This window comes from Pseudorca crassidens, chromosome 10 (assembly GCF_039906515.1).
Source record: "Pseudorca crassidens isolate mPseCra1 chromosome 10, mPseCra1.hap1, whole genome shotgun sequence".
Classification (NCBI taxonomy): Eukaryota; Metazoa; Chordata; class Mammalia; order Artiodactyla; family Delphinidae; genus Pseudorca; species Pseudorca crassidens.
In genome coordinates, this window is record NC_090305.1 from 57,248,780 (window position 1) to 57,392,958 (window position 144,179).

Below are 144,179 nucleotides of genomic sequence, written 5' to 3' on the forward strand. Positions count from 1 at the left end.
TATGTATAATTATTTATAATTATTTGTTCACACCTCTGTCCTTGGTTTGCTTCCTTGCCACACTGACTTTGTTCTTGGCCATGTGGATATGAGGAGACATGGCATCTGCCGTATCCAGGTAGAAAGTTTAAGTGCATTATATGGCTTGGCTGGGGACCTGTGGTACTTACCTTCCACCAAGAGCATCACATGTACCAGAGAGTAGCTATCCCTTCAACCTGGGTTCCAAAATGGGAAGATGTGTATAATCTAGCAAGCTGACCAAGCCCTACCAAGCCCCTCAGAGCCCCAGCTGACCACCAACTCTCTTAGGTAATGTGAGCAGGAAAGAAGGTTTTGGAAGCCACTAAAATTTTAGGGGTCGGGGCTTCCCTGGTGGCGCAGTGGTTGAGAGTCCCCCTGCCGATGCAGGGGACATGGGTTCGTGTCCCGGTCTGGGAAGATCCCACGTGCCGCGGAGCGGCTGGGCCCGTGGGCCATGGCCGCTGAGCCTGCGCGTCCGGAGCCTGTGCTCCGCACCGGGAGGGGCCACAGCAGTGAGAGGCCCGCGTACCGCAAAAAAAAAAAAAAAAAAAAAAAAAAAAATCAAATAAATCAATATCTATTTACAGAGGACCTCCTTTTTTAAAAAAATCAATCATAATACTTTCTGGGAAGGAAATGGTTTTCAGTGCCTGTAATGTTTGACCTCAACCAGAACTAGTAAACAGTCTACCACTCTAATTGGGTTTAGTTACAAGGACCTTACCTTTAAAATGTTTCTAGTAGTCTGTACTTGGGCATCCAGATTGCTTATTATAAATAAACTTGGAATTTATAGATTTGTGGGCCATATTTGGATGGAGAATAAAAAGTAGTCATATAGATTTTTCCTCTTTGGGTGACTTAGGGAGAATGAATATTGAGAAACCCTAAACTCAGATTCTCCTGAGAACAATGTTCTATACATTGTTAGTGCTGTCTGCTACTGCAAAGCCAAATCTTGACCCAGGGAAAGAGACATCTTATAAAAGCTATATCTGGTGGTTTGAGGACCCTCCAGAGAAGAATGTTATTCAGGCTGCTTTCTTGCTTTATTCTTTTTATGGTTGGCAAAGTTTGCTGTTGGATAATGTATTTAAATCGTGAGTCTGTCTTGTCAGTTTAACCCTCGTGGTGATGTACCAATTATAATGAGAAATTACTAAGTTTTACCTTGTGCCAGGCACTAGGCTGTCTTTGATGGGCTCTTTGAATAGTAGAGGAGACAGGTGTTATGAACTGAAGGTTTGTGTGTCCCCAGAATGCACCTGCTGAATCCTAGCTACTAGTGTGTTAGAGTGAGGAGGTGAGGCCTTTGGGAGGTGCTTAGGTCTAGAGGGTGGAGACCTCAGGGAGTGGGATTAGTGTCCTTGCAAAAGAGATTGCAGAGAGCTCCCTCATTCCTTCTACTGGGTGAGGACACAGTGAGAAGTAGGCAGTTGGCGGCCTGGAAGAGTGCCCTCACCAGAAGTTGATGACACTGACACACTGATCTTGGACTTGTGAGATGGATTTCTGTTGTTTATAACTACTTAGTCTATTGTACTTTGTTGTAGCAGCCCACACTAAGACAACACGGCGACAGGCGATTTGTTGTGCTGTGATAGAAGTCAGCATAGGGTACCAAGGAAAAAAGGATTCACTTAATCCTGGATCTTTTTACATTTTTAAAAATCATTAGTTTCTCTCGTGGAGTCTTGTGATTAATGAAAATCTTGATTAACACTTATTGTTTTTCTTTTCTTAGTTTGAAAACTCTGAGAAGGAAAGAATTTTGGCTATTTACTTCTCTTTGAATATTGCTAAATTGTCTAGTATATCCATCCATTTCAATTAGGTACTGAATAAAATATTTTATAAAAAAAAGAAAGATGTGATAAATATAGAAATTCTTTAAATATTCAGTTTATAAGAATGTGAATAATTTGCTTTTCTTCAAAACTTAATGCCTTTGGGAACTTCCCTGGTGGTGCAGTGGATAAGACTCCACGCTGCCAGTGCAGGGGACCCGGGTTCAATATCTGGTCAGGGAACTAGATCCCACATGCATGCTGCGACTAAGAACTCGCATGCCACAACTAAGGAGCGGGCGCAACCAAATAAATATTTTAGAAGAAAACAATTTAACCTTTGGCACGAAGCAGACAAAAATAATATTTTTATACATCTTTTATGTATGCTACACAATCCTACAATATTTCTTCCACATAATTCTACCTTATATCCGTCTACAAGGCTTGTTTAAAATATATAATTATTCTAGGCATGAGCACTCTTACTGTATGACAGACTATATAACTTCTGAGAAAAAAGGTATTAAATATGAGATTAATATGAGGTATTAAATATGAGATCTTATTTTTCCCATTAGAGAATGATACTCTGCATTTATCTAATATTGTGAATATGCCATCCTCAAAAGTCCACAGTACAATTTAATATATTAAAAGAGCAGGGATAGACACAGACTCATATACATTCAGCACTGAAAAATTTAGTAATAGATTTAAATACATTTCTGGTAAGTCCTTTTTGGACTCTAAATGTGAGTAACTCTCCTGCAAAATGTTGGCAATTGAAATTTCCACTTAGGTAGGACATTAAGAGCAAGATCTACTTTTGGAAGAAGTCTCATCACCTGTGTCATAGAAGTAGAGTCCTTTGAGTGGCTTCCAATTGTGTACTAGTGTACACATCTAGTAATGTGAACACTTTAAATTTAAATCAACAGTACGCAGGTAAACTTGTGAGAAAATATATGGGCCCTCTGCAAGTCTCTTAGAAGTTACAAGAGAAGAGAAAGCTAAAGTGTTTCACAAGTGGTAAATTCAAGTGTTATGTAAAAACACATTTCTTAGAAGTGAGATATTTTATTTTACGCCTCAATTTCTCAATCAGTAAAATATAACCATAATAACTCTGTCTTAACTCGCTTTTCTGGTGCCATCAGAAAGAAAAGTTTCCCCCCAAATGAAGCTTTGTTATCATTGAAGTTATAATTATTAAATTATAGACATCTTTATTATCTTTACTCTCTGAATTCCAACCACATCTCTCCCCCCCTCAAAAAAGAAAAAGAAGAACAAAATGGAAATACCTTCACAGGAATAATATTCATTTTGAATAATGGCAGATCTGCTCCAGACATGGGTGGCTGTTTCTTTGCTTTTAATATTCCTGTTTACAGTTTAAGTTCTCTACTTTTGCTGATTACATGAAACATGTAAATTTATGTTGATTTTTCCATTCACGTTAAATGGAAATTTGCCAGTTATTATCCTAACTCAGGTAAAATTCTTATTTTTATTCTCTATCTTTGTTTTTAATCAGCAAAGTCTATATTAGTTACAAATCTGCCCTCCTCTCCTCCCTCTCAACAAAGTTTCTGCCAGTAGGGTTAATTTGGGGCTTTTTAAAAATTGAATTCAACCAAAAAACTGTAGTTTGTTACCTGGATATAGTGACATTTTTAGAAATGTAGTTTCATTGACTTCAGTAACCTAGTGAGACAAACCAAAGGTTAGCGAAATATTTCCTGGAAGATACCCTACTGTTTTAACAACTAAAAAAGAGTCTTATTTTTTTCTTTCTTATATCACCTATTTTGAAGTATTATGCAACCATTTTTTTTCTTTTACATGCATTTTTTTTCTTCCATAAACTTTTTTTTTCACATCTTTATTGGAGTATAAATGCTTCACAATGCTATGTTAGTCTCTGCTCTACAACAAAGTGAATCAGCTATATGTATACATACATCCCCATATCCCCTCTCTCTTGAGCCTCCCTCCCACCCTCCCAATCCCATCCTTCTAGGTCATCACAAAGCACTGAGCTGATCTCCCTGTACTATACAGCAGCTTCCCACTAGCCATCCATTTTACATTTGGTAGTGTATGTATGTCAATGCTACTCTCTCACTTCATCCCAGCTTCCCCTTCCCCCCCCATGCCCTCAAGTCTGTTCTCTACATCTGCGTCCTTTATTCCTGCCCTGCTACTAGGTTCATCAGTACTGCTTTTTTATTTTTATTTATTTATTTTTTGCGGTACGTAGGCCTTTCACTGCTGTGGCCTCTCCCCTTGCGGAGCACAGGCTCCGGACGCACAGGCTCAGCGGCCATGGCTCACGGACCCAGCCGCTCCGCGGCATGTGGGATCTTCCTGGACTGGGGCACGAACCCGTGTCCCCTGCATCGGCAGGTGGACTCTCAACCACTGCGCCACCGGAGAAGCCCAGTACTGCTTTTTTAAATTCCATATATATGCGTTAGCATACAGTATTTGTTTTTTCTCTTTCTTACTTCACTCTGTATGACAGATTCTAGGTCCATCCACCTCACTACAAATAACTCAGTTTGTTCCTTTTTATGGCTGAGTAGTAGTCCATTGTGTATATGTGCCACATCTTCTTTATCCAATCATCTGTTGATGGACATTTAGGTTGCTTCCATGTCCTGGCTATTGTAAATAGTGCTGCAGTGAACATTGTGGTACATGTCTCTTTTTTCTTTGAAAACTAGTGTAGCTTTATTACTTTCAGAAAAGCCAACTTTAAGGAAAATTATCAGAAATAAAGATGAGAATTACATAATGATAAAGGGGTTGTTTCAAGAAGACATAACGTATGTCTCTTTTTGAATTATGGTTTTCTCAGGGTATATGCCCAGTAGTGGGATGTGTAACCACTTTAAGAGTACAATTTAAGCTTCAGAAAAACCAAATTTTAGAGCTGTTTTGGGGACAAATGTGTTGATATGGTGCACATAAGCAGATTATTATTTTTCACCTTTTTTTTGCGGTAAGCAGGCCTCTCACTGTTGTGGTCTTTCCCATTGCGGAGCACAGGCTCCAGATGTGCAGACTCAGCAGCCGTGGCTCACGGGCCCAGCTGCTCCACGGCATGTGGGATCTTCCCGGACCGGGGCACGAACCCGTGTCCCCTGCATCGGCAGACGGCCTCTCAACCACTGCGCCACCAGGGAAGCCCATAGTTTTCACCTTTTACATGGCTACAAAATTTGAAGAGTAACCATATAAAGCATCAGTATATGTCTTTGAAAATATTACATTTCAGGTCTTGAGTATAAATATGACATGATACATAGAGAAAGAAGTATGTTAGAACAGAAATTTTCTAAGATTTAAAGCCATTTGGATAATTTTTTCTCTTACTTTGCCAACTTTACTCATAATAGCAAAATAATAGAATTTCACTTTGTGAAAAGCTGGAACCCTAATAGAAGTTAAAATCACTAAGTCAATTTTCAACCGCCAATCTAATTCAGTTATGTTATTTTCTCTTTCAAAGAGAAAAATAGTAACTTTCCATAATTCTTTCATTTTATTCTCTTTCAGATGCACAGTTTCAATCAACATACCAAGCATCACTTAAATTACTGTCATTGCATCTGATTTTTAAATTTTATATTTTAACAATATAAACTTGACCTTAAACTTGTATAGAACTTTACAGATTTAGGTTGGATTTGATATCTAGTTATTTCATTTGAACCATGCAGCATCCTTATGATTAACTTGGTTACAACATGGTTAATCACATTTTGAAAATGAGAGTTCTTTAAATGTGGACTTTGTTGTATTCTTTAACACATGACCCAGAACTAAACTGAATGGAAGGGTCTGAGGTCTGAACTTGAGTTGAACAGAGATGGGACCAATGCTGAGACCATATGGCTAGCTGTGTAGGCAGAGCAAGGTAATCAGAAAATGAAGTGATGGGTAGCAGATGAGCAGCCATGCAGTTGGTGAACTCCATGGGGATCCAGGGTGTAAGGCCACAACAAATAATCTAGCAGAGACAAGGAAGATACCTGTAAAGAGACAGGCAGGTAACTCCCATCCAGAGATATATGAGGACAGTGACACAGCCATGGAGCCAGGACTTATTACCCAAATTACTCCTTCCCTGGAGACAAAACATACGAGAGGAACTGTGATGCTATAAAAACAGATAACTCAGTCATGATGATTGGGTTCCTGCCCTGGGATATAAGGTGTCTCACTGGATTTACTACAGTAGGTTTTTATATGGTTTACCTGTCTCCAGGCATCTATCCTTCAATTCCAACCTCGTTGTGGCAGAAAGAGGAATCATCTTTGTTATCGAAGACCTTTAAGAGCTGGATTCTGCCTGCGTTTCTCCTTATCTGCCATAGCCCTTTATATTCTAGCGCCATTTCATGTTTTCAGGTCTTTTTGTTGCTCATTCTGTCTGCTTAGAAAAGCTTTTGCCTCCTTTTCTGCATGACAGTATCTCTGTCTTCTGTCCTAAAATCATACATTTTTTATTTACCCAACAAAGATTTATTGAACACCCACTATAAGCACTGTGTTAGAATCGGAGGATATAGAGATAAATAAACAAGACCTTTGAATTCTAGAAATTCATAGCAAGATGGTAGGTGAGGTATTTGTAGTTATAGATAGCCACTAGAATTCAATGAAATTGTTGGTATTGTTAAAGTATTATTTTTTAAAGAAACTATAATCATAACTCTCATACAGATATAAAATGAACATGTGCCAAAGATTGAATGATTGTATTTAAGTCATTAATTCATGAGGCAACCAGCAAGATGTTAATATGTTATAACTGATTCAAAGGAGAATTCAAAGAATATGTGTATATATTGAAATGAATTTGAAAAAAGATGAAAATCGGCCTATCCACAGGGCAGTATTCAATTGCATTCCACCAGATACAATTAATTTGCATTTCTATGGACAAGAATAATTTGCATTATTATCAGTTTTCTATGTTTTCTAGAGTTGTAAAATAGCTCAAAGATAATGAAAGGGGGAAATAACCTTGATAGGTGAACTAGACAAGGCATGCAATAATGAAAATGCCCATTTCAAAGTTTTCCACAAATTTTCCTGACAAAGAGTTGAGGCATGTGAGAGGGTGATGGTCGTAGAGATTATGTATATAAATTTGCCTAGAGTTGGAGAAATTAAAAGGAAAGCTTCAGAGGATATTTGATTCCTTGATTGCTATTGTGAATGGAATTTTTCCAGGTTAATGTGAGAATGAGGAACATAAACTCTGGTAGTAAGAATGAGAAAGAGATATAAACAAAGGCTTCAAAGTAGTAAAATTAATGGGTTTCAACAATGTTTCCTTGTGAGCACTAAGGAAATAAAGTTCATGACCTCCCTCAGTCTTTTCAGGATTCTACATAGAATATTGATGAAAGAATTCCTCTGGAGTGGTTGAGACAAGAGTAGTCAATGTCCCTTTCTTCTTAGATTGGTGGTTCTTAAATGTGGTCCAAGAACAGCAGTATCAGCGTCATCTGGGCATCTATATCTGCCCCTTTATTGCTTCCTCTAGTCTCTGAGAACAGATACAGTATCTTCTCTCAATCCTCAGGTCAAGCCCCTGGTATGTCTCCTGTGACAAATGTTTACTGAATGTCTAAACAAGTGACCTCCATGAGGCAGAAACCCGACACCAGAACACAGGATCAAGACTACTGTTGGGCCAGCAGAAAAGCTAATATGAATATTGGATTAGAATGCCTCAAATCCTCCAAGTCATAAGAGCAGTTCAGTTCTCAGTAAGAGAAGATTACACTTACATGGTTGGGGGTTGGGATGCTGGATCCTGCCTCCCCCTGGACAGCAGAGCCTAAAATAAGGATTTGCATGAAACTAATTTATATTGGAAAATAATATGAAGGAAGTAGAATGAGAGACAAAGGAGAATGAAAGAGGGAAAGGAAAACTCTTGAATTGATCTTGTCTCTTAAGTGGGTAACGAGTTTTATTCTGCCAGCAGCCTTGAGGAACCCATGGAATACATTCCAAATTGTCCATCATAGGGATGAAAAAGGAAGCACTTAGCCATTTGCTCTCATTTCCATTGGTCAAGATTTGCCTCATGGGATGTAAACTCACTCAGAATTCCAAGCTGTGTTTGAAAAAATGGGTACCTTCCAACATCTCAGAGAAACCTTTGGACAGAAAGCCAGAAGTGCTGGATGCACCTGAGCCAAAGGACTGTCAGTTTCCACCTTCAAGTAGCTGGTTGCAACAGCAGTGGCTGGGATAAAAGAAGGGGCACGTGAAGTTCTTTATATATAGGCATTTTATTCCTGACCAAAACCTTCCAAAATTAGGAAGATCATCCCACTTCCTCTACCCCCATGAGGAAAACATTTGGCCCATCTCAGAAAGAAGATTTTGACGTAACAGGAGACCCCACTTACACCTTCAAAAGTTGGGAGGAGGGGGGGCTTTTCCTGGTGGCCCAGTGATTAAGACTCCGGGCTCCCAATGCAGGGGACCTGGGCTTGATCCCTGGTTAGGGAACTAGATCCCGCATGCATGCAGCAACTAAAGGATCCCTCATGCCGCAACGAAGATCCCACATGCAGCAACAAAGGTCCCGCATGCTGCAACTAAGACCCTGTGCAGTTAAATAAATAATACTGAAGAAAAAAGATTTAGGAAGGAGATGGCAGTGTGGAGGCTGACTGGTCTCAGTTAACCCACATCAACTCTGGAACCCACAGCCTGGGCACTCCATCCTTGCCACGCTCCAGTTACATATTCTTGAGATAGTTTGATTTTCCCCAGTCCTCAGACTGTTCATATAAATTCGCAGTAATAATTTACTTATCAGTCTCATAAGTATGTTTGGAGATGGAAATAATGTAATATTCATAAAAAGTATAAAAACTATAACAACCAAACCAACATTACTATTAAGTATTTATTATGTACCAGTCACTGTGATAACTATTTCATAATCGTCAAAACTGCACCGTAATTAGGGGCTGTCAAAACTATTTTACAGATGAGGAAACTGAGACGCAATGAGGCTAATAAGTTACGTGTACACACACACACACACTTAGTAAGTGGCCAAGCAGATATTCAAAAAACCTATCAGGCTCTAAAGCAAAGTGTTTTTACAGCAAGTGCTTTCCTTTCTTTCCTTTTTTTTTTTTTTTTTTTAACACTTTCCATTTGAGTGATAAATGAATTACATAAAATAAGGCAGCAGGTGGAGGCAGAATGGCTATGACTCCCTGCTGCCAAGGGATTCACAGCTTTTTATAGAAACCTAGCTTGGGATGACAAGGAAAAGAAGGCTGCAGTAAAAGTGGTTGATCTGGGGACTTCCTTGGTGGTGCAGTGGTTAAGAATCCGCCTGCCAATGCAGGGGACATGGGTTTGAGCCCTGGTCTGGGAAGATCTCACATGCTGCGGAGCAACTAAGCCCGTGCGCCTCAACTACTGAGCCTGTGCTCTAGAGCCTGCAAGCCACAACTACTGAGCCCGCGTGCCACAACTACTGAAGCCTGCATGGCTAGAGCCCGTGCTCCACAACAAGAGAAGCCACCGCAATAAGAAGACCGCGCACCGCAACAAAGAGTAGCCCCTGCTCACAGTAACTAGAGAAAGCTCGCATGCAGCAACAAAGACCCAACACAGCCAGAAATTAATTAATTTTTAAAAAAGTTATCCTTCATTTCATTAAAAAAAAAAAAAAGGTTGATCTTTAGGGCCTACACTTGGCAGGGAGGTGATATAGTATATCTGAATCTGCCCAGTTCAGTCAGACCACGTGGCATATGGCTAGCACCACCCAAAGCAAGCCCCCCCATACATTGTTCCTTTGCAGTTTGCCCTTTCCCAGCCTCCTTAAGCATCCTGATTTTCTTCTGATGATAGAAGATCAAGGATCAGACATAAGTCTGACTTTATTTCTTTTTTCTTTTTAACATCTTTATTGGAGTATAATTGCTTTACAGTGGTGTGTTAGTTTATGCTTTATAACAAAGTGAACCAGCTATACATATACATATGTCCCCATATCTCCTCCCTCTTGCATCACCATCCCACCCTCCCTATCCCACCCCTCTAGGTGGTCACAAAGCACTGAGCTGATCTCCCTGTGCTGTGCAGCTGCTTCCCACTAGCTATCTATTTTACATCTGGTAGTGTATATATGTCCATGCCACTCTCTCACTTTGTCCCAGCTTACCCTTCCCCCTCCCCATGTCCTCAAGTCCATTCTCTACATCTGCGTCTTTATTCCTGTCCTGCCGCTAGGTTCTTCATAACTATTTTTTTTTTTTAGATTCCATATATATGCGTTAGCATACAGTATTTGTTTTTCTCTTTCAGGCTTACTTCACTCTGTATGACAGAGGTCCATCCACCTCACTACAAATAACTCAGTTTCGTTTCTTTTTATGCCTGAGTACTATTCCATTGTATACATGTGCCACATCTTCTTTAAACATTCATCTGTCGATGGATGCTTAGGCTGCTTCCATGTCCTGGCTACTGTAAAGAGTGCTGCAGTGATCATTGGGGTGCATGTGTCTTTTTGAATTATGGTTTTCCCAGGGTATATGCCCAATATTGGTATTGCTAGGTCTTATGGTAGTTCTATTTTTAGTTTTTTAAGGAACATCCGTACTGTTCTCCATAGTGGTTGTATCAATTTACATTCCCACCAACACTGCAAGGGGGTTCCCTTTTCTCCACACCTTCTCCAGCATTTATTGTTTGTAGATTTTTTGATAATGACCATTCTGACTGGTGTGAGGTGATACCTCATTGTAGTTTTGATTTGCTTTTCTCCAATGATTAGTGATGTTGAGCATTCTTTCATGTGTTTGTTGGCAATCTGTATATACTCTTTGGAGAAATGTCTATTTAGGTCTCCTGCCCATTTTTGGATTGGGTTGCTTGTTTTTTTGATACTGAGCTTCATGAGCTGTTGTAAATTTTGGAGATTAATCCTTTGTCAGTTGCTTCATTAGAAAATATGTTCTCCCATTCTGAGGGTTGTCTTTTCATCTTCTTTATGGTTTCCTTTGCTGTGCAAAAGCTTTTAAGTTTCATTAGGTCCTATTTGTTTATTTTTGTTTTTATTTCCATTTCTCTAGGAGGTGGGTCAGAAAGGATCTTGCTGTGACTTATGTCATTGAGTATACTGCCTATGTTTCCCTCTAAGAGTTGTATAGTGTCTGGCGTTATGTTTAGGTCTTTAATCCATTTTGAGTTTATTTTTATGTATGGTGTTAGGGAGTGCTCCAATTTCATTATTTTACATGTAGCTGTACAGTTTTCCCAGCGCCACTTATTGAAGAGGCTGTCTTTTCTCCATTGTATATTCTTGCTTCCTTTATCAAAGATAAGGTTACCATATGTGCATGGGTTTATCTCTGGGCTTTCTATCCTGTTCCATTGATCTATATTTCTGTTTTTGTGCCAGTACCGTACTGTCTTGATTACTGTAGCTTTGTAGTACAGTCTGAAGTCAGGGAACCTGATTCCTGCAGGTCCGTTTTTCTTGCTCAAGATTGCTTTGGCAATTTGGGGTCTTTTATGTTTTCATACAAATTGTGGAATATTTTGCTCTAGTTCTGTGAAGAATGCCAGTGGTAGTTTGATAGGGATTGCATTGAATCTGTAGATTGCTTTGGGTAGTATAGTCATTTTCACCATGTTTATTCTTCCAGTCCAAGAACATGGTATATCTCTGCATGTTTTATTCTCATGTTTAATTTCTTTCATCAGTGTCTTACAGTTTTCTGCATACAGGTCTTTTGTCTCCTTAGGTAGATTTATTCCTAGGTATTTTATACTTTTTGTTGCAATGGTAAATGGGAGTGTTTTCTTAATTTCACTTTCAGATGTTTCATCATTAGTCTATAGGAATGCAAGAGATTTCTGTGCATTAATTTTGTATCCTGCTACTTTACCAAATTCATCGATTAGCTCTAGTAGTTTTCTGGTAGCATCTCTAGGATTCTCCATATATAGTATCATGTCATCTGCAAACAGTGACAGCTTTACTTCTTCTTTTCCAATTTGGATTCCTGTTATATCTTTTTGTTCTCTGATTGTTGTGGCTAAAACATCCAAAACTATGTTGAATAATAGTGGTGAGAGTGGGCAACCTTGTCTGTTCCTGAATTTAGTGGAAATGGTTTCAGTTTTTCACCATTGAGAACAATGTTAGCTGTAGGTTTGTCATATATGGCACTTATTATGTTGAGGTCAGTTCCCTCTATGCCTACTTTCTGGAGGGTTTTTTTAATCGTAAATGGGTGTTGAATTTTGTCAAAAGATTTTTCTATATCTAGTGAGATGATCGTATGGTTTTTCTCCTTCAATTTCTTAATATGGTTTTTCACATTGATTGATTTGCATATATTGAAGAATCCTTGCATTTTTGGGATAAAACCCACTTGATCATGGTGTATGATCCTTTTACTGTGCTATTGGATTCTGTTTGCTAGTATTTTGTTGAGGATTTTTGCATCTATTTTCATCAGTGATATTGGCCTGTAGTTTTCGTTCTTTGTGATATCTTTGTCTGGTTTTAGTATCAGGGTGATGGTGGCCTCATTGAATGAGTTTGGGAGTGTTCCTCCCTGTGCTATATTTTGGAAGAGTTTGAGAAGGATAGGTGTTAGCTCTTCTCTAAATGTTTGATAGAACTTGCCTGTGAAGCCATCTGGTCTTGGGCTTTTGTTTGTTGGAAGATTTTTAATCACAGTCTCAATTTCAATGCTTGTGATTGATCTCTTTATATTTTCTTTTCCTTCTTGGTTTAGTCTCGGAAGGTTGTGCTTTTCTAAGAATTTGTCCACTTCTTCGAGGCTGTCCATTTTATTGGCGTAAAATTGCTTGTAGTAATCTCTCATGATCCTTTGTATTTCTGCAGTGTCAGTTGTTACTTCTCCTTTTTCATTTCTAATCCTATTGATGTAAGTCTTCTCCCTTTTTTTCTTAATAAGTCAGGCTAATGGTTTATCAATTTTGTTTATCTTCTCAAAGAACCAGCTTTTAGTTTTATTGATCTTTGCTATTGTTTCCTTCATTACTTTTTCATTTATTTCTGATCTGATCTTCATGATTTCTTTCCTTCCGCTAACTTTGGCGATTTTTATTCTTCTTTCTCTAATTGCTTTAGGTGTAAGGTTAGGTTCTTTATTTGAGATGTTTCTTGTTCCTTGAGGTAGGATTGTATTGCTATAACCTTCCCTCTTAGAACTGTTTTTGCTGCATCACATAGGTTTTGGGTCATCGTGTTTTTATTGTCATTTGTTTCTAGGTATTTTTTGAGATCCTCTTTGATTTCTTCAGTGATCTCTTGGTTATTAAGTAGTCTCTTGTTTAGAATCCATGTGTTTGTATTTTTTACAGATTTTTTTCTGTAATTGATATCTAGTCTCCTAGCATTGTGGTTGGAAAAGATACTTGATATGATTTCAATTTTCTTAAATTTACCAAGGCTTGGTTTTTGATCCAAGATATGATCTATTCTGGAGAATGTTTCGTGAGCACTTGAGAAGAAAGTGTGTTCTGTTGTTTTTGGATGCAATGTCCTATAATTATCAATTAAGCCCATCTTGTTTAATGTATCATTTAAAGCTTGTGTTTTCTTATTTATTTTCATTTTGGATGATCTGTCCATTGGTGAAAGTGGGGTGTTAAAGTCCCCTACTATGTTTGTATTACTGTCGATTTCCCCTTTTATGGCTGTTAGTATTTGCCTTATGTGTTGAGGTGCTCCTATGCTGGGTGCATAAATATTTACAGTTGTTACATCTTCTTCTTGGATTGATTCCTTGATCATTATGTAGTGTCCTTCCTTGTCTCTTGTAATAGTTTTTATTTTAAAGTCTATTTTGTCTGATATGAGAATTGCTACTCCAGCTTTCTTTTGATTTCCATTTGCATGGAATATCTTTTTCCATCCCCTCACTTTCATTCTGTATGTGTCCCTAGGTCTGAAGTGGGTCTCCTGTAGACAGCATATATATGGGTCTTGTTTTTGTATCCATTCAGCCAGTCTGTGTCTTTTGGTGGGAGCGTTTAATCCATTTACATTTAAGGTAATTATTGATATGTATGTTCCTATTACCATTTTCTTGTTTTGGGTTTGTTTTTGTAGGTCATTTCCTTCTCTTGTGTTTCCTGCCTAGAGAAGTTACTTTAGCGTTTGTTGTAAAGCCGGTTGGTGGTGCTGAATTCTCTTAGCTTTTGATTGTCTGTAAAGGTTTTAATTTCTCCGTCGAAACTGAATGAGATCCTTGCTCGGTAGAGTAATCTGGGTTGTAGGTTTTTCCCTTTCATCACTTTAAATATGTCCTGTCACTCCCTTCTGGCTTGCAGAGTTTCTGCTGAAAGATCAGCTGTTACCCTTATGGGGATTCCCTTGTATGTTATTTGTTGTTTTTCCCTCACTGCTTTTAATTTTTTTTCTTTGCATTTAATTTTTAGTGGTTTGATTGTGTGTCTTGGTATGTTTCTCTTTGGATTTATCCTGTATGGGACTCTCTGCGCTTCCTGGACTTGGGTGGCTATTTCCTTTCCCATGTTAAGGAAGTTTTCAGCTGTAATCTCTTCAAATATTTTCTCACTTTCTTTTTCTCTTCTTCTTCTGCAACTCCAATAATTTGAATGTTGTGTATTTAATGTTTTCCCAGAGCTCTCTGAGACTGTCCTCAATTCTTTTTATTTTTTTTCTTTATTCTGCTCTGTGGTAGTTATTTCCACTATTTTTTCTTCCAGATCACTTATCCATTCTCCTGCCTCCGTTATTCTGCTGTTGATTCCTTCTAGAGAATTTTTAATTTCATTTATTGTGTTGTTCATATTTGTTTGTTTGCTCTTTAGTTCGTCTAGGTCCTTGTTAAACTGTTTCTTTTGTTTTCTGCATTCTATTTCCAAGATTTTGGATCATCTTTTTTTTTTTTTTTTTTTTTTTTGTGGTGTGCGGGCCTCTCACTGTTGTGGCCTCTCCCATTGCGGAGCACAGGCTCCAGAAGCACAGGCTCAGCGGCCATGGCTCACGGGCCCAGCCACTCCGTGGCATGTGGGATCCTCCCGGACTGGGGTGCAAACCCGCATCCCTTGCATCAGCAGGCGGACTGCCAACCACTGCGCCACCAGGGAAGCCCTGGATCATCTTTACTGTCATTACTCTGAATTATTTTTCTGGTAGACTGACTATTTCCTCTTCATTTGTTTGGCCTGGTGGGTTTTTACCTTGCTCCTTCATCTGCTGCGTATTTCTCTGTCTTCTCGTTTTGTTTAACTTACTGTGTTTGGGGTCTCCTTTTCACAGGCTGCAGGTTCATAGTTCCCATTGGTTTTGGTGTCTCCCCCAGTGGGTAAGGTTGGTTCAGTGGTTTGTTTAGGCTTCCTGGTTGAGGGGACTGGTGCCTGTGTTCTTGTGGATGAGGCTGTATCTTGTGTTTCTGGTGGACAGGACTACATCCGGTGGAGTGTTTTAGGGTGTCTGTGACCTTATGATTTTAAGCAGCCTCTCTGCTAATGGGTGTGGTTGTGTTCCTGTCTTGCTAGTTGTTTGGCGTAGGGTGTTTAGCATCATAGCCTGCTGGTCATTGAGTGTAGCTGGGTCTTAGCATTCAGATGGAGATTTCTGGGAGAGCCTTCACCATTGATATCATGTGGAGCTGGGAGGTCTGTGTTGGACCAATGTCCTGCACTCTGCTTTCCCACCTCAGAGGCACAGGCCTGACACCTGCTCAGAGCACCAAGACCCTGTCAGCCACATGGCTCAGAAGTAAAGGAGAAAAAAGAGAAAGAAAGAAAAAATAAAGTTATTAAAATAAAAAGTAATTATTAAAAATTAAAAAGGAACAAAAATTTTTAAAAAAAGAAAGATAAAAGAGAGCAAGCAAACAAAAAACAAATCCACCAATGATAAGAAGCACTAAAAAGTATACTAAAAAAACAAAACAAACAAAAAAACAGACAGAACCCTAGGACAAATGGTAAAAGCGAAGCTATACAGACAAAGTCACAGAAGCATACACATACACACTCACAAAAAAAGAAAAAGGAAAAAATATATATATATCATTGCTCCCAAAGTCTGCCACCTCAATTTTGGTATGATTTGTTGTCTCTTCAGGTATTCCAGAGATTCAGGGTACATCAAGTTGATTGTGGAGATTCAATCCGTTGCTCCTGAGGCTTCTGGGAGAAATTTCCCTTTCTCTTCTTTGTTCGTGCAGCTCCTGGGGTTCAGCTTTGGATTTGGCCCCGCCTCTGCGTGTAGGTCGCCTGAGGGCGTCTGTTCTTCGCTCAGATAGGACGGGGTTAAAGTAGCAGCTAATTAGGGGGCTCTGGCTCACTCAGGCCGGGGGGAGGGAGGAGTGCTGAATGCGGGGCAAACCTGTGGTGGCAGAAGCTGGCATGACGTTGCAACTGCCTGAGGCATGCGATGTATTCTCCCGGGGAAGTTGTCCCTGGATCACGGGACCCTGGCAGTGGAGGTCTGCACTGCCTCCCAGGAGCGGAGGTGTGGATAGTGACCTGTGCTTGCACACAGGCTTCTTGGTGGCGGCAGCAGTAGCCTTAGCATCTCATGCCCGTCTCTGTTGTCCACGCTGATAGCCGCGGCTCGTGCCCATCTCCTGAGCTCATTTAGGCGGTGTTCTGAATCCCCTCTCCTCGCGCACCCTGAAACAATGGTCTCTTGCCTCTTAGTTGCAGAGTTTTTCCCAGACTCCCTTCCAGCTAGCTGTGGCGCATTAGTCCCCTTCAGGCTGTGTTCACACAGCCAACCCCAGTCCTCTCCCTGGTATCTGACCTCCGAAGCCTGAGCCTCCGCTCCCAGCTCCCACCAATCCTGGCGGGTGAGCAGACAAGCCTCTTGGGCTGGTGAGTGCTAGTCGGCACCGATCCTCTGTGCAGGAATCTCTCTTCTTTGCCCTCTGCACCCCTGTTGCTGCGCTCTCCTCCGTGGCTCCGAAGCTTACCCTCCGCCACTCCCCGTCTCTGCCAGTGAAGGTGCTTCCTAGTGTGTGGAAACTTTTCCTCCTTCACAGCTCCCTCCCAGAGGTGCAGGTCCCATCCCTATTCTTTTGTCTCTGTTTTTTCTTTTTTCTTTTGCCCTACCCAGGTATGTGGGGATTTTCTTGCCTTTTGGGAAGTCTGAGGTCTTCTGCCAGCGTTCAGTAGGTGTTCTGTTGGAGTTGTTCCACATGTAAATGTATTTCTGATGTATTTGTGGGGAGGAAGGTGATCTCTACATCTTACTCCTCTGCCATTTTGAAATTCTCCTGACTTTATTTCTTATTTCCCCCGTTTTGGCCTTGCTTCACTTTTCAGACCAGAGTCTTGGCATAATCTTTTAACCTTTCTTCTATTATTTTCTTATTATGCTTCAGATTCCCCTTCCAGCTTCAGTGCTTCACATGGGGTAAATGCCTCACCAATTCTAACACAGCATCTGGGACCATCATTCTCAGCTTAGCTCCTTATTGGAAAAGAAGGATGTCTTAGGGGTTGAGTAAGATCCAGATTTGATGGGGAAAATAGATTCTGTTTTCACACCTTTCTTCTTGGGATACTGTCTGGTACCTAAGAACATTTTTATTGAAATTATAACACCAGACTGTTGACCAGTCAATGGACGAAACCCATTCAAATGTTCTTAAAGTTTTTACCCATGCATCTAAGGATGGAGTTTCTCTTTCTCATTCTCTAAGGGATCACTCAAGTGTGTAGTTCTGGCCTGGAAATGTGGCTCTACTTGTGGCTCTACAGGTGATCAAGTGGTGATGAAGATAGTCACATGGACTGTCAAACTGAGAGTCAAAATTTCACACCACCTGTGATCTCTCTTTGAGAAGAGGAAACAGGCTATGAGAGAGATTTAGACACTGGTTTCCTCTAAGCCTTCAACATTTTTCTAGAGTGGCAGCCATGACCAATAGATGTTGAAGGTCTTAATTTTCTGCCCTTCCGTCTGTGTATTCAGGCTTGAGCAAATGTTTAAATTTATTTGGGATTATGAGAGCCAGTTTTCCCAGTGGTAGTGAAGGGAATTGCAGATAAAGAAAGAGGACACTTTGGAATATATCCTGTGATGGTCTTGATTAGGATTGACATAATCAGCATGAACAAAAAGTTTATAATTGACATAGATATTTACTAGCTTTTTTGCTGAGTGGATCTAGAAGTCATGGTACACTATTAGCAAAGTGTATACCTAGTTCCAAGGCTCCTTGGATAAAAGGCTAATTCCAGGGATGGGGCAGGGAGAGTAAAAGATGAGCTTGAAATAGATTGTTGAGCCAGTACATTCCAAAAAATTCATGGAAACATTAAAAAGGCATAGAGATCTAGAGTGAAGGGTTTCCCACTAGCTAAGTGTGGAATAATTTGCATATCAAAATAAATAAAGATAGTAATGGATTACAACCCATTGAATAAGTTAATAATCCATGATCTAGATAGATAGATAGATGAGAGGGAACAATTCTTTACAGGAGACTGCTAATAAAAATGTACGAAATGATGAAGTTAGAAAATCATAAATGGGTGATAAATCTAGTTGGTGAACATTTAATGACAAAGTAACTCCCCACAAATTAATGCCAAAGGGGAAAAGAGTAATTTTGCAGTGGAGAAACTTAGCAAATATGATTTTAGCTTAAAAAATCACTGTTAATATTACCAATATTGGGAGAAACCCACATCATGTGTCATTTGATATAGTGCACTGAGAAGTGAGAATATCACTTCTGGTATATTCCTGCCAAAAAGGCATAACCTGAATCCAATCATAAGGGAACACCAGACAAACTCAAACTAAGGGGCGAAGGCATCAAGGTCTAGAAGGACTAAAGGAAGGCTGAGGAACTGTTCCAGATTAAGGGAGATGAAAGAGACTTGAGTCCTAAATGAAACGTGTGATCCTGAATTGGGTCCAGATCCAGAAAAAATTAAAGTAGCTACAAAAGATATTGTTGGTACACTTGATAAAATTTGATTATAGACTGTGGATTAGATACGAGTATTGTTTCAACATAAAATTTCCTGATTTTGACCTTTGTACTATATAAGAGAATATATGTGTTATATAAGAGAATGCCCTTGTGATTAGGAAACATACACTGAAATATTTAGGAGTAAAGAGGGGCCATCTTTACAACTTGTCGCAAATGTTTCAGAAAATTGAGGAGAGAGGGAAAGAGGGAGAAAGCTGTGTAAAGGGTGTACACGGTTTCCTTATACTACCTTGCAATTTTCCTGTGAGTTTGAAATTGTATTACAAACAAGTAAAATATTTCCACCACTTGAAAGGGGATAGTTCCCTGTGAAAGAAGAAAAAATAAGTGGCTTTGAAATGGGAAGAACTTGGTAATGTAAAAGCAGACAAAGTAGAAACTAACATTTTTTTTATTACCAAAATAACATAACCCTTTGCAGCATAGCTATGACCAAAAGGGTTATTTAAACTTCTACTAAAGGTAAAGAGCGTATCTGGAACTTCAAAACTCAGTCTTCAAATTTATATCTTCACAAGAAAACTGGAAGTCCTTTAAACGCAGCAGTATTTTTCAGGCTTGTGAGAGTTCTTAGCACTCAGTGTTTCCACTGAGATAAACACTAGATAAAACCCAAGTAGTCTGTGGCAGTAATAATTGGGGAAGCCTTATCTTTGCCTTGTGTTAATGGGTGGCCTTATTTAGCATAGCTGATGGGCAGGAGTCAGTCCTGAAGTAGGTCAGCGAGAGAGGCTGTGTGATGGGAAGGGTTGTCAGCAGGCCCCCTCCACATATAAAGCTTTGCTGCCAGAATTCTTCTCTTCATTTCTTAGTCTTTAACATTTTGTAATAATTTGCTTTCTTTTCTTGTTAAGTGAAAGAGGGCTAAGATTATTAAGCATGCCTCTTTTAGGCATTGCTTCATTTAATCCCCACAAGAATGCTGGGAGCTAATTATTAGCATCCTATTTTACAGATAAAGAAACCGAGATTCCAAGTGACTTTCCAATAATCACACATAAAATAAATGGCAGCCTACCTAAATCAGAATCCCTGCTCTTTCCACTACATTGCCCTGCCTCTGCATAAAGATCTGTTACTTCTGGAGAGTGAATCAGGTTAAATCAGCCTCAGGAGCACCTTCTTTATTAGGAAGAGTTAGTTGTAGGGTGATGAGAAGGTGTTGGCCATGTGTGCACTGGAAAGTCTAGAGGTGGTAATTGGAGATAACCAAAGTTATAAGTAAAAGTTCCGTTGTTTTTGTTTCATCAGCCATGTCAGTTTTCTTGCCACCCACTTTAAATTTCTTAATAACTCAGTTGCTCATTCCTTTTGTTTTTATGCTTTGAAGTACCATCATGGATCTGAGAAGTGGGATGAAAATCTTTGTTCCTTGTAAATATACATTTGGAAACTACCTAACTGGGAAATAATCCCATGAAAGCAGTTATTAGGGCAGCCCACAGCGAATGGGCTGGAGAGGGTGTTAGTTACAAGTTCTCTGGGTTTGATTTTGAGTGTAAGAAATAGAGAATGTCTCTCTACACACTCCATACCCATAATATCCCCATACACACACACTCACACACACACACACACACACACGAGTGAAAATAACATATAGAAGCTGACAACACAAACTCTAGAGTTTGATAGAAATAAATACAACACTTGGCTTCTTATTCATAATGATTGTGACCCTGGGGAAATGACACCTACTTCAAGAGTTTCAGACAGGAGTCAAGAAATGAGAAATTGGGATGTCAGTATGTCCCCAGAAAGATAACACCTCAGGCTTCTCTTCTGTCAAGTAGGAATGAAATACCATTCTTGCTATGTCAAGGATTGTTGTGATATTCAAATCAAACAATGAATATTAAAGTGCTTGGGATACTATTAAATCCCATTCAAATATCAAGGGTTGTTTTCTAGGCAATATTTTATCTGGTGTCAATGAGCCACTTGATGCTAAGCAAAGGGTCAACCTCTATAAGATATAAAATAATTCACAGTGACTCTGTAGAATATAATTATTCTCCCATTAGACTAATCCCCACAGGCAAGAACTATGTCTGGCATATCGTATGCATTCAACAAATAATAAATGTCTGGACACGTAAGTGGAAGTGGAGGCCAACATACTGTATTGGTTCCTCAAAGTCATCTTTAAAACACCAGCCTCTAACACAGTTCCTGACACAACATAACTGTGATCCTTGATTTTATGTGTAAATTTGGCTACATTATGGTGCTCAGATATTTGGCCAAACATTATTCTGGCTGTTTCTATGAAAGTTTTTGGGGGGTAAGGTTAACATTTAAATCAATAGACATTACGTAAAGTAGATTTCCCTCCATAATGTGAGTGAGCCTCATCCAGTAGCTTCAAGGTCTTAAGGATAGAGCTTGACCTCCTTATGTAAGAAGGAATTCTGCCAGCAGACCATCTTTGGACTCAAACTGCAACTCTTCCCTGGGCCTCCAGCCTGCTGGTCTACCCTGCAGATTTTGGACTTACTAATCACATAAGCAAATTCCTTAAAATCAATCTCTTTCTCTATAAATACACATCCTGTTGATTCTGTTTCTCTGAAGACCCCTAATACAACCATCAGTATCAATAGATATCAGTTTTTTAAATCTCAAAATGAATTATTCTTTAACCATCAAAATATTTCACTCTAAAAAGAATCTTTGTGTTTTCCAAATAAGAATGACTTCAGAAATGTTTCTGTATTCAGTTATCCATTTCTTCCCAAATATTTATTGACTCTGTCTTTATTTGTTTACTAGTAAAAAAAAAAAAAAAGAAAAACTCTGCATAGAGCAGATGGGGGGCCACATCCAAATTCAGCAATGGTGAGAGTCTAAAATACTGACAGATTATAAATTCAAAAATTACAAAAAATCAATAGAACTTTGTAGAACTATCCCTATATTGTAAAGACTATTGCTTATTGAATACAGTAACCATAAGGAAACATTTTCTCTGTAAAAATACTGGACTTAGAAAAATCAGTTGAAGTTGAATTCATTTAATTCTACATCTAATGTAGAGGAATGGCAGTGAAATTCTGAAAGGAACGTGAAATTGCTGTACCTTCTAAGTGTCTATGAATAAAATAGGTGAGGAGAAGGAGAAAAATTCAATTTAACACCAAGAGTAATTTTCACCTTTCCTTCCTTGAAAAATATATGTGAAATGTCGTGTGTTGTCATGGAAACAGTAAAATAAGAAATTTGTTTGTGAATGCTTGAAGTTAGGTGCAAGAGTGTCAAATACAGGCTGTTTGTATTGTCTCTTACAAAGTAGAAAAAGACTGATAATGATTTGGTATGTAACCATGTTTCTATTTATTCTAAATCTTCCCTTAGTTTGTGTTTTGTGTGTTTTCAACTTCCCTAAGTTATTTCCTTTTATTTTTCTTCCTAGAGCTTATAGGAGAAACCTTGCCCAGACTTTGTGATGCCACTGGGTTAAAATCTAAAGTCTAGATTTTAAAGCTAAAGGTCATTTAAAAGAATTTAATACAAAGCAAGGGCCTGTCCAAATTCATTCACCCATACTCACAACACAACATACTTGAAGTAAAGTTGTGATGAAAAGACCTGATGTTTAGGGTAAGACACACCCCTGAATCTGCGTCCTGGTTCTTCCATTTAATTACTGTGTGACCTTGGGCAACATACTAAAATCCTTACTTTTCTGTTTTCTAATCTGTAGAATGAAATTAATTGGCTCACTCTTTTTTTTAGAATTGTTGACTAGGTATTAAATAGTATAAACCCCAAAGCACAAATATTAGTCATTATTTCCTTCTTCAGGTTATTCATATTATTGGATAGGATCAGAGCTTGGATAACAGAAACTGACCTGTAATCTTCAAATCGTTTCTATTGCTTTTGAGCCTGTGGTTGTGTGCATTCTCACCCTTCTTGGCCATGAACAATGATTCCCTCAGTAGCCTAGAATTCTTTCTCTGACCTTCAAGGATCTCTGTGTCTTACCCAGCTGCCCCTACCCAGTCTTGAATTGCATGCTACCAATCAACATAGAGCCACTGAGCATTAAAGCTGAAGACACTTGAGTACCTCTATTTCATGGACGGGATATAGACTCAAGGAACAGAGTGTTCGGTTGAAGATCCCACTGTTAGTGAGGGGCAAAGCCCAATTTTCCAACTTCTTAATTCAGAGCTCCAGACTTTCATCTCACAGATACCCAAGAATAGTGTGAATGTATTTCCCCTTCTACACACTATGCTAATTTCTGTTCCTCTATCTTTGCCTTGGAGAGAGCAGCTTTCTTCAAACTTGGACATCAATGTGAGTATGTAAAATTATCCTAAGGATTATAGGAGCAGGAATAAACTAAAGGAATCAGTTTCTAGCTCTTCACCATCCATATCTTCTTTTTCCTAAAACTGATCTTTCTGAGAACCTTTCTTCCACTTTATAAATTTTTACCCTTCATTCCTCCCACTATGTACTGTGGTTCCCTAGCCCAGAGTGAAAAACCTTCTGCAAGCAAAATGGAAGCCTCCTATAGTTATTAGTCAAGTCACCCCAAACCCTTTCCTTGTCTTAAGTGTATTTATGGTAATAGAGAAGAATGGTATTTAAAAGGGATAGTAGCTAATGCCAGGATGTTCTTCAGGGGGAAGGATGAGGCTTTCTCTAGCCCATTTCCAGTTCTAACAGTCTTCCTTCTTTCTATCCTGAGTCCCTGTTGAGAGCTCTCTTGGATCATATTCTTTCCTGCTTCTGTTGTAGCATCCCAGCAATCACTTCCGTAACACACACTCCAGGCTTAACTTTTCTTTCACATCTTTTGGCAGCAGATCCTTGGAGTAAATGTCCCAGGGTCAGGCTCTCCATCTCCAACACAAACAACGTGTGGTCTTTTCCACCTTCTGTACCCCCCAATCCTGGAATCCTGCTCACATCTGCATGTTGGCTGTAGCCAGAACTCAAACTGTAGGGGTGGCTGGAAGGGAAAGAAACAAATGTGTCTGCAGGGAGTCAGTGGGGGAAAGACGACCATTCCGGTCTTTGGGGAGTCAAGAGAAACTTATTGGACTTTTGGATCTTGAGGAGAAAAACTTAGTGGTCATTGAACTCTTGAGCGTTCCTTTTCTTTGAAGACTAACTCGTGGTCAACATCTGGAAGATAACTACACACTCTACACCATCAGCAGTACTATCTGTTGAAGTCCAGCTATGTTCTATTTCAGTCCTTACCCCTAACAACTTGGGGGAAAAAAAGGCAGCCATACAGAAAACCTGCACACTTAGCAAACTTACAAGCAAAAACTATCCTAACAGTAAGCTTCCTGAAGTGAAAACAAATGTCCAGGATAGGAAAGGACTCAGAAGTTCCAGGCCAAGAGTTTCTGGTTCAAGATGGTGAAGTGGGAGGCTCCTGAACTCACCTCGTCCTGTGACACACTGAATTTATATGACACACAGCTACATATCGAACAATTCCTCTGAAAGAAATATAAAAAGTAACTGAGTGACTCCTACATGTTGGGTGAACGAGAAAAACCCACACTGAAATGGGACAGAGAGGCTCACCATAAACCCTATCTCCGGTGCAGCACCCCATAATTGGGGGAAAACTCACAACTCAAAGAGCTTCTCCCAGAGGAGGGAAGGGTTTGAATCCCATATCTGGCACCCCAGCTTTTAAGACCTGTACCTGCAAGAGAGGACCCCAAAACATCTAGCTTTGAAAGTCAGTGGGGCTTGCATCCATGAGACTTACAAGGCTATAGCGAATTGAGAAATGGTTCTTTTTTTTAAATTGAAGTATAGTTGCTTTACAATGTTGTCTTAATTTCTTCTATACAGCAAAATGATTCATTTATACATATATATATTCTTTTTCATATTTCTATCCCATATAGATTGTCACAGGATGTTGAATATAGTTCCCTGTGCTATACAGTAGGACCTTGTTTTTTATCCATTCTATATATAATAGCTTGCCTCTGCTAATCCCAAACTCCCAGTCCTTCCCTCCCCCAGCCCCCTTCCCCTTGACAACCACAAGTCTGTTCTCTATGTCTGTGAGTCTGTTTTTGTTTCATAAATATGTTGATTTGTATTGTATTTTAGATTCCACATATAAGTGATATCATATGAGAGTTGTCTTTGTCTGACTTACTACTTCACTTAATATGATAACCTCTCGGTCCATCCATGTTGCTGCAAATGGCATTATTTCATGCTTTTTATGGCTGAGTAATATTCCACCATATATATGTACCACATCTTCTTTATCTCTTCATCTGTCAGTGGACATGTAGATTTCTTCCATGTCTTGGCTATTGTAAATAGTGCTGCAGTGAACATTGGGGTGCATGTATCTCTTTGAATTGTGGTTTTCTCCAGATATATGCCCAGGAGTGGGATTGCTGGATCATATGGTAGCTCTGTTTTTAGTTTTTTTGAGGAACCTCCATACTGTTTTCCATAGTGGCTGCACCAATTTACATTCCCACCAACAGTGTAAGAGGGTTCCCTTTTCTCCACAACCTCTCCAGCATTTGTTATTTATAGACTTTCTGATGATGATCATTCTGACTGGTGTGAGGTGGTACCTCATTTTAGTTTTGATTTGCATTTCTCTAATAATTAGCAGTGTTGAACATCTTTTCATGTGCCTATTGACCATTTGTATGTCTTCTTTGGCAAAATGTTTATTTAGGTCTTCTGCCCATTTTTTGATTGGGTTGGCTTTTATTGTTGTTGCTGAGTTGTATGAGCTGTTTATATATTTTGGAAATTAAGCCCTTGTCGGTCGCATCATTTGCAAATATTTTCTCCCATTTCATAGGTTGTCTTTTCGTTTTGTTTATGGTTTCCTTTGCTGTGCAAACGCTTGTAAGTTTGATTAGGTCCCTTTTGTGATAAATGGTTCTTAAAGGGCTCATGCAGACTCACTTGCCTACACCCAGGGCCCTGCACAGAGGCAACCAATTGAAATGTGCCAGTTTTCTGTAAAAGAAGCTTATTTGTTTAGCTTAGAAGCTTCAGCCTGGGGGTAGGCCTCTAATTTAACACACATCTAGGGACTGACTGTAATACTCTCCAAAGACCATGGAGGCCATCAGGCGCCATCTTTATACTCTCCCTCTGCCTAAAGGAGCTCGTGCACATGTGGCACCCCTATTTTTGCTGCTGCCACTCAGGGTGCATCCCTTGATCACCTAGCTCCAGTGAGATCTAGTCTAAGATAAGTCTTAGTCTAAGTCTAGGTCTAGGCTAGGCTAAAATCTGGTCTAGAATGATACAAGCATTATGCCCTTCATGACAACATTTAATAGTTACAACCTATGCATGAGTAACAGGCAATTAACTCAATATAAAGCCTTTGTAGTTTGTTATGTATATGTACGAAATAAACTCTTATGTTTTCATCACTAAAGGAGGCCCGACCATTCTTAACATGTCTTATTGCCTTCCATAAGTGCTCATGTTGAAATTTTATTTTATTTGGCAATCTTGGCTATAGGATTCCTAACTGGACACTAAAGTCAGGAGTCTGGTTCCCAGAGTGAGCAAACAAGGAATGAAATACATCTTTTAAAATTATGTTTCGGTGAATTCCAGGTAACATTCAGACCTGGCAGGAAATTCCCTTTATGACATCTCCTAGTACTTACTGACCATTTCCCTCTTTCGCCTTCCTGTCTTTCCTGTGCCTAGATATCATTGTGTATCATCATGTGGTACCTGTTTCCTTTATCTCATGCTTATCCATGTTGAAATTTCACTTTCTGATCTTGGAGCCGATATCACAATTAGCTAGGGTTGTTTTAGCCTTAAAACTTTTTTAAAATTTGGAAATAAAAGAATAATTCCCAGGTTAAATATTACTTGATAGATCCTAATTCCCTGAAATCTGTTGTGATGTTCAGCCTTACTAAGATATATTTCCCCAACCATAAAACTATTGAGCTATTTTTCAGTATCATTTTAAATGTTGCCAGCGTCTTTTACTCCAGGGAAGAGTAATATTAGAATTCATATACATAGAAGGATAATCAATATGACATCAAGGATAAATCACTGAGATCAGACTCATCCCTGTTCTTTCGGGGATAATAGGTATATATGAATACACAGCATCTCAAAGAAGTTAGAAGATCCTAACAGAAAGAATGTAGGTATTGAAGTTTGGTTTTACTAACATCATGATTTGCTTTCTCTTTAAATTTTCATTAAACTAGTACAGCTAGATGTCCTTAATGTTTTTTGGTACCATAGAACTTTTTTTAGTTTATTTAAGCCTATTGTCCCCTTTCTCAGAGTAATTTTTTTAAATACATAAAACAAAATACATAGGATTACCAAGGAAAGAATTGCTGAAATAGTAATATGTTCAATAGTTGCCATTTATTGATGTGTTAAATAATAAGACCTAATTGAAGATCTAATAAATAACATGCTTACGAATGGTGTTGAGCATAAATAATACTGTGAAATATCTTCAACAACTGCAGTAAGATATGGAAACATCTGTCATTTCTATTGGTGACAAGCTCAGAAGTACTGTAATACTACTGTGGTTTGTTGCTTATCTTCATAAATGAAAGAAATGGCAAATTTAGTTAGAAGTTAGAGAATAAAAATGTATCTTTTACCCATCTAAATTCAAAGATCTCCTAAATTCGCTTTCATGCAGGGGGTTCCTTTGTCCCGTGTGGTTTAGCAACACGTTGTTATACATTCATCTGTAGATTTAAGTTTTAGTTATTCAGTTGAGCATCAATGAGGGCCTACTACTCACCGGAAATTAAGTTAGGGGCTCAGAGTTGCAAGACAAACAACGTGGTACTATCTGAAATAAACTTATAGTCCAGTAGTGTAGGAAAATATCACAAATTACTTCAATGAAACATTAAAGATACTATAAGGAAAAAAAATATCCAGTACAGAGAAAGCACAAATGAGGGGAAGGTTGCATGGGCCAAGTCCCATAAACAGAGGAGTGTCTCCAGCCAGCTTTATGGGTGATGGGTAGGAAAGAACCATCCAAGCAGAGGGCATTTTCTGACCCAATATACTAAGATATAAAATAGCTCCAAAGTAGTTGGTCATTTAATATGGTTTGAGATCTAGCATGAGGATCTCTTGCCAAAATTATATTTTATGCACTGCCTATGGAGATGCTTAAACATAACGAACTTCATTTTAGAAACTCTTTTTTAAAATTAATTTATTTATTTGTATTTTATTTTTGGCTGTGTTGCTGTGTGCGGGCTTTCTCTAGTTGCAGAGAGCAGGGGCTACTCTTCATTGGGGTGCACGGACTTCTCATTGCAGTGGCTTTTCTTGTTGCAGAGCACGGGCTCTAGGCACACGGGCTTCAGTAGTTGTGGCTTGTGGGCTCTAGAACACAGGCTCACTAGTTGTGGCACATGGGCTTAGTTGCTTCGTGGCATGTGGGATCTTCCCGGACCGGGGCTCGTATCCATGTCCCCTCCATTGGCAGGCGAATTCTTAACCACTGTGCCACCAGGGAAGTCCTAGAAACTCTTTATTCCAAAAGAATTCTTTAAGTATTTGTCTATTCCACACATATACTTCCACATTTTTGTGTATTTGTTGAATGAATGAATGAATAAAGTATATTTGAACCTTACAGTGGCTCGGTTAATACCTAACTGTTCTCACAAGAACCACCAGGTGGCAGATATTTAGTCTAAGAATGGCTGTTAACTATGAGGAAAACTCAGATGATGAAATGCATAATAGCTTTTGTTTTCTTGATCCTTACTGTCTGAGTTCATTAAATTCAAAGGGATTTTGTGAGTATAAGAACTGGGAGATATTTTTAGGCCCTTTTGGCCTAGAAAAATAACTGTTTATTGAATTGGTTTATAAAATTGAATTGGAAAGAGACTAACAAATACTCTTCTCTCAGCTAAGAAAAATAATAATAATAAAAGAGGATTTTTCAATCCAAGTCATCGCTGTATAGGGATTTCTACTCCTCACTCTCCACAATCAGTAAAAGAATGATTACAGCCATGAAAGTCATTATATTTTACATATTATTGGAAGAAATAAAGTACATAAGAATCACGCAGCACTGTAGTGCCTTTCTGTTTTTGCCACATGGAAGTTAAACCTCAGTCACCGTAAGACAAGTCCCATAGTCATATATAGCAGAAAGGAGGTATCTGAAATCAGTGTCCCAACTGCATATTGGATGAATCCACAAGCCCTCAATACACTTGGTTGCATTTAATTCTGTGTGTGATGCCTTAAATGGAACATTGAGAAAGAGACAGAGAGGTCACCCAAAGGAGATTATCCAGAATAGAAACCAGGTCATATAGGGAACAGCTTCAAGAAATGAAGGTGCTCAGTTGAGACATGTGACATAGGCGCCATCAGGGGCTCACATGGGGAAGTCAAACAAGCTACTTTTGCTCAGAATTAGGACAGTTGAGTTATAGAGAGTTGGAATTCTGCTTTTAAAAGGGAAGGATTTTTTTCATAATTGGGGCAGACCACCTAGGGAATCTCTGAGGTTTCCTCAGTGGACTATTCCAGTAGAGGCTCGAGGCTCAAGTGTAATTCAGTGTATGAAAATCCAGACAATCTACCTCCAGAGACCAGATTCTCGAAATAGGAAGAAACACATGAAAATACATTGCACAGTGCCTGGGTTATAGTACATGTTCAATAAATAGTACTTTTTGTCTGTACTTTTCCTTTTAGTTACTACCTAAGTTTGTCATGTAATCTCATTTTTGCTTGAAAAATAAATCTTAGTTTATTTATCCATATAACTGTTTATACATGCTTATAATAAAGATTATAGTACTTAATGTTCACATATTACCTTTCAGTCCATCAAGCGCACTCATACATATATATCACGTTTACTTAATATGGTGACTGGAGCATAATTCTTGACACATAATAAACGCTCATCGTGACTTTGTGAGTCATCAGTAATTATCACCATTTTATGCAAACTGAGTCTCAGTGTGTAAGTCCCCACAGTTTATAAGTTGCAGAAACAGGAGCTAAATTTATCATTTATCTTTCTTTCCCATATTCCTTTTCACAGTGCTGCATTAGCATATGTAAGAAAATGATAACTATTCACAAATACAAAAAACTCCAACAGCATGTATGTGTATGCCTGTGTATGTGTGTATGAGAGAGAGAAAGATCCAAGAAAATCCAAACATATAGGGAAGCAGTTCCAATTTAATATATATTACATTGATCTGCAGAGATAATATATATGCATCCCTTGGGTTTGGAATAAAAAGTTCCTGATGATGAGTTTTGCTACTCATATATGTATATATATATATGCATCCCTTGGGTTTGGAATGAAAAAGTTCCTGATGATGAGTTTTGCTACTCATCAGAGAAGACCAATTTAATAGAATAGAGTTCTGTTGCTCCTGCCAAACATATTCACATTACATACGGGTTTACTTAAGTGATGATTTACAACATGTCTGTGTATGTGTGTGTGTGTATGTACATACACATTTCCTGTACATACATGTGCATATTCAGACGTCACCCAATTACTAAGTGATTGAACAATGGTGGACTATCTCCACACAGGCTAGAGCTATTGTGATACCTGGCAAAAACTCTACAGATAAAATGCAGAGCAGCGTTAAAGTTGAATACTAGGGTAAGGTTAATTAATGGTATTCTTGGAATTGTCAAGCGATCAGCAAGAACAGCATTAAATTGGGGTCACTGAGATTTCCCCTTGCATTCACCATGCTGAGTAGCCCATTACATTATTCATAATAAATCTGTGCCAGCCTGTAATGGATTGTATATTTATAGGCTATCCAATGACGTTTACAAATTCAAGTTTTAATTCAAGCACAGCCTTTCCTCTGTTTGGTGAATGTATTTGAAGCTTTTGTTATGGGCCAGACATTATGCAGAGGGCTTTACATGTATCATTTCATTTAATAACCCAATAAATATTTAGTTATAAACTCCATTTTATAGGTTTGCAAACTGAGTCCCAGAGAGGATAGAAAACTGGCACTGGACCAGCTTTTGAACCCAGACACTCTGACTCCTGAATCATTTAACCTTGCACACTTAGACTAAGCACCATGGAGAGGTAATAATAATAAGTACCATTCAGGGGAGGCTCATGCCCTGGAGGCCTGGGTTCGGCAGACCAGCCCTAAGAGAGGGGAAAAGGTTCCACACATAGGATGGCACTGGGGAAGCACTTCAGGTGTAAACCCAGAGGAATGCTGGGCATCAGGGTTAGTTTCTGAGCCACTATGATTACAGGGAGAGAGTTACAGAAAGACATCAAGAAACACAGACTGGAACAAGATAGGGCCTCCGAGCTGGGGGAGACTCCCAGAAGAGAACACCTGAGGTACATGAAAGCCTGATCCTCTTCTGGCCATGCGGGCTCCCCTGCCCCTGGCAAACAACTCACTTCAGCTAGTCTGCATCCTTGGAGGACAGTATTGCCCATGGTCAAAGGTAAGTAAACAGCAAAGGTTCTAATTTAGCACATAAAATTTCAGGAAAATCTTCAGTGAAAGTATAAGATTCCATTACCAATGAAGAAACTGTGTTCAGCTTTTCATCCTCTCTTCCTTCCTCCCCCCTCCCTCCCTCTCTCCCTCTCCCCACATACATACAATATTCGCCAACACATATATTCATGTGATGCTGTCATATGAGATTGGGCAACCCTTCATCCAGTATAATGAGATGGATGCCCCTGACAGTGAGGTAGCTTGCTGAGGGAATGCCACAGTGACACAAGGCCAAAATGAAGATGTTGACTCAGCCAGGGAGGCTCTGAGGTCGCATATAAAAGAAGTTGACTGCCACCTATGATTTTTAAAGAATATACTGGAACATGCTCAGACGCTGGAGATGACCTTGTGGTCTGTTCTTACTGCCTGTGTACCTTAACAGGCCTATTGAGAATTCTAGGAGTCTCCAATGCCAAACAGCTATCTTCTGAGGCAAGATGCCCCTTAGTGGCCATCTAGCCACTTTATATTGGCAAAAAAAAAAAAAAAATTAATATGCATTTATTCATTTCATTTTATTTTTAAGTTAATTGCTTTGTCAGGGACTTAAAAGGAGTGGAGGCAGCTAAATATGAAATACACATGAGAGAGAACAGTTATTTTGAAGGTCATTGGTGCAAATTCTTGTAGCAATACTCCATACCCAGTGGTGCTCAGGAACTCCAGTCAGATAACTACTTTGGGGAAATGCCAATAAAGGGTGAGCAAAAATACAGCGGAGCGCTCAGCTCACGGTAGCACAGTGCCAAGTACAATTTTCTCCACATACACCTAGCTGGGGACCTGGGACCCAGGAGAACCCTATGACTGATTTTTTTCTGCCTCATATTCATTTACCATATATGACCAAGTCACTCCTTTGTGTCAGTCACTTATTCAGAAGTCAGAGATTTAGCAGAATAAAGCAGACAGGACCCTTGCCCTTGTGGATCTTACATTCTAGTGGAGAGAAAGACAATATACATTGAATAAGAAATAGTTTCATTTTAGATGCTGGTAGATTCCATTAGGAAAATAAAAGCAAGTACTGTTTGGCCAGGAGGAGGAGCCGCCTTAGATGTTGTGATTGGTAGAAATCTCCTAGAGAAATTATAGTCCAGATTATATGTGGGCTCAGTAAATGATGTGAAATACTTGGCCATGTAAAGATCCTAGAAGGTGGGAACATACCTAAGCATGCTAACATGTTCCAGAAGCAGCAAGAGGGACAGAGTGGGGGGAGTGTATCAAGAAGGGAGCATGGTGAAAGACAGAGAATTCATGGAGCCAGATCATGGAGGGCCTTCTAGATGCTGGCATGGAGTTTTGGGTCAACTTCTGAGCATGCTATAGAGCAGTTGGAGGATTTTAAGCAGAGGAATGATACCCAATTTCTCCTGTGAAAACTTTACCCTCGGGCCATGTAGAGAATGGGTAGTAAGGGGAAAAGTGGAGCAGAAAATCCAGTGAAGAGATTGTTCTTGGAAAGGCCAGGTGATCAGCAGGCAACATTAAAGTGAGGTCACTGGAAGTTTCTGATGTATTCAGCCTTCTGAATGACCAATTATAATATTCATATTTTTTCTAAATCCCAGATAGGTAAGGACTTCTGAATCTTAAGGGTATTCTAAGGTTTACTGAGTCTAATCCTAAATCAAACATTGTTCTTGTTTTTTCTGTTATTGTCGTGGTTAGGCCTTTGCCCTAATTTTCCTTTTGTTGACAGACAGGTTTTCTGGTGATAGAAAACCGGAAGACAAGCGTTTAACTGTCAGCTCAACCACTATTTACCAGGGGACCTCGAGCATTATCTCTGAGCCACTTTGGGTCTTAGTCTCTTTATCCAAGAATGAATGGGGTCAGCATAGGTTCATCTGGCTCTGAAATTACATCATTGTTCAGATCATAGAAGTAATTAGAGTGTGGCTTCAATTAGATCTGTCATTTATTAATCAGAAAGAAAAAGTAATTGAAATGAGCCCAGTGACCTAAATATTGGTTATGCATTCGTGCTGGCTTCAAATAATAGTTTCACTTCCTTTATTGCACTTAAATCACTCTCTGAAACCATCTAGCTTATTTGTTTTTGACTCCTCCGTTATAATGTCTGTTTCATGAGAGCAAGGACTTTGTCCACTTGTTTAAGCCAGCCTCTAAAAGAGTACTTGGACTATAGTAGATGTTCAATACATACGTGTTGAATGGATAAATGATTTGCTGCCTTGGTGGGAATTTCTACATACAAGTAGGTATAGCAATTCAACAGACTGCTCTACAACCACGTTTTATTTATGTTTTGTAGACAAAACCTTTTCACAGCTTTTAAAGTCATAGAATCCTTTGTTTAATTAAAATCTCGCATAAAAACAAAATATGAAAATATATGAAAACCTGGTTCTGGTTAAAGGAGGGATGGAAAGCCCAGAGTTTCGCCCAAATGCCTTTGTTTCTCAATTCCTTCATAAGCAACCACCAAGGTACCTCTATACACAGTCTGAAAACTTCAGGAGCCCTTGACTACCAAGATCTTTCCAACTTCCTAGAAGCTGGAGTTTATTAAACCTCTCTTGCTTGTTAGCCCAGTCCTATGCCTACCACCCCATTCAACAGCTGACTCTATGCCCATCATCTCCAGGGAAAGGAACTTATACCCTCTCATATTTGAATACCTCTGTTAGAAAATACTGCCTTTATCTGACCAAAATCTATATCCCTGGGCTGCAGTCAACCCTCAGGCATCCAGACAATCAGTTGGTTCTCTTTTCCCCAGGACAGAATTTTAACAATTGGAAGGAGACTGTCACTCATTCTGTACCCCACCCTACCCCCCGTCTAGGGTGAACATTCTCCAGTTCTTTTTGTTTTAATATTGCTATACCGTACTCTCCCAAACTTGAATAATCAAAACTTTTCATCTCTTGTTCAGCCACAGTTTTACAGCCACAGTTTTACACTGTGCTTTGAAAGAATTGGTGCCCAGATTAAACCATAGATGTTCTGGTAGAGCTCCCCATTCAGAGTAGAAAAGACCATCTTCTCCCTTTTTTTCTGTTCACAATAATTTTATTAGCATAAAATAGTATCCGTTGACTTTGGGGCACAGATGTCATACTGGGATTTGCCCGCAAGCTCTCTTCATTCTGGTTACCACTACCTGGTTACTGATTCTGGTTACTAATTTCCAGGAAATTCGTCCACATACTGTTGCCTCCGACACAGCACAGCATTTTAAGACATTTACTGTAGTCAGTGTTGTGCAGGAAAGGAAATATAAATGCAACACACATTAGGGAAGTAACAAAGATTCCAAAGATCTAGAAAGGTCCTTGGAGAAGCTGTCTCTGGACCAGGGTGAAGTATGGATGCCCCATCCTTCTCAGAGCATCTCCTAATCTCCTTCTGTACCCAGATGCTCTAAGGATGTATCTTTCAAAAGAGCATGGGCTTTGGAGGGGCATGAACAGGGATTTAATGCTGGCTCTATCACAAAATCAGCTAGAGATGCTGGCAAACAACATCAACACCAGGGTCATCATTTCCTCACTTGTAAAATGAAAATACCAAGTCATATGGCAGTAGTGGAGAATGGCCTCTGTAATGATTTAGTATAAATTAAGCAGAGGTGTGTCTTTGTCTTTAAATCTTTTTCTGGGTATTACCTACATCATTCTAGTCCAGTGATGAAAAATTCTTTCATGGGACTATACAGAAAAGAAGCCAAGATGTGGGGCGTGGTAACACAGAAGTTAAATGGACAGAGAGGCTCAGTCTATGAAGCCTTGATTAATGGCAGAGCCTTACTCAAACATCTCAGGTAGGTCTTATTACCAAGGTGTACTTTTCCTTCTAAGGTTGCTCTACTAAGTGTCCGTGCTGCTCCAGATCCTGCCAGGACAACACCAAATTGTTATGGAAATTAGACCAAAGACTTGGATAGTTTGAATTTTTTGTTTCCATTTACTCAAGTTCCACATGTAAAAAAAAAAAAAAAGAAGGCAGTAGCCAGCAGCCAGAAGCCATCCTGACTTCTCCTGAGCTCCTAACATATCAGAATTATCTCTTCCCTTGTGTGAATGACTATAACGTAAGATCCACCCTCCTCCACTTCTGTCTCTTCCTAGGAATTTGGGGGGGGAGGATCCTAATGTTATATGGCTGATAGATACTGAAAAAGAGATTCAAGTGTACATTTTGAAAGCAGGAAGAGTTACAGTAGAAAGGTAACATATACACCTGGAAGGAGACTCTGATAAACATTTGAAAAGAAAAGGAATCATGGAAGAACTAAGGGAAGTGGGACATTAAAGACTGTTTTGCTTAGTTGAGACTTTTAACTTCCAGAAGAGGTGACATAAATTCCTGTTGATGAAAAGCTGATTTCATCATCACTTGTCATAATTCTCCCCTTTTCTCATGTACTAAGCTCTCTTTTCCCACCTGGCAAACTCTGATTCATATTCCCACAATGAGCTCAATTGCCACATTGTCTGTGAATCCATGGGAGGTATTCACTCTCTTCTTTGAGCTCTTACATACTGCATTCATACATCAATTATGTCGCTTCTCCTGCCATATTTAGAATCTGTAATGTCTGTCTCTCTGATCACTAGGCTATTAGGTCATCAAAGGCAAGAATCACATCCCATGCATCTTGATTCCTCCAAATCCTACCACTGCCTTGGAACATAGTAGATGTTCAGTAAATGGAATTTTTTTGGGGGGGGCGGTGGATAAAGGATGGAAAAAGTAAATGTGTTTCTATCTGAATTCCTTAACATTTCTGTTTTTCTAGAGTTGGTTTATAACTTTGATCTTCCTCAAGGTGTTCAATTAACATGAGTAATTTTTTTCTGAACCTCAAGAATTCCTGTTTTTTATTTTTCCATGCACTGTAATGCCAGAGCCTTCTATATACCTTTCCAGATGTTATCATCTACCTGCTCAATAGAATTACATTATCTCTTTCCAGGCATCCAAATTCCAGATATACCTAATGTCACTTAAACCCAGTTATGATAAATCGGTAGCAGATGTCTGCAGTGAATTTCTAAAGTCTATGCAATGGTTTTCTCTTCCAGGAATTCTCTTATACATTTTCCTATATGTTCCTTTGTGTGGCCTTTTCTGCTCACCAAGAGGACACTCCATAAGCATATTTTTCTTGGCCTAGATTTATCAAACTAATTTAACAGCATTCACCTGTGCCAGTCTATAAGAAGGTGAAGTGAAGGGGCTCTGTCTACACCCCTTACTTTTTTAGCACTGTGCTTAGGTTTCCTCACCTGTAAAACAGAAATAATAATAGTTACTTTATTCTGAGACTTGAATACTATAATGTCTTTAAAGCTGTTAATGCACTGCCTGATATTATAAGGATTCAATCCAGTAGTAGTATTATAAAATTATTCACTGTGTAATGATGGAAGAGTTTGAAATCATGGAAGTCTAACCCAAGAATGGTGTCAGTGTTGGAGTCCTGAAGCCCAGTCAAGGGGGACGTGGTATTTACACAGGATAGTTTGAGACTGCAGACAGAAGGAGACCCATCACAGCTGAAGCACATTCAAGTTTATATCTGGATAGTGTTCAATGCCATTCAGAGGATGTAAGATGGAAGGAAAATCAGAGAATCGAGTTTGCAAAGCTGGCAGACTAGAGTGAGGGCAGTTGCTGTGATTGGGAGAGATTTGGCATCCCCCTTGTACTGTGTATTCTTAGTACTCCCAGGGAAAATAAGCACTCCCCTTCCCACCCTGAGTGCATCCTGGGGGACACCAAGTGTGAAATAAAAAGGCAAGAAGCATCTCTGAGTCTGTATAGACCCAGAGACTCAATTATCTTGCTTGACTCAAGTCCCTACTCATACTTCTTAATGGAAGGGCTGAAAGAGCCAAATGTCAACTTGAGATGACAAGGAAAAGAACTCAGGGTAGAATGCCGGAGATAAAACCTTCCGCTCTGATTTCTTTTAAGGTCAGTGACACAAAGACAAGGGACAGAATGAAAGGAGCCATCCCATTTTTCTCCCAGCTGCAAGAATACTCACACGCTAACAATAGCAGCAGTCCCCTATTAGCCTCTCTTTGTTCAAATAGCCATTTAACAATCCCACTAAACGTTGTTTCCTCAGCTTCCTGTGTGTCAGCCAGGGGACCACTTAGTGTCACTGGGAAGTCCAGCTATGGCATTTTCTTCAAAGTGATGGGCAATGCTTTCTCTCATGCCTCATCCACCGCATGTGGGAATCTGTGTGTGCATGTGTGTGTTTGTGGTTGCAGTAGTCATTAGAGCATTAAAAAAAACAAACACAAATGTTCATAGTGTTTAATAGCAGCATCAATGTTCCGTTTATTTAATGGCTGACAACCACTAAGTGGAAGAGGAAGGAACTGAACCCAGGTCTGTTGAAATCAATGTCTGTGTTGATCTTTAAAAATCTTTAGACTACCAATGTGCTTAAAATAGTATTTGTTATCACCTTTTGAGGGGATTCTGATGGAGTTTATAAATGAGCCAGTGTCACAGCTTAGCATTAATGGCTTTTTTACCTATTGAATGCAGTCCAAATTTCTTAGCTTTTTTCCACTAACATCCTGACTACTCTGTGGCCCCTTTCCCACCTCTTTCTGTATTTTATACACCCTTCATGTTCTCCCAGGTGGACTAATCTGTTCCCCATGAGCATCCCATATTTTCCATCCTATGAAATAGTGCAGCAGAGCACTTGAGAACACAGACTCTGAAGCCTGCCTGCTTACATTCAAATCCCAGCTCCTTTATATACTAATTTTATGAACTTGGCAAAGTATAGTCGCTTAACCTCTCTGTGCCCCAGTTATGTCAATAATATCCATAAAATTAGGTAATAAAAGTATTTCACTCATAGAGTGATTTTTTAAAATATTTATTTATTTATTTGGTTGCACTTGGTCTTAGTTGCAGCAGGCCGGCTCCCTGGTTGGGGGAGGCAGGCTTCTTAGTTGTGGCATGTGGGATCCTTAGTTGCAGCTCATGGGCTCCTTAGTTGTGGCTCGCTGGCTCCTCAGTTGTGGCACTTGGGCTCCTTAGTTGCGGCACTTGGGCTCCTTAGTTGTGGCATGTGGTCTCCTCAGTTGTGGCATGTGAACTTTAGCTGCGGCAGGCATGCAAGATCTAGTTCCCTGAGCAGGGATCAAACACGGGCCCCCTGCACTTGGAACGTGGAGTCCTAACCACTGTGCCACCAGGGAAGTCCCCAGAGAGTGATTTTGAGGGTAAAATTAGTTAATATGCGTAGAAGGTTTAGAACAGTGTTTGGCAAACAGTTAAGTGCCATACAAATGTTTGCTATTATTTTTTTTAAGATTTTAAAAAATTTTTATTTATTTTATTTATTTATTTTTGGCTGCTTTGGGTCTTTGTTGGGGCGCACAGGCTTTCTCTAGTTGCGGCGAGCGGGAGCTACTCTTCGTTGCAGTGCGTGGGCTTCTCATTACTGTGGCTTCTCTTGTTGCGGAGCACGGGCTCTAGGTGCGCAGGCTTCAGTAGTTGCAGCACGTGGGCTCAGTAGTTGTGGTGCACGGGCTTAGTTGCTCCGCGGCATGTGGGATCTTCCCGGACCAGGTTTCAAACCTGTGTCCCCTGCATTAGCTGGCAGATTCTTAACCACTTCGTCACCAGGGAAGCCCTAATTTTTTTTTTTTTATCAGCTGCTGTGATGGCTTCTCCATTTTTACCTACCCAAATCTTCTTGTCATGCATATGCAAAGTGTCTCTCTTTTGTTATGCTATCTAGCAGATGGGATATGATCTTTCCTGCCTTAAAACCTCCATAATATTTAGACTTTTAATTAGTATAGAATTATTTATTTTGCAAATTACAAGGAGTAAATGGATACTTCCATTGAAATTGTTTGGGGAAGCATTTTCTTTCTAACATGCATTTGAAAAGTTTCTATGGTTGTGTTACATTCTACTTGCGGTGTAGTGGGAAGCCTTGTTAGTCAAAGTGTGGTGCATGGACCACAACAACTATGTCACCTGAGGCCTGTCAGAAATGCAGGAACACAGACCCCTCCCCAGACCTACCTCACGAGGATCTGCATTTTACAAGGTCCTCACACACTGAAGCACTGGTGTAAAGCTTTAGAACTTGGCCAAGATAAATTGGATTCAGCTATGTGGTTTGGAGACAAGCAAGATCTTTGTAATCATGAAAGCACCATGACATTAAGAAACTTCTTCTAATATGTAACAAAGCTGAAACATGAACCCAGGTCCCTGCATCCAAAATCTTAACCATTATTCTATGTAATCTTGACTAAATCCATTGCTTAGCCTTTTGTAACAGTATGATGTTTATGATGTTGATGTCAATATGGGGGCTTGAGGCCCAGCTTCACCACATATTAGTGTGAATAGAGGAAATTCGTATCTTCAGGAGTTCCCACTGGCTTAAGGATGCATGAAGAGTTCATTTGATTGCTTTGGGTCAGTGACTGTTATATCTCTGGTTTACAAGGGAAAGGCAGTAGAGAGGAAGCTGGGAAAGGATGAAGGTCATGTCACCTGCTCTCTCCTTTTACTCTCTTCAAAGGTATAAATGCATTTACTGTTAAGGATTGGACAACTATTTATTTTGAAGTACACCAAGAAGTGAATTCCTATTAGGCTCTTTTGCCTGAGAAAAAAATATATTTTAACTTACTGTTTAGTAAAACTTACTAATTTTAATTTCTTGCATCTTGTTAAAGTCTTAGTTTTTCTTCTGATCTTTAAAAATGCTGCTGAGCTCCATAGACTTAAATAATGGTTGTTCTTTACATCATGTTTCATACTATTTTTGTTGTGCTTTTGAAGTTGGCTTTGCTAGGAGGAAGAACAAAGAAATTATACAATGGTTCCTAATTTTAATGCTCGGAATGAACTCTCTAGCACTCTAGTACACAGGAACATGAAAATAAGCTGGCAAAGAAAAATGCTTCGCTCCCACTTAGAGGGCAGTGGCTTAGTGAAACTACTGGTGCTAATCCAGAGTGTGGCCTTGGTTTAGGGGACAGCAGGGAGAGGGCTTGGGGAAGAATCTTCAGGATAGGATCAGAGTAGGATTAAAAAAAAAAAAAGCATCATATTTCATTTTAAAGCTTGATGTGACCATGAAAATCAGGTAGACCTACCTTCTTAGTTCTCCAATGAGGGAAAGGAGGCTAAGAGAGTTTACCAAGGTCTTGCAGCTAAATGTGACTCAGCAGTTCCTGGGTGGCTGGCACTAAAGTGAATCTGAGCAACATCTGATCCCTCTGGGATCATACAAGAATCTGGGAGAGTTACTCAGTTTTCCTGGGTATCTCCCATGTAAAAAGGAGATATACATGTTATTAAACTTCAGTTTGTTTAGAAAAAAACTCTTGGAGCCCTCTACGAAGTCCCCCAAATGGGATAAAGTCTGTCTTATCTTTGTTCCATCAGTCATTGCTGATACTCAGTTGGTAAAAGGATCTGGGGTCTCTTGAAACCATCAAACATGCTGCCACAGAGCTAAACTCAGACATGGGAATCTCCTTGATGCTGGAGCCCACAGACCCAGGGTAAAACATTGATGTGCACCACACATTCTTCTATGTGTAGCCCAGAATGGGGCCCCAAGACTGTACTATGCACAGGCCCCAAACCCTGTACTCCCAGATTGGAGAAAAATACTCCATCTCTCATGGCCCATGCCTCTTTCCCTTTATATTACCCAATCCCATGCCTAGGGTAGACTGTTCCAGGACCTTAGACTTGCACAGATAGGTGGGATGGTTAACATTCATCAGTGTCTCTTTTGTACTCTGAAAAAAAAACCCCGATGAGTTAGGAAAATTAAGGATCTGTCAACTTCCCTGAAACAGAAGAGGGAAAATACAGGGAGCACAGCACACAGAGCTCTACATTGGCCCTAATGGCTCTCTACAGCAGAAAAGATAAAACCCCATTAAAATGTCGAGAAATGATCATACCACATGGGCTAATATTATTTCCCATTTAAACTTCACATTGAATATCTAAAATGTGATCAGTGCTAAGTTTATTCAGGCCACCTGCACAGGCTTCTCCAGAAGATGTATGGTGGAAAAGTTTGAGAAGCACTGAAGTAGGCCAATGTCCTCCTTTTGTAGGTGAGGGAAATGAGGCCCAGCCCTACTCTCTGGGGTTATGCATATCATCCATGGCAGATCCAGGTCTCAGCTGAGTGGATGAAGGCCTCAGAGTTTGTGCTGAGGTTGGGGAAACCACGCCACTTACTTCAGTCTAAAAAGGAGGGCCCTGGAGCCCAGTGTGCACCTGAGCATAAGGCCCTCCCCCACCCCTGCCAGGGCCCTGCTTGTCTTGGCTTAGTCCTTGTAGCCACACCACCTGTCCCACCAATTGCAACAGCACAAGAGACCAGGCCTGAGAAGGATGCTGTAGTTAGGACTAATTACTTACCTTTCCCTCAGCCACCAGGACAAATCCTTTTATTCTTAAACACCCATCACTATCTCACCACCCAGGTCATCCATTAACACTGCAACATTTCCTCATAGGGCTCTGTACATCCATAACCTAACAAATTTCCACTCTTTACCATGCTCCCAAACCTTTCTATCATGCTTTCTGGAATACTCCATCTGACATCAACAAAATTCCTTATTTCCTCAACCTCTTCTTTTAGATTTCCTTCACCTCTTAGACTCACTGGCACCTGACCTGCTCCAAGGAGATTGCTTCTTGGGACCCCTTTGAATGGTGCCTGCCCTTCTCTTTCATAACCCAAATACCACAGGGTCTGGGGGAAGGTTCAGTGACATCCTCAATGCTTATTGCTGAATCATCTCTCTTTCCTTTTCCCCAACACCCACAGGATGTTTCAACACGCATGCCATCAGACCATACAATCCACTGCCCTTCTGCTTTGGTCTGAATATTTGTGTATCCCAAAATTTCATATGTTAAAATTCCAAAGGCCAAATGATGGAATTAGGAGGCAGGGCCTTTGGGAGGTGCTTAGGTCATGAGGGTGGAGCTCTTCTGAATGGTGTTAGTGTCTTTACAAAAACCACCCCACAGAGCTCCCTAGACCCTTCTACCAGGTGAGGATACAACAAGAAATTAGCAACCAGAAAAGGGCCTTCACCAGAACCTGACCATGCTGATACCCTGATCTTGGTCTTCTGCCTCCAGGACTGTGAGAAATTTCAGTTGTTCATAAGCCACCTGGTCTACGCTACTTTGTTACAGCAGCCCGAACACACTATGACACCTTCTTTGTTTTGGTTTTTCCTGACTCCCGGCCACTCCCTGCTGTGAAAGATTTTTAGAAAGTGGCACATGACCAGTATTGTTATCATTATTTTTGATGATTTTTATATCCCATCGAAGTAATAGAAATACACAAAGTAAAGGGAAGGGGAGAGAGACAGAGAGAATGGAGGATAACTAAGTAGTATCTTAATTGACAGAACAGAGAAGGCTAAATATGCTTGAGCTAGTGGTGGTGGAGGTGGAGGTGGTGGCTGGGTTTCGAAAACCGAAAGAAGCAAGCCGACTCCTGCCACAGCCAGACTCTACCCCCAGGTGGACATAGATTTGGTGCATTGGGTACTTCTCTAGTTGGGGAAGCCACACGGGAGTGGAACACAGTAAACTTAGTTGAAGATTTGCTTAAGGAGCAGTGGGAAATGTGGATCTCTCCATCTTTCCTATGAAGCCAAGTGACTTGCCTTTCCCCCTCCCTGGAAGAAGCCTGGACGTTTACCCTCTCAAGATCTTAAGTTTAGAGAGGCTGAGCCTTCAGACCCTGAGCCACAAAGAAGGTTAGGAGTGGAATTCTAATACCGAAAACAAGAGATTAAGTAACAATTTGCCTGCTAAAAAGTGACTCCCCAGATCCCCATCCCTGTTCAACTCCCAAACCTGGAAGTCAGCTTTATATAACATAGTGGTATTCCTCTCTAGGGAAACTAGCCTGCTCAAGATAAAAAATCTCCAAGACCTCTCGCCATTGACCTTTGGTGGTCCCACAAATCAGTGGCCCGGTCACTGCCTGATCAACTTATAATGAAGTGCATCATTGACAAGTGCTACTGCTCCACCATCACCATCATCCCCCAGAAAACACACGGTAAGTTTCCAAACAGTTTAATGTATGTTGCTAAGAACCAAGGATGACCAAGCATTTGGGAAAATCTTTAATATGGACAGAGATAACATTCAAAAACCAGGGAAAAGAATGTAGAAGAAAAATAGACCATGCTATGAGCAGGAAAAAACAAAGAATTAATTAACATCCCCAGCTGATAAAAAGGAAGAATATTGCTTATGTTGTTTTCCAAGTAGATGTAATAAAAGAAAGACTATGGAGGGAAAGAAAGAAATATCAGAGAGAAAAATGATAATAGCGTAAACTTAAAATACAGTAGGCAGACTTAAAGATAAGTTAAGGAAGCAGAACATAAGGAAGAGATTAACATTAGGAGAAAAAAATTAAAGATGTGTCTCGTCTGTTAACGATAAATACTATGGCGATAACAACACACACAGGAGGCACACAGTGAGCTAAAGACCAAACTCTGCATAATAATTACATTATGAAAATTATTAATTCATTCATTAATTATGCTACTGATCACATTTAAATATTGAAGGTCAATTTTAAAAGAATTTTTCTCCAGTCACCTTTAGTCTAAGCAGACTAGTTTACCAGTATACTTAACACTTTGTACATTGTGTTCTACATATTTCAGTGTTGATGGTAGAATGGTTACAGTAATGGACTTGAAATCCAAATAGATTTTGCAGTTTTCCTTTATAAACGTGTCTAACTGAGGCAAAAGTCTTTAGCCAGTTAAATAATCAATAATAACAATTCTATAGCTCTGTGCGGTGTACATTGGAGTAAATATAGGTGTTAAATATTTATGCCAGGATTCAATATCATGTGTCTGCTTGTCTTATTTTAGAGACAGACTGTCAACTCAAAAGCAATAAAAACAATCAAATATATTTATTGATTGATATTTAGAAGCATATTTTATCTTCTCTAGAGGTTAGTTGCATTTTAAAAGAAATTGTGGGTATTGCCGTTTATTTAATAATAGAATTAACAGAACTAATGAGGGATTTGCAGAGAAGATAAAAGAGGTATTGGTGAAGTAATTGCTACCTTGTGGCTTAATCCTTAAAGACCCTAGCATGAGCTGTGTGAAGGTTTACTATGGATGCTTTTCTAGGCACTAAATTTGCATGTGATGTAAACATCCTATTTATGGCATATGATTGCTGGAGACTCAATGAGCCATTTGAATGGCAAACAGTTAATAGATTACTTTCTGTCCTTCTGTTTTAGTCATGTGGTATTTGTAGGAAAAGTTTAATTGCTCCGATGTTCTTTTAAATAATTAAATTGCTTGTTTGCTGTATTTTTCCCCTGATGTAAAGAATGGCTGAAAATAATTCATCTTGAAATTGAGTAATAGCCATGACTTTGTGTTACAGGAAATTAACTATCTTGGAAATTTTTTAATATGCTCTTTCAATTAAATTCAAATGGTAAATAGAGTATTTTTATCTGTATAGGGCAAACATGTTCTACTACTACAATTTCTCACACTATGTTCTCAGTACCATCAGTTATTTCAAAGCTGAGATTCTTAAAAGTTCAGATATCATTATTGAACCAAAGTTTCTTTTGAGAAACAAACTCTCCTTGACAAACATGACAGATCTTGAGTAAAGTCTTGGAGGACAAGGAAGCCGTCTGAGTCACTGCCCTATCATCTCATGGTTGGGGCCCACAGCAGAGATTTTATGAGTTCCAATGAGATGAGTAAGATGAGTGTTCTTGAAACGCAGGATGTGACAGCCCACTGGCGATCACGACACTCATCAGAGATGTGCTCACAGGTCATCAGAACAGATAACAGTATTTGCTTATGTCCGATCTCCTAAAGGATTTTTCTTCTCAAGAAAAATTATTATGTCAAGGACTTAGCATTACCACTTACTTCTTATCTAGATTTTTCCAGGGATGTTGTGAGGACTAAACTCATTCATTCATCTACACATTCATTAATACAAAATTATTATTGACTGCCCACTCTGTGCCAGTCATTGTTCTAGGTGCTCAGAATATAAACAAATATAAACAAAGTCCCCCCATTCCACCCAGTGCTTACATTGAGGGGCTCAGAATAAGAGTACAGATGGGTTCTATTCACTGTATGTCTAGGTATTAAATGGTTAGACATCAAGTTAACAAATGTCTGAATACGTACACTTTATCTTCCTACCCAAAAAATATACCTTTATGATATTCAGGATCAAATTCAGAATTCTCAAACTCCTTGAAACTCCCCACTAGAACATGGCAGTGCAGGGAGAGGAGCCAGCCCCCAGCCTCTGGCTCCCAACTGGAGCCCACCTTCCCTTCCTGTCACCCCCTCCTCCCTTTGCCCTGCAAAGTTCTCCTGCACACTGTGTGGAATCTTCTAGGAATCTTCTGAGCCTATCCAAGTTCAATCTACACTTTCTGACAACAGTTCTCGAGCATAGGGGTACAATTGGAAAGAAACCCATGTAGGCCTTGGAAGTAAATTCAGGATCACTTGGGAGAGGAATTCCAGTATAGAGAGTGGTCTAGAAAGGGAGGCTTGGTTCTCTGGGTAAGCAGATCCTCCCCTTTGACCCACCAGGGATCAGCATTTCAGGCCTCTCCTGCAACTCCAGTGGGACAGATTCTGACTGAGTAACCATGGGTGGGGGGACCAGTTAATAAAGGGGGTCTCCTACCCTAGGAGACCCTCCTTACCAATCTTGTAGACTTTGCCTTTTCTTCTCTGCCAATGAAGCCACCTGAGCCTGGAGTTTTCCTTTTATGGAATTTTTTTTTTTAATCAATTCAATTTCTCCAGTAGATATACTTCTATTCAGGTTATCTGTTTATTCTTGATGAGTTTGGGTAGTTCATGACTTTCAAGGAATTACTCCATTTCATTTAAATTGTCGAATTTATGTGCTTAGAATTATTTGTAATATTTTCTTACTATCTTTTTAATGTATGTGAGGTCTCTAGTGATATCCCTTCTCATTCCTGATAATGATAATTTGCGCATTCTCTTTTTTTGCTTTGTGAGTCTGGCTAGAGGTATATCAATTTTATTGATCTTTTCAAAAATAAGATCTTGGTTTCATTGTTTTTCTCTATTGTTATTCTGTTTTTAATTTAATTGACTTCTGCCCTTATCTATATGATTGTCTTCCTTCCCCTTTTGTTTTTCTTTTTCTAGTTTCTTAAGGTAGAAATTCAGGTTGTTGATTTGAAATCTTCTTTTTTAATACAAGCTGTCATGAGTTGAGTTGCATTCCCCCCAAATTCATATATTAAAGTTCTAAGCCCCAGTACCCAGAATGTGACCTTATCTGCAAATAAACTCTTTGCAAGTGTAATTAGTTGAGGTAGGATGAACTCATTCTGGAGTAGGATGTGTCCCTAATTTAGTATGATGTTGTCCTTATGAAAAGGGGAAATTTGGATACACACATGCATACAGAGAGAACATCATATGAATACAAAGACAACCATCTAGTAGACAAGGAGGGAAGCCTGGAGCAGATCCCTCCCTTACAGCCATCAGAAGGAACCAACCTTGGCAACACCTGATTTCGTCTAGAATGAAAGCCCTCAACACTGTGAGACAATGAATTTCTCTTGTTTAAGCCACTCAGTTTGTGCTACTTAGTTACGGTTGCCCTGGCAAACTAAACATTAACTTTTAATGCTATAAATTTTCTGCTAAAGCACTGTTTTAGCTGCCTTTCACAAATTTTGCTATTTTTAATTTTCATTTTTGTTTTGTCAAAATATTTTCTGATTTTCCTTGAGATTTCCTCTTTGGTCCCTGGATTATTTAGAAGTGTGCTGTTTACTTTCCAAAAATTCAGTTATTTTTTTCAGTTAACTTTCTGTCATTTATTTCTTCATTAGTTCCAGTAAAGTTAGAGAACAAAATATATAAGATTTAAATTCTTCAAAAATTTTTAAGATTTGTTTTGTGACACAGGATAACTCTTGGTAAGTGTTCCATTTGAACTGATAAAGACTGTGTAGTCTGCTCTTATTGGGTAGAGAGTTCCATAAATTTCAATTAAATCCAGGTTTGTTAAGTGTGTGCTTTTTACCTCTTGCTGATTTTTCTCTCTACTTACTCTACTGATTGTTTAGAAAATAGGATGGAAGACTCCAACTCAAATTGTGGATCTAATCTGTGCATTTTGCCTTTCAGTTCTATCAGCTTCTGCACTCTTACAAAGGGCATACACATTTGGAAACGTTATGTCTTTCTGGTGAATTGACTCTTGACATTGTGTAATGTACCTCTTTATTTCTGTTAATTTTCTAAGCTCTAAAGTTGCCATTGATATTAATATAGCTATTCCAGCTTATTTGTTATTAGTGTATGTATGGTATATCTTTTTCAATCCTTTTACTTTCAGTCTACTTAAACCATTATGTTTAAAGTGGGTTTCTTATAGACAGCATAGATTTTGGAAGGGATTCTAATGCCAGTGTAATTATTAAGTTTCTAGTATGAACCCGGTGCTTTCTCAATGCTTCAGATATAGCATGGAGACCACACTTTTTTTATGAAGTCCAAAGAGAAAATTTACTTGTTACATAAAATTCGTATTCTGAAGTCGTCTTTAACTCCATAAAGTGACCATGTATTCATAATATCTCATATTTACCTGCCCTGAAAGGTGAGACTGGTGATCTGAACAGGGTACCTTTTCTTCAGGGTTTGACTGCAAAGAAGACCAGAGGACAGAAACTAGCATTCAAAAACTAAGTTAAACATTGATAATGAGCTTTTTCTGTCTTGTTATCAATGTTCTGGCAGCCATGCAATTTTCTGCAGGAACCAACTCCTGTCTAAAGAGCTTTTCTTCCACCAGACTCTTCTTTGTTGTCATTCCATTCTGACCAGCAGTTTCCTGATTGTAGTTGCTAACATATAACACCTTTGCAAGTGTCAGTTTCCAAAATTATAGCTTGCTTTGTGATCATAACAGCTTAGAGGGTTGTTTCCTGTTTTCTTAACAGTGTCAGTCTGGAAGTCACCATGTAATAAAGGCTGTTTCTGTGAAGGTTCCTGCAGATGGCTAATTTCTTAGGGAGACGTCTTTATTTTTATATAGTACCATTTCCCCAGCCTCATCCTAGACATTAGAATCCATGTGGCCTATGAGAGGAAAGGTATTGGGCAAAGAGAGAACTTGGGCTGTGATGCAGTGTCAACAAAGGCTCCAACTGTTGTTGAAGAAGATCTGAGTTTGGGGTGATCCTTCATAAGTGTCCCATGATGGGATGAAGAGTCCAAGCCATTATGTCCTTGCCTCAGCCGGTAATAGTATATAATATAAGCGGCCCTGGGAAGGGGATATGACTTTGGAAAAGGCTGCTCTATGTAATTGAAGTACTGTCTGCTGGCAGTGCTCCTAGGAGCTGGGAGAATAATTCCTTTACTCATGCAGGGAGTTCTGGAAGGTCTGTCACAGTATCCACTACACTGAGGTATATGGTGAGAACTTGGTCACAAATGTTAGGTTGAGGCCCCTAATGCCTTAGCTAAAACTCAGCTTCAAAACTGGCCAGGGCAAGGAAAATGCCATTTGATGCTCTGTTACTCTGACTTTTTAACCTTTCTCCTTCAGTTTTCTGGAAGCATGATTGGCATGAGTTCTGGAGGGGCAAAGCCTATGAATGATGAGATGTAGTCTGTAGTCCTGACTGTAGGAGTTTTAGGGCTGTGGGCACAGAATCAGAAAGGTCATTAGAGAGACTCCTCAACACCCTGCTGTGGACAGCTGCCACCCTAATGGTAACATGTAAAATGCTCTTCTGTTTAGGAATACACATGTCCTTTCCCTAGATGTATTGTTAGCTAATTGTTGACTCACTAATTCATTCATTCATCATTCATTTATTCAGGACACACAGAACATTGTCTGCCAAAAAAAAAAAATACTATGATAGAAATAAAGAAACAAAATAAGACATAGACCCTGCCTTAAAGTGCCTTACATTATAGTAGGTGGAGACTGACATAATTATGTATGGAGTTAACATGAGCAAACAAAAGAGAAAACAGTAAATGACACCAGGAAGATCAGAAAAGGTTCATAGATGAGATACCACTTGCCTTCTGATACATGTGTGAAAGGACAGTAAGCAAAGAATCAGAGAAAGGGGATCTTTATGCTTCTATTACTCATGCATCTCGTACTTGCCTTAGATGCTGGGAAAATACGAAATCCTGTACATATGCAGTAGTAAGAGAGATCGATAAAATTTTGTGATAATTTAGGCCAAGGACTGTGCAAATGTTATGTTAATACCTAAGTTAATCCTCACAGTATCCAAATCTGGGAAGTGTTATTAATCCCATTAATTAATAAAGAAGATGAGGCTAACTAAATAGGTACTGTCTATCAATACAAGAACCAGGCTGTAGGGCACAGGTTATAGAGAATGAGATTGCATTTAGGATGCATTGGCATCTCAAGTTCTCATTTTCCTAGTCTGTTGATCCTGTTCTCTGTATTAATGGCAGCCATAACTTCATTTGCATCCTCCAAAATGAACTGTAGGGCCTGGTCACGGGAGGCTGAGGGGATGATTGCCTGTCACACCTGCCAGCTTGACTGATTTGGGATCTCATCAGCTCTCATCAGTGTGTACATAGAGTCTTGGCAAGAGTACTCTGAATGTTTCACATGAATGGTATTCCAAAGGAATGTTTTTCTTTGTTTCCCCAATGATATATTTCTACAGTCAGATATCTTTGGCTTTTCCCCAAACAAAACACATCTAGTCTTCCCGTTGTGTCATCATTCAAGGTTACAGCCTGCTTCTTTGGGCTTTCGCTAAATAGTAGTAAGAAGAGCTACCAGATAAAGAGTTTTCTGTGTATGGTTGATTGTGAGGTTGAACATAGAGGAAATAGTTCTTAGGTTTTACTTTCAAGGTTGAGGGAGGAGCATTTGCAAAAGCCTAGGGACAAAATATCATGCAGTATTTGGTAAGATGTTAGGAGATAAGGTAAGTATGGCTAGAAAAATAAAATGTAAGTATCTTTTAAGGCAAGGGATATGGAAAGAGAAGTACATTGAACTGATGTCATTAAAAACGATGTGGGCAATATTAAGGAGTTCAGACTTTCCCCTAAAGACCACGAGAAGATTTTCTTTTTAATAAATTTATTTATTTATTTTTGGCTGTGTTGGGTCTTTGTTGCCGTGCGTGGGTTTTCTCTAGTTGCGGCGAGCAGGGGCTACTCTTTGTTGCGGTGCACGGGCTTCGCATTACGGTGGCTTCTGTTGTTGTGGAGCACGAGCTCTCAGAGTGTAGGCTTCAGTAGTTGTGGCCCATGGGCTTGGTTGCTCCGCGGCATGTGGGATCTTCCTGGACCAGGGCTTGAACCTGTGTCCCCTGCATTGGCAAGTGGATTCTTAACCACTACACCACCATGGGAAGATTTTGAAGTATTTCAAGTAGAAAATCAGACTGTCCAAGCTATAGAAACTGTTGGATGGAGGTGGGGCAAGACTTCTGATAGGAAGTCCAGTTAAAAGATGTTGCAGCAATTCATATAAAAGAGAATTTTGTACTAAAAATGCATTATGACACCTTCTAACTCTACTTCAAACCAGACACAGTCTCTGGATGGAGAATGCAGCAAAGGAGACCCTAGGATTTCTTGTACCTTTGCAAACACAGCTTTTGGTATCAAACAGAGGACTTTCAAACACTTATTTAGGATGCCCCTTAGGATCCTGTAAATGAAAAATCATCACTAATTTTGAGGGGCTTAGGAATAATTGCCTTTAAAACACCAAATTGAATTTCCAAATACCAAATTAAAAATGTAAACAAAGTTGAGATATTTGAGTAAATGTTTACAATATTAGGCATTTGAGAATAATTCAGCATCAGTTCTCACAAGACTTTGATTTCTGAAGTTTGAGGTTATGATTTTTTAAGTTACCTGAAACTGTTTATATTTAAAGTTGAAAGAAATATGAGATATCACCAGGCAGTCCCTGATGCAGGCAAAAACACCTCCCTCTGGGGCTCCTGCAACAGCTTGCCTCTGGCCTCTGGTTCCAGACTCCAGCCCTCCCTGCAGCCAGAGAAGATATCCTGAAATGCCAACCTCCTCATGCCGGACCCCTGCTTAAAGATCTCTGATGCCCACACGTTGCCCACAGGACACAATCTTAACAAGTTGGTGAAGCCTTCAGGGTCTTCCCCAACTTGACCCCTGTGACATTCGCAGCTTCAGCTCTGCCTTTCCAATACTCCAAAGTACCAAGCTGCTGGTGTTCCCTCTCACTTGTGCATGCAGCCTTCCATTGACTTGTCATATTCCTCACGTCTCTAAAATGATGACCTATCCTACCACCCCATTCCTCCCATCCTATCAGCCTTTTAACACTAACCTCACGTTTCCCTAAGTGGAAAAGCATCCAGGAACCTCATCTCAGACCTCCCCATCACGGAGTGGATAGAGGACAGGACAGTATTGAGAATCACTCAGAAAGGGAATGGCACAGATCAGCCCTAAAGAAGGTGGAGACGCCAATGGAAACTCCAGGTGACGTCACTCAGAGGCAGACTGCCCTCACGTGCTCCTCAGCTAAAATTTCACAAGGAGAGTCTATAAACAACTAAAATTGCTTTTTGTTGATTCCACTAATCAGCCTGCTCAAGGACACAGTGTCCAGACTTCCCTCTCTGCCGGCTGCCAGCTAATCAGTTTATCCAAAAAAAACCCCAAAATACAAAAAACTATAAACAAGATTCATCATGCTCTGATTGCCTGAAGTTTGCCTTTTCTCCTCTCTCTGTGCTCTCTCATCAATCCTGATTTTGACTTTGTTTCTTACGCAAATTGCAACTGACCTCCTCAAATGTGAGTAAATGCAGTAGTCTCCCCCCTTATCTGTGGGGCTGTGTTTCAAGACACCCAGGGGATGCCTGAAACCACATGTACTACCAAAGGCTGCATATACTATGTTTTTTCTTATACATACCTACCTATGATAAAGTTTAATTTATAAATTAAGCATGGTAAGAGATTAGCAATAATAACTAACAATAAAATAGAACAAGTATAACAATATGTGTAATGAAAGTTACATGAATGTGGTCTCTCTCTTTCAAAATATCTTATTGTACTATACTCACCCTTCTTCTTGTGATGATGTGAGATGATAAAGCACCCATGTGATGAGATGAAATGATGTGAATGACATAGTGTTGGGCTACTATTGACCTCCTGACGGTAAGTCAGAAGAAGGATCATGTGCTTTGGGTGATCCTGGCTCATGGAGCCATGAAGATGTCGATGGTTGGGTGTCAGATGCAGGCAATGTAGATGCTTGGGGATCCCTGGCGGGAGAGAGGCGGATGGCACAAGATTTAATCATGCTGCTCAGAATGGTGGGCATTTTAAAACCTATGAGTTATTTATTTCTGGAATTTTTCATTTAATATTTTCAGACCACAGTTGACCACAGGTAACTGAAACTGTAGAAGGCAAAGTAAAACAGCAGTTCAGAGGGGACAACTGTAATCTCCATGCAAATAGCTAAACAGCATGCAAAATAATTGTCTAAAAGTGTCTGAATAATTCTCTGATAGTACCAAACATGCAGTAGAGTGGTACTGTCAGTACATTTTTAATAAATTAATTAAAGCTGCTGACTCCAAGTAGACACATCTTACTTAGTTAGCAGGATACTTTTTTTTCAACATCTCTGAAGGAGCTCCAAATAGGAAATTTGCTTTAAGAAAATAATAACTGACTTTAGTACCTCTCCAATTTGTAATTTCTTTAACTTGTCAAGATTTTGCTTGCTATTATATATATATGTTTTTAAATTTATTTTTATTTTATTTATTTTTGGCTGCGTTGGGTCTTTGTTGCTGCACGTGGGCTTTCTCTAGGTGCAGCGAGCGGGGACTACTCTTCATTGCAGTGCGTGGGCTTCTCATTGCGGTGGCTTCTCTTGTTGCAGAGCATGGGCTCTAGGTGCACGGGCTTCAGTAGTTGTGGCTCAGGGGCTCAGTAGTTGTGGCTTGCGGGCTCTAGAGTGTGGGCTCTAGAGCGCAGGCTCAATAGTTGTGGTGCAAGGCTTAGTTGCTCCTTGGCATGTGGGATCTTCCCAGACTAGGGCTCGAACCCATGTCCCCTGCGTTGACAGGCGGATTCTTAACAACTGCGCCACCAGGGAAGCCCCTTGCTATTATACTTTATGTTTTCTGCTAGAAGAGGTATTACAATCAGATGGAAGAAAATGTGAATTTAGAGTTTAAATCTTAGCTCTTCCTATTATTCAGCCTTGGGCAAAATACCTAGTCTCTCATCATAAGTCTCAATTTTCTCATCAGTAAAATGAGCATAATAATTTATAACTTTATAAAGTTATTTTGAGCATAAATTAAAATAAGCAATGTAAACTCTTTGAGAATATGGTTGAGACTTTTTGTTCTCTGTCTTTGGCAGGATATTCTCATCTGTTAAAGCTACCACCTTGCTTACATGCAATCTATGCATGTTCCTAAGAAAGATGGAAACTTTGTGAGCTATAATGTGCTCTAGAACACTCATTATTTAATGCACCAGGCTGAAAAGGAGTTAATTCGTATAATACAGGGAATGACCGCAAGCTAACGTGGTAACACAGGAAAGGATGGGAAGAGGTCATATGTGCCACGTTGCTATGATACCAACTATTCTAGTATTTTGATAAATAGACTAAGAGAGCAAGCCATAAACATATCTTTTAACATTTAAATACTGAAGTGTTGGAAAGAAGACTAGGGCACTGTCTTTCACCTCATTACTTAAAATTAGATCTTCAAGCACCCTATCAATAGCACTCTGGTGGCAGTTTAGTACGTCAGTGCTGTTGCAAGTCTGTAAGTATCTTTAATTATTTGAATGGTCCTTTAAAAACCAGTTAAGAGGTTGGTATTCTCCAAAGCAATTCTTTCAAGCCTAGCAGATAATACTAGAGGATAACAACATAGTTAGCAAGATTGCTTTATATATTAAAAAGTCAAAGAAAATAAAGAGGACTCAAATTTTAAAACTTGAAGATCCTTAAGTCTACTACCATCATTTTATCAGTGAAGAATGACAATTAAGTGATTTACATGAAATCACAAAAAGTGAAAGCTGGATCAGAGGTATCTTAATGGCTACTGGAATGGTCGGTAGAAAAAAAGCAAAGCAAATAAACTAGGCTGAAAAATTAGCCATTTTATAGCAGAAATTAGGTTAGATCCTACTTTAAGGATGATGAGGCTCTAAGGAAATGATTCTCATGAACCAAATTCACAATAAATGGATTTTCAGGCCAAAAATGTAAAAAACAAAAATGCTGGCAATGCCTTAATGATCAGAACTCTCTAGAAGATATTAGCTTAGGAAAAGTAATTTATTTGGGTCCAGGATGTCTGAGAGTTAAAAACATCTATTTTGAAATATTATCATACATCTTTAATACTCACTACTGAAATTAAAAAGACATTAACATTTTGCCATATTGGGTTCAGATTTCTCTGTTTATTTTTTTTAAATTCTTAAACAAATATCTAAATAAACAGTTAAAGAAATACCTAGGACTTCCCTGGTGGTGCAGTGGTTGAGAGTCCGCCTGCCGTTGCAGGGGACACAGATTCGTGCCTCAGTCCGGGAAGATCCCACATGCCGCGGAATGGCTGGGCCCGTGAGCCATGGCCGCTGAGCCTGCGCATCCGGAGCATGTGCTCCGCAACAGGAGAGGCCACAGCAGTGAGAGCCCACGTACCGCAAAAAGAAAAAAAAAAAAAAGAAATACCTAAAGCCACACTTCTCTCTTATCCCTTCCTCATCTTTCCCTCCTCAGACTTGACCATCACCCTGAAGTTAGTATAATACATGTTCAGGCATGGTTTTGTATCTCTACTATGTATGTGTAAATCCATAGGGTTAACAATTTACGTAAATCATATTCTAATACGTTCATCCTATTATAGCTTCCTTTGTCCCCCTCAGCTTTTTTTTTTTTTTTTTCCCGGTACGCAGGCCTCTCACTATTATAGCCTCTCCCGTTGCGGAGCACAGGCTCCGGACACACAGGCTCAGCGACCATGGCTCACAGGCCCAGCCGCTCTGCGGCATGTGGGATCTTTCCGGACCGGGGCACAAACCCGTGTCCCCTGCATCGGCAGGTGGACTCTCAACCACTGCACCACCAGGGAAGCCCCACCCCCCTCAGCTTTAATCTGAGAGATTTATACATGTTGATACAAAAACATCTAGTTCACTTATAATCTCAATTTGAATTAACCTTACAACTAAGAGACAACTGGAGTTATTTCTCACTTTTGTACTATTATAATCCCTGCTACAATGAATGTTCTTGTATCTGTCTTCTGGGGCACGTTTCTTTGTGTGTTTATGCATGAGAATTCTTTAGATGTAGCCATAAGAAAGTTTACTGATAAGTTGAAAGATGTTCTTTAACATCACTAAATATGCCCAATTGCCTGCCGTAGTAGTGGTGCCAGTTTACATTTCCAAAGTAAAAGTGTTACCATTTCCCCACAGTTTCCTTATTACGTGATATAGTTAGTAAGCTGAATAATGGGCCTCCAGAGATGTCCACATCCAAGTCCCTGGAACATTACCTTTGCAAATGAAGGTCTGAGATGGGGAGATTATCCACTTCTGCATTATCTGCATGGGCCCAATATCATAACAGGAGTTACTATAATAAGAAGTCAGGAGAGTCAGAGAAAAGGATGTGAGGATGGAAGAGGTCAGAGAGTCAGAGATTTGAAGATTGTACACTGCTGACTTTGAAGATGGAGGAAGGGGCCACAAGCCAAGGAATGCAGGCCACATCTAGAAGCTGAAAAAGCAAAGAAGTAGATTCTCCTCTGGAGCCTTCAGAAGGAACCAGCCATGCCAGTACCCTTACTTTCACCCAGTGAGATGGATCTTGAGCAACTAGCCTCCCAAACTGTAGAATAATACACTTTTGTTGCTTGAAACCACTAAATTTTTGATAATCTGTTACAACAGCAATAGGCAACTAATACACATAATGTTATAAGACTCAGTGTTGGTGTTCCGTTTGTTTGTTTGTTTTTGCCAAAATGAGGGCTGTCATGATTTGTATTTACCTACCTACTAGTTTGTTTGAGCCTCTTTTTATATTGGCTTGGCCAAAAAGTTTGTTCATTGTTTTTTCCGTAAGCTGGCTCTAGTAGCACTTGTTGTCTTTAGCTTCATTTGAAACACTTTTGTTAGATTGTATTGTGACAGCTGTCATATCAGCATGCATTTTTTTAAAAAACCCTACCAAATTGGTGAATTTTTATGTACCCATTTTAATACTGAAGATGGAAGAAAAAAAGCAACATTTTCAGCATATTATGCTTTGTTATTTCAAGAAAGGTAAAAACCCAAGTGAAATGCAAAAAAAGATTTGTGCAGTGTATGGAAAATGTGCTGTGACTGATCGAACATGTCAAAAGTGGTTTGTGAAGTTTCGTGCTGGAGATTTCTCGCTGAACGAAGCTCCACAGTCGGGTAGACCATTGAAGTTGATAGCGATCAAATCGAGACATTAACTGAGAACAGTCAACGTTATACCACGCGGGAGATAGCTGACATACTCAAAATATCCAAATCAAGCATTGAAAATCGTTTGCACCAGCTTGGTTATGTTAGTTGCTTTGGTGTTTGGGTTCCACGTAAGTTAAGCAAAGAAAACTTTCTTGACCGTATCTCCTAGTGCGGTTCTCTACTGAAACGGAATGAAAACGTTCCGTTTTTAAAACAAATTGGAAAAATGGATACTGTACAGTAATGTGGAATGGAGAAGATCGCGGGGCAAGAGAAATGAACCACCACCAACCACACCAAAGGCCGGTCTTCATCCAAAGAAGGTGATGTGTGTATGGTAGGTCTGGAAAGGAGTCCTCCTTCCAGAAAACCAAATGATTAATTCTAACAAGTACTGCTCCCAATTAGACCAACTGAAAGCAGCACTTGATGAAAAGCGTCTGGAATTAGTCAACAGAAACACATAATCTTCCATCAGGATAACACAAGATCGCATGTTTCTTTGATGGCCAGGCAAAAACGGTTACAGCTTGGCTGGGAAGTTCTGACTCATCCACCGTATTCACCAGACACTGCAGCTTCAGATTTCCATTTATTTCGGTCTTTACCGAATTCTCTTAATGGAAAAAAATTCAGTTCCCTGGAAGACTGTAAAAGGCACCTGGAACGGTTCTTTTCTCATAAAAATAAAATTTTGGGGGGCTTCCCTGGTGGTGCAGTGGTTGAGAGTCCGCCTGCCGATGCAGGGGACACGGGTTCGTGCCCCGGTACGGGAAGATCCCACACGCCACGGAGCAGCTGGGCCCGTGAGCCATGGCCGCTGAGCCTGCGCGTCCGGGGCCTGTGCTCCGCAATGGGAGAGGCCACAACAGTGAGAGGCCCGCGTACCACAAAAAAAAAATAAAATAAAATAAAATTTTGGGAAGACGGAATTATGAAGTTGCCTGAAAAGTGGCAGGAGGTAGTGGAACAAAACGGTGAATACATTGTTCAATAATGTTCTTACTGAAAATGAGAAATGTGTGTTTTATTTTTACTTAAAAACCGAAGGAAACTTTTGGCCAAGCCAATACATATATTAGTCATTTTTGGTTTTTCCTTTGTGAATTGCCCAAACTATGTGCCAATTATCATCTTCTTAATGATTTAAAGAAATTCTCTATAGTACCAGTTTCTCAAACTCAGCACTGTTTGCACTTTGAGCCAGATAATTCTTTGTTGTGTGGGGCTATCTGTACATTGTAGGAATGTTTAGCAGAATCCCTGTCCTATATCAACTAAATGACAGCCCTTCTGCATTATAATTATTAATTTTGATGACCTAATGTCATCAGACATTTACAAAATTCCCCAGAGGACAAAATCACCCCCAGTTGAAGACAACTACTCTATATTTATCTATCTGAATATTTTATATGCTACTCTGAGGTCAGTCATTCTTTTCTAAGACAATGATTTGTTGAATATTTCATGTTTTGAATATTAGTACAGACATTTTATCAACCTTTCATTTTCTAGCTTGTCTTCCCTATGTTGTTTATGAAGTATTACTCTCTCCCAGTAGTCCTCACGCTTATATACCTAACACCCACTTGGAGGGCTTTTAAAACAAGGATAGGTGGATGTTACCTCTGGAGTTTCTCTGGATGGGGCCCTAAAATTTGCACTTCTAACAAATTTCCTAAGAATGTTGATCCTGCTGGTCCAGGGACCACAATTTGATAAGATCATTTGTCATAAAGATTCTTTTATTTTTTAGAAAGTTTTTATAGCTTCAGCTTTTCCATATTTAGGTCTCTAATTCATCAGATTTTCTTTTAGTGTGTAGGGTTAGGTGGGTTTCTTGTTTCATCTGCTTTTTCTTCATACAGATAGACAATTACACAGCACCATTTCCTGAGTTATCAATTCCTTTGATTTTATTATGTTATGGCAGATTTTTAATTACTGGCTTATATTTTTTAAATAAATTTTTTTATGCTAAAATAATTTATATTTACAGAAAACTTGTGAAAATAGTATGGATAGTTCCCATATAACCCACCTAGTTTTCCCTATTGTTAACATTTTAAATTAGTAGGGAACATTTTTCACAATTAATGAACCAATATTGATACAGAATTTTTTTTTTTTTTTTTTTTTTTTTTTTTTTTACGGTACAGGGGCCTCTCACTGTTGTGGCCTCTCCCATTGCAGAGCACAGGCTCCGGACACGCAGGCTCAGCGGCCATGGCTCACGGGCCCAGCCGCTCCGCGGCATGTGGGATCTTCCCCGACTGGGGCACGAGCTTGTGTCCCCTGCATCAGCAGGCGGACTCTCAACCACTGCGCTACCAGGGAAGCCCGATACAGTATTTTTAACTAAAGTCCATACTGTATCCATATTTATTTATTTTCTAATGTCCTTTTTCCATTCCAGAATCCCATCATATCACATTGTCATGTCTTTTTAGACTCCTCTTGGCTGTGACAGTTTCTCAGACGTTTCTTGTTTTTGATGACCTTGACAGTTTTGAGGAATATTGGACAGGTATTTTGTAGACTGGCCTTCATCTGGGATTTATCTGATGTTTTTCTCATGATTAGACTGGGGCTGTGGAGTTTGGGGAGGAAGATCATTGAGGTAAAGTGTCATTCTCATCCCATCTATCGAGGGTACATATCACTATTGATGTTAACCTTGATCATCTGGCTGCTGTAGTGTTTGTCAGATTTCTCCACTGTAAAGTTACTCTTTTTCCACTTTTTGTACTGTACTTTTTGGAAGAAAGTCTTATGCCCACACTTAGGAGGGTGGGGAGTTATGCTCCCTCCTTGATTGAGGGCAGAGTATCTCCATGTATTTGGAATTTTTGTGTGTGTGTGTGTGTGTGGTACGCGGGCCTTTCACTGTTGTGGCCTCTCCTGTTGCGGAGCACAGGCTCCGGATGTGCAGGCTCACGGGCCCAGCTCACGGCGGCATGTGGGATCTTCCCGGACCGGGGTACGAACCCGTGTCCCCTGCTTTGGCAGGCGGACTCTCAACCACTGCACCACCAGGGAAGCCCAACATGTATTTGGAATTTTATGGCACAGGAGATGTGTCTCTTCTTTCCCGTTTATTATTCAATCATTTATTTATGTAAGTATGGATCACGGATATTTATTTTATTCCTTGGCTTATATTCCAGTATTATTTTATTTATCTTGTTTTGCCCAAATTTTTCAACTTCGGTCATTGTAAGCTCTTTTAGTAGGCTCCTGTGGCCTTTGACGTCAGTCAGTCACCAATCTGTCAGTCCATCCCTCTTTATTCTCTTGCAATATTACCTGATATTTATTGAATTCTTACAATAAATCAATAAATATTGTCACAGCTACTCCATATTCTGTTTTATTCATCATTGGAATGGAAGTATTTTCTCTCTAGGGTCCCAGAGGAAGTAGAATCTATCTAGCAGTCCTTGTTATTACCAATTCCACTTCTCAGTGGAAAACGATCAGAGTGAATGATTTCTCTAAATGTGCACAAAGGGCCATATGAGGGTTAGGGAGGTATGTTTCCTTGGCAGCTGTCAGGAAGGTGCATTGTTGATTAAACTAGGAAAGCAAGAACCTTCCTAAGAGGATGTCCATCTACTCTGCTATAATGAATTGGTGCGTTTTATTGCATTTTAAGTCATGAAGATAACATTCTGTAATCTGCATAATAAATTAGGGCTCTATTTGTACATTACAAGGTAAGAAACAAATATGCTGATTAACAGTTACTCTGCTGAGGGCAAGTACATCAGGAAAGAGAACCGGATACATGAAAACAGATGGTCGATGTGACAGGTGGGTACGGGGATGCTTCAGTGGAGAACCAGCTTCTGGATCCTCATCCAAATAGGACAGATGTATGATGCTTGTTGCCAAAGAACAGTAAAAGATAGGAGAGCCCCAAAATCAATACTCCTGGGGCAGCAAGGCAGAGTTTGAAATACGTAAGAACTGTGGGAACAAATTATTCTAGTTATGAGGGGATCTGGCTGTTTACTGCCTCTCACCAATACAAAATATGACTTGGTCATCATGAATCATGTTACTTGTGGACATGTGCACCCCTTCCTTACCTGCCAGAGCTCTGCTGTTTGTCACCTGTGAGATGGAGAACAGACTCAACCACCCTTCATAAAATGGTATTTTTGACTGAATTGCAATCCATGGAAGCTTAAAAATTCTGCTTGATGCTTTACCCTCTTCTCATTTGAGGAAACAACATTTTCAATGAAGAATTCATGTTTATTGTCTCTTTTTTAGAAGTCTGAGATTACTTTTCCCTGAACACCTGCTATCTAATGATCACTTTGGAAAATAGGTTGTTTTCTCCCCATTATACAGATGAAAAATAGCTCAGAGAGCTGAATTCCTGGCTCAGGGACCCACAGGTGGTAGCTGGCAGAGATACCATCTGAGTCTGGGCAGGTTTGTATAGTTCCCTTGACTAAGCTTTCCCCAGTCACAGTGACACCTCTCTCCACTGCCTGGTGAGCTCTGATGAGCCCTGCTTCCTGGAGATGAAATACTCACTGATGAGTCTTTTCAGAGAGGGTTGTCAGATTTAGCAAATAAAAATACAAGATAACTAATGGTTAACTTTTTAGTATAAGTATGTCCCAAGAAATATTTGTGTCTGGTATTTTATCTGGCAATACCATTTTAAGGAGAGCTTTTATTAAAGAACCTTTTGCATTGTATTTCCAGGAGACACGCTGGTTCTCCTTTTTAAATAGAGCTGCAAGGGTACTCATGCACATGTACTCCTTAAAGGGAATGACCATATCAGAATAATTTCTCAATCTCCAGCAGGAAAAATTTTACATGTAGAAATATTCAATAAATATGTGTTGAATGAATTCCCTAAAGTTAAGATAGACTTACAATTATTTATATATTGTGGTAAAATCACTTAAGGATATTTAGAATAGCAAAATAGCATATTAGAAATAGATATAAAAATAAAAAGAAAGGAAAAGATGATAGCGAATATGAACTTGGAAAAATGAATACAAAAATCTGAACCATGAAGACCTTTGCTGCATATAGGAATGGAGTAACATCTAGTTCTACCATAGTCTCTTCTGAGAATCTTGCCTTTTTCTTAACCTAAGCATGTTACTAGCTGTAAGTAGCAAATATCCCATCCACCCCTCCCTTCCCCACTGCCAGGACTGCAGGCTCAGCTCTGACCAGGTTCAGGGACATGCCTGACCTGGGAAGAAACCTCAGAAGCCCAGTTCCATCTTCTGGTGACTCATCCTCACCTCAAGGGGCTGCTAGCCTAGATCTGTACATTGTATCCTGGCTTTGACATCCTGGCAGGCACTCATGGTGCCCTAAGTAAGACACTTTAACCTATTCTCAGCAGTCCCATTAAGGACTGGATCCTGTCTGGAACGCAGTGGGTAGCACCAGCTCCCTGCTCCAACACGTCCATAGTCAACCTGAATGTCATCATGTGGCCTACTTCTGTAACCCCTATTGCCTTATGCTGCTTATTAATCAAGATATTTTGTCACCTTTGGGGGGTACCACTCTTTTAGTACACAATCAGGTTGCTCTGTGTGGATCCCTTTTACCATTTTTGTACATATATATCCCTCAATGCCCTTTTGTTTCCAGTACTAATGCCCATTTAAAGGAGGACTGTCCTCAGGCTTTTGGAGCCTCACTCACCTACACCAAGGGAACCCAGAGTGTCTAGGAATTTAAATTCCCCTTATCCTGGACAGCCTACCAGGTAAACCTAATCTACCATTCCTTGGGATTTCCTTGTGGCATAAGTCCTTTGTGGTATAGCTTACACTCCAGAATTCCCCTGTGGGATCAGGCGAAGAACTACCCTCTGTAAGACTTTGCTTGGTTTTCTTCTTCCCTCCTTGCTTCCCACTACCCTACTGGTTTTCTCTAGAAGCACTTCCTTGATGAATCACTTGCACTGGCATCCTTCCTTGGGTTCTGCTTCCATGGAATCCAACCTAAGGCACCCCACTTCCTCCCTACTTGGACTATTACCTGCTACCTTCTTGTCATGGAGTAGGACAAGTCTAGAATCCTCTGGCATAGACCTTCCCAAGTAGAAGGTTTAGTTACAAATCAAGGTGATTTCCATCTGCTGCAGGGGTTTGGTGAGCCAGACGATACAAGAGCAGCTTGTAATCCATAGCCCGGACTCTTCTCCTTTAACAGGCCTTGTGAGGCCACACTCACCTCCATGCAGGCAGCAAGCTCTTCCCCATTTGGGATGCTGAGCTTTTCACCAAATGTTATTAGTATTGGAGGTATGCTATTGACTCTGCTATTTGAAATTTGTTCTTAGAACACTGATTTACTACCTGTCATTTTACTGCTATATATTTATAATAAGATAACTGAATTTTATTATTCTTCCCTTTTAAATTCCCAAGACATTCAGGGGGGAAGAAAAAGAAAAGGGTTCACTGTCCTGCCAGTGGGTTTGATTCTCAAAGAATTGTAACATTTTATTTTTCACAAATGTTGTGCTCTATGGCAGTGAAATCATGAAATGGAGGACTTAGAGAAGAGATGGTTATCTTCATTAGAAGCTAGAAAAAAGGGATGAAAAAAGCAAGACTTGGTCAAGGCCATCCAGGGAGGCAGTAACAAGGCAAAGAGGAAAAGCATCTTAAAACTGTGTGACATTCTTCTAAGTAGAATCTCCCTCTGGAATGAATGTCTCTTTATCCAAGTGTCATCTCTCTCTAAATCTTGCCTAAACCAAAACAAGGTTAATCCTTTCCTCTTCTTTGTCTCCACACCCCACTGCTCCAGCAGTGGGAGCAATTGATTGCAAGAGATAGAGTTTTTAATGCTAACCTGAGCCAACCTGGGGGATGGCACTGCCTTTTTGTCTCTTTATTTCTAGTGTCAAGCAGCGAACCATTTTCACAGTGATGGTCTAAAAAATATATATATTAAGTAAAACATAACAAGGTTCTGCCATCAAAATATTATAGACTAAGGAAGGAATGAGAAGAATGGAAGAGATTAAATAATTGAGTCTCAATGTGTATGTTCCTCCAAAATCTGTATGTTTCAATCCTAGTGCTATCATATTGGGGATTAGGATTTCAACATATGGTTTTTGGGGGGACAGAAATGTTCAGACCATAGCAAATGGCTTAGCCACTCACTATTTTTAAAAAGTTCTTAATTACTTTGGGATTCTAAACAAGATTATCAATAATCGAAGAGATAGGAAAAAACAGACATACGCCTAGCATCCTTGACTCTTGAGTGGGAGTGCTAAGGCTGGACCTTCAGGCAGCTAAAACCATGCCCTATTGAGGACACTGGATTGGATGTTTGTATCCAGTCTGCCTCCTACTCAACGGCTTCAAGTTTGTATACCTGGTCCAAAATGATTTATGTGCCATCTCTACAGAAGAGGAACTTCTGTCCTTAAATCCCCCAAGATCAAAGTAAAGCAGGGTAAAAGGCAGAAGCAGAAGAAAATTGAATGTGTTCCACTGAGAATTCATAAATACTGAAGATAAAACATAGCCATTTTTCAAGAAATTATTAATAACTATACTCGCTGTACTATTGAACTAGGCAGCTAGGGGAATACAAATGTGGGTGAGGCTGGATCCCAGCCTCTGAAGAATCTGTACTCTAAATCTAGGAGCCGCTAATTAATTAAATGTTAATCTAATGAGGAGAGGCAGGGAAGATGAAACTGCAAGAGGTTTATACAAAATCCATCATACAGTGTATATTTGTACATTTAAGCCTGACACTTGAATGCCGTGGATGTCTTTGAGGTTCTAGTGAGAGTGCTGATCCTTCTTCCCAGAAATATATACGTATTTACAGGAACACACATGCATTTAAGGTCAGGACCTCACTGGAGCCCAGATTCAGAACCTCTGCTTCAGTATGAAGAGATGTATGTTTGGGCTCAGAAATTGTGATTACTTTTCATTTGAATATTCTTGGTTGAAATCAGCTGGCAAGAATGGCACATAGAGAGCAGTGTCAGAGACCTAAAGACATAGAATCTGTATCAGGGAGTAGAAGCAAATTAAGAGTTAGCAAATTAAGACAAAGAAGAATAAAAATGGTAAAGTAAATTGGAATATGTTTATAAAGCTAAACAACCAGTTATAAAAATATGAAAAATATTTTATGAAAATTTTGAGGGTATAAGCAATGTGCAGAAAAAAAATTCTGACCTCATTGTATGGAAGGAAAATTAAGTGTATTTTATAAATATAATAATATATTTACACAAGAATATTAAATTTGCATAAGAAACTTGTTCAAGGATACATGGAAAAAATTACAGCAGTTACTATGGAAGAGAAGGAAGGGGCAGAGCACATTTTTCACCTGATTTTTTTCATATGATTGAATTTTTATCAGGAGTGGGTTGTATGTGAGACAAGAAGAGACACAGTGGGCGTTATAATTATTCCTGATGTACACAGAATCCACCTGTGCTCTTGCTTGAGCCATTGCAACACCCACAACTGTGTATTAGGAACACCCTACAATTTGAGCACTTCGAGTTTTCCCAGAAGCAGACTTGAGCCAAGGATTTAGGAGCAAATGCTTTATTAAGAAAATGCCTCCAGGAGAACTCAGCAAGACAGTAGGCAAATTAAGATAGGGAAAGCAAGGGATAATTTCAGGCAAACTCTAAGTCTCAGCCTTATCCAACAGGGAGCTCTGGAGTGTAAATCACACTTCAGAGTGCTTTGCATGGAGGCAAAAGAACTTGGCATCTATCATTCCACACCAGACATTGGTAGGCTATATGGGTCTCCTGTTGTCTGGGAGTTGTACCAGTGAGGGGACCCCAGTGTCCCAGGGCAGTCCTCTGCAGGATGGAGGTATAGCTGTTGGCAGCAAAGCACTGAGAAGCCGGGGATGTGTGCACAGAGAGGATAAAAGGGATCTGAGAGGCACTAGATGCGGCACCACTTGCACATCCACACTCAGCAGATTGTAGCTGCCATCAGTCAACAGATGCTTATTGACAGTCTAGAGTTGTCCTGCCCAACATGGTAGCCACCAGCCAATGTGGCTATTGATGATTTGAAAAGCATCTGGTCCAAAAAGAGATATGCTGTAAGTGTAAAATAAATACTGATTCTGAAGATTCAGTAAGAACAAAAAAGGAATGCACACCTCACTAATAATCGTTTTCTATTGAGTACATGTTGAAATGATAATATTAAACATATATTATAGAATAAATAAAATACATAATTAAAATAAGTTTACCTATTCCCCTGTACATTTTTAGTGTGGCTCCTAGAAAATTTTAAATTACATATGTGGCTCATACTAACTTTCTTTTAAACAGCACTTGTCTAGAATATGACTGATACTGTGCTAACTGTTGAGATTCTGCAGTGACCAAGAGAGACTTGGCCCCTGCCCTCATGATGTCTACAGTCCAGTGGTTGTAACAGTAACAAGATGGTATCATTTATTTTAAATATGATGGTGGAAATAACAGAGTAGACAACCAGGAGGAGCTTATATCAGAGAGACTCATCAGAAAAGACATCTCTGAAGAAAAATCTTTTAAACGCGAAGACTGGGACAGGGAGTTCCATGGAAATATCTTGAAGGGGGATGTGAGAGGGGGAGTTGAAATGTTTTAGGGGTATTCCAGGCCAGAGGACATCAGGTGGCAAGAAAATGCATCTATGAATTACTTAGCCATTTGGTTATATTAGTATAAATGGTCTTAAGACCACTGAATGGTGAAAATAACATAAATTCTAATTCAGGTAAGATGGTTTTTTGGGACCCTGGTCCACCATCTTCTCAGTCTGCTGGCTTTCCGAATAAAGCCGCTATTCCTTGCCCCAACAACTCGTCTCTTGATTTATTGGCCTGTCGTGTGGCAAGAAGTATGAACTTGGACTCAGTAACATATAGTCTATACTCAATAAACATTTACTGAGTCAGAGCCTCTTGTGAGTTACTGTAACTATGAATGGATTCCTTCCCTGTGATCCATGACTTCATAGGAAGCTGGGGGAAGATGCAGCGTGACCTGCTGTGGCGAATACACTGATAGAATGCTGGAGAAGAAAGTTCAGAACAGTGACTTTGTCTGAAACAGGAGAATCCAAGAAGGCTTCAAGGAGAAGGTGATATTTGGCGTGGACCATGAAGGAAGAATAAGGCTTTTATAAATACAAGGCAAAGAAAAGCATTCCTGGCAGAGAGAATATTAAAAGAAAAGCCACAGGAAGGTGAAATTGTCCAGGAGTCACTTGGAAGTATGAAACTTAGAGTATGGTAAGGAGGTGTGTGTGTCTAGAGCCTTAGAATAGACAATGTGGCTTTGGACCAAAATGCTGTGGGGAAGAGTTTAGATTTATTCTTTCTTTTTCCTTTTTCTTCTCAAAGTATGCATGCAAGTTTTAGTGCATGTTCTCCAGTTCTGTTAGAAAAGGAGCAAATAAGAAATAGCAAATCTTCATTTCTTAGTTTTCCTGATCACCGCTTCATCCTCCATAATTTACAAACTTTGTGTTATCTTTGTTCTCTCTGAGTTCATTAGGGTGATTATTGATTTATGAACAGTCTTAATGTGGCTCTTTCAGGCATCCTAAATCACTCTGACAGCAGCTCTGTAAATAGATCAATTTCTGCCTGTAAAGTTTGATGTTTCCTGTCCTAACAAACCATTATTTTGGCTAAAGTCAGATTGAGGAATTCTTTATCCTTGGCAAAGTATCACTAAATTAATCTCTGAAGGACTGAGGTAATATTATTATTCTTATGTCAAGTGGAAGTAATCAGCATGCTGGACTTCATCAAAGGTCTCTTGTTTACCAAGGTAGCTCTGTTGCCCAGTAAACAATGGGATGGGATTATTCAGTAACCTTGGATAACTGTGTTGACTATCACCTGAATTTAAGAGGAAAAGAGCAGGAGTCCTGATCACCATCCCCATAAATCACCAATGACTGAACTTTCAGGAACCTACAGTGAGCAATTCTTTGCATATATAAAAGGTGAGCACTCTTTCAGAGGGAGGCGGAATTTCTTGGTCCTTCTTGCATTTTCTTCTCCTTGTCATGACCACACACCACTAGCAAACACATACTTTTTAAGTCTTTTCATTTCTTAGAAAAAAGAGACTGCCATGGTAGAAATAGAAATGAGCTTGCAGTCAGAATATCTTGGTTATTGAGTTTGTGCAACTCTACCTAACTAGCCGTTATGATATTAGGCGAAAGATCAGTTAATGTTCTGAAATGTTTCTCCTCTTTATAAAACAAAGAGCAACATGTCCTACCTTAGGGGCCATTGCAAAGGATGGGGTAATGCATATAATAGTTATTTGTATGTCATGCAGCTCTTTATAAAGGTAAAATTTTGCCACCACTCATTAACCCTGAAATTCTAAAAGGGTCAGGAATAAAACAATTATGCAAATATCACCATTCTAAAATTGCCATCAACTTAAGATATATATATGTTCAAGGAATATGGAGTACACTGTGTTCCTGTGAATCAAGTTTTTGGCCCCCAGTAGAAGAATGGGCAGGTAAAAATCCAAGGGCATTCTCCAGGGTCAAAGCATTCTCTCACCAGATCTTAGCCCATGTGGTAAGTGATGCTCAATCTCATTAGTTATCAGATAAATGCAAACTAAAGCAATATTTGTATATAGTTCAATGGATTGTAACCTCCTCGAGCTTAACCCATATCTGCTTCTCTCTTGGGAGTTAGGTTACTCAGAGGAAGGTAAAAGTCTGTTTGCTTCTCCATGGAGAGTTTCACAGGGTCAAGAACAGACTTCCATAGGGGGAATCCTTGGGTTGCCCAATGACGGCAGTAATTGTGTGGCAAAATCTCTGATTCTTGGCTTTGTTTTAGGAAGTTCAACTTCTTGCAAATATAAACCACATTCTGAACTGGTTTTATCAGCTGAGAAAAAATAATGGTGTTTTTTTTTTCTCTACCTACTTGAATCCTTTCTGTTTACTAATGAGAGTCATTTATGTGGCTCTTCTCAAGCCCCAAAATCTAAGGAATGGATTGTGAGTCTTAAAAAATAGACAGGGAATGGCAATTGGGGACAGCAAAGGCCTTAAGACTTTTTGTGGAGTTGGACTTGTGCATTTCTGATCGTGATGGCTTGTGGGGGTTCACATTGTATGTGGCTGGGTTTCATCTCACAGAGTCTAGATGGGAGCCGTAAGTTACCTTGAGTAAGTGCTGGCCTTGGTTAGTCACTGCAGCTTATGATTGCTTTGTCCTGTGGAGAGAAGCTGAGGCAGGGCACAAGTAAACTACAACCCACTCAGGTCTTAAGCAGATGCCTGCAGGACTACCAGGAAGCTTTACCAAAGGAGGTGGTCCAGGCCAGAGTCTTAGAATGCAGCTGCTGCTGCAGCTCGACCTTGAACCAAAGAGTTGCAGCTTCACCTGGTATCAAAGAAGAGTTGGAGGCAGGATTAAAATATTTTAATATTCACGAGCCTAACAATATTTGACGCTTTCAAGTTGCTAGACACCCTGAATTTAGGACCACAAAAAGAGCTATGGTTCCAGTTTATGTGGCTTGTCCACGGGTCCAAAGAAACTGCCTACAACACATATTCAATGTGACTTTGGACTTGCTTTTTGCCTTACTTCTAATGATGTCTTTAGATTTCACACACCCAAACAGAGACCTCACCCATAGAAAGATGGTCACTTTTATTTAAAAACAAATTTTTAAAATTGAGGGTCCTTATTTAAAAATAATATGCCATCTTTTTGGGACAAGAAAAAGATTTTTAGGAAATTATTGCAGACAAAAAGATTCTGAGTAATTTTATAAGCCTGTTTGAAACACTAAGATTAATCAAGAAATTAAGCAATAATAAATGCTTTAAAAAATGACACTTTCATCTTGTGACAAAATAAGAAAAGATAGATCGATTAAGCTGGAAGAAAAAACTATTCTTTTTTTTTTTTTTTGCGGTACGCGGGCCTCTCACTGTTGTGGCCTCTCCCGTTGCGGAGCACAGGCTCCAGACGCACAGGCTTAGCGGCCATGGCTCATGGGCCTAGCCGCTCTGTGGCATGGTGGATCTTCCCGGACCGGGGCACGAACCCGTGTCCCCTGCATCGGCAGGTGGACTCTCAACCATTGCGTCACCAGGGAAGCCCAGAAAGAGCTATTCTTTAAATAAAGTTTAAAATGTTATAATCTGAGCAGATATTAAGGGGGAAATTAGACATTAAAGGACACAGTAGATAGGGGACCTTCAAGATGGCGGAGGAGTAAGACATGGAGATCACCTTCCTCCCCACAAATACATCAAAAATACATCTACATGTGGAACAACTCCTACAGAACACCTACTGAACACTGGCAGAAGACCTCAGACTTCCCAAAAGGTGCCTCAGGGTGACCTACACGAAGAGTTGGGGCCAAAACCAAATCTGAACCCCAAGAGTTGTGCAAGCAAAGAAGAGAAAGGGAAATCTCTCCATGCAAACTCAGAAGCAGCAGATTAAATCCCCACAATCAACTTGATGTACGCTGCATCTGTGGAATGCCTGAATAGACAACGAATCATCCCAGAATTGAGGTGGTGGACTTTGGGAGCAACTGTAGACTTAGGGTTTGCTGCCTGCAACTGACTTGTTTCTCATTTTTATGCTTATTTTAGTATAGTTTTTTTTTTTTTTTTTTTTTTTTTTGCTGTACGCGGGCCTCTCACTGCTGCGGCCTCTCCCGCCACGGAGCACAGGCTCCGGACGCGCAGGCTCATCGGCCACGGCTCACGGGCCCAGCCGCTCCGCGGCACACGGGATCCTCCCGGACCGGGGCACGAACCCGCGTCCCCTGCATCGGCAGGCGGACTCTCAACCACTGCGCCACCAGGGAAGCCCTTTAGTATAGTTTTTAGCACTTGTTATCATTGGTGGATTTGTTTATCGGTTTGGTTGCTCTCTTCTTTTTTTTTCCATTCATTATTATTATTACTTTTTTATTTAATAATTTAAAAATTTTTTTATTTTTTTATTTTTCTTTCTTTTTTTCTCCCTTTCCTTCTGAATCATGTGGCTGACAGGGTATTGGTGCTCCGGCCTGAGCCTGTGAGGTGGGAGAGCCAAGTTCAGGACATTGGACCACTAGAGACCTCCCAGCCCCACGTAATATCAATCGGCCAGAGCTCTCCCAGAGATCTCTGTCTCAATGCTAAGACCCAGCTGCACCCAATGGCCAGGAAGCTCCAGTGGTAGACGCCCCATGCCAAACAACTAGCAAGACAGGAACATAACCGCACCCAGTAGCAGAGAGACAGCCTCAAATCATACTAACTTCAGACACTCCAAAACACATCACCGGACGTGGCCCTGCCCACCAGAAAGACAAAATCCAACCCCACCCACCAGAACACAGGCACCAGTCCCCTCCAACAAGAAGCCTACACAAGCCACTGAACCAACCTTACGCACTGGAGGAAAACACCAAAAACAATGGGAACTATGAACCTGCAGCCTGTGAAAAGGAGACCCCAAACACAGTAAGTGAAGCAAAATGAGAAGACAGAGAAATACACAGCAGATAAAGGAGCAAGATAAAAACCCAACAGACCAAACAAATGAAGAGGAAATCAGCAGTCTACCTGAAAAAGAATTCAGAGTAATGATAGTAAACATGATCCAAAATCTTGGGAGTAGAATGGAGGAAATACAGGAAATGTTTAACAAGGAGCTAGAAGACATAAGGAGCAAACAAACAATGAAGAACAACACAATAAATGAAATGTAAAAACCTCTAGAAGGCATCAGTAAAAGAAAAACTGAGGCAGAAGTACAGATAAATGACCTGGAAGATAAAATAGTGAGAATAGCCTGCACAGATCAGAATAAAGAAAAAAGAATGAAAAGAATTGAGTACAGTCTCAGAGGCCTCTGGGACAATATTAAACACACCAGCATTTGAATTATAGGGGTCCCAGAAGAAGAATAGATTAAGAAAGGGTCTGAGAAAATATTTGAAGAGATTATAGTTGAAAACTTCCCTAACATGGGAAAGGAAATAGCCACCCAAGTCCAGGAAGCGCAGAGAGTCCCATACAGGATAAACCCAAGGAGAAACACGCCAAGACACATATTAATCAAACTATCAAAAAATAATACAAAGAAAAAATATTAAAAGCAGCAAGGGAAAAACAACAAATAACATACAAGGGAATCCCCATAAGGTTAACAGCTGATCTTTCAGCAGAAACTCTGCAAGCCAGAAGGGGGTGGCAGGACATATGTAAAGTAATGAAAGGGAAAAACCTACAACCAAGATTACTCTACCCAGCAAGGATCTCATTCAGATTCGATGGAGAAATTAAAACCTTTACAGACAAGCAAAAGCTAAGAGAATTCAGCACCACAAAACCAGCTTTACAACAATTGCTAAAGTAACTTCCCTAGGCCGGAAACATAAGAGAAGGAAATGACCTACAAAAGCAAACCCAAAACAATTAAGAAAATGGTAATAAGAACATACATGTCGATAATTACCTTAATTATAAATGGATTAAATGCTCCAACCAAGAGACATAGACTGGCTGAATGGATACAAAAACAAGAAGTGCATATATGCTGTCTACAGGAGACCCACTTCAGACCTATGGACACATACAGACTGAAAGTAAGGGGATGGAAAAAGATATTCCATGCAAATGAAAATCAAAAGAAAGTTGGAGTAGCAATTCTCATATCAGACAAAATAAAGACTATTACAAGAGACAAGGACACTACATAATGATCAAGGGATCAATCCAAGAAGAAGATATAACAATTGTAAATATTTATGCACCCAACATAGGAGCACCTCAATACATAAGGCAAATGCTAACAGCCACAAAAGGGGAAATCGACAGTAACACAATAATAGTAAGAGACCTTAACACCCCACTTTCACCAGTGGACAGATCAATCAAAATGAAAATAAATAACGAAACACAAGCTTTAAATGACACATTGGACAAGATGGACTTAATTGATATTTATAGGACATTCCATCCAAAAACAACAGAATACACTTTCTTCTCAGGTGCTCATGGAACATTCTCCAGGATGGATCATATCTTGGGTCACAAATCAAGCCTTGATAAATTTAAGAATATTGAAATTATATCAAGAATCTTTTCCGATCACAATGCTATGAGACTAGATACCAATTACAGGAAAAAAAAAATTTAAATACAAACAGATGGAGGCTAAACAGTACACTACTAAATACCCAAGAGATTACTGAAAAAATCAAAGAGGAAATCAAAAAATACCTAGAAACAAATGACAATGAAAACACAACAACCCAAAACCTATGCAATGCAGCAAAAGCAGTTCTAAGAGGGAAGTTTATAGCAATACAGTCCTACCTCAAGAAACAAGAAACATCTCAAATAAACAGCCTAATCTTACACCTAAAGCAATTAGAGAAAGAAGAACCAAAAAAACCCCAAACTTAGCAGAGGGAAAGAAATCATAAAGATCAGATCAGAAATAAATGAAAGAAAAATAAAGGAAACAATAGCAAGGATCATTAAAATGAAAAGTTGGTTCTTTGAGAAGAAACAAAACTGATAAACCATTAGCCAGACTCATCAAGAAAAAAAGGGAGAAGACTCAAATCAACAGAATCAGAAATGAAAAAACAGAAGTAATAACCGACACTGCAGAAACTACAAACAACTATATGCCAATAAAATGGACCACCTGGAAGAAATGGACAAATTCTTAGAAAAGCACAATCTTCCAAGACTGAACCAGGAAGAAATAGAAAATACAAACAGACCAATCACAAGCACTGAAATTGAGACTGTGGTTAAAAATCTTCCAAATAACAAAAGCCCAGGACCAGATGTCTTCACAGGCAAATTCTATCAAACATTTAGAGAAGAACTAACACCTATCCTTCTCAAACTCTTCCAAAATATAGCAGGGGTAGGAACACTCCCAAACTCATTCTAGGAGACCACCATCACCCTGATACCAAAACCAGGCAAAGATGTCACAAAGAAAGGAAACTACAGGACAATATCACTGATGAACATAGATGCAAAAATCCTCAGTAAAATACTAGCAAACAGAATCCAACAGCACATTAAAAGGATCATACACCATGATCAACTGGGGTTTATCCCAGGAATGCAAGGATTCTTCAATATACGCAAATCAATCAGTGTGATATACCATATTAACAAATTGAAGGATAAAAACCATATGATCATCTCAATAGATGCCGAAAAAGCTTTTAAGAAAATTCAACACCCATTCATGATAAAAACTCTCCAGAAAGTAGGCGTAGAGGGAACTTACCTCAACATAATAAAGGCCATAAATGACAAACCCACAGCCAACATTGTTCTCAATGGTGAAAAACTGATAGCATTTCCTCTAAGATCAGGAACAAGACAAGGTTGCCCACTCTCACCATTATTATTCAACATAGTTTTGGAAGTTTTAGCCACAGCAATCAGAGAAGAAGAAGAAATAAAAGGAATCCAAATCAGAAAAGAAGAAGTAAAGCTGTCACTGTTTGCAGATGACATGATACTATACATAGAGAATCCTAAAGACTCCACCAGAAAACTACTAGAGCTAATCAATGAATTTGGTAAAGTAGCAGGATACAAAATTAATGCACAGAAATCTCTTGCATTCCTATACACTAATGTTGAAAAATCTGCAAGTGAAATTAAGAAAACACTCCCATTTACCATTGCAACAAAAATAATAAAATATCTAGGAATAACCTACCTAAGGAGACAAAAGACCTGTATGCAGAAAACTATAAGACACTGATGAAAGAAATTAAAGATGATACAAACAGATGGAGAGATATGCCATGTTCTTGGATTGGAAGAATCAACATTGTGAAAATGACTCTACTACCCAAAGCAATCTACAGATTCAATGCAATCCCTATCAAACTACCAGTGTTTTTTTAGTTCTAGTTTTATAGTTCTGGTTTTTCACAGAACTAGAGCAAAAAATTTCACAATTTGTATGGAAACACAAAAGACCCCAAATTGCCAAAGCAATCTTGAGGAAGAAAAGTGGAGCTGCAGGAATCAGGATCCCTGACTTCAGAGTGTATTACAAAGCTATAGTAATCAAGACAGTATGGTACTGGCACAAAAAAAGAAATATAGATCAATGGAACAGGATAGAAAGTCCAGAGATAAACCCACACACATATGGTCACCTTTTCTTTGAAAAAGGAGGCAAGAATATACAATGGAGAAAAGACAGCCTCTTCAATAAGTGGTGCTGGGAAAACAGGACAGCTACATGTAAAAGAATGAAATTAGAACACTTCCTAACACCATACACAAAAATAAACTCAAAATGGATTAAAGCCCTAAATGTAAGGCCAGACACTATAAAAGTCTTGGAGAAAAACATAGGCAGAACATTCTGTGACATAAATCACAGCAAGATTCTTTGTGACCCACCTCCTAGAGAACCGGAAATAAAAACAAAAATAAACAAATGGGACCTAATGAAACTTAAAGGCTTTTGCACAGCAAAGGAAAACTTAAACAAGACGAAAAGACAAGCCTCAGAATGGTAGAAAATATTTGCAAAGAAATGAACGGACAAAGGATTAATCTCCACAATTTACAAGCAGCTCATGCATCTCAATATCTAAAAAACAAAACAACCCAATCCAAAAATGGGCAGAAGACTGTAATAGACATTTCTCCAAAGAAGATATATGGCTTGCCAACAAACACATGAAAGGATGCTCAACATCATTAATCATTAGAGAAATGCAAATCAAAACTTCAGTGAGGTATCACCTCACACAGGTCAGAATGGCCATCATCAAAAAATCTACAAACAATAAATGCTGGAGAGGATGTGGAGAAAAGGGAACACTCTTGCACTGTTGGTGGGAATGTAAATTGATACAGCCGCTATGGAGAACAGTATGGAGGTTCCTTAAAAAACTAAAAATAGAACTACCATATGAACCAGCAATCCCACTACTATGCATATACGTTGAGAAACCATAATTCAAAAAGGGTCATGTACCACAATGTTCATTGCAGCCCTATTTACAATAGCCAGGACATGGAAGCAACCTAAGTGTCCATCGACAGATGAATGGATAAAGAAGATGTGGAACACATATACAATGGAATATGACCCAGCCATAAAAAGAAACAAAATTGAGTTATTTGTAGTGAGGTGGATAGACTTTGAGTCTGTCACACAGAGTGAAGTAAGTCAGAAAGAGAAAAATACTGTATGCTAACACATATATATGGAATCTAAAAAAAAAAAAAAAAGGTTCTGATGAACCTAGGGGCAGGACAGAAATAAAGATACAGATGTAGAGAATGGATTGAGGACACGGGGAGTGGGAAGGCTAAGCTGGGCCGAAGTGAGAGAGTAGCCTTCACATATATACACTGCCAAATGTAAGATTGATAGCTAGTGGGAAGCAGCTGCATAGCACAGGGAGATCAGGTCGATGCTTTGTCACCACCTAGGGGGGTGGGTTAGGGAGGGTGGGAGGGAGATGCAAGAGGGAGGGGATATGGAGATATGTGCATACATATAGCTGATTCACTTTGTTATACAACAGAAAGTAACAGAACTTTGTAAAGCAGTTATATTCCAATAAAGATGTTAAATAAAAAATAAATGAAAGGACACAGTAGCTGGAAATAAGAGAGAAAAGGAGATGTGCCCAGATTTAACTACTCTTACAGAGTGAATCAGAAGAAAAACGAGCTGTCTTAGCTGTTAAGAAGTTTCCAACAGTGACCAGAGCACAGAGGAATTTCGTGGAGGAGGGAGACAAAAGCAGATGGAAGTGTGTCCACCAGGGAGAATCAAGATCCAAGATCCTAAGAAGACATGGCTTCAAAAAAAGGCTACTGAAGATGCTGATGGAAGGACCGTAGCAACGGAACTTGGGGACCTCATGTTAAAAATGGGGGCAGCTCTAATAGGCGGTTACAGAAAATCTGTACAGACTTGAGACAACAAGCACAAAATCCCAAACACATCATAAGGGAGGCTTTGAGGTGGCATAGCCATTGTTAGTTGGAGATATATGAATTGTCTGTACGCTTAGTATACTAAGATCCACAAATGTCTCCCCAGACAGATGAGCCTGTGGGCCTCCAAAGGCATTTTTTTGCTACCCTAGGATTAAAGCGGAAACACAACAACATTCTAGACCTGTCAAATCCTGCTTTTATTTTAACTGAAACATACTTCTAGCCTCACAGAAGAGAAATACCTACTTTCTTATTATAAAAATAATGCAAGATTTTTAGATAGTAAAAGTTCACTTGTCCTTAAAAGATAATAAATAACAAAAGTTCTATAACTGAGAGTCTGTGGTTATAAAACCAGCAAATCAGCCCTCTTTATGAGGAATCAGAGGATTCAGAGAAATTGGCATTGATCTGTTCAGACAGAGTTGATTTGGGCCTTAGTGAAACACAAGATAAAATAAACATGTTTATGGAACAAAAGCACTGGTAATAGCAGCAAAACTTTCCACAAGATTTGAGAGTCTGAACAGAAGATTTGCCATTTTCTCTCATTTGGGGTTTAAAGGAAACACAATTCATCTACACAGTATGGAAGTAGATGGGTCCCCTCCCCTCCACCTTTACCCTCCTGTTCTGCATTTTCCTTACAAGTATTCTGAGTAATTTTCTTTGGCTAAACCTACAAAGACATTCATTCATTCTTTCATTCAATCAGCAAACATTGTTAACTTGAGTATTACTCAATCATCAGATATTTTTTGAGGGCCTATTATGTGCTAAACATAGTCCAGTCCAATATTGTTCGCTAGAACATGGTTACAACACTTCCCCAAAGAGTAAAATTCATATCACATGAATTGGAGAAAACTGACAATGAAGTATAACAGGTGAAATCTAATTCAAAGGTGATGTCACCCATAAAGCAAATCCAAAATAGGAATCATTTTAATTAGACCCTAATATATATTCAGATTTTTTTCATTTCAACTTTCTGAATCAAAGGTACTTCTAAAATGTGAGGTATTTACATTTTCCTACTATTTCCTACAAATTTCCTACCTAAATTTGGCATAGTAATCTATAAAAATAAACTTTTTAAAGTAAATTCTGATTATTTCACTGTGCAGTTTTTAGCTCTTGTATTTGGGTGATTTTTTTATGGTCAATTTGAACATTTTCCCTGTATTATCTAGTTGCCATTGAGACATAGATTTTTACTACACAGAAGAAATATACAGAAAAACATGGGGAAATAAAAGCAATAAACAACCTTGGAATACCTATTTGCCTGTAGTTTTTTTTTCTGATTTAAGTAGCAAAACATGAGGGATAAATAGAAGTCAACAATGCCAACTTCTTTCATTTTTCACCCTCAAGCAAACATACCTTGAGTCTCTGATGCATACCCGGCCCTGTGCCAGTACTTGAAGAGAATAAATGACTCCTCTCTCCAAGAAGACAGTGGAAAGAACAGCCAAAAGAATGGTTCTGGAAGCCAAAAGAATGGTTCTGGAAGCAGGCTGACCAGGCATTACACCATCTCTCAGTAACTGTGACTTGAGAAAGCTCTTCATGGAGACCAGCCATGCACTTTGGGATCAGGCAAACCTGAGCTCAAATTCCAGAATTTCCACTTATTGGCTATATGATCTTGAATAAGTACTTAATATCTGAGCCACAGTTTTGTCAGCTTTAAATAGGGACCAAGAATCTTATTTTAAAGTTGTGAGGATGAAATATAATAAAAATCTGTAACATGTTTAGCTCAGTGCCTAGGTCATACAAAATATTCAGTAAGTGCTGTGCTCATTCCTTTATCTGCCTGTGTGTTTTCTTCCAGATTTACCTCTGTAATCAAAAAGGATAATTGGGAGAAAAGAACCTTAGTGAAAAATTTGGGTTGATTCCTGGCATGTATCACTCCTTTGAAAGGATAGAATGTATTGCTGTGAGTAAAAACCACAGCTATAGACTGAGAACTTAGTGGAAATCTGTGGTAGTAATTGTCAGTCAGTAACAGGATGTTATCAACACCATAGACTCAATGAGTCAAGAAAGCCAAAGGATGGTAAGTTTTCTACTTCCTGCAAAATGACACGTAGCACTTGCTGTACCAAGAGCTGAAGGTTAGTTTCAGCCAGATCAAAATTTTCACCATCTGTTCATGGAAAGATAAAACCCTTCTTCCTGTGTAATGGATAACGAGGATTTAAAGAAAAGGGGATTGCCTCAATTTCAACATCAAATGGCTGTGTTTATGTGACCAAAAATTGCACACAGGAAACATAAAAAGAGATCAGTCAGTAAAACAGAACAATATAAACTGTGAACTGTCTTTCTGAATCTCTTAGAAACATTCATTTGTTTTTCATGGAAGAGTGTAAATAAAGCAACAATGAAAAACATATTTGAGTTCCAGATAGTTCAAATAAGCTTCATTATTTCAAGCCTCCAATCTACAAAGTGCTATTTTTATCCTTCCAATATTCAAAGTCATTTCATATCTTAATGAATTTTTTACTAATCATATAGGATAAAATATCTGTGTAATATTTTATATACGATTAAGCAATCAACTTATATTTAGAAACAGTAAAGATGCCTCTATCCTCCTGTCTTCCCTGAAACCAGTGAAAGAGGACAATAGAAGGCAAAAAATAAAATAAGATCTTTAATAAGCTCAAATGCAGCCACCACCACTTTTTGAACTTTTCTATGAAGAAGGACTTCATAATGCCATAAATATTGGATCTGGGAAAGCGAAAACTGAGAGGAAGATGTATCGACTAGGTTTGGAAAAGCAAGCAGAAGCTTCAGCAGACCTCCTCAGGGAAGGATTCTACCTGCTACTGAAGATTGATAAGGCAGAAAGATGAACCAGCAACACGAGGCATATGCCAGGTATTGTTATGTGAAGGAAGGAAGGAGAGAAGGAGGAGATAAGGAAGAAAAAAGTGGGTTCAAGGGCTTTAGAGAAATAAATACTATGTAACTACTCAAAAATACTTGTGGCTTACCATAGGAGAGCCAAGAAGCTTTTCTCTGAGCTTAAAGCAAACAAATTATATCAAAAATAATAAGTATGCCATGAGGCTTGATAAACACATCTTTATAAAACCGTTGGAATTTTGAGACCTCAAAGAGGAAATACAAAGACAAAATGGAGATGATAAAGCAAAAGAATAATTTAAACGTAAAAGGGCAAGAATCTTTGACACCAGGGGTAGCTCAAATAACTCAGAATTCCCTAAATGTCCTCAGAAAAACAGAAAAAACAACTGGAAAGCAAAAGAAAAAGCTCAGAGAATCCAAACGAATCTACAACCTATTAGAATTAACAAGTGAATTTAGCAAAATCATTGGGTACAAGATCAATGAATCAAAACAATTTTATTTCTAAATGAAAAATTAGAAGATAAAATTCAATAAATGATATAATTAAGCATAATTCAAAACACATCAGATACCTAGACATCAATCTAATATGTAATATCATTACACTGAAAGCTACAAAACATTTTCAAGAGGAATTAACACCTACATAATTAGAGGGATATACAAGTTTATGGGTATGAAGATTCATGTTGCAAAGACTTAAATTACCTTCAAATTGATCTAAAGACTCTAAGAAGTTCCAGTCAAAATCTCAGCAGGTTATTTTTAGTTAACAAGCTAATTCTAATAGTTATATGAAAATTCAAAGAACTAAAAGTACCTATGACGATCTTGAAGATGAAAATCTAAGAGTGAGTTAGAGATCTTACACTACCACACATCAGGATTTACTATAAACCTCCAGTAATTAATATAGTGTGGTATGGGTGCAAGATAGATAAATAGAACAGAATATTCTACAAGCAGGCAAATATATGAACATTTGATTTAAGTAAAAAGAAGGTACTTCAGAACAGTGAGGGGAGGGTAGTCTTTTCAAAAAAATAATGCTGAGTCAATTACATATCCATATGGAAAAATGAAATTTGATGCCTAACTTACACAAAAAATCAATACCAGAGAGATCTTTAATCTAAATACAAAAGGTAAAATAATAATGATTTAGAAGGAAATTATTAGAATATATTCATGACTTTGGGATAGAAAAAGTTTTCTTGAACAACAAACAAAAAGCACTTTCCAAAAAGTCAAAAATTGATAAGTTAGATTACATTAAAATTGAAAACTTTTGTCCATCAAAATGTTCCATTAAGAGATTGGAAAGGCGGGCTTCCCTGGTGGTGCAGTGGCTGGGAGTCCGCCTACCGATGCAGGGGACCCAGGTTCGTGCCCCGGTCCAGGAGGGTCCCGCGTGCCGTGGAGCGGCTGGGCCCGTGAGCCATGGCCGCTGAGCCTGCACGTCCAGAGCCTTTGCTTGGCAACGGGAGAGGCCACAGCAGTGAGGGGCCCGCGTACCGCAAAAAAAAAAAAAAAAAAAAGAGATTGGAAAGGCAACCCAAAGAGTAGGAGAAGATGTTTGAAATAGATATATCAAAAAAAGCACTCATATATAGGCTGTAAATTATATATATATATATATATATATATGCTGTAAATTTTAAAAGAAAGTGCACAATCCAAAATAGGTAAAAGACTTGAACTGACATTTACAAAAGCAGATATCCAAAATGCCAAAGTATATGAAATGGTGTTCAATTTCATTAGTCACAAGAAAATGCAAATTAAAACCCACAATTTTATATCACTGTACACCCACTAGGTTTGTATCTAAAATTCCAATGGTTGACAGTACTATAGCATAACCAGTCACTACAGGTAGGATTGTAATCGGCACAATCACAATGGAAAATTGGTTGTTGATATCTACTGAACATTGAAGATATGGCTATCCTAGTCCCTGAATTCAGTTTCTATCATTATAATCAACATTATTCACCAAAAACATATGCTAGGATGTTATTCAAAATAGTCTCAAATGACCCAAATGTTAACAATAGAATAATGTATTAATTATGATGTATCCCTACAAACAAATGCTATGTAGCAATGACAGTGAAACAAAATACTGCCACATAAGGCACTGTGGATAAATTTCATAAACATAACCTTGAATGAAGGAAGCAAGACTAAATGATTTCATTTATGCAAAATCCACAAAGAGGCAAAATGAATTTATGATGTTAAAGTAAGGAGAGAGGTGACCTTTGGATAGGAAGATGATGGGGGGTAGGAAGCTTCTGGAATGCTGTCAACGTTCTATTTCATATGTGAGTGTAGTTAGAACAATGTGTTTTTTGTATGATTCATATACCATTCAGTGTATTTGTTATACTTCAAAATTTAACTTTTAAACAGTGTATTACCTACCAAATACATATGTTTCCCTGATTTTAAATGTTGCGCATATCATTTTATTAAAAAAAAAAAAACTTGCCCACTTGATAAGTTTTAAAAAAAATAAAGAAAAAGGAGGCATACATCCTTTTGTTTGAATTTGCTCTTTTGTGAGTACTGCACTACTATAATACTTTGAATTTGTACTACTTTGAATAGTGAGATTGAACATTTTTTCTTGTTAATTTGCCATTTGTATTTCTTTTTCAAACTGCTCATGCCTTTTGTTCAAAGTTTTCTCTGTGGTGTGTACAATTGTTATTATTATTACTCCTTGAAGGTTCTGCATGCGGTAATGGAATTAATGGCTTACAATGTGTATATGGTTATGAGCTCTGTGTGACCTTGGGAAAATTATTGACTCTCTTAAGCTTTCACCTTCCTCATCCGAAAAACTGGAAAATAGCATCAACAATCCTGAAAAGTTTACTTTTTAAGGATTACATAGGCATCTAGGTGACGTGGACATCAAAAATGTTTTTCCCACTTTTCACAAATTTTTGAGCATCTATTGTATGTAAAGACATGCTAGTCATTAGACTGGGATAAAAGAACATTTTTTCCATTAAACCAGTATGCTGGTCAGTTGTCAGTCAAAGCATCGTGATTCTTTTCTTTTTTTCTTTTTGTTGTTGTTATTATAACTGCTTTATTTTATTTTATTTTATTAACACCTTTATTGGAGTATAATTGCTTTATACTGGTGTGTTAGTTTCTGCTTTATAACAAAGTGAATCAGTTATACATATACATATGTTCCCATATGTCTTCCCTCTTGCATCTCCCTCCCTCCCACCCTCCCTATCCCACCCCTCTAGGTGGTCACAAAGCACCAAGCTGATCTCCCTGTGCTATGCAGCTGCTTCCCACTAGCTATCTGTTTTACGTTTGGTAGTGTATATATGTCCATGCCACTCTCTCACTTCGTCCCAGCTTACCCTTCTCCCTCCCCATATCCTCAAGTCCATTCTCTAGTAGGTCTGTGTCTTTATTCTCATCTTACCCCTAGGTTCTTCATGACCTTTTTTTTTTTTTTTTCTTAAATTCCATATATATGTGTTAGCATACGGTATTTGTTTTTCTTTTTCTGACTTGCTTCACTCTGTATGACAGACTCTAGGTCCATCCACCTCACTACAAATAACTCAATTTCGTTTCTTTTTATGGTTAATATTCCATTGTATATATGTGCCACATCTTTATCTGTTCATCCAATGATGGACACAGGTTGCTTCCATCTCCTGGCTATTGTAAATAGAGCTGCAATGAACATTTTGGTACATGACTCTTTTTGAATTATGGTTTGCTTAAGGTATATGCCCAGTAGTGGGATTACTGGGTCGTATGGTAATTCTATTTTTAGTTTTTTAAGGAACCTCCATACTGTTCTCCAAAGTGGCTGTATCAATTTACATTCCCACCAACAGTGCAAGACTGTCCCCTTCTCTCCACACCCTCTCCAGCATTTATTGTGTGTAGATTTTTTGTGATGGCCATTCTGACCAGTGTGAGATGATATCTCATTGTAGTTTTGATTTGCATTTCTCTAACGATTAATGATGTTGAGCATTCTTTCATGTGTTTGTTGGCAATCTGTATATCTTCTTTGGAGAAATGTCTATTTAGGTCTTCTGCCCATTTTTGGATTGGGTTGTTTTTTTTTTTGTTATTGAGCTGCATGAGCTGCTTGTAAATTTTGGTGATTAATCCTTTGTCAGTTGCTTCATTTGCAAATATTTTCTCCCATTCTGAGGGTTGTCTTTTGATCTTGTTTATGGTTTCCTTTGCTGTGCAAAAGCTTTGAAGTTTCATTAGGTCCCATTTGTTTATTTTTGTTTTTATTTGTTTCTCTAGGAGGTGGGTCAAAAAGGATCTTGCTGTGATTTATGTCATGGAGTGTTCTGCCTATGTTTTCCTCTAAGAGTTTGATAGTATCTGGCCTTACATTTATGTCTTTAATCCATTTTGAGTTTATTTTTGTGTATGGTGTTAGGGAGTGGTCTAATTTCATACTTTTACATGTACCTGTCCAGTTTTCCCAGCACCAGTTATTGAAGTGGCTGTCTTTTCTCCACTGTATATTCTTGCCTCCTTTGACAAACCCACAGCCAACATCGTCCTCAATGGTGAAAAACTGAAACCATTTCCACTAAGATCAGGAACAAGTCAAGGTTGCCCACTCCCACCACTGTTATTCAACATAGTTTTGGAAGTTTTTGCCACAGCAATCAGAGAAGAAAAAGAAATAAAAGGAATCCAAATCAGAAAAGAAGAAGTAAAGCTGTCACTGTTTGCAGATGACATGATACTATACATAGAGAATCCTAAAGATGCCACGAGAAAACTGCTGGAGCTAGTCAGTGAATTTGGTAAAGTTAAAGTAGCAGGATACAAAATTAATGCACAGAAATCTCTTGCATTCCTATACACTAATGATGCAAAATATGAAAGTGAAATTAAGAAAACACTGCCATTTACCATTGCAACAAAAAGAATAAAATATCTAGGAATAAACCTACCTAAGGTGACAAAAGACCTGTATGCAGAAAATTATAAGACACTGATGAAAGAAATTAAAGATGATACAAATAGATGGATGCCATGTTCTTGGATTGGAAGAATCAACATTGTGAAAATGACTCTACTACCCAAAGCAATCTGCAGATTCAATTCTATCTCTATCAAACTACCACTGGCATTTTTCACAGAACTAGAACCAAAAATTTCACAAGTTGTATGGAAACACAAAAGACCCTAAATAGCCAAAGCAATCTTGAAAACGAAAAATGGAGCTGGAGGAATCTGGCTTCTTGACTTCAGACTATACTACAAAGCTACAGTAGTCAAGACAGTATGGTACTGGCACAAAACCAGAAATATAGATCAATGGAACAGGATAGAAAGTCCAGAGATAAACCCACGCACATATGGTCACCTTATCTTTGATAAAGGAGGCATCGTGATTCTTTATGCCTCCCATTTCCATCTTCATTCTCCTCAACATCCCTCAGGGTGGTGCTTTCCTTTCCATTCCCATCATCGCTGCATGCATTCAGGCCTTCATCTTGCCTACCTGGACGTTGTAGCAGCTTCCTAACTGGTCTCTCTGCCTCCCTCTCATTACTCCCCAATCAGTTCAGCTTCCTGCTGCCAGATGGGTCCTTCTAAATGCAGCTCTGATCATACCAAGCCTCCTGTTTCCCTCCACGTGGATTCTCTTCACTTTATCAATTTACAGAAGACAATCATCTTCTGATTCCTACTTTTCCTCTCAAGCTTCATCTCCTAACATTCCCCAATTAGCCTCTTATGTTTCAAAGTTTCAAAAATGTATATGTTGCAGGACCTTGCATATGGCATCCCTCCTCTCAAGAATATGTCTTTGGCTTTGGCTCTTTTCCTTGCCCCATATTCACCTCAGACACCATCTTCTCTGGGAGGTCTCCTCATCCCTGGCACTGGTGATTCTAGCTCAGCTGATCCTCCTATAAACTCTCATAGTCTCATCCCATGATCTGCATAATTTCCCTTGGATCATTTATTCATTTATCTGTCCAACTCACTACTCTAAGACCTACTAAGGAGCAAAGATTGTCTTTTGTATCATTGTCCCCTGAGCCTGAACAGCTCTGTATGAATGAGTGAATGAGTGAACAAATGAAAGAGCATAAGATTGGATCAGCTCTCATATCATGCTTCTCAGCAACATTCTCAGGGAAATTTTAATAGGAACTGAATAAAAGTCAAGTTAGGATGGAATTTCTGAAAGAAGAGACGAATTATAGTAAACTTTAGCCTCTGTAGTAATGCAGAAACATTCCTTTTCTAGGTGATAGATAGATGATAGATAGATAGATAGATAGATAGATAGATAGATAGATAGATAGATGATAGATAGATAGACTAATTCATATGGCCATTTCTGACAGGGATTCAAATGTCATAGCTTCAGGGCACTTGAAGAATATATTATCTTTGGCGGTCCTGTGTTATTATTCTCCCTAGAATGATTCATCCCCTCAATTTTCATACTGCTCTTAAATCAGGGCTATGGGGTTAAAGGAAAACAATGTATATTCCTTTGTAAGTGGTTGTAAATGCACATTATAAATGGCTCCACTGCTTCTTTGGGGAGGATGGAGCTCATCCCTTCTTTTGCTGCCTGAAGGCTCTATTTTAGAGCTTATGTACTTGAGGGTTAGCTCATGTAACATAAATTCACCAAAAAACTTAAAGTGAGATCACATCTGTGCAGCCCATAGAAAGATGACTTAAAGTTGTCTTCTCTTAGTAATTAAAAAGGAGAAGATTTGGAGACCATATCCTTAAAAACTGACTAGAGTGTACTGTCAATCAATCTACAAATATACGTTTACTTCTTCTAGGATTATAATAACTATATATATGTGATATATTTATGACATGGATCTTTTTTTCTGAAGTGTTTACTCATCAACTACTTCTTTATGAGTATTATTTTTCTGTCAGTGACCAAGTTGCACTTATCTGAGCCTCTCCTTCAGTATCTGCCTCTGCACTTTTCACCTACTTGGCTCTCAGCTAATGTGGGTTTAAAGTGATCCTCAATACCTCCCATGAACCAGGAATCCAGGAAGTATCTGATTTTTTTTTTTACATGAATGTTTCTAAGGGAGAGAGATCCCTGTCCCCAATTTCATCTACGTTCTTCAGACATCCATTTGCAACACATTTTTGCTTCCAATCTGCTGCGTGATGGATAGTGGCAGCTGCACAGAAAACCACTCAGACCAAAGGAAAGACGGGAGCAGCCATTACCTCGAGTTTGTGCACATTCCTACCATTATCCTTCTCCATCTGAGTGTGAGCTGCAATCATAGCTTGTCAAAAAGTATGACATATCCCCTATTTCCTTTAGTACCACTGGTTTCTGGTGACTCACTGTGTCATTTAACTAAGTTGGTGACATCTGTGTCTGTGCTACCATAAAATATGTAGTTGGTGATACCCCTCATCCTTTTGGATTGAACATATTTGTGTAATTATTTGTGATCGTTCTGTGTGTATGAATGTATAAGTGCTTATGTTTGTATGCATCAGTCAGTACATGAGAATAGCCATAACAAGAACCCTAGAATTTGTAGATAAGTACCAAAATAAAACACCAACATAAGGATCAAACAGAAATATGCCAATTTACCTTAAAGAGATAAAATGATTCCAATGTCAGCAAGATTTGACATCATCCTGAGTGAGGGTAGAAATACATCTAAACATGAATGGTCCAAGAGGAAGTAACTGTCTAGACTAAGAAACACTGGGAAAAAGGGGAAAGTTAGGGAGACAAATATTGTAGTGTCCATTCAACCCTCTCTAAGGCAAGTGGGTGCCCTGGAGAAATGATGGCAAAATCGTCTGCTTGGTAAAAATAACTCGGTCACAAGTACCATAACTCTCACTCACATACCATACTAACCAGACAGTTTTCCAATCACAAAGCTGTTTTTCCAAGTATGTCCACATCAGGAAAAAAGACAACCAGGATTGAGGACCTAAGTAGCCACACCACTGCACATGTATCATACAAATGCACATACAGCACCATACACACACAGAATAAGATGGCATGGTAGTTTAGATACACATGTCCTGCATATGCATGTAAGTTTACTTGGTGTGTATGTCTTGGTGTTTACTTCTCCAGAAGTCAGATCAGTTCTGAGACACTGGAAGGTCTGAGCACATAGAGATGCACCAAAAGGCCAGAGGGTGGAGGAAACTGAGAATGTTGTCAAAAGAGTGATGGAGGCAATGGCTTCAGGGAATCAGAGAGAGAAGAAAGTGTAAAATAGAGAGAAGTTAGAGAGACTGGGGGATTAGATGAGACCAAAGGGCAGAGGATGTGGGAGAAACTCAGTGAGCAGGCTGAAATGATGTGAAATTGTGATCAGAACTGGGAAATCTAAATTTATGATTTAGAGGCAAAGGAGTAGATTCCAGTGGTTGCAAGGTTCAGGATGTGGCCGTGGGAGATCATTGAATATGAACTCAAGATGTTGTCTGAGTCATTCATTCAGACATTTGTCATCTTGGATTGTAGCCGGAAGAGAGTTAGACAGGAAGGCTATGCATTAAATGCCAGATTCTTCAAAGACGGGAGGCCAAATATTTTACCCACTTAGCTATTATGTCTTCATATTTTGCTCATGCTCATCCCCCTTGGTGGAATGCCATCCCTGCCCTGCATTGCTCTAGCATATTTCCGTGGAGAACACGTACATTTCCCCTAGAACATGAATTCTTATTGGCATATCCTCCCTACAATGTAAGTTCATTTTTAATGGAATACATATAATGCAATGGCTAAGTCTATACACACTTACTGAATGCATAAAGGAAACGTCATAATCATGGAGGTCATTCTGGAATGTAATCCACGAAATTTATTGATATGTTTTCTAGTGGTATTAAAAGAACCAGGACAGAGAGGCAATAAAGAGATCAAGAAAGAATAGTAATTTATTATTTATTTAAATTTATTTATTTGTTTTTGGCTGCGTTGGGTCTTCATTGCTGCATGCGGGCAGCGAGGAGGGGCTGCTGTTCGTTGCAGTCTGCGGGCTTCTCATTGTGGTGGCTGCGGAACATGGGCTCTAGGGCTCAGGCTCAGTAGCTGTGGCGCACGGGCTTAGTTGCTCCGCGGCATGTGGGATCTTTCCGGACCAGGGCTCGAACCTGTGTCCCCTGAATAGGCAGGCAGATTCTTAACCACTGCGCCACCAGGGAAGTCCCAAGAACAGTAATTTTTTTGTTTGTTTGTTTTTGCGGTACGCAGGCCTCTCACTGTTGTGGCCTCTCCCCTTGCGGAGCACAGGCTCCGGACGCGCAGGCTCAGCGGCCATGGCTCACGGGCCTAGCCGCTCCGCGGCATGTGGGATCTTCCCGGACCGGGGCGCGAACCCGTGTCCTCTGCATCGGCAGGCGGACTCTCAACCACTGCGCCACGAGGGAAGCCCAAAAACAGTAATATTTTTAATGGGGCAATATATTTGTCCACATGGAAGGCATTGGTGATATGGATGAGCACAGTACTGGTGGAGTTGTCAGGGCAGGAATGTGAGCACTCTGGACTGGGAACAGGTGAAGACAGTGCTGAAAATAGCTCACTCTTCAGGGTGCTTAACTCAGAGAGAGAGAGGGTAATAACTGCAGAACTTTCCCTAAGAATTCCAATGTTTGATACTATGGTAAATGGCATTTTAAAATTTCATTTTCAGAGTCTTTGTTGCTAGAATAAGGAAATATAGTTAATGTTTGTGTATTGATCTTATCTCCTGCAAAATTACTAAACTTAGTCATTTGTTCTAGTAGGTTTTTAATAGATCTGTAGGATTTTTCCATACAATCATGTTGTCCCTAAATAAAAATAATTTTACTTCTCCTCTTCCAACCCAGATGCGTTTCATTTAATTTTTATTGCACATGCACAAGCTAGAATCTCCAGTACCACGTTGAATAAACGTGATGACAGGAGACATTTCTGCTTTGTTCTTTACCCTGTAAGGAAAGCATTGTCTCCCACCATTAAATATTGTAGTAGCTATACGCTTTTTGTAGGTGTCCTTTTTCAAGTCAAGGATGTTTCCTTCTCCTTGCGGTTTGATGAGAGCTTTTATCCAGAATGGATTATGGATTTTGCCAAATGCTTTTTCTCTATTGAGATTATCACATATTTGTTTGTTTTTATTTTTCTTTTTCAGTCTCTTGACATAGTGAATTATATAGATTGGTTTTAGAATGCTCAACTAACCTTGCATTTCTGGGATGAACCCCACTTGGTCAGGATGCAATTTCCTTTTGATATATTGTTTAATTAACTAAAGTTATTGTGCATCTGTGTTCATGAGGGCTGTTACTATTTAGCTTTCTTTCCATGTAGTATATTTGCCTGGTTTTGTTATCAGAAAAATTCTGGCCTCATAAAATGACTTGCAAAGTAGTCTCTCCTCTTAAAATTTATGAAAGAGGTTTTTAGAATTGTATTATTTCCTCCTTTAAATGTTCGGTAGAATTCATCAGTGAATCCATCTGAGTCTAGAGTTTTCAATTTCTCGAATAGATTTAGAGATACTGAGGTTATCTGTTCCTTTTGAGTGAGTTTTGGCAGTGTGTCTTTCAAGGACTCTGTCCATTTCATTTGCATTGCCAAATTTAATGGCATGAAGTTGTTCAAAATATTTGCCTGTTATCCTAACAATATCTATACAATCTGTGGTGATGTCACCTCTTTCATTCCTAGCAGTGATAATTTGTATACCTTTTCTTTCTCTCTTCCTCTCTCTCTCTCTCTCTGTGTCTCTCTTTTTTTCCTTGATCAGTCTGAGCACTGGTTTATCAATTTTAATGATCTCAAAACTCTAGATTTTGTTTTCATTGATTTTCTCTATTGTTTTTCTTTTTTCATTACTTCCCATTCTTCCCCGCCCCCGTCCTTTTGCTTGCTTTGGGTCTAACTTGCTCTTCTTTTTCTGCTTTCCTAAAGGTAGACGCTGAGGTGGCTGAGTTGAGACCTCTTTTCCTTTTTAATATGAACATTTAGTGCTATAAACTTCTCTCTGAATACTGCTGTAGCTACATACCACACATTTTGACATGTTGTTTACATTTTCATGCAATACAAAATGAGATTTCATTTCCCTTTTGATTTTTTTAATTTGACCCATAGTTAATTTGGAAGTATGTTATTTAGTTTCCACATATTGAGGACTTCCTAGAGATCTTTCTGACATTAATTTCTAATTTAATTCTATTGTGGTCTTTGTATGCTTTGAATCTTTTTAAATTCATTAAGACTTGTTTCATAGGCCAAAATTTGACTATCTTAGTAAATGTTCCACGTGTACTTGAAAATTTTATGTCCTTCTGTTTTTGGATGGAGCATTTTGTAAATGTAAATTAGGTCCAGTGGGTCAACCATTTTGTTCAAGTCTCCCATATCCTTACTGATTTTCAGTCTAGTTGCCCTAACAATTTCTGAGAAAGGAAGTTAAAAATCTCTGAAAATAATTGTGAATTTGTATATTTCTCCTTTCACTTATTAGTTTTTGCTTAATGTAGTCCATAGTTTTCTATTAGGGGTATAAAAGTTTAGGATTACTATATTCTCTTGATGAACTGACCCCTTTACCATTATGAAATATCTTCTTTATCCAACAACAATATATTTTGTCCAAAAATATACTTTGTCTCATTTGAGTATGGCCACTCCAGCTAACTTTTGGTTAGTATCAACATTGTATATATTTTTCAAACCTTTTAATTTTAACATAGTTGTCTCTTTATATTTAAAGTGAATTTCTTATTAGTGTCACATAGTAGGGGCTTGCTGTTTTTTCCAGTCTGACAATTTCAAACTTTAAATAGTGGTATATAGAGCATTTATTCTTAGTGTTATTATTGCTATTTATTTGAACTTAAGTCCACAATTTTGTTATTAATTTCCAATTCTCAAAAATAAAAATTCTTAAAAATCAGACAAAGAAACTAAGACTAAAATTCTAAACAACAACATAGTAGCATTTAAAAGTTTGAGGTCTGAATTAAAAAAAAAAACGTTTGAGCTCTGGAATCGAGTGGCCAGTGTTCCCCCCTAACTCTTTAGTATTCTGGCTCAGGGCCTCAGCTTACTTATCTATAAAATGGGGATAATAGATAGAATCTTCTTCAAAAGGGTGTTTTATGGGTAAGTGGACACATTACATACAAATTATTTAGAATATGAACCAGAAATATAGTAATGATATATAAAGCAATTTTTTATTTTGATTTTCTTTTCTTTTTTCAGAGCTATGCATGTAGTCATTACTCAAAAACTGATCTTTCTTCCCCCCAACGTACTTCCTTCCTTCCTTCCTTTCCTTCCTTATTTCATTCAACAATAAAGAATGGAAAACCATAATTCAAAAAGAGTCATGTACCAAAATGTTCATTGCAACTCTATTTACAATAGCCAGGACATGGAAACAACCTAAGTGTCCATCGACAGATGAATGGACAAAGAAGATGTGGAACATATATACAGTGGAGTGTTACTCAGCCATAAAAAGAAACGAAATTGAGTTATTTGTAGTCAGGTGGATGGACCTAGAGACTGTCATACAGAGTGAAGTAAGTCAGAAAGAGAAAAACAAATACCATATGCTAACACATATATATGGAATCTAAAAAAAAAAAAGGGGGGGGCTCTGAAGAACCTAGGGGCAAGACAGGAATAAAGATGCAGACATAGAGAATGGACTTGAGGACATGGGGAGGGGGAAGGATAGGCTGGGACGAAGTGAGAGAGTGGCATGGACATATATACACTACCAAATGTAAAATAGATAGCTAGTGGGAAGCAGCCACATAGCACAGGGAGATCAGCTCGGTGCTTTGTGACCACCTAGAGGGGTGGAATAGGGAGGGTGGGAGGGAGACGCAAGAGGGAGGAGATATGGGGATATATGTATATGTATAGCTGATTCACTTTGTTATACAGCAGAAAGTAACACACCATTGTAAAGCAATTATACTCCGATAAAGATGTTTAAAAAAAATAAAATAAAGAATGGGCATCTGTTCTGTCCAAAGCAACCCACTAGGCTTTAGGCATAAGATAGATGAATAAAAAGGCAGATCTGACCCCTGTTCTCAAACAGCTTACAACCTTGGTGGGGAGGAAGGGAAGGCAGATGTGAAAGCTATCTTTTCATACATTGAGATAAATGAATAAACAGAGGTGCAGTTAATTCATAGGAACACAAGCCTCTAAACTCAGGAAAGTCTTCATCACAGGGAGGGGTGGGGGAGGAGGAAGGAGATCATAAAGTGGGATCCCCAGGGCTCTAACTTTCCCAGAAGGAAATGGAAATCTAGTGTTTTTAATTTCAATGGTGTTATAATAAGCAGGACCAAAGGGAGCAGCACCTGTTAAAAGTTTTAGGTGTTTATTCCAACTCAAAGAACCTCAGTTGGCCTCTTGAGTTAAATAAATCAACAGCTCTGGTTACTGCCATAGTCTTTGTTCTGTAACTACTCAGCTTTTAATTTGTGCGCAAAGCCCAGGAGGGCAGGAGGACCAGCTGTTGCCTCAGACAGGAGCCCTCAAAGGGAAACACAGGTCAGAGAACACCAGAGACAAGCTGCGTGCTACTCTTCTCCAAGCAAGTGTGGAAGTGTGCACACAGCTGCCTTGTATTTGTGGAAGGCTCAGGCTTACCCTGGTGCCTGCAACACAACCATTGCATCCAAGGTAACTAACTAGTACAAGAAGCCTCCCGGCAGGCAAGGTGTGTGGAGCAGACCTCTGAGGAAAAAGAACATATGTCTCCCAAATTAGGACAGAACTCCTGAATCTGGAAAGGAGGACAAGTAGGAAAGATGTTGAGCCTTAAGAGTGTTTTGTTTTCTGAGAGCAGAAGAACGCTCTCTATTTCAAACCCTTCTCCTTAAGGAAAATCATAACTTTCTGTGGAACTGTGTGGGGGAAAAAACAAACTAGGGCATCATATGCAGGAAACAGGTTGCGTGCAGCACATAGACCTGGAACCAGTAGGTCCCATCCTTGCCTACCCAGGTTTTGGGTCAAACTACCTTGTGAGAAGCTGGCATATTCTAGCTGGATCATCTCTGGGGCACACATGTAGATAATCCACAAATGACGAATCGTAAGTCAAGAAGAAAGCAGTGGGGCTTCCCTGGTGGCGCAGTGGTTGAGAGCCCGCCTGCCGATGCAGGGGACATGGGTTCGTGCCCCGGTCTGGGAAGATCCCACATGCCGCGGAGCGTCTAGGCCCGTGAGCCATGGCCGCTGAGCCTGCGCGTCCGGAGCCTGTGCTCCGCAACGGGAGAGGCCACAACAGTGAGAGGCCCGCGTACAGCAAAAAAAAAAAAAAAAAAAGAAGAAAGCAGTGGCAAAAGGTTGTTCTCATTGAAAACAAAAATGAACTTTGATTTATGTAAGCTTCAACAAAGCGTCCTTTAAATACTAGCTTTCTCACACAATCAGAATAGAAATTGATTGGCAAAGCATTGATTCACAGCACAGTTTCAGGGCCTTAGCTAATACAAAAAATAAGATTTATCTGAACCACTGATGTAATCCCCATCCTTATTTCCACTGCGGAAAGAAACAAAAGAAAAAGCCTCCAGCTGTTTATTTTGTGGACCACAGCCAAGAGAGACTTTAGATCAGAGGCTCACAAATGAGCCTCCCTTGGGAACTAAGTATTTTCTGGGGCCACCACTAAAATAAAATATAGAGTTGTTGTTTTGTTTTATCTTTCTCAAATTTGCAGAAGAAGCAGATACTTATGTTTTTTTTGTTTTGTTTTTGTTTTTTATTTATTTATTTTTGCTGTGTTGGGTTTTCGTTTCTGTGTGAGGGCTTTCTCTAGTTGTGGCAAGCGGGGGCCACTCTTCATCGCGGTGCGCGGGCCTCTCACTATTGCGGCCTCTCTTGTTGTGGAGTGCAAGCTCCAGACGTGTAGGCCCAGTAGTTGTGGCTCACGGGCCTAGTTGCTCCGCGGCATGTGGGATCTTCCCAGACCGGGTCTTGAACCCGTGTCCCCTGCATTGGCAGGCAGATTCTCAACCACTGCACCACCAGGGAAGCCCCGATACTTATGTTTTAATCTTAATTATTTTCCTGTTGTAAATTTTCTGGAAGTGTTGACAGCTAATACCATCATCAGTACTATAATGAATGTACTATGGTGTCTGCTTTGGCATAAATTTATATATATGGTTATATTAAATTTAATCTATTGATACTTCATGTTACACTTCAAAGAGCTCCCAGATATTCTGTCCCCAGATCAAATTTGATTTCTCAATTTGTTAGGAATCATAAGGGATTCCCATACTGACAGATGAATCACATTTGGAAAGAAATATTCTTTTATGTTAGCTCTAATTGCTAGCACCAAGTTAGCACTTATTAAATGCCACGCTGAGTGGTTGAAACCCCATATGAACCCCATAAAGCAGGTGTATTTTTCGGGTGAAAAAATGAGGATCAAGAAGTTCACTGAAGTGAACTTCAGTGAAGAAGTTCATTGCTGGGACATGCCTGAGCCAACACTGTCTGGCCCCAGAGCCTAGACTGTTGGCCTTATTCAGTACTGAAAACTCATCTCCTAAATCAATGCCGAAACATGTAGTGTTTATTGAATAAATCTATGAATCAGAACATAGCCCATCAGTCTGGTAATTGATACTGGAGGCTGGAGGAAAAACCTGTGAATCAGATTTCCTTTATTTTACATTAGAAAGCGAGTTTGGTCAATAGGCCATGAATAACATCCAATCCTAAATCTATGATTGTTTCACCTCAGGTTGGCCTTCCTAATGTATTTGTGATGAACTGTTTATTTTCCAACCCCCTTAGGAATAAAGACATAGATTCTTGGTCTTACATTCCACCAAGCAACACCATTGTCTTGGGATGGGCTCACTAGAAGCAGAGCCTGAGACAACGATGCAGGTGCAAATGATTTATTGAGGAAGAGCTCTCAAGAGAAATCTGTAAGAAAAGGAAGGAAGAAGGATAATGGAGGGGAAGGAAAGGGACTGAGTACAGACGTAGTCTCTGGAAACTATGTTTGTCCTCTTCCACAGGAGGCTGTGGAGCATAAATCACACTGCATAGGTCTCCCTGCCTAGAAGCAAGGGCTGGCCTTTTGCACATCCATACCAATCAGTCATTGACTATGGTCAGCCCCAGGAAAAGAGATGCATAGTCCTCTGTTCAAGGTGCTCCCAGTCTTCGGAGAACAGGCAGCTTTAACTGCCAACACTAATGAAAGTTAGAGGAATGGGTTGTCATTTAGGGAAGCTTGGCTGTGCACCAATATTACAACTCTTATGGAGACTTGATCACTCCTTGGCTTTCTATCCATGAGAGGGCAAGCATTACTGATTCAATAAAATGCAGTAATCCCCTGTCTATGCCAAGGTTACAAAAATGAACAAGCCATTGTCTCTTCTGTACGTGGCTAATGGCAATACCATGTCTAAGTCAGAGGGTAAAGGCGTATATATATACACGGGAGAATTTCAGATGGTGAAGAGTACCATACAGTAAATTAATCAGGCCAAGATAAGAGAGTGACTTGTAGGGTGGCGACGGCTTTGGAATGGATGGTCAGGGGACAGACTATTTGAGCAGAGACTGAATCGAATAAGAGAAGAAAATAAGCCGCATGGAGGTATGTAGGCAGACCTTTCTTGGCAAAGGGAATAGCAGGTGCAAAGTCCCTATGGTGAGAACAAGCTTGTTAGCATTTAAACACTTACCAGAGAATGAGGAACCATTGAGGGAATAATCAAAGCATAGGGAGGAAATACTAGGAGTCCTAAGGTGGAAGCGGGAAATAGAGGAATGAGCACAGTCAGGTCCACACAGTCAGATAAAGATGGCATATCAGACGGAATCATCTGCATCAGATGCTGGAAATACAAAAACAATCTATGGTCTCTGGCCTCAAGGAGGCCACAACTTAACCCTGAAACAATAGTCATATAAACAAAGATTCATTCACAGGACAAGTGCAGTGTGCTGTGAAAACACAAAGAGGAAAGCACTGGCTTCCGCCACTGAATGTGGCAATCGACATCCCCAGAGGGAACGGAGTCTTTGAGTAGGGCCTTAAAGGATGAGTAGGAGCTTACGTTCCAGGAAAGAAAACAGTGTGAGCAAAAGTATGAATGTGTAAGATCTGGAATATCAAGAATATATGTGTATTGTAGGGACGGGAAGAAGACAGGTGGTGAGGAGAGGCAGGAAGATCTGATGATTTGCCTGGAAAGGCAAACTAGAGCAGCTCTAAAGCAATTACCTATTTTATTATTTTCTTTTAATTAAACAGCATCAGAAAACATTGGCTTATTCAGCTCCCCAGGACAGCATTTACCAAGTGTGGTGCATCAGCCACCTGCATTAGAATCACCTGAAATGCTTATCAAAATGCATGTTCCTGGATCCCCCCTCCAGCCCTTCTTAAAAAAGACTTGTTGGGTTATAATCTTTATCTAGGTGGTATATGAAAACTTTCCAGAGTCTATAAATACCACCACAGATAAAAATGAGAGTGTGTTACCAATTGTGTTTATTTCTAAGATGAATGTATATTTGCTTTTCACCATATTTTATAGCAGTGGTAAGAATTTTAGCCATTTTAAGAGTGGGTAGAAGAGAAAGGTCATTTAAGCCTACGGGCCTCAAGAAAGAGCCAGCACCATGTATAATTTATTTCACCTAATCCTCCCAACAGCCCTATGAGGCCTGGATTACAAGTATTCCTGTTTGGCAGATGAGAAAACTAAGGCTCAGAAAAGTGAGGGACCTTGTCCAAGGTTACAATGAAAACAGACACAAAAGCAGGTCTGATCCCAATAACTAAGATCTTTCTATTTGCCCATGTAACCCTTCTTCAGCATTGCCTTCCACTGGGCTGTGTTCACAGCTGGCTGGAATTTCCGATTCCTCCAGTGAGAGGTAGCTTCTTCCTCAGCAAGCATCACAAGGTGAAAAATACTTGAAATGCAGAAAAAAGATTGAAGCACTGGGGTCAAAAACAATCATCCAACTCTATTATGATCTCAACTTCACTACTATTCAGGGAAAACAGACTAAATAACAATGAAATATTAATGAAAAATGAAATATTAACTACTAATGAAATGTTTTTTGTGCATTGTATTGGCAAAAAAACATGCCACGTGAATAGAGGGAAGCGAAGAGAAATGAGCGATCTCACATTCTGTCGTGCAGTATAAGGGAAGAGGGCAGTTAGACAGGGCCTATCAAAATGTAATACATACATACACCCTGACCCAGAAATTTTATCCCAGTCTTTCAAAAAGACCACCACATGACTGGCTACCCAAATTGTGGGGTCCAATGCAAAAGGAAAATGCAGGACCCTTGTTCAAAAGTGATGGAGAATTTCAAGACAGTAACAGCACAACATTGAAGCAGAGGGGACCCTCTTCTGAGCACACAGCCCTGTGTGGATGCAAACATTGCCCATCCATGAAGCCAGTCAAGGCTATCACACATGTGTAAAGTTATACAGTCAAGGAAGTTTATTGTAGAATAATGAAAAAAAAGGAAAACAACTTTAATGCCCATCAGAAAAGGAATGTTTAAATGTGGAATGTGGAATATCCATATAATTGATTATTTGTTTCCATTAAAATTAGTGAAATATACATAATTTACTGACATCAAAATATTCCCTACTCATGCTGCTAAGTGAACATACGTGCCTCTGATATAATACAAGACTGTTTATGAGGAAAAAATAGAAAGACGTGTTTATTTTTTTATCTTCATCCCAATCTTTATTTGTTAATATAACATGACAATCTAAAAGTTAAACATTTTAATGTTGTTGTGCTTTTAGTACATATTCAAACAAAATTAATGCTATTTTAGCAAGGCAAATATTACGTTAATATGATAGAATACATTGGCTGAGGATTCCGTGTATTTTGTTGGTTTGATTTTCTTAACTTCTTCATGAGTAAATCAAGTTTCCTTTGATTTGCTGTCACTTGCTTGTTTGCTTAAGCTGCAGTTTAGAATTGAAGATTCAGTATTTGCTTCAGGTTTTTGGATGCTTTTTGCATTACCAAGAATCATGCTAACTTCTAGAACTCAATTAACGTTTTTGTCTTTTGTTTTATAACTTTTTATGCCTTTAGAAAAGAGCTTTTATTTTCATGTAGGAAACTTACTTGTGACTTTAACAATTTCAGCATTATAGATGAAGTCTGCATGATCTCTATGTAATTTTCATGAGTTGCTGTTTTGGTTGCCTTTTTTTTTTTTTTTACATCTTTATTGGAGTATAATTGCTTTACAATGGTGTGTTAGTTTCTGCTTTATCACAAAGTGAATCAGCTATACGTATACATATGTCCCCATATCTCCTCCCTCTTGAGCCTTCCTCCCACCCTCCCTATCCCACCCCTCTAGGTGGTCACAAAGCACGTAGCTGATCTCCCTGTGCTATGCGGCTGCTTCCCACTAGCTATCTATTTTACGTTTGGTAGCATATATATGTCCATTCTACTCTCTCACTTCGTCCCAGCCTCCTCTCCCCCGCACCCACGCCCCCGCTCCGTGTCCTCAAGTCCATTCTCTACGTCTGCAAAAACACGCATTTATAAACATTAGTAAGGTACAAGGAAAGGGACTGATGGACACACACATTATCTATTCACAGGCTTATCCGTGAAAAGAGAAAGGTTGGGGACGTGAGGCAAGGATGTCTATTTTTATTCTCTACGTTAGAATCATTGGCATTAAGAATGTAATTGAACTGTAAATTTTTTAAAGGAAAAATTAACATGTGAATTTTCCAGACAGTTGGGGAAAACAGATCTGGAAAGCTGAGCAAGTAAAAGCAGTTTTTGCCCTGTTTTGCCTGAAAGGGTAAATAAGTTGTGAACTAGAAGTGTAACCGCAGAATCCAAATCACCAGTCAGCATAAATCCTGTCAAGAGTTCATTTTCCCAACTTGTGGTTGCAGGTTTACTTGTTGTTGGTTTTAGCGTTTTATAAATAGATAGCTATATGCACATAAATATATGCATGCAAATACATAAATACATATACCTATGCAGATACCAGTATATAAATGCATATATCCTGCTCAGCTCCATGTTTATTCTTTAATGCGTTGAAGTTTATATCAGCCAGTTGCCATAATTATTTCAAGTAAGCACAATTAGGCACAGCAGATTTTTTATGCTAGGCTGCACAAGTCATTTGTCAGATTGAATTTGCTTGTTCTTTACGTGATAGCATTTCTTGCTCAGGGATGTCCCAGGGTTTGGTGACTCAAAGGACCGTTCGGAAATAAAATTTGGGCTCCAGGTAACCTGCAGTAAAGAAGCTGAAATTAGCAATTAAAAACCAAGAAACTAAGCATTCGTGTTCCAGAACATTAATGAGTTTTAACCTGTGGCCTCAAAGACCTGCTGTGGCCTAATGAAAATAAAAAAACAAACTTCTGTTGGTGAGGAATTAGAAAAATTGAAGCCTTGCCAACTGGAATTCAGCTCTGAGGAACACACTGAGCTTCCGGTTATGAATAGAGCAGCGTTTGCAAAGCAGTATTTCAGAAAACACATAATTCAAGGGGGAACCTGTAATATTTCTGACAAAGAGTCGACCAAGGAACATTTTTCTTCCTTAAAACCACCTGAGAGCCTTCTTTAACAATAAAGTTTAAAAAGTAGGGAGTGATTACATTCTTCTCAAAACATTTCCAACAGTTCACCCAGAAGAGTTTTATTTCCCTAATCATACTGTCCATTCCCATATTTTTTTACTTATTTTATTGAAAGTTATATTGTTATATTTTGTTTAATTTATATTCTATCTATGAGAATTTCCTAAACAGGGGTCTGTGGATTCCTGAAGAGGATTGTGGGTATATACTCCAGCCTTAAATTTCTCAATGATATTTTAAGTTATGTTTTATAAACATTTGTAAATATTAAGTATTTCATTACTGGAACACCTTTCATCTAACCATCTGCACACAATTTCCATGCCTCAGTTGATGTTTGAGCTCTATTTTAACAGTGGTATATCAAAGAAATAGTAGAGGCAGGCTTCATTCTTCAAAGATGCTTTCAAGCTACATGAAGGCAAATAGGGAGATGGCAAACTGGGGGTGGGTGGGTGAAAAGTTCCATAGTACTTATATGAGAACTGAGTCATCACTCAGCCCACAAGAATGAAAAAACCATGACCTGAATAGAAAAACGAACCATACATAGCCCAGTGGTTCAAGTTCATTCTATGTGTGTCAGTGTGGTTTCTACAAAACCATGTTTCCCATTACCTTAATGTTAATTTCATGTATTTTAATTTGTAGTTTTCTTTTTATTTAATTTGGTTTTTATATGAAGAAAGTCATCATTTTAAGAAGTATTAAAACTTTAAATAGCTTTACTTGTTTATAATTTTGTAGATAACATTATGATAAACCATTTTATATCAACCTGTGGGGTCTAAAATACTTTGTTTTCCTGCAAAGGGGTCTCTGCACTCCTCAGGTTTAGAAGTCCTGCTTCTCTAGATGTGCCTTGTTACTTCAACTAGATTAGAGCTTCTCAGGAACAAGCCCTTGTCTCTACCTTGATATCCCTCAGGTCAAAGTTGTGCAACACGCTTGTTAAGTTACTGAGGAATGAATGAGACGTTCTTAAAACATTGTTTTATGTTCTTGTGCACTTAAATGCTGCTTTCTGGGACCCGAATTAATACTCCTGTGGGAGATTATGCCCTCTCATCAGGTTCTTCCAGTGGGGACATATATGCTTATCTTAGCAAATATGGAGGTGAGACAAAATTCGGAATAAATTATCTCAAATGTATAGCCTCTTTAAAATCAAATTTGTCTTCAATAGAAAACTTACTAATTAAAGATACTATTTATTAGACATGTATTGATTTCATGGGAGTAAAATTCTAAAAGTCAAAAATACATTCTTACATGCTTTGGTTTTCCTGGAAAATAACTTGAACTTGTGTCCCACTTGGCTTTACTATAGTGGCCCCAACTCCCAAAGGAAGTGCTATATTTTGAAGTAGCAAAACCTCCAATTCCAAAGTCCTGACACAAAACGAAATTTCCATGTGGAGAACTGAAACCTACCAATTAAGTACAGGCACAGCATAAAAATAACTTAATTCTCAGATATTATGCTGTAATGGAATATGCTTTAAAAAAATTTCCAGAAAATGAAATAAAAGCATTAGTTACTGAAATCTTAAGGAAGTTGATATATGATGTAATATAAGTAAAACTTTAAATCATGAGATACAGTAATCTCATTCATCAAGCCTCATTGGGCCCCCATTATATCCGGAAACATCAGTAAATGCTTTGAAACACATATTTTAATGAATTCAGAAGCCCATTACTCCCTATATATAAACCTGCTGACATGAAATCAGCTAGGGTAAATGAGCTCTTTCTCAGTAACTAGATTCTGGTTCAGAAACCCCAGGTCTATTGATCAGAAATTTAAGTACTGATTTTATTTTCTGTATTTGGGTGGGGTTTTTTGCTATTTAAGTTATTAGTTTATTATAATAAATTTATAATTCATTTTATAAATATACAATATAATGTAACATAGATTCATCACAAACATTCCAATAATACAGGAGTAGATAATGTAAAAGTTATAGTCCCTTCTCTTTCTTCTCCCAAATCTACTTTCTAGAGTTTACAACTGTTTATAGTTTGGTTTCATCTTTCCAGATAACTGACCATGAAAAGCATTGTTGTAAAAATGGGATTGTATTATATGTACCAGTTAGCGTCGCAACATGAAACAAATAACACCCTCAAATTCAAACAAAGTGAGGAGAGTTTAATATTCGAATTAGGTATAAAGTTGTAGCAGCATGAATGCAGGGAAACTGCAGTCCCCTGGGGCTTTAACAGCAGGCGCCATCACCTCCCTAGAACCAAGGGAGTGGTTCCAGACCTGAAGACAGAGAAGGTACACCCCACAGAGGCCCAAGTCACAGGACCCAGCCAGCTTGCAGACAGAGAACCAGGGAAATAAAAGTCTACCCTCTGCTTCTTCCCTCCTGCCTCTTCTGAGTTCCAACCAGAATCAGAGGGCAGAGATGTAGTTTGAGGTCCTCAGAACAGGTCAGTCCCCAGGGCCCTAGGACAGGGTGGAGAGGGGCGGCAGCAGCGGAAGCGTTCTGGCACGTTTCATTTACAGTTCTGCAACTCTGGCTTCTGATAAACGGGACATTTTGCTGGGTCAGTTCTATGCATGCACCTCCTTCATATTTCATTGTTACATAGAATTTCATTCTGTGGAATTACTCCAGTGATCACTCAGTGATGGACACTGGGCCCCCAGGTTTTCACCAGTTCAATGCTGCAGTGTTGGTCCTCACACATTTGTGTGTACAGCCTGCTGTGAGGAGTCCATGAGATACTTTTCTAGGCAAGAAGTTGCTGATCCAAAGGGGTTGCTGCTTTTTGAAAGATCTAAAATTTCCTCCCTCCCCTTTTTAGAGACTGAAACTCTCAGAAAGCTATTGTGCAGGAAATAGTGCAGTGAAAATAGTGGTGGCGTGTTGCATCCAATGATTATAAAGTTCAGAGGAAAAGAATGGTGTGTAGAGCTAGAGGCAGGAAAGACATCTCCCACACCCTGCCATTCAAGGCATCCCAAAGACTAGGTTTTCACGGTTCTTCTCTGTTTAGAGTACTAGCAGCCTCCTCAGAAACACAGTATGGGAAGTTCACTTTTTGAGGCTTTGCATATGTAACAAAACCTTTATGACTGGGTAGATATTCTAGGTGGGAAGTCCTTTTTCCCGGTATATTAAAGGCACTGATCTATTGCAGTGTTTTCCAGTTTTGCCAACATGAAGTTAAGGTCATCCTAATTCTTAAACGTTTATTTGTAACTTTCTACTCCTAATCTCTAATTTTATAAACAATACTATCACATACATTAGTGAGAACAAAGAGTAAATGTTATCCAAATTTTCCTTTTGGTCCCCTTAGTAAATACTTTTCACAAATTCACCTTTCCTCTGCAAATCCAGGGAACATACTCCCTTCTGTTACATGAGAGACTCTCTGAGCATTAACTTGCATTTCTTTGTCTTCAGATAGGATGAAGAGAGCTCTGAGCAGGGCCAGCATTTTCTAACATGTGGGGTGTATGTGTTTCCCACGGTTCCTATCACCATCTCCCTGGTAGTATTCTTAGAATCGGTCAGCACAGTCAACTGAGGGCAAGGGTTTGAGCACAGCTCCTGACAAATGTTGACCCATATCTAGGGCAGCGCTACTGAACCAAGTCTTCTCTTGAATGGTCCCTGGCTATTGGAAAGTTGACTTACCTTGAGGTAATTATAAAAATTGTATGCAAGAAGCAGTATAGGGAGAGTGGGCTTCCTGTCACCCCCGCTGCTGCTGCTGCTTCTCCCAGGAGGCACTGGTTAGTCTCCTTTTCTCACCCTCATTTGCTTCACATTCTTGAGAGTTGTCTCTGCCAGATATGTTAAAGGGTGGTACCACTGGGCCAGGGGAGGAGTTCAGGGAAGGAGCAAATGCCTGTGGATGGCTCAGGATGCTGCTTGGTGAGAGGAAGGATATTCAGGCAGGTGATATGTTCAGCAGCACAGACCCTGAGTTTCTAACATAAGGATATGTGGGGGTGGGGGGAAGTAAAAGCCCTTCTCATTTTCTCTTGCTTTGACGTGCTGTTCATTTAGAGATGCTTAGGGATGAGCGAACTTCCAACATTTCTCAATCCCTTTGGGAAACTTTTACAAGAATGTAGCCCATTACCAGTATATTGCAAGGTTTTATTGGGTGTATGTGTGTGTGTGTGTGTGTGCGTGTGTGTGTGTGTGTGTGTGTGTGTGTGTGTGTTTTCACAGATATATCAATGGGAAGATCATTAGGAAGATAAATCTACTAACAATTGCAAGTGAGGCATTCAGAACTTTAGGGATTTTATGTTATTTTTTACTGTTCACCCCACCGGGACCAATAACTATGAACTAGAGAAAAAGAAGAAGTGCAATTATTTTGGATGCCTCTAAGCCAAAGAAACAAACGTCTTCCATGGCCATTCTGTTGGCCCATTACATCTGACAGGTCTTCTGGCATCGAGTTTTATTTCTCCAAAGGCTGCAAATGGAAGGTTTGCCATCTCAGACCATCTGCAACCCTTTGTCATGACAGCATCTCCCTTGTACTCTTCAGGGAGGAAGGTTTCTCAGGACATGGATGGGAGACCTCCATCAGAAGATGTTCAAGTTTTTCTGCCACCGGCATCCGTCCATGATTCTAAGCAAGAGCAGACCATGCAGAGGCCCCCCTCCAACTCCCTTTCCTGCTGCCTCCTCTCCCCTTGCCCCACAGCTCTGAGCAAGGATGACCACTGGACAGAAGACAGGACTGTGATGGGAGGATGTCATTTCCAACATCCAAGATGAAAGCAGTTCTCCAAACAAATTATTTGCTAGAATGTGTTTTATTTATTATAGAAATAAAAAGCAGGGCATCCCATCATAAACAGCTGAGGAACCAAGCAGGAGTGACCTCACACCAGAAGGCCCACATCACAAAGGGGTGGGAACCAGGCAGGAGTGACCTCACACCAGAGGGCCCACATTAAAAAAAAAAAAAAAAAAAAAGGGTGGGCTGTGGGCATAGTGATTTCCTTCCAAAGAGCCCAGAGTATGGAAATAGGGATAAAAGAATCATTTTACAATAAAGAAACTTGACAAACAAACAACAACAAAAAAAATAAAAGCAGGGCATCAAAAGAAACTTCTTGAAATGGCAACATAGGTACAGACTGCCAGTTTTAACATTTTCTTCTTGTTCGTTTTTGGTCTTCTAAATGTGCTGGCACATTTTTTAGAGTGTTATTAAGGTTAGCTCATTCTTTCCTTTTCTGCTTTATTCAGCTAAATATTACATTTTAGGTAATTTTTCATGGAGCTGTGTCATCTCCATAAGGATTAATTTAAATGTCAGTGCAATAACTCATCAAGAGTCTGTTCCATGGTCAATCTACCGTTTGCCTTTGTTTGGGAATATTCCATTCTGTTTTATTTTCATGCATTATAAATAGTGCCGTAAATGATATAATCATGTGTAAGTAACACTCTTACAGTTTTTCAAATTTTTTTATGTTCCCAGGAGCAAAATTCTTGGGTCAAAGGACTGAACATTTTTAAAACTGTTGAAATTGTCAAATAACTTTCAAACTGCTCTTGTTCTCACACATTGTGGTGTCATTTCAGCAAACACCAAGCATTTCTTTTTTCATGAGTGAATTCTTAAAGAGACATATCTTCTTTGTCCTTAGCCCAGCACTTGGTGCATTCCTTGTTTGGACAACTACTGTTGTTCATATCTTCATCTTTTTGAAATTATCCTGTTGAAAGGACAATTTACAGTAGAAATGTGAGGCTTTTGCAAATGTCATGGGCACTGCTGGTGTGTTTCTGCCTTCATAAGTACAGCTTCCTTTACAAAGCTTAAAGGGGCTATGCTGTCATGCCCAGTAGGAGGCTTACCATCTGTGAGCTGGGGCAGGGGAAGTTGCCCCCTGTGCCATAGCCCCCTTCCATGAGGGGACTGACACCTGCCAGGCTTGTGGACCAGCCCTGGCTTTATGACCTTGAGCAGTCCTTTAACTTCATTGAGCCTCAATACCATGCCCTGGCAAATAAAACAAGAAACTATTATCAAAATGACATGTACACAATGAATTACATTCCTCCCCTCTAGGTGGGTAGGGAACGTTACTATTTAAAGGAATAGTATATAAAGGCTTCTGAATACCCACCACCCTTCCTCCAGTTATTTAATAAATAAACTCTATGCTTCACCCTTAAAACCCAGATTTGTATATACACGTCTTATTTAGACAAGTAGATGCATGTCCTCCATCACACTATACCATGCTGTCTGCCCATTCCTCCCATACACTCCAGCTGCACTGGTCTGCTCTCAGTGTCTAGAACTCAGTTTATTCTGGTCTGAGGGCCTGTGCCTTGCTACCTCCTGCGTAGAATTCTTCCTCTCCCTTCCTCCCTTCTTCCCATAATGCAGGACTCAGGTCAAATGACTCCTCCTTTCCAAAGCAACCTCTTCTGGCTGCCTTGGCTGAGGCCACTCTCCTCATCTAGAAACTCTCTATCTAGTCATCCGATTTTAATGTCTTCATAATACTTACCACTTCCCAGAATTATGTTTTTCACAAAGTTGTTTACTTGCCTATCATCTATCCTCCACAGCTAGAATGGAATGTAGAGGAACTTCGTTCACTGCCGAATGCCCAGAGCCTAGAGCAGGGCCTGGCACACAGCAGGCACTCAACAGATAGCTGTTGCTGAGAGCCCAGTTGTAACTCATCTGTTGCATCACAAGGGATGAACATTGTCGACTATTTTTACAACCTTGCTGAATAAGTTTTTTTATTACTTACCAACAAATTATTTGTGGCACTGCCTGTAATAAATGTATAGCACTCATCAAGCTTTAGCTTTTGGGGGAAAGAGCTCCAGTTTTCTGCTTCAAACTGCCCCATCTCCACCCTGCAGATTACGGATGCTGGAGAACGCTGACATTTACAGTGACCTCACCTGAAGGGCAAATGGGTTTTTTTTTCCTCACAATTCTGTGAGGCTTTTAAATAGCCACACCTGCCCATAGTTGTTGAGGGAGGAACTATGGAATTCATGGGGCTTCTTTCTTGGGGACTTATTTTGAGATTAATCAAAGCTCCACTTTCATTTGGTTTTTGCTGATGCCTTCCCATCTCCTTTGCTATTACAACAGCCTGCAAAAATAACCCTGCACATAAATTATGCATCAAGTCTTTAAATATCCCGGTCTTTTTCTTTGCTTGCCCCACCTCCACTCAATGAGAAAGATTGCAGTGCTCTCACGAAGTACCTGTTGTCTCTGCTGTTGGACGTTTTTCCCTTGCGCTAGATTATTTTCTTTTCTGAAAGAAACTGATGTTTGATGAGAATCTTTCTTCAAAACAGTACACACACACACACACACACACACACACACACACACACGCTAGTGAAATATATTTTTAAAATGTAAAGTAGAAAGCTATGCTCAACATTAAGAAAAGACCTTTTGCTAGTGCCAGAAAGTTACAGAGAAAATCTTTCATTTGTGAGTGAAACTAAAATCGCGTGGTCTGTCAGAGTAACCAAACCAGCCTTAGAGGCTGCTTTCATTTAAAAAAATAATGGGAGTCAGTAGGGCTATGATAGCCAAGACCCTGACTCCTCCGTGAGCTCCCCGCTTAAATAAATCTGGGATCCTTGTTGGTTAACTATTTTATATAGTTTCCACACTACTATATATGAAATAGATAACAGGATTTACTGTCTAGCCCAGGACTCTATTCAATATCTTGTAATAACCTATAATGGAAAAGAATCTAAAAAAGAATACACACACACACACACACATATATATATATAACTGAATCGCTTTTCTGTACACCTGAACCTAACAGAACATTGTAAATCAACTATACTTCAATGAAAAGAAAAAATCTGGGAGCCACGCAGTGTGTCCCCATCTGTGAAGCTCACATGATCAGCTCAAAGATAAGACCCAGGGGCTGGTGAGCGCCCTGAGACATGGGTAGAAACAGAGCAAGCAGCAAGAAAGCAAAGTTTCTAGACTGGATCCTAGGATGTTGGGGACCCAAAATCTTTAAAACCTTTGTGATGTTTAAGCACAAAGAGACTGATGCAAAAACTTGTCCAGAACCTATAAACTATAAAAGCCAGAGGAGAAATAACTCAGAATGTAACTCCAACATTCCAATAGGAATGTCTGCACAAGCTAAAACTCACCTAAGACCCACACAGAAGAGGACTCAGGTTGAAAATGAGCTCACAGATTGGGATTGACATATACACACTACTATATATAAAATAGATATCTAATAAGAACCTACTGTATAGCACAGGGAACTCTACTCAATACTTTAGCCTATATGAAAAAAAAATCTAAAAAAAAAAAAAGAATGGATATATGTATAACTGATTCACTTTGCTATATACCTGAAACTAACACAGCATTGTAAATCAACTATACTGCATTAAAAATTTTTTAAAAATAGGGCCCCCCTGGTGGCGCAGTGGTTGAGAGTCCGCCTGCCGATTCAGGGGACACGGGTTCGTGACCCGGTCCGGGAAGATCCCACATGCCACAGAGCAGCTGGGCCAGTGAGCCATGGCCGCTGAGCCTGCACGTCCGGAGCCTGTGCTCCACAACGGGAGAGACCACAACAGTGAGAGGCCCACGTACCGCAAAAAAAAAAAAAAAAAAAAATGTTCCTAAGTAATGAGAAAGAAATACAGGCGAAATTACCATACTAAAAAAAAAAAAGAAAAGAAAAGAAAAAGAAAATAAGCTCACAGACAAAGACGAGAAAATACCTGAGCAGCAGTCATCAGAGACACCCACATAGGAGGCATCTTACTTGAAGATCAGAAAATAGTTTAATTTGAAAGGGCACCACTCAATTCAGTAAGATGGGGCGGCAGGTAGGGGAGTGGGCGGCACAAGGATTAGAAATAAAAAGGCAGAACAAGTATGTACAGGTGTTGTGTTTATCTACATGGAGTGTAAGAACCGATAAGTTCCCATTCACAATAAGAACAAGAATCATAAGGTACTTGGGAACATATCTAATAAAAGACAAATGTGACCTTAGTGCAGAAATTGTCCAGTGTTATTGTAGGAGATAAACGATAAATGAAGATACACGAATAAAGAGAAAGGCAAGCTTTGTTCATGACTGAAATGACTCAATATGTTAAAGATATAAATTCTCCCCAAATTCATCCATATAGTCAATATCACTGATTCTAAAAGTCACATGACAGTATTATCCAGGAATAGCAATTCAAGGTTAAAAAAATGTAACACAAAGCAAAAATATCAAAACTCAAAATAAAGATACAGTAATTAAAGCTTTATGGCACTGGTGGAGGAACAGTTAAAAGAATTTGGTCAGTAAGTCTAAATGGATAGCCCAGTAACAAAATAACTCATTAGGGGAATTTGGTATATAATAGGCAAATCATATATGGAATCTAAGGGAGTACAAAAAGGACTTTCATCTTATTAGTCACGTTTCTATGGCTTACATTCTAAAATATGCAAAATTATAACAAAAAGTTAGATTTTTGAATTCCAAACAATAGGTTATAGGTGTTTTTTATACTTAACTTTTCCTAATAAAATTTTATAAAGAAAAAGTTAATATAACTCCAATTCTCTCTTTATTAAAGCAGGCAGATGGGAGGATCTGTAGACCAACAAATAAAATGCTTGAAATAAAGTGACTATATGTAGGAGAGCTAACATGTATTAAGAATCTACCCTCTTCCTGAGACTATGCCAGGTGTAGTGAATACGCTAGAGGAAGTCTCCTGGACATCAGTGAGGCAGAGGGATCCTGCTGCAGATGGCAGGAGAGAGGAGAGCATAACATTTCAAAAGGTGTGGTTCTGGATTAGTAAACCCTTCTCTAGAGGTTTAGGTGCAAATCTCTGTCACTTCTTTAGATAAAGCCCAAAAGGGCAGTTGGTAGAGGAATAAACTCATGCTTGGTTTTTATTTTAAGATGTTTGTTATTTACAGGATTTTTTAAACGACTGGCTAAACTGAATTGCAGAGCACGAATTCGATTGTTTTATAATTATGGAAGAACATACCTAGGAGCACAAAAGTTCAACTGGGAATCAAGCAGGAAAAGAGATAACTTGTGGATGCATGCATGATTTTAAAATACACCCTAGAGGAGATTTTCAAAGTCTATGAAAACCATTCAAATAGATACTTAGTGCTTTCTTATTTTAGAACCAAATGATCTTAACAGCATGGTGAAGGAATGAGGAATATTATGGCTGAAAAAAATCACATTCTCTATATTTGTATGTGGGTACGTATATCCATACATATGAGAGAGAGTGTGTGTGTGTGTGTTTATGTGGGGGTGTGTGTGTTTAATTTAGCTGAACTCAGAAATGTGGTTCAGAGACTTTTTACATGGAGTTTCAGCATAAACAGCAATGGACTGACTTACTGGAAAAGATCAGGCCACTTTTTGAATGCTTTTTCTTCAGAATCAGAGATTTATAGTGAAATTCAGTGGGTCTAAACTCAAACATTCCACATTGCTGCCTTTTCTCAGCAAGGTTCTGCTTCATATTGGGTTTTGCAAGGAATGTGTTGAGAACCCCAGATCCAGAACCAGAGTGGTAAGTTAGCTGCAGACACTGCTTGGCCCGGCTGGCCATGGCCTCACTCCACCCCTATGCGTGTGACTCTGCTGAACATGGCTCCTCCCTGAAGCTCTCTCCTTGGTGTTGGTGTGTCCTTTGAGTTGGCTCAGCCAACCTGTCTAGACACTCTGTCTCCTTTGTCCCATCCTCAGCTTTCTTTTTCTCTCCCTTTCATGATCTGTCTTTGATCAGCTTGCTGCTGATTCACATCATCTACTTTTAAGTGAAGATTTCTCTCCTAACCTCCCGACACATACATTTAATTGTCCAGAGCTGAGGGTACCACTCTGAGAAGGTCCTGGTGGTCACACATGGTGATGAATCAATGCTGAGGACGTGATGGGCCGCGGTTTCTCCTGGCCCTCCGTCTGCTTTCTGTCCAGCTCTTCTTCCCAACACTGGTCCTACAGACCAACAGTGGCCCCAAGCGCAACACGGGATCCTGGGCTTCAGGCCCACAGGGGTGATGCTTCCACCGAGGCAGCTGTTTCCATAGAGGCAGGCTTCCACGAACTTCTCCACAGCCAGGGGAACTCGGAGGTGGGAGCAGCTAACTCCACCCAGGGCAGTTAAAGGAGGGCATCCAGAGGGGTGTTTGATTACATATTTTTACTTTTATATCCCTAAACTGTTACACATGTGCAGTGTTGTTCTGTTTGGGTTTGAAAGAGAATTTCAGGAAAGGGAAGAAAAGGCTGCAGTGCTATCATTTGTAGGGAGTTGTTATAGGATTCACTTTAGTGAGTCTCAGCCTATTTTCTTCAAACAACTATAACATGATTAAAGTAGCTTGTTATTAGAGGGAGAGCTCTCCTGACACAACTGTTAGTCCCTTTCAGATCCTGAGAGCTGCCCCGCAGGAAGCCCATCTTGCTGGTAATTTGTGAGGAGGAAATGCATTTACAAGTGGCAACCTTGTTTATGAAGGGTTCTCTCTGTCTGGCTGAGGACAGTGACGCTCCCCTTTATTAAACATTTTGAGAAGCATGACCAGTGTTTTTAAGGAATTGGTGCAAATCCTATGTTTTCCATTCTTCTGACTTCTCACAGAGCTCCACGTGCCCAGGCCTGCCCTTGCGCTCCTAGGATGGGGACTGTAGATCTCCCCCAGGACAGGCTCCATGCTGGCACAGATGGTGAACAGAAGGTCCTTCTGCCCCAAGGGACCACACAATCATGGTCCAGTGTGGATGATTTCGTTTTTAGTAGATTTCGAACGTCTTACTTGGAACCTTAATAAAACTGAAGTCTATAAAACATAACAAAAAAAAAATAGTGGTTCTGACTGAAGCAAGGGAGTGAGACCTGGAGCCACCCTCTGGAACAAAATTTGAAGGAAACAGGTCTGATGAGTGAGGGTAAAGATGTTGCCTGAATTTTGGAACAAAATTTGAAGAGTCCTCAGCATGGTGTGGCCCATTACGGTGTTGACAGGAAATAATCAAGTCAGTCTCATCTCCTACATCCCTTCCTCCAGATATTGTCTTTTCTGTTCAAGTACACACCTCCAGAGACGGGGGTGGGGGTGCTATTCCATATGAAAGCTGTCTGTTCAACTTACATTCACTTTTAAAGTATGAAAGTTTACTCTATGTTCACTTTACTTTCCAATCTCTTTCCATCCATGTATGATGTCTGGATTTAAAACTTCACTCTGTGGAGACACATTCGTCCCCCTTCATTCCGATGGTTCTATCTGGGGCCCCTATGGACTTCAGTTCTTCGCTTGTTCAGTCAATTTGCACTGTCCCTGCTGCCTTGAAATTGCCCTAAGTCGTTGATGTGTGTGTGGTATAAACCCCATTAAGGTGCAAGCTCCTTGAGGAAGTCTCGAATGCACCCTTGCTTTCTCTCTTCCCTTCACATAAACTTACAGAGGTAGTGGCTGACTGGCTACCCTGTGGCATTGTCATTATCTGGGAAGGCATCCCAGTACCCCTGTCTCCAAAGAACATGCTCTGGGTGCTTCCCTCTTTTGTTTTTGCAGCTTTTTCCAGACTGTGGAGTAAATTTTATTTTGTCTTCCTCAGTTTTTCAAGGGCAGTGACTTGTTAGCCATTCTTGTATCCCCAGTTCATCATGCAGTACTGGCCACAGAAGCTCAGTAAATATTTGGTGACGCGAAGACATCAGAGAAGGCTCTAATTTTCTACCCTGGTTTCTCCTGAGGTTCCTGCTGTCACAAACTCAAGAATGTCTTCAGGCCCAGCCTCCCTGTCATTTCTGGGTAGCACTTAGAGCAAAATAATCTTTAGCAAATGTAGGAGCACCTGTATCTGGAGTCTTCCTCTTTCTCCAAGTGAAATCACAAGCTCTCCACTGAAGACTTTGCCTTCTCTGAGGGACTATCATCTCATCTAGAGTGACCAACCATCCAAGTTTGCCAGAGACTTTCATGGTTTAAAAACTAAATATGCTGGGTACCTGGGCCTCTAATTTGTCTGTAATAGTTTGAGCTGGAGAAGGGCGATATAACTCTCTGTCCTCCTTTTTCTACCCACCACTCTCTTACATCACCATCCAGGAAACCAAGCACAAGCTCTCCAGTCCTAATCATTAGGAAGAGCCAGTGATACTTAACAACATCTGCTTCCTGTCCTGCAAAGATCCCTGTGGCAGAGAAACACAAATGCTGCTTACCCATTGATAACCAACAAAGGAGGGAAACTCCAGGAAGGAGAACAGTCTAATTAACCTGCCATATATGCACATTCACTCAGTGCAATGCCTGGCACACAGTAACCAGTAACAATTTTTATTATTCCTGTGTGCCAGATGCAGTCAGAGCAAATGGACCCTGTCCTCAATGGCCTCACACTCTATTAAGAGAGACAGGCAAGGGAAGAGATGAGCGTGTGTATTTTAAGGTAGAGCTGACTTGAGGTATTAAAAAATGTACCTGGCCAGGTATCTATGAGGTACACAAAAATTTTTTGGAGTGAACAAAAATTAATAGAAGGTTAAAGATGTGCAGGGTATGATGGGAGACCACGTGTGACCGTCTGTGGAGCAGTGTGCCACTCGGTTTGTGAATGTTCAGATTTTCTTGTTTGTCCTCAGGGGCGGCTCTGGCTTATATTGTTTCTGATGGACTTCTAAATCTTCTTTGTGGCTAAAATGAAATTCTGCTGCCTGTCTGGAAATGAAACAGGAGGTTGTTTCCCTAGATGCTCATTTCATTGATCTCAGAATATGTTTTTGAGTTTGGGGAACTCTCATCACCTATAGCTAATGGGGATAAGGTTTTAACAGTGGTTTGTTCTCTGGCGCTTCTCTAATTAGGTCAATAAACAAATATACTAAAGAAATGCCGTCTGTGCAAGCTTTTGCTAGCTATGCATTTAAAGATTGCCCTGGAGACCCTCACTTTAATCAGATTCAGCAGGGGGTCTACACACTCTCATTGCAGAATTTTTCAGTGTCCCATTTCAGACGTGAGTTTAGGAAACTATCTAATACACGATGTCACAATGAAACATATAAAAATATAGAATTATTTTTTGTCCTTTGGACTAGATCCTCACTGAAGCTCTGCTTTTCGAATATTTATTCCTCTAATGTAGGGAATTCAGTCTTGTTTGTCACAACATTGTTGATAAGAATAAAAATTGGCAATAGCTAGGATGTGAAAACATAGACTGGTGGTTAATCCATAGGACAGAATGCAGCCCGTTAACCTCTAGACCTCTGTGTATACTGACACTGAAAAACCAGTTGGTAGGAGGATACGTACTTTACGAATTTATTTTTGAATACATATTTGATTAGAAATAAGGGTGGGCTATTAAGAGTGTTCACATAGTTTACATCTGAATTATGGGAATATGATGATTTTTTTCATATATGAATACTCTGTTGTCTGAATACCAGTAATCACTGGTATATGAGTAATGAGCATAATTAAAACTAAATAAAATAATATAAACTTGAAGGTGGAAATTATTTTCTGTTATAGCAGAAAATTGCTACTAACCCTAGTGTGCAGTGGACCCCGAAAGTGACTCAAAGTGGCAGGAGGTGCTGGAACCCTGGAGACCGAGTTCTGCTCCCTCATTTCATGATGGAAACCAAAGCCCTCGCAAGCCAAATGTCTTGCTCTAAGCCTTATGGTTCATTAGTGCAGTAACCGGGTTTCCTGACTCACATTTGAATAGCTTTCACATGTCTCACAGTCTTAATGAGAACTGCTCACTTAAGTCCATCAACTTTGTGGCTCGCATACAGCTAGAAAACTTTGAAGAACACAGAATAACATTTTTTTTTACATCTTTATTGGAGTATAATTGCTCTACAATGGTGTGCCAGTTTCTGCTTTATAACAAAGTGAATCAGCCATACACACACACATGTTCCCATATCTCTTCCCTCTTGCATCTCCCTCCCTCCCACTCTCCCTATCCCACCCCTCTAGGTGGTCACAAAGCACCGAGCTGATCTCCCTGTGCTATGCTGCTGCTTCCCACTAGCTATCTATTTTAGGTCCGGTAGTGTATACATGTCCATGCCACTCTCTCGCTTTGTCACAGCTTACCCTTTCCCCTCCCCATATCCTCAAGTCCATTCTCTAGTAGGTCTGTGTCTTTATTCCTCTCTTACCCCTAGGTTCTTCATGACAGTTTTTTTTAAATTCCATATATATGTGTTAGCATACGGTATTTGTCTTTCTCTTTCGGACATACTTCACTCTGTATGACAGACTCTGGGTCCTTCCACCTCATTACAAATAGCTCAATTTCGTTTCTTTTTATGGATGAGTACTATTCCATTGTATATATGTGCCACATCTTCTTTATCCATTCATCCGATGATGGACATTTAGGTTGTTTCCATCTCCGGGCTATTGTAAATAGAGCTGCAATGAACATTTTGGTACATGACTCTTTTTGAATTATGGTTTGCTCAGGGTATATACCCAGTAGTGGGATAGCTGGGTCGTATGGTAATTCTATTTTTAGTTTTTTAAGGAACCTCCATGCTGTTCTCCATAGTGGCTGTACCAATTCACATTCCCACCAGCAGTGCAAGACTGTTCCCTTTTCTCCACACCCTCTCCAGCATTTATTGTTTCTAGATTTTTTGATGATGGCCATTCTGACTGGTGTGAGATGATATCTCATTATAGTTTTGATTTGCATTTCTCTAATGATTAGTGATGTTGAGCATCCTTTCATGTGTTTTTTGGCAGTCTGTATATCTTCTTTGGAGAAATGTCTATTTAGGTCTTCTGCCCATTTTTGGATTGGGTTGTTTGTTTTTTTGTTATTGAGCTGCATGAGATGCTTATAAATTTTGGAGATTAATCCTTTGTCAGTTGCTTCATTTGCAACTATTTTCTCCCATTCTGAAGGTTGTCTTTTGGTCTTGTTTAAGATTTCCTTTGCTGTGCAAAAGCTTTGAAGTTTCATTAGGTCCCATTTGTTTATTTTTGTTTTTATTTCCATTTTTCTAGGAGGTGGGTCAAAAAGGATCTTGCTGTGATTTATGTCATAGAGTGTTCTGCCTATGTTTTCCTCTAAGTGTTTGATAGTTTCTGGCCTTATATTTAGGTCCTTAATCCATTTTGAGCTTATTTTTGTGTATGGTGTTAGGGAGTGACCTAATCTCATACTTGTAAATGTAGCTGTCCTGTTTTCCCAGCACCACTTATTGAAGAGGCTGTCCTTTCTCCACTGTACATTCCTGCCTCCTTAATCAAAGATAAGGTGACCATATGTGCGTGGGTTTATCTCTGGGCTTTCTATACTGTTCCATTGAGCTATCTTTCTGTTTTTGTGCCAGTACCATACTGTCTTGATTACTGTAGCTTTGTAGTAAGGTTTGAAGTCAGGGAGCCTGATTCCTCCAGCTCTGTTTTTTGTTCTCAAGATTGCTTTGGCTATTCGGGGTCTTTTGTGTTTCCATACAAATTGTGAAATTTTTTGTTCTAGTTCTGTGAAAAATGCCAGTGGTAGTTCGATAGGGATTGCATTGAATCTGTTGATTGCTTTGGATAGTAGAGTCATTTTCACAATGTAGATTCTTCCAATCCAAGAACATGGTATATCTCTTCATCTATTTGTATCATCTTTAATTTCTTTCATCAGTGTCTTATAATTTTCTGCATACAGGTCTTTTGCCTCCTTAGGTAGGTTTATTCCTACATACTTTATTCTTTTTGTTGCAATGGGAAATGGGAGTGTTTTCTTGATTTCACTTTCAGATTTTTCATCATTAGTGTGTAGGAATGCAAGAGATTTCTGTGCATTCATTTTGTATCCTGCTACTTTACCAAATTCATTGATTAGCTCTTCTTCTTTTCCGATTTGGATTCCTTTTATTTCCTTTTCTTCTCTGATTGCTGTGGCTAAAACTTCCAAAACTATGTTGAATAACAGTGGTGAGAGTGGGCAACCTTGTCTTGTTCCTGATCTCAGTGGAAATGCTTTCAGTTTTTCACCATTGAGGATGATGTTGGCTGTGGATTTGTCATATATGGCCTTTATTATGTTGAAGACAGTTCCCTCTATGCCTGCTTTCTGCAGGGTTTTTATCATAAATGGGTGTTAAATTTTGTTGAAAGCTTTCTCTGCATCTATTGAGATGATCATATGGTTTTTCTCCTTCAGTTTGTTAATATGGTGTATCACGTTGATTGATTTACATATATTGAAGAATCCTTGCATTCCTGGAATAAACCCCACTTGATCATGGTGTATGATCCTTTTAATATGCTGTTGGATTCTGTTTGCTAGTATTTTACTGAGGATTTTTGCATCTATGTTCATCAGTGATATTGGCCTGTAGTTTTCTTTCTTTGTGACATCCTTGCCTGGTTTTGGTATCAAGGTGATGGTGGCCTCATAGAATGAGTTGGGGAGTGTTCCTCCCTCTGCTCTATTTTGGTAGAGTTTGAGAAGGATAGGTGTTAGCTCTTCTCTAAATGTTTGATAGAATTCGCCTGTGAAGCCATCTTGTCCTGGGCTTTTGTTATTTGGAAGATTTTTAACCACAGTTTCAATTTCAGTGCTTGTGATTGCTCTGTTCATATTTTCTATTTCTTCCTGATTCAGTCTCGGCATGTTGTGCATTTCTAAGAATTTGTCCATTTCTTCCAGGTTGTCCATTTTATTGGCATAGAGTTGCTTGTAGTAATCTCTCATGATCTTTTGTATTTATGCCTTGTCAGTTGTTACTTCTACTTTTTCATTTCTAATTCTGTTGATTTGAGTCTTCTTCCTTTTTTTCTAGATGAGTCTGGCTAATGGTTTGTCTATTTTGTTTACCTTCTCAAAGAACCAGCTTTTAGTTTTGTTGATCTTTGCTATCGTTTCCTTCATTTCTTTTTCATTTATTTCTGATCTGATTTTTATGATTTCTTTCCTTCTGCTAACTTTGGGGCTTTTTGTTCTTCTTTCTATAATTGCTTTAGGTGCAAGGTTAGGTTGTTTATTCGAGATGTTTCCTGTTTCTTAAGGTAGGATTGTATTGCTATAAACTTCCCTCTTAGAACTGCTTTTGCTGCATCCCGTAGGTTTTGGGTTGTCGTGTCTCCATTGTCATTTGTTTCTAGGTATGTTTTGATTTCCTCTTTGATTTCTTCAATGATCACTTCGTTATTAAGTAGTGTATTGTTTAGCCTCCATGTGTTTGTATTTTTTACAGATCTCTTCCTGTAATTGATACCTAGTCTCATAGCGTTGTGGTCAGAAAAGATACTTGATACAATTTCAATTTTCTTAAATTTACCAGGGCTTGATTTGTGACCCAAGATATGATCTATCCTGGAGAATGTTCCATGAGCACTTGAGAAAAATGTGTTTTCTGTTGTTTTTGGATGGAATGTCCTATAAATATCAATAAAGTCCATCTTGTTTTATGTATCATTTAAAGCTTGTGTTTCCTTATTTATTTTCATTTTGGATGATCTGTCCATTGGTGAAAGTGGGGTGTTCAAAGTCCCCTACTATGATTGTTACTGTCGATTTCCCCTTTTATGGCTGTTAGTATTTGCCTTATGTATTGAGGTGGTCCTATGTTGGGTGCATAAATATTTACAATTGTTATATCTTCTTCTTGGATCAATCCCTTGATCATTATGTAGTGTCCTTCTTTGTCTCTTGTAATGGTCTTTATTTTAAAGTCTATTTTGTCTGATATGAGAATTGCTACTCCTGCTTTCTTTTGGTTTCCATTTGCATGGAATATCTTTTTCCATCCCCTTACTTTCAGTCTGTATGTGTCTCTAGATCTGAAGTGGGTCTCTTGTAGACAGCATATATATGAGTCTTGTTTTTGTATCCATTCAGCCAATCTGTGTCTTTTGGTGGGAGCATTTAGTCCATTTACATTTAAGGTAATTATCGATATGTGTGTTCCTATTCTCTTTTTCCTAATTGTTTTCGGTTTGTTATTGTAGGTCTTTTCCTTCTCTTGTGTTTCTTGCCTAGAGAAGTTCCTTTAGCATTTGTTGTAAAGCTGGTTTGGTGGTGCTGAACTCTCTCAGCTTTTGCTTGTCTGTAAATGTTTTAATTTCTCCATCAAATCTGAATGAGATCCTTGCTGTGTAGAGTAATCTTGGTTGCAGGTTTTTCTCCTTCATCACTTTAAATATGTCCTGCCAGTCCCTTCTGGCTTGTAGAGTTTCTGCTGAAAGATCAGCTGTTACCCTTATGGGGATTCCCTTGTACGTTATTTGTTGTTTTTCCCTTGCTGCTTTTAATATGTTTTCTTTGTATTTAATTTTTGACAGTTTGATTAATATGTGTCGTGGCGTATTCTCCTTGGATTTATCCTGTATGGGACTCTCTGTTGTTCCTGGACTTGATTAACTATTTCCTTTCCCATATTAGGGAAGTTTTCTACTACAATCTCTTCAAATATTTTCTTAGTCCCTTTCTTTTTCTCTTCTTCTTCTGGAACCCCTATAATTCAAATGTTGCTGCATTTAATGTTGTTCCAGAGCTCTCTGCGACTGTCCTCAGTTCTTTTCATTCTTTTTTCTTTATTCTGCTCTGCAGTAGTTATTTCCACTATTTTATCTTCCAGGTCACTTATCCGTTCTTCTGCCTCAGTTATTCTGCTATTGATCCCATCTAGAGTATTTTTAATTTCATTTATTGTGTTGTTCATCATTGCTTGTTTCAACTTTAGTTCTTCTAGGCCCTTCTTAAATATTTCTTGCATTTTCTCTATTCTATTTCCAAGATTTTGGATCATCTTTATTATCATTATTCTGAATTCTTTTTCAAGTAGACTGCCTATTTCCTCTTCATTTGTTAGGTCTGGTGAGTTTTTATCTTTCTCCTTTATCTGCTGTGTGTTTTTCTGTCTTCTCATTTTGCTTATCTTACTGTGTTTGGGGTCTCCTTTTTGCAGCTGCATGTTCTTAATTCCCATTGTTTTTCGTGTCTGTCCCCAGTGGCTAAAGTTGGTTCAGTGGGTTGTGTAGGCTTCCTGGTGGAGGGGACTAGTGCCTGTGTTCTGGTGGATGAGGCTGGATCTTGTCTTTCTGGTGGGCAGGTCCACGTCTGGTGGTGTGTTTTGGGGTGTCTGTGGACTTATTATGATTTTAGGCAGCCTCTCTGCTAATGCGTGGGATTGTGTTCCTGTCTTTCTAGTTGTTTGGCGTAGGGTGTCCAGCACTGTAGCTTGCTGGTCGTTGAGTGAAGCTGGGTGCTGGTGTTGAGATGGAGATCTCTGGGAGATTTTTTGCCGTTTGATATTATGTGGAGCTGGGAGGTCTCTTGTGGACCAGTGTCCTGAAGTTGGCTCTCCCACCTCAGAGGCACAGCACTGACTCCTGGCTGCAGCACCAAGAGCCTTTCATCCACACAGCTCAGAATAAAAGGGAGAAAAAGTAGAAAGAAAGAAAGAAAGAGAGAGAGAGAGAGAGAGAGAGGGAGGGAGGGAGGGAGGGAGGAAGAAAGAAAGAAAGAAGGGAGGGAGTGAGGAAGGAAGGAAAGGAAGAAAGAAGGTAAAACAATAAAATAAAGTTATTAAAATAAAATAAAGTTATTAAAATAAAAAATAATTAAGAAAAAATATTTTAAGAAAAAAAAAAAGGACGGATAGAACCCTAGGACAAATGGTGGAAACAAAGCTATACAGACAAAATCTCACACAGAAGCATACACATACACACTCACAAAAAGAGGAAAAGGAGAAAAAATCATAAATCTTGCTCTCAAAGTCCACCTTCTCAATTTGAGATGATTCATTGTCTATTCAGGTATTCCACAGATGCAGGGTACATCAAGTTGATGGTGGAGCTTTAATCCGCTGCTCCTGAGGCTGCTGGGAGAGATTTCCCTTTCTCTTCTTTGTTCTCACAGCTCCCGAGGCTCAGCTTTGGATTTGGCCCCGCCTCTGCGTGTAGGTCGCCGGAGGGCGTTCTTCGCTCAGACAGGACGGGGTTAAAGGAGCCGCTCATTCGGGGGCTCTGGCTCACTCAGGCCGGGGGGAGGGAGGGGCACGGAGTGCGGGGTGAGCCTGCGGCGGCAGAGGCTGGCATGACGTTGCACCAGCCTGAGGCGCGCTGTGCGTCCTCCCCGGGAAGTTGTCTCTGGAACCCGGGACCCTGGCAGTGGTGGGCTGCACAGGTTCCCCGGAAGCGGGGTGTGGATAGTGACCTGTGATCGCACACAGGCTTCTTGGTGGCGGCAGCAGCAGCCTTAGCGTCTCATGTCCATCTCTGGGGTCCGCGCTTTTAGCCGCAGCTCGTGCCCGTCTCTGGAGCTCCTTTAAGCAGCGCTCTTAATCCCCTCTCCTGCGCACCAGGAAACAAAGAGGTAAGAAAAAGTCTCTTGCCTCTTCGGCAGGTCCAGAGTTTTCGTCGGACTCCCTCCCGGCTAGCCGTGGTGCACTAACTCCCTGCAGGCTGTGTTCACGCCGCCAACCCCAGTCCTCTCCCTGCGCTCCGACGGAAGCCCGAGCCTCAGCTCCCAGCGCTGCGCACCCCGGCAGGTGTGCAGACAAGCTTCTCGTGCTGGTGAGTGCCGGTCGGCCCTGATCCTCTGTGCGGGAATCTCTCCGCTTTGCCCTCCGCACCCTTGTTGCTGTGCTCTCCTTCTCCGAAGCTTTCCCCCTCCGCCACCCGCAGCCTGCGTCCGCGAAGGGGCCTCCTAGTGTGTGGAAACCTTTCCTCCTTCACACCTCCCTCCCACCTGTGCGGGTCCCGTCCCTATCCTTTTGTCTCTGTTTATTCATTTTTCTTTTGCCCTACCCAGGTACGTGGGGACTTTCTTCCCTTTTGGGAGGTCTGAGGTCTTCTGCCAGCGTTCAGTAGGTGTTCTGTAGGAGTTGTTCCACGTGTAGATGTATTTCTGGTGTATCTGTGGGGAGGAAGGTGATCTCCGCGTCTTAATCTTCTGCCATCTTCCCCTCGTCCCCCCCCAGAGTAACTTTTAAATGCAATCAGTACTCACGAACAAAAAGGTGGAAACTTTTTGGAAATTCCTGGCAGCAGCCAGGCTTGAGCTGTGAGGCTGACACATCGGGGGTTGGGCTGGGACAGTTGGGTGACTGGATCCTCTCTCCACCTAGTCTCCTCCTCCAGCAGGATGGTGCAAGCTTGTGCATGTGGCTCCATCAACAGTGAGTAAACAGACACCAAAAAAGAAAAAAACAGATGAAAGCTTGTCATTTGTGACAACATGGATGGACCTTGAGGGCATCACGCTAGGTGGAATAAGTCAGACAGAGAAAGACAAATACCATATGACTTCACACGTGTATGGAATATTAGAAAACAAAGAAAATTCATGAACAATCCAAACCAAAACAGACACATAAATACAGAGAACAGAATAGTGGTTACCAGATGGGGAGGGCAGTGAGGTAGGGCAAAATAAGTAAAGGGTATCAACTGTAGGGTGATGTATGGAAACAATTTTTGGCGGAGAGCAAGCTGTAGGTTATACGGAGGTAGAAATATAATGTTGTACACATGAAACTTACGTACCTCAATAACATCAATCTTTTAAAAAAATGGGTGAGTTTCTCTGCCAAGAAAGGGGAGGCTGGAGAGTTCCAGAAATTTACCAAAGCCTGCACCAAACTATGGCTGGGAAGTGTGTGTGTGTGTGCAAGTGTTATAAGAGCATTGGTTATAATTCAGAAGAAGATTCTCAGAAGTTTAAAAGAATGAGGACAAGTGCTCTCTTCAGCAGCACAGGTGCTAAAATTAGAACCATTCAGGGAAGATTACCATGGCCCCTGTGCAAGGATGACAGGCAAATTCGTGTAGCGTTCCATATTTTTATATAAAATAGATAATCAACAAGGACCTACTGTATAGCACAGGGAACTCTACTCAACACTCTGTAATAACCTATATGGGAAAAGAATCCAAAAAAGAATAGATATATGTACATGTATAACTGAATCACTTTGCTCTACACCTGAAACTAACACAACGTTGTTAATCACCTATACTCCAATATAAAATTTAAAAAAAAAAAAGAATGAGGACGAGAGCTCCAAGACCCTTTCCAGCTCTGTAATCCTATTAAAAAATAAATATCGATAAAAGTCTTAGCAAAACAGACAAAACAAAACAGAAAAAAGAAAAAACAGTAAGTGGAAATGTAAGACCTCTTAAAGACCAGGCATGAAACCGGTACACTGCTATTTTCATCACATTGCTAGTCAAAGTCAATGGCAAAGCCAGCCCAGATGCAAGGGATAAGGAAACAGATTCTGCTTCTTGATGGGAGGAGCTACAAAGAATTGTGGCCATGTTTGCTATCTATTACAACTACATAAGGAAAGTGATCACTTCCAACAAGAATAACCTAGTATGACCCTGTATTCTTCAGGGTACCCAGACTCTAAAGGTGAGCTTACATATGAAGATGTACCAATTAAATAGTATATAAGAATTAAATCCCAGACTTGGGATTTGGACTTGGGCAGAACAAAGGCAGAACTGAGACCCTTAGCCATGATTCTTCACCACTCAACCCAAAGAGCAGCTCTTCCAAGTTGTTATTCATATGCCCAAACCCAATATTACCAAGTACCTTCCTTTGAGCCCCCCTAGCAATACATGTGTCATCTGCAATAGTCCTTATCTTACCCTACTATGTAGTAAAATCATTTTTCTACCTTGATCCCCTAGTCTCAATTTAGGCTACTTGAGGACAGGCACTGCAACTTGTCAATCATTACATCTCCTAAGCACCAGGCACAGGAAGCACAATGGAGTACACTTGCTACACTTTAAAGACATTTGCATGGATATTTATAACTAAATTTGGTCTCTAGTTTTTTTTTTCTATTGTGCTAGATTTGGCAGACTTTTTAAAGAATGTGTATCTGCCTGATAAAAATAATTTGGAAACTTTCTGTTTTGTACCATTAAATGATTCAAATATGGTAAATTATATGGCACATTCATGTAGGCATCTTGGATTGAAAGTGTATGGCTTGCTGCTCCTCTAATCACCCTAGTTGCACCTTAGCCATTTTCTTTTTTGTTTTGTTTTGTTTTGTTAAATATTTATTTATTTATTTATTTGGCTGTGTTGGGTCTTAGTTGTGGCACGTGGGATCTTTGTTGCGGAATGTGGGATCTTTTTAGTTGCAGCATACAGAATCTTTAGTTGCGGCATGTGAACTCTTAGTTGCGGCATGCATGTGGGATCTACTTCCCTGACCAGGGATCGAACCTGGGCCCCCTGCATTGGGAGCATGGAGTCTCAGCCACTGGACTACCAGGGAAGTCCCCACTACTACCTCATTTTAAACAAATAGAGCCCAGTAAACAAGGAAACCATTTTCACGAGGACATGTTTCTCATGATGTCTTGTTACCCGATGCACAGTGCCAAACAAACCGAAATCAGAGTTTGGAGCAGAGAGAGTTTTATTGCAGGGCCATGTAAGGAGACGGGTGGCTTGTGCCCCACAGACCCCAAACTCCTTGGAGGGTTTCAGCAAAGCACTTTTAAAGGCAAGGTGAGGGAGGGGCGTGGTCAGTTGTTGCAAACTTCTTGGTGTCAGAATCCTTTGTTCTTACATCTGTCCGTGTAGGTCAGGTCATGATGTTCCTGTAAACCTCCAACAAGACAAATGTTATTCTCTGTTCTGCCACTTCTTATCTCTATATGTGAATGGACTCTTAAAGGTCTAAAGCCTTGAGAATGAGTTATGCTGTTTATTGCAGGCTATAGGCAACATCCTTTTTTAAAAAATTATTTTATTTATTTATGTTTAGCTGCATTGGGTCTTCGTTGCTGCACATGGGCTTTCTCTAGTTACGGCGAGCGGGGGCTACCCTTTGTTGCAGTGCACAGGCTTCTCATTGTGGTGGCTTTTCTTATTGTGGAGCATGGGCTCTAGGTGCATGGGCTTCAGTAGTTGTGGCATGCAGGCTCAGTAGTTGTGGCTTGTGGGCTCTAGAGTGCAGGCTCAGTAGATGCAAAGCCAGAACGACTAAGCACAGGAAGCAGAGCACAAAGGTTTAAACTAAAAGGAACAGATCTAATATGGAGTCAGATTTGTTCTTCCCTATTACAGTCTCACAGCATTCTTTGGGACTTTAACTTATGTTTCAAAATACATATATCAATAAAATATATAAAGTCACTCATTTCCAGTTTTGGAATCCACCCTGTGAGGAACACCTCCTCTGGCAAGTGGAGAGTAGCAAGATGAAGTGCAAAGGGGAAGAGTGTGAATGGCTGTGGTTCTTCTGTGTCTCCACTGCCTTAGCCATTTTCTCATTGGGCATCATCTGCTCTGTACCAACCCCTCCCCACCCCCATGCATCTACATATTACAGGAACACAGAAATTGTACATGTAGGGCTACAAAAGTCAAATGAACATCATGTCACTGTGAATAGCAGGTATCTGAAAGCTTCCATGTTCACCTTCAAGTTGGGGAACAAATTAGAGAAAGAAAAGGAGTGTCACAGGCTTTGGAGAGCATGTTATACTCCACTGCAAAGTGAAAAATGCATTTGCTGAAAGCAAGCTGCCACGACTCATGAAAAACTATCAGGGCTCTGAGTCCAATTAGAGAGAAAAATATCAGTGGTGATCCACTGCCTCGTTAGAGGAATTCATGTTCCTGATACAGTTCACAATATTCTTAGAGTTTTTCTTAATCATTTTCTGGAAAAATTGCACAGCCCCAACTCTCCCAAATTGTGTAGTTAAATTGAGATCAGTAGTTTAACAATGAAGGGAGTTACAAATCAATCTCATCAAAGAGGAAAACACATCCCTTGGATAGAAAGTGAGCAAAAATACCAGCCAGACATCTCACTCTTGTCAGATATTCACATGTTTATTTTACCTCTTTAAAAAATCTAGGTGAGGACCATGATCTTCCAGTTTTCATTCAGACCTGAATATCAAAACAGGTATCTGGTTCCATTTTTCTTGTTTTGATAAATAAAACTGTGCCCTTAGGTTTAGAAGACTTAAGTCTGTGTTCCAGCTCTCTTACTCACCTAATGACTTGAGAGAACCATGTCACTTCCCTGAATTGTTCTTCATCTTTGAAAAGAGATTGGACTTGCCAGTGTGTGTGCTTGATATATATATGGCTATCAAACAATTATGTGTAATCCAGCAATTACATATAATTAAGCAATTACATGTAGCAGACACTGGGCCAAGTGCATCAACTCTATGTCTCTGCTTTTTAGAGACAAGGATACAGGGGCTTAGAGAGGTTTAGGTACTTTTGCCCAATCTTAACTCTTATTCAGAGCCACGTGAAACACAAGCTCTTGACCTAGAAGGACTCTAGAACCAAATAAATTTGGGAAATACCACATCCTATATTCTCCTTTTGGGAATTTACATTTCACATTAGTTTAATGAAAGGTTCTGGGAAGTCCTGAAGCAAAGACACCAGTTTATCCCAGCGTTTTTCAAATAGTTTGGTTATAGAACTGTCTTTTTCATGTAATACCTAGCAACATCCCAAAGGATAATCAACTAAGAATCAGAAAATATTTGAGCTCCAGTTCTAAACGTAAGTTCTTAATGTATCACTTGAAAATCACTTAAACTTTATAAGCCTCGGTTTTCATTACTAAACTAGTGAAACACCTACCTCAGCAAAGCATGTATATGAATTAAATAAGATGCCATATGGGGAAACTTTTTTATAAATAATGAAATATTACACAAATACAATGTGTTATTATCATTAATTCAGTTCTCTGGACATGAAATATGAGAAATGGTCATATTTCACTCAGTCATTCATAAAACCCACTCCTTTTTCTCTCTTTTTTTTTCATAAAACCCACTCCTTTTTCTCTTTTTTTTTCTTTAATCGTCAAGTCCACTCCAAAGCACTATCCAAACAGCGAAATAATTGAATCCCATTAAAGGCCTTTTTCTCTTATACTCATTTTACATGAGTCTCTATTCAATCTTGACATTTTAAATGATTACCCTAAAAATTAATTCTATAAAATCCACAAGTCTTATTTGAGACTGCTTTAAATTAAATACATACATAAGCCTGGTATTGTTTCAACAAATTGATAAACACATTACCTGTGCATAACCAACTGTGTTCTAGAAGTTTAGCACATCTAATTTTTTATTCTTGTTGCTTGTCACCTGCTTTTTCCCTACTATTGCTATCATGTTCTATATCTCCTCTACCTATTCTAAAACACTGCTATTTCAGTACTGTGTGTTGAATTAAGATTGAAAATTCAGCATGAGAAAAATCCTTCTCTAGATTCAAGGAGTTTAATGATCAGAGTACTATCAAGCATTGTGTGTGTATACTATTATGGCCTGCAGACCAAACCAAATCCTACCTTCCTCCTGTTTGTGTACAGTCCAGGAGTTAAGAATAGTTTTTATACTTTTTGATGGTTGAGAGGGGGAAAAAGAAATATACTGTGAAAATTATATGAAATTCAGATTTCAGTGTCATTAAGTTTCTCTGGAATACAGCCACACCTATTTGTTTACGTATTGTCTGCAGTAAGCCTGCTCTCACACTATAAGAGCAGAGTTGAGTAGTTGGGACAAGAGACAGTAAGCTTCACAAAACCTAAAACGTTTACCCTTTGGTCCTTTATAAAAAAAAAAGTGTGCTTACTTCTGCCTTATGCTCAGTCTTTTCATACGATGGGTTTTGCCTGAGCAAATGTAGGTACTCTCCTGAGCAGACATCTGGGGACAGATTTAGGGGAATAAGCTTGATTAGCTTTTTAACTTTACTTAACCTGTAAAAGAAGGCAGTATGGTTTAGTAGAAATCTCAGGGCTTTGGACCTGGCTATGAACCTGGCCACTGGGTTTCTTAGCTGTCTGTCCTTGGATACACCGTTTGAACATTTTCAATCTCAGTTTCCTTCTCTATAAAATCAGACTTATATGATTATAGTCTGGTACCTACCACTAAGCAGTCTTCTGAAAAGCGTCTGTTTCCCTCTCAGAGTCCCAGCAAGGGCTATGAGGAATGCATTACAAATGCACTCCAACAATTTGTTTTGCAATCTAGACCACAAAACAACTGAAAAGTAAGGAGCAGAGCAGCCCCCAGCCTGCTTCCTGCAGCTTATTCACAGCACTTTTCAGGTCTACCTGACTGGAAAATAATATATTTCAGAAAGATCATTTAGTTTAGCCTTTCTTTCTTATAAACGATTACCTGGTTACATGAGCTTCTCACTGGAAACGTGCTTCAGGGGCCACATTTCCAGTGGGCAGGGGGACTTCAGCCTCACCTCTGCATTCTAGGATTCTCTCAGTGGTGTCATGTTCTTGAATAGTTGTTAGTTGTTCTTATTGTGAGGAGGAGTGAAGTTAGGAACAACCTATGTCATTATGTTGGTGACATCAGTTCTGGGATTCTCGATTGACAGGTTTTTTCCTCTAGCACTTTGAATACATCATTCCACTGCCTTCTGGTATCCATTATTTCTGCTGAGAAGTCAGATGTTAATCTTACTGGGTTCCCTTGTTAATACCGAATCATTTTTCTCCTGATGCTTTTCCAGATTTTCTCGTCATCTTTGGCTTTTAGCATTTTTGCTGTGATGTGTCTATTTGCGTCTCTTTGAAAATTTATTCTACTCGAAGTTTGCTGAGCTTCCTAGATGTGTAAGTTAGTGTTTTTCCATTCATTTAGGATGTTTTCATCCCCATTATTTCATCAATATTTTTTCTACTGTTTTCACTTCTCTGTTTCTGGTACTCTCATCATACACATATTGGCACACTTAATGCACCAGTGTTTCTCTGAGGCTCTGTTCATTTCTCTTTATTAATTTTTTCTCTTTCTTCTTCAGATTACATAATCTCCATCGGTCTATCTTCAAGGCTGCTAATTGTTTCTTCTGCCAGTTCAAATCTTTTGTTAAGTCCCTCAAATGAATTTTTATTTCATTTATTCTACTTTTCAATTCAAGAAATTCCACTTTTCCCTTTAGTATGATTTCTATCTCATTACTGATATTTCCTATTTGATGGAACAGTATTGTCATACCTTCCTTTACTTCTTTAATCATTGTTTTCTTTAGTTCTTTAACATTTTTATAATGGCTCCTTTGAAGTCTTTTTATATTTTATCTGACATCTGGTCTCTTTTAGAAGCAGTTTCCATTGCCTGCATTTTATGGTATATGGTTCATACTTTGCTATTTCTTTGCATTCCTCATAATTTTTTGGTTGGAAACTGGATATTTTAGATAAAATATTATAACAACTGGCTGGATATAGGTACTCCCCTTCTTAGACTTGCTATTTGATTTTTTATTTGTCTAGTGACTGGCTGGATTATTTTATTGAAGTCTGTCCCCTCATCTTGCAGTGTTAAGCCTCTGATGTTGTCCTTAGTGGGGTGCAGAATTGGGTATGCCCACAGTCACCCTGGAATAAGAGTGGTCTTGTGAGGGGTCTCTTTGGCTGTCTCTTTCCCTGACACACTCATGAATTTCATGTATGCCAGACACATTCCCATCCAGGGCATTTCACCTTTGCCCTCTTCCTGAAAGATTCTTCCTCCACAAATTGCCATGGCTTTCTTTCTCATTTCATTCAGGTCTTGGGTCAAATGTTATTTCCAGATAAAACCTTCCCTGGAACATCTGTATAGAATAGCAGTCCCTCTTTGGTTGCTTCCTTGTTTTATTTTTTCCCACAATACTTACACTGACTGGCATGATAACATGACTTTTTTTTTATCTCATACCCTAGAATGTAAGATTCACAAAACATGAGCTTTGCCTCCTCCGTTCACAGTTATATCAATTCTAGAGCCTAAAACAGTTTTTGGCACATAGTAGGCACTCACCAAATATTTGTTAATAAATTATTGAAAAAATATAAATGAATGCTATCTCCCTATACTAGACATTAAAAGTGGGGGAAGTATACTCTAGGAAGAAGACCAAGACAAAGAAAATTTTGGATGCAGAGACACCAAAGACTTCCCACTTCTGCCTTCATGGACTTGCTCCTCTGACTGTCTGAGGAAGTCACTCCTTATTCCTTTGCTTTACTATTTCACAAATTTCAAGCAGCAAGTCAGTAGAGAGGAGGAACTGGTACAGGAGGAGAAAGTAATTTGACCATGTTTCATTTTCACAGGCACGCTCATTCTCAGGGGAAATGTTACATGTATGTTTCTGCAAAATGCTTGCATATAGCTCTGTGCAACAGGTCACTTCTCTGGTTCAAATCCTTCAGAGATTCCCCTTTTTCCCCCAGAAGAAAACCCCAGATCCTTAATATGATTAAAATGTCCTGTAGGATCTGGCCTCAGTCTTCCTCTCAAAGTGTGTTTCAGGCTACCTGATTCCCAACTTGACTGGACTCCCTTCCATTCCCCAGGTGCTTTCTCAGCACCTTTATAGACTTGGTCCTGCACCCTGCTAACTTTCCCTTTCGGGCATGGCCTAACTAACCTTAATTCACATTTCAGGTCTCAACTCAAATGTTACTTCCACCAGGGTTCTTCTGACTTTAAACTAAATAGTCCCCTGTATTATTTAGGGTAAATCTAGCTGCTATAACAAATAGACATCAGCACAGAAATGGCTCAAACCCAGTAGAATTACATCTCACTCATGTAGCCATCCAAGGCAGGATAATTCAAGTACACAGGCTGATGTGGTTGTCAGCTTCTTCAGTGCATGGCTTCCAGGAGGTTTTATGAGCCAGACCCAAAATTGGCACACATCACATCTTCTCACATTCCGTTATCAGTCCTAGGATCATGCAAGGGAGATGGGGAAATATAGTCCAGCTGCATTCCCAGGAAGAAGAGGAGAATTTGGATTTTGGCAAGTGGTAGCAGATTCTGCCACCGGGCTCCCTTCTCCTCCCCCTCCATTATGTATTCCTATAGCACCTGACTTTTCACTGTCACAAAGCTCAAGACATGCTATATGTGAGACTTAACAAAGTCCATAAAGGCAGGGACTGGGTCTGCCTATTTCCCCTCTATACCCCTACAAGCCTTGGCACTTAGTGGGCTCTCAGTAAATATTATATTGAACTATGTGGAATTGTTGCTTTGTCATAAAGTGGCTAATGTCCACAATTTTGAAGAATAGCCTTTAAGGCACCCTTTTTTTTTAAATTAATTTTTATTGGGCTATAGTTGCTTTACAATGTTGTGTTAGTTTCTACTGTACAGCAAAGTGAATCAGCTATACGTTTATATATATCCCCTCTTTTTTGGGGTTCCTTCCCATTTAGGTCACCACAGAGCACTGAGTAGAATTCCCTGAGCTATACAGTAGGTTCTCATTAGTTACCTACTTTATAGATATAAAACATATATAGGTATATGTGTCAATCCAAATCTCCCAATTCATCCCACCCCCTCTTTCCCCACTCGGTGTCCATACGTTTTTTCTCTATGTCTGTGTCTCTATTTCTGTTTTGCAAATAAGATCATCTATACCATTTTTCTAGATTCCACATATATGCATTAATAGACGATTATTTGTTTTTCTCTTTCTGACTTACTTCACTCGTATGACAGTCTCTAGTTCCATCCATATCTCTACAAGTGACCCAATTTTGTTCCTTTTCTATGTCTGAGTAATATTCCATTGTATGTATGTACCACATCTTCTTTATCCATTCCTCTGTTGATTGGCATTTAGGTTGCTTCCATCCTGGCTATTGTAAATAGTGCTGCAATGATCATTGGGGTGCATGTGTCTTTTTGAATTATGGTTTTCTCTGGGTATATGCCCAGTAGTAAGATTGCTGGGTCATATGGTAGTTCTATTTTTAGTTTTTTAAGGAACCTCCATACTGTTCTCCATAGTAGTGGCTGTATCAGTTTACATTCCCACCAACATTGCAAGAGGGGTTCTCTTTTCTCCACACCCTCTCCAGCGTTTATTGTCTGTAGATTTTTTAATGATGGCCATTCTGACTTGTGTAAGATGATATCTCATTGTAGTTTTGATTTGCATTTCTCCAATAATTAGTGCTGTTGAACACCTTTTCATGTGTTTGTTGGCCATCTGTATGTTTTCTTTGGAGTTAAGGCACACCTTTTACAGATGGGCTGTTCAGCAGAGCATTTCCCATGGGTTAGTGGAATGCTATTTCACAGGACTCGAAGGTTTTAAAGCTTGCTTCTTTTCCACTTATGCCTTGTTAGGTAATTCCAATTTCTTGCCAGGGAAACACTTGTAGAACAATGCGTTTTACAGGCTAACTGTGAGGTCATGCAGCCTTTGGAAATTTGGTGGAGGTGGGGAGACACACACAGACCTCCACATGGGTTGAGGAGAAAGCTTTGTCATGCATGCTAATGAATGACAGACCTTCAGTTCTGTCCCAGTTAAGCAAATATTGGTTCAGCATCTACTGTGTATCAGGCACTGGGTCTAGAGCCAAGGACACAAAGATGATTACTTCCTTGAAAGAGCTTGTACACTTGCAAGGGGTTCACAGTCAGCTTGTTTTGGAAATATCCCTTAGGCACTTTTCAGAAGAATGAGCAGGACAAGAGAAGAAACCATCTGGGAGTTGATTTTAATATAGTCCAGGCAATAGATGGTGTCCTAAATTGTTTTCCTTCACAGATTTTTCTTTGTTTAACTTTTAGGGGGACAGAGGGTGGGAGTAGAGGTGGTCACAGGAAGGGTGAAGGAGAAGCACAACTATTCAAAGACAGCATCGGCCTTCACCTGCTAGCGAGCAAAGCTGCTGAGGTACAGAAAGGGGAAGCTACCATGCCGATCACATCCCGGCATGGTATGCTGTGCTTAGACAGTGCTTCAGCTGAGAAGCTCCCCACCACTTTCCAATCCCTTAAAATAAAGAATTCTGCCACTGAAATTGAGCAGAATCGGGATCACAACCATGTCAGAAACTGAGGCTGTGCAGCCTTTCCTGGCATCCTTTATCCTTAGGCTCTACCTTACTCCTTCCAAGTGTGGTGCAGAGAAAGGGGATGGAAAGCCCACTCCAGGGTGTGTGCGTTCCATCATTTGTCAAGCAGGAGCAGTTTTCTTGCTGGTCTTTGTTGCTCTCTGGCTCTGAGCTAAAAATAGACTTTCCAAAGAAAGCTCCCTTTAGGTGGTCCTACCAAGGCAATTTACATTATCATCTCCCAGCTTCAAGACTAATTTGGAACAGTCCTGCATTTGATATGCTCCACTTTTTTTCAGGGGCGGCTGCTTTTTCACAACAGACTCCAAGGAAGTACTCACCCCAGTGATCTCAAATCTTGAGGCTGGAATTAGGATGGAGGTGAGGGTGGGGCTAGGACAGTTTAGGTGTCATGTAAGTTCCAGTTGGATTCTCTGCACGGGGCTCTCAGACCCTTCTGCCCACTTTTTATCCTACGTTAAAGTTAAAAATATCTGCCCACACGATCATGCCCCTCTGCCTTTCTACTAAACCCCGTAACTCTGGGGGGCCCCAATTCTCTTTTAATGTGCATGGGGTGATGAGTCAGCTGCAGATTGTTCTGCCATTGTCACTGTTGAGGAGGCTGAAAGAGCATCACATCAGGGCGCAAAGATCCTCGAGGCCGTCCTCAGACTGAATGCATGTCCTACCCTGGTCATTCTAAGTGATGTCAAGGAGGCTGAGCTTGAAACCTGTTTTCCTGGCTGCCTGCACGGTTGTGGGGACAGGTGGCAGTGTGTGTGAGTACCTGAGTCCTCGACGGTGAAGAAAAAGATGTCAGTGTAGATCCCAGCAGAGTGACCCCTTTCTGTGGCATGACTCTACTCACAGGTCTGACTTCTCTTACCAAAGGGTGTGTGTATAATCAGTCACATTATAAAAAGAGCTTTCAAAGACAATTTTATTATTCAGTCATTTTGACAACTACGGAGGATGACTTAAATTGTAAAGATGAGGAAATGAAAACTCAGGAGAGTTCACTGTGTTGTCCGAGTTCAAACTGGCCCACATTTCAGACATCAGAGTACGGAAAATAAAATTGATAATAATTTTGGTGACACTGTTTGGTAATATGTCTCCCCATTCAGAAACAAGATACCTCTCACCACTTATTAAAATCTCTAGTTTTGTACTCTGTTTACTCCTTCAGCAGTTACAGACTAAGTGCCTAGTGTGTGCATCAGGCATGTAGTAGCTTTTGTTGTTCTTGTTGTGTTTTATTTCATTTATTATATGTAAGTTCTGCATAATTTTATGAACTCTGTTTCTTAATATTTTTTAAAAGTATTCTTACCATTTGAATAGGGCCTGATTTGCTTTATATTTCTCATTTATTACATGCAGAGAGAAAACCTGTTGCCATTTACACTTTAATTTTCTAACTAACCACCCAATTGAACTCTCTAATAAGTTTTTGGGGGTTTTTTGTTTGGCTTTGTTTTATTTTCAATATTTTTTATTGAGGTATAATTGATTTACAATGTTGTGTTAATTACTGCTATACAGCAAAGTGATTCAGGTATATATATAAATATATATATATATATATATGCACACATTCTTTTTTTAATATTCTTTTCCATTATGGTTTATCACAGGATATTGAATATACTTCCTTGTGCTATACAGTAGGACCTTGTTGTTTATCCATTCTATATATAAAAGCTTACATCTGCTAACCCCAACCTGCCACTCCATCCCTCCCCCAACCCCCTCCCACTTGGCAACCACCAGTCTGTTCTCTATGTCCATGATTCTGTTTCTGTTTCATAGATAGGTTCATTGTGTCATATTTTAGATTCCACATATAAGTGATATCACATGGTATTTGTCTTTTTCTTTATGACTTACTTCACCTTAGTATGATAATCTCTAGGTCCATCCATGTTGCTGCAAATGGCATTATTTCGTTCTTTTTTATGGCCGAGTAGTATTCCATTGTGTATATGTACCACATCTTCTTTATCCATTCGTCTGTCAATGGGCATCTAGGTTGCTTCCATGACCTGGCTATTGTAAATAGTGCTGCAATGAACATTGGGGTGCATGTGTCTTTTTGAATTATGGTTTTCTCAGGTTATATGCCCACTAGTGAGATTGCTGGGTCATATGGTAATTCTATTTTTAGTTTTTGAAGGAACCTTCATATTGTTCTCCATAGTGGTTGTATCAATTTACATTCCCACCAGCAATGCAAGAGGGTTCCCTTTTCTCCACACCCTCTCCAGCATTTGTTGTTCGTAGATTTTCTGATAATGCCCATTCTAACCAGTGTGAGGTGATACCTCATTGTAGTTTTGATTTGCATTTCTCTAATAATTAATGATGTTGAGCATCTTTTCACGTGCCTCTTGGACATCCTGTATGTCTTCTTTGGAGAAATGTCTATTTAGGTCTTCTGCACATTTTTCGATTGGGTTGTTTTTTTGTTGTTGTCAAGTTGTATGAGCTCTTTGTATATTTTGGAGAGTAATCTCTTGTCGGTCGCATCATTTGAAAATATTTTCTCCCATTCTGTAGGTTGTCTTTTCGTTTTGTTTATGGTTTCCTTTGCTGTGCAGAAGTTTGTAAGTTTGATTAGGTCCCATTTGTTTATTTTTGTTTTTATTTCTATTGCCTTGGGAGACTGACTTAAGAAAACATTGGTACAATTTATGTCAGAGAATGTTTTGCCTATGATCTCTTCTAGGAGTTTTATGGTATCATGTCTTAGGTTTAAGCCTATAAGCTGTTTTGAGTTTATTTTTGTGTATGGTGAAGGGTGTGTTCTAACTTCATTGATTTACACATGCTGTCCAATTTTCCCAACACCATTTTTTTATTGTAGTTGATTTACAATGTTGTATTAGTTTCTGGTGTACAGCATAGTGATTCAGTTACACACACACACACACACACACACACATATATGTATTCTTTTTTCATAGTCTTTTCCATTATGGTTTATTAAAGGCTGTTGAATATAGGTCCCTGTGCTATACAGTAGGACCTTGTTTATCTTCTAATGAGTTTTAATAGTCTTTAAGTTAGTTCCCTGTGCTTTTTGGGTTGACAACTATGCCATCTGAATATAACAATACTAATAATTTAATTTTTTCTACATCTCTCCCTCTTACATCCTTCTCCTTTTCTCTGTCCTAATGACCTTCCTTAATTGGGCTGTCTCATATTGCTAGAAAGAAAATGCTTTATGTTGGAATGGAAGTTGTTGAGGTTGAGAGAAAAATTCAAAGTTCCCATAACTCAGTGGCTTTCAGGAGCTGAGGGGAGGCAGAAAACTCACTGTAGCCAGATTCTGAAGAGGGTGAGCTTAGAGGGTGGGAGAGCTGGAGGCAGTAGGCCATCTGTGCAAGGTGCTGAGGGACCAGAGGAAAATGAGACCCTCAGCTGTTGCTGCTCCCTCTGAACCAGAGAACATCCATCCCTTATGCAGACCAACTCCAGGAACAACCACATGCAGGATTGCCCAGCATCTCACTGCACAGAAGACAGACCCCTTGCCCAGCACCATGCAGACCACTTCTCCAGATGCCCACGTGAGTTGCCTTATCTCACCTGTTTCTTGGGGTTGACCCACAAGATTAAGAACAGCTCTCATTTGGAGCAAGACATGACACTGAGGCATGGTGGGTAGGCGTGAGAGCTCTGGAGCCCATCTAAATGGGCACAAATCCTGGTCCTACCAGTTGTTCTGCCTGTGAAACCACTTGGGAAAATTACCTTTCTGTGCCTAATATTTTAGCTGTAAAATGGTGTTATTATTTGTGCCTGCCTCACAGGGTTTTAGGGAGGACTATATTAGTAAATATATGTAAAGTGCTGAGAACAACACCTGGCTTATATTATGGGCCCAATAAATCTTGGCTAGAACAGTGCCTGGAAGGGGAGCCTCATGAGAACTAGGGTTCTGGCATGCTCTGGTGGTAAATCTTTGAAAAAGATGCTTAAAATTTCCTATTAACTTTTATGAGCCTCATTTCCCTAATCTGAAAAGCTACCTTCTTCATTGAACTGTTAGGAGAATGACTTAAGAAAATGCATATAAAACAGCTGAAGTGGTGATGAACCAAAGTTGGTTTCCCTCCCATTCGATGTCTTTATTAGATTAGAAGTTCCATGAGGATGGAGACACACCCTCTGGCTAAACACATCAGGGACTCCAATAGATCCAAAGTGAAAGCAAGGTATTGGACTAAATAAGAAATTGTAGGATTACATTCCATTTATCTTTCACTCTGCAACAGAATCAGTTTTTTGCAAGTACCTGAACTTTGGTCTTTTCGGTGCTCCTTCAGTAAGATAATTTAAGGAGGATTAATTTACAAAGAGACTGTTTACAAACCGATAATGAGATTTGAGGTGATCTCAAGGATAGCACAGTAACACAGGGCTAGCAACACCAGTAGAGCTGTTTCTATCCCTCTGCCTACAGAATCAAGGGGAAGAACTGGTACCTGGAGCCTGGAAGGAGAGTCCCATAAAGAAGGTCTCTTTACAAGGAGCAGTGGGCTTCAGTCAAGGAACAAAGCCAGCCCAAGGTGACTCACACAAAGTGAGGCAGGAAAGTAAATATTCTGGACTCCCTCCCTACATCCCTTCGGCCCTACTGGAGTTCCCCAGTGGTGCAACTCAGCCATAAACCAGAGGGGATGAAAGTAGGGTTGCCAGATTTAACAAATTAAAAGTGCAGGGCACACAGATTAACAACAAATGACTTTTTAATATATCTCAAATACTTAACAGGACAGACTAAAATTTTATTTTGTTATTTATCTGAAATTTAAATGTTAACTCTGCATCCTATATTTATCTGGCAATCCTAGATCATTGATGAATTCCATATAGGGCAGCCTCCCTGAGCAGAGAGTAGGATGGAAAGTGCAAGAGACGGGGACAGTGGACTTTGAGAAGGAAATGCAAGATAGACTGACACACCCTTTAACTCACCTCTTTTGCCCCAGTCCACCCAGGATTTTCTCTTGTGTAGAAAAGTTTGAAACTCTAACATAGGGAATACATGGGAGCACAAAAAACTGCCATATCATCATTGGGTAATGTCAATTAGGACATAGCCCTCTCTGAAACCAGGCTCCAGAACCATGAGATATAAATGTCTGTTGTCTAAAAGCTACTCAGCTGTGGCATTTTGTTACAATGGCACAAACAGACTAAGATACTCTCATTTTCCTTCTCCGTTAACTGGTCTTAGGAAACTACCCAGAAAGCCATAGCAGTGGGTTGAGGGAGAGACAGTGAAGGTGTTGACAGTGCTCTGTTTTTAAGCTGTATCATTTGTACATGAGTGTTTGTAATTAATATTTTTGTTTATAATTGCCATCTATGTCATGTGTCTTGTTTGCATTTAGTAAGGAAGGAAAGGAAGGAGGGAAGGGAAGGGAAGGAAGGAAGGAAGGAGGGAGGGAGGGAAGGGAGGGAAGGAACGGAGGGAGGAAAGGAAGGAAGGAAAGGGAAGGAGGGAATGAAGGAAAAGTAAGGAAAGGGAAGGAAAAGTGAAGGAGGGGAGGACCTAAAAAATATACCCAAGAAAATAAAATATGACCAGTTAATTAAGCAGGTGGTTGTTTTCTGTATACTAGTTCATAAGGAAAAACTGAATTACTCTTTGATATCAATTCTTTTTTTAATGAATTTATTTATTTATTTTTGACTGCATTGTGTCTTCTTTGCTGCGCATGGGCTTTCTCTAGTTGCGGCAAGCAGGGGCTACTCTTCATTGCTGTGCACAAGCTTTGCTTTGCAGTGGCTTCTCTTGTAGTGGAGCAAGGGCTCTAGGCATGCAGGCTTCAGTATTTGTGGCGCACCAGCTTCAGTAGTTGTGGCACGTGGGTTCAGTAGTTGTGGCTCGCGGGCTTAGTTGCTCCGTGGCATGTGGTAACTTCCCAGGCCAGGGCTCAAACCCGGGTCCCCTGCACTGTGCCACCAGGGAAGTCCTCTTTGATATCAATTCTGAGATCAATGTTTTAGTCACTCACTAAATCTCAATTTCCTGAATTTTAAAACGGAATTCATGAAATTCATAGAACCTGGATTGCAGAATTTGGGGCAAGTTTGGAGGCAAAGAATATATAGAAACTAACACATGTTTGGAGCATAAAATAATTGCTAACTCTCTTAGCAATATTAAGAGAGTTCTTACCTAACAATGTGTCATTTTAACATATTATATTCTATTGCTAAAACACAGTTGTACCACATGTATCTTTTTCAAATTAATAAGCGCAAAAAGTCTGATGAATTTAATAGGACAAGCTCTCTTGATCTCATGGTTCTTGCAAACAAAAGATAAATTCTAAAAGATAAATTTATGATCCCTAAGGATCATAAAGTAGGAATTACAAGACTAAATACTTGTCAGAATTTTAGTTTCAGTTTTAGAAGTTATGTCTCGTTTTTGAATTTATGCTATTTTACGTATCTTCCTCTGTGCCTTAGTCATTGTGTCTATAATTTTAGCAATGCTAATATTTCACACAGAAAGAGTCTAAAGAACTTCAGTAGCACTTTAATGTAGTTATATTAATAGGAAAATGGGCACACGGGATGCTCCCATGGGAATGTCTTTGTAATGACACTTATGGAATTTTTTAAAATTTCCACTAGACAGTTAACAAAGTAGGTAGTTGTGGGTGGGTGAATACCTCAAGAAACAAGAATAGAATCATAGTGCAGGAAGGATGCAAGTAAAATAGTAAAGAACATCTCACCAAACTTCCTGATTTGACCAAAAGGAAACTGGAATGCATGTCAGTGAATAGATTTGCCATGTATTTCCTCCGTGCCATGGCAGTTATCTTTAGCTTTATGTTAATAGCTATCACAACTCTTAAGTTCCTGTCTAGAACCTTTTAAACAGAGTGAAAAATGCTGATTAGTGAGGTTTTAATAATGCCAAAGGAAAAGACTGTACATGGAAAGAACTCTTGACCCGGTGATACTTGGACTTAGTGTGTCCCAGAAGAAAGAAATGTACTTATAGAAATGAATGACACCAATAGAAAGAGCATTCATCTTTAAAGTGAAGGGTAGGCCATTCCTGCTGACATGCTTGGTTTTCCTGCTCTTGGTTTAATCACTGGGTTCAGACTTTTCTGGAAGATTTGGGACAATAAATGCTATCATAGGTGCCTACAGGTTACACCAATTGATCCTGCCAAGATAAGAGGCTGTGCCCAAGATGTGTGGCCAAGGCAAGCTTTAAAAGTATCCAAGTGAAAAAATGAAACAGAAAATTACATGGCAGCACGTGTGCCCAGAGGGAACGTATGCCGTGAAGGATCTAGATAGAACCCAACAGTTGGGGTTTTCTGGAAAGGGGTGGTAAATTGGAAAGAAGACTGGAGTAGTAACTAGAGGTTCTGGATTTTTAGACTCATTTCAATGTTTCACTGGGTTTGTGAGATTCACTAAGACACTTGGCTTCCCTGAGAGTCAAATAGGGATAATAATGATTAGAATAGGCTTGGCACATGGTAAGCACTTAAAAGCGTTATTTATAGTAATTCATTCCATTATTATAATCTTCCAAGATTACTGTGTTAAATAAAAATGCATATATGAAAAATTGCAAAGCATTATCTAAACATAAAGAACTATGTAACTTACTGTGGATGACAGCGCTGGTATTCTATCTAGCTATTGTTACTTGAACCTTTAAATCAGGCCACTGAAGTGTATTTCAGGGTATAACACTAGTGAACAAAATGTTAAATACACCAAAGTACTTTCCTTCACAATGACTGAAACTAAGAGAAGAACTACCTGTACGTATGGATAAGGACTGAACAAGGACATGGAAAAATGAAAATAATTGGATTTGCTAATGGTAGTGGAAATTTGGGTTCTATTTTTTATTTTTATGTATTTTTTTTATTGACTTTGTGCCCTTGGCAGTTAAAGTGTAGAGTCCTAACCACTGGACTGCAAGGAATTCCTTTTAATCTGTTCTTTAAATTAAAATATCTTTAACTCAAAAATGATAAAATACAGAAAGTTAAGCTAAAAACTGAGATATACTCGGGAACACCAGTGTACTGTATAATACTAATAATGGTAGTAACTACTAGTCCATTTTTTTAAACACTTTATTTTCTTTGTTGTTGTACAAATCACAATGATGGAATTGTCCCTCTCTCTCTCTCTCTCTCTCTCTCTCTCTCTCTGGCTGCAAGGCGCAGCACGTGAGATCTTAGTTCCCTGACCAGGGATCCAGTCCACACCCCCTGCAGTGGAAGTGTGGAGTCTTAACCACTGCACTGCCAGGAAAGTCCCCACTAGTAGTCCGTTTTATTGAGTACTTCCCCTGGGTTAGGCACAGGGCTGTGTGCTCTATATGGGTAATCTGTCTCAACTTCCCATCAATACTGTAAGCCACAGGATACACAGGAGAAAACTGAAGCTCACAGATTAGTAGCTTGCCGAGGTCTCCCAGCTGGCAAGTGTCAAGTACAGAAGTGCTGTGTGTGTAACAGTCAGAGTAAATATTGATTCATTTAATGTGAGGAACATGGATAAGTCAGCATTCTACCAGCTTTTTGGTGGTAGTGGAAACACTAAAGAAAAATTTAAAGAATAAGTTGCCAATCTGAGTATTTTTCTCTTACACCTCTTTCACTCCTGCATCTAGCGTGAATTGCACGAACTTCCCATTCCTTTGTGCTTGCCCATATGCCTCCCTCTGTGTGCATATAGAGTGTGCAAGGAACATTCAAACAGCAAAGTACAGATGAGCAGTAAGGCCCAGAGTGACGTGAAGTTCGAGGACTTGTGGGGAGAAAATAAATGAAATGGCCACAGAGGCATCCTGGAGTTACATCAGCTACTGAAAAGAAGGAAATCACAAGTAAAGCAATGGTTCTAAATCTAGCCATGGGCCCTCCAGGCAGTATTTCACAATGGCACCGCTAAATTTCCAAGAAAGGAGGGGGCTTCTGAGCACCTGTTTCTCTTGGAGTGCTGAAAGTGGCCTTCTTAAAAAGCTTAGACAAGCTGGAGAACCTCACCTACACCCCATCCTTGACATTCCTAAACTGGATGTGAAATTGGTTCCAAATTTCTTTCTTGCTCTGTGCATCTAATTTTTTAAAATTAATATTACTGATATTATAGGGGAAACCTAAAGTAACAAAGCAGTGGAGACCTTTTTTTAAATTGGGGGATCAAAAATAAAAGGTTTATCATTGCTGTTTTTCAAAGGACTTGAGGATGTTTAACTGAAGGTGATAGCAGTAAACGTTGCTAACTATTCGATGACATTGTCAGCCCCGACTGAAGCAGATGATTAGAAACAGGTAAATTATCGTAACTTTCTTTGGCAAGTTGTTTTTGAGCACAAATTCTGTACCAAAGTCTGGGTCAAGCATCAGGGCTATATAATACTTAGACATGATCCCTGCCTAGTCTAGAGAGTAAACACTGTATTATGATAAATACTTCATTATAATATGATAAATGCCCTAGTGGATGGATGCACAGAACAGTAGTACAGACAGAGAACTAATGCTTGTCAGGGGTTGGAGGATAGCAGGGGCTTATAAAATAAGAGAAGGCACGTTCCCTTCAAAAAGTGGGACAGTCATCTTGAAAACTGTGAAGGGATCCATTTTTGAGAGGCACTGTAGGATCATTATTAGGGACATGGGTTTTGAAATCTGGACAAAGGCTGGCTTTGTCACTTACTGACTAATGGATTTCAAAGCAGCCAAAATCCTTCCACTCCCCTTCACAATGTGACTTTGCAGCTGCTCCAGTCAAGAGAGGGTCTGTCTCTTTACTCCTTGCATTTGGCTTTGCCAGGTCATTTGCTTTGTGAAACAAGCAGAAGCTTGAGCATTTGGGGCTGTCCTCTCTTTGGGTTCCTGGGACCACCATGTGCATGGCCCAATAGCCTATTGTTGGATCAGAGACCATGAGATGCGCTGGTGCCCTCGAACCTGCGTGTGAGCCCAGTAGGTTCTACCCTACTAGCGGTAGAACCGCCCAGCTAAGCCCACCCCAGTTGCTTGCCCACAGAATTCTGAGATGAATAAATGATAGCTGTTTGTTATAGAATAAGTTTATTATAGGATAAAAACTAACTGGTACACTCAGTGGCTCTGGATAATTTATTTCACCTTTGAAACTTGGGTCTCCTCATCTATAATATGGAAATCCTAGTAATAATTATCATCTAGGTTGCTGAGAGTATTAAATACGACAATGCATATAAAGCACTTATATAAATAGTAACTAGATAGTGACTAGTTGTAGATTATATGCTTATACCTAGAATTTAATTTTTCCAGAGGTCCAGAGTGGCCCTGTGGGTGCTGCATGCTCTGTAACTACTAAAGCCATAAAATTTGGGACACATCTTAAAAATAAACAATGGTGATTTTTTGTTTGTCTGATTTTTTGGTTTATTTGGGTGTTTCTTACATCCATTAATAGATTCTTAAATGCTATTTGGTGAAATGCTGTGGTTTTGTGTGGGGGGGTTCCCCTTAAATTCAACTTTCT

At 39.5% G+C, this 144,179-nt stretch overlaps 1 long non-coding RNA gene and 1 other non-coding gene across 2 annotated transcripts; both read left to right on the forward strand.

The window, feature by feature from the left end:
• Positions 1–42,468: 42,468 nt before the first annotated feature.
• LOC137233082 (uncharacterized) lies at positions 42,469–105,342 on the forward strand. The gene is made up of 3 exons (XR_010947288.1): positions 42,469–42,562; positions 43,333–43,498; positions 105,238–105,342. It is a non-coding gene; the product is annotated as an uncharacterized lncRNA (long non-coding RNA).
• Positions 105,343–123,450: 18,108 nt separating this feature from the next.
• Positions 123,451–123,557, forward strand: LOC137233229 (U6 spliceosomal RNA). Its single transcript, XR_010947388.1, has one exon. It is a non-coding gene; the product is annotated as a U6 spliceosomal RNA (small nuclear RNA).
• The last annotated feature ends 20,622 nt before the right edge of the window (positions 123,558–144,179 follow it).